The sequence below is a fragment of the Lynx canadensis genome, chromosome A3, assembly GCF_007474595.2.
Source record: "Lynx canadensis isolate LIC74 chromosome A3, mLynCan4.pri.v2, whole genome shotgun sequence".
Lineage (NCBI taxonomy): Eukaryota > Metazoa > Chordata > Mammalia > Carnivora > Felidae > Lynx > Lynx canadensis.
In genome coordinates, this window is record NC_044305.1 from 115150324 (window position 1) to 115294502 (window position 144179).

The 144179-nt window shown below is 47.2% G+C and overlaps 1 protein-coding gene across 1 annotated transcript; it reads left to right on the plus strand.

Annotated features, from left to right (window-relative positions):
- The first annotated feature begins 31391 nt into the window (after positions 1 to 31391).
- CAPN13 (calpain 13) lies at positions 31392 to 92896 on the plus strand. The gene is made up of 22 exons (XM_032592753.1): positions 31392 to 31616; positions 41026 to 41104; positions 41889 to 42004; positions 47578 to 47714; positions 52872 to 53046; positions 53984 to 54058; positions 58648 to 58733; positions 62615 to 62689; positions 63726 to 63871; positions 65480 to 65622; positions 69533 to 69544; positions 71726 to 71925; positions 72949 to 72985; positions 73344 to 73400; positions 76523 to 76580; positions 76693 to 76751; positions 78351 to 78419; positions 80275 to 80350; positions 82609 to 82737; positions 83753 to 83808; positions 84381 to 84438; positions 92696 to 92896. The coding sequence occupies exons 1-21, from the start codon at positions 31419 to 31421 to the stop codon at positions 84405 to 84407; spliced, it is 2010 nt and encodes a 669-aa protein (XP_032448644.1). The 5' UTR covers positions 31392 to 31418; the 3' UTR covers positions 84408 to 84438; positions 92696 to 92896.
- The last annotated feature ends 51283 nt before the right edge of the window (positions 92897 to 144179 follow it).

Here is a 144179-nt window from a genome sequence, read left to right on the forward strand (position 1 = left end):
TGCCTTACACACAGAAGTGTGCCTTACACACTTCTATGAAGTCCATCTCTCCAAATAAAGGTCACATTCCGAGGTACTGGGGGATAGGATTCCAACATACCCTATTCCGGGTCAGATAATTCAACTCGCAACACATTCCAACAGTCTACCCTTGCAGAATGTTGGTCTTGATTCAGATAGGGGTCACTCCAGGTTCATTATTAACATCTCTGGGGCTCAACTTCTCCCCTGTAAAACAAAGGGGCAAGACAAGGTGATCTTAAGACTGTCTTCCAGCTCTAAAATCTCTCTTCCCCTTCATCAGCACCTACCCATTTGATGTCTGTTCCCCACGTGCCTGGCTCTCTGCTAAGGATTCTCTCAATGGGTTAAATATTTGAAAAACACTTGAAACCAGTGAAAATATGTGTCCCCAAGGTCCCAAGGCTCACAGTGTTGCCAGTTGAGCTGGGGAGACCCTGGGCCCTGAAGCCTCAACCCAGCCTGTCCCAAATGTGTCAGGCTCTTGGTCTCATTATGGGAAAGAATTAAAAAATAGACATAGCACAGCAGGTGAGAAATATAAGCAGGAAAGTTTATTAAAGCAGAAGTACACTCTTGAGATGTGAGAGTGGGAGAGAGAGAGAGCGAGAGCGAGAGCTTCATGCACTGGAGGGGTTCGAGTTCCTATCAGATTTCTCTACAAGTATTGTCAGTTGTTGGGGCACCTGGATGGCTCATCTGGTTAAGCCTCTGACTCTTGGTTTCAGTTCAGGTCATGATCTCACCATTTGTGAGTTCGAGCCCCACATTGGGTCTCCATACTGACAGTGTGGACCCTGCTTGGGATTCTCTCTTCCTCTCTCTCTCTGCCCCTACCCTGCTCTCTCTCTCTGTCTCTCTAAAAAAAAAAAAAATACTGCTGGTTGTTAACAAGAGGATCAAATATTCATGACTTGGGGTGGGATGTCTTGGAAATAGAGTTTCATGCTTTTTTTCCTTATTTGTTTAGGGGTTACCTGCTACGTCACCCACCATCTTGGGCGTGTCTGGTTTGATCTGGCTTCTTGTGGTTTTGTTTTCGAGTACTTCCAGGACCGGCCTCTTCCCTGACAGCTGGCCCTGTCTTCCTCTTTGCTGGCCTCCAGGTATCCTGTTAGAACCTAACGAACTGCCTTCTCTAACACCAGGAACTGGACTATGTTTTGAGGACAGATGGGACTTACCAGGGCCCATCCAAGCCCCGTCCTCACTACCTTGGGACTCTGCATGCCCCTTAGTGCTACTTACAGCTTCCCATCTCCTCACACATCTGGTATACCAGCCTTCTTACCCTTCTGCCTCAGCCCTGGTACCTGACCAACAGTGGCCCTCCCTCTGTCTCTGGGAGAGCTGCTCATGTAGAACAACAAATGTTGTCCTTGGTGACAAAATTATCCAGTGAGGGCCAGGAAACACACCCACACAGGCAGCCAGCAGCTGACAACAAGTCTCCCCCAAAACATGCAGCAGCCAAGCTCCCAAGTGCTTATTAGCACAAGTGTCTGCTTTGCTAATATCTCCTCACACAGACATTTTGAGCCCCGGGGAAGTGAGACAGACACCCAGGTTTGCACACCCCTCCTCCCACAGGCCCATCATCATCTGTGAGAGAAGCTGGTGGGAAACACTGGCATGTGCCTTTCCACTGGTGGGAGCACATTTCCCATTTTCTTTTTCCTTTTCTTTCTCCACCCCCTTCTCCTCATGGAAAAAAATTAAACTATAGAAACATGTAAAGAAGGCATGAATATAATCAGCCACAGTCTTACCATGCAGAGGCAGTTATCGTGACATCTTGACATTTTTGCTTCCAGAATTTTCCTGAACCATTGTAAAACGTAGTGGAAATCATATTGAATATATTATTTTGAGTCTCATTTTTTTTATACTCTCACAGCCTTTTGCTAAGGTTGGTTATTAGTCAACTTCATAATGAATATCATTTAGGAGACTGGCAACCCCACTGATGAAGCAGAAATCCAATTTGAGTCAGTTCTTTGTCCTCACTGGTGGTTGTCTTTCACCTTGACTTTGAGATTTCTTCAGACCCAGGGGGGAGTCCTGTTTACTATTACAACACTCCACTCAGATTGCAAGCCCTCCTGCCAGGCCACCAATTAAAGACAAATTGGACAAGGCATTTGTTGGTACTCCAGTGAGAAGAGTGAGGATCTGAGAAGTGAGCAAGTCTGGGACCAAACAGGGCGCAACTGTCTCCCCAGGGATAGCACCAGGGTTCTCTCAGCATCTCAGCTACCAAGACACGCAGCATGAATTGGAGACAAGTCTTTCCCTAAGTGTCCTGTAGAGAGAGGCAGCTCAGGTGGGCAAAACCCAGCTCACACAAACTCCACTGCCCCAGATACTGCACACCCACTGCATTTAATGCTCAGCAACTCTGCAAGGTACTTATGGATCAACCCCATTGCAAAGACAAATTAATGGAGGCCTAGAGATTTTAATGTCTTACCTAAAATAAGTAAGGGTCCAAGCTGGGATTCTGATCCAAATCCAGAGATTTTTATATCACACTCAAGTGGCCTCTCAAGGCCACGGAGAAGCCTCTCTTCCTCAAGCAAAGTAGTAAGATATTCATTTCTACTGAAAATTTCTCTCAAAAAATAAAGACCTTGAGTATGGTTGGTACAGTGGGTGAAGTGGTATGACAGATCCTGGTTCGGGGCTGAGACATTCAGTCCCACCTGTCACTCCCTTACCTGCTGCATGTTGACAGCTGGTGGCTCTCAGTCAAGTAGGGAGACTCCAGGTATTGCCCTGAATTGTCCTTGACTGAAGAGTCACCCATTCCAAGGTCACATTGCCTCCCCAAAGGCAGCCTACATCCAGTTACTGGTCCATATGGGGGATATAAAAGGCTTGCCTTCATGCTTCAAAGTGCAACAATTCTTTTTTTTTTTTTTCTTTTCAGATTTCTATTTAAATTCCAGTTAAGTAACATACAGTGCAATATTGGTTTCAGGAGTATAATTCAGTGATTCATCACTTACAACACCCAGAGCTCATCACAACAAATGTCCTCCTTAATACCTATCACCCACCTAGCCCATCTCCCCACCTCCCTCCATCAATCCTCAGTTTGTTCTCTATCTTTAAGAGTTTCTTATTGTTGGTTTCCCTCTCCCCTCCATATGTTCATATGTTTTGTTTCTTAATTCCACATATGAGTGAAATCATATGGTATTTGTCTTTCTCTGACTTATTTCACTTAGCATGATACATTCTAGCTCCATCCACGTCGTGGCAAATGGCAAGATTTCATTATTTTTGGTGACTAATATTCGTGTGTGTGTGTGTGTGTACCCCACATCTTCTTTATCCATTCATCAGTCAGTGGACATTTGGGCTCTTTCCATAATTTGGCTATTGTTGATAGTGCTGCTATAATCATCAGGGTTCATATATCCTTTCGAATCTGTATTTTTGTGTCCTTTGGGTAAATACCTAGTAATGCAATTGGTGGATCATGGGCAGTTCTTTTTTTTTTTTTTTAATGTTCATTTATTTTAGAGAGAGGGCATGAAAGAGGTAGGGGCAGAGAGAAGGAGAGAGAGAGAGTTCCATGCAGGGCCCTCACAACCTATGAGAGCATGACCTGAGCCAAAATCAAGGGTCAGATGCTTAACTGACTGAGCCATCCAGGTGACCCTCTATTTGTTTTTAATGTTTATTTATTTTTTTGAGGGAGAGAGTGGGGCGGGGAGAGGGGAGAGGCAGAGAGAGGATCTAAATAAGGCTCTGTGCTGACAGCAGAAAGCCCGATGCAGGGCTCAAACCCACAAACCTTGAGATCATGACCTGAGCAAAAGTCAGATGCTTAAATGACTGAGCCACCTAGGCGCATCAAAGATAATTCTATTTTTCACTTTTTGAGGAACCTTCATCCTATTCTCCAGAGTGGCTGCATCAGTTTGCATTTCCACCCACAGTGCAAGAGGGTTCCCCTTTCTCCACATTCTTGTCAAAACCTGTTGTTCCTGTGTTGTTATTCTTAGCCATTCTGACCAGTGTGAGGTGGTATCTCATTGTGGTTTTGATTTCTATTTCCCTGGTGATGAGTGATGTTGAGCATCTTTTCATGTGTCTGTTAGCCATCTGGATGTCTTCTTTGGAAAAATGTCTATTCATGTAAAGTGGAATCCTTCTTAAGGTCCATCCAGAGTCTAGACCACCATGGGGTGTTCTGCGACCTTTATTGCAACAACCTCTATCCAAGCCCTTCTGCCCAGTGCTTCCCTCTTCCCAGTATTTCTTTCTTCATTGCCTCACAGGCACTGACCCCAATAGCATTCCCCAGTAAACCTTCTGCACATAAATCTCCTTCTCAGAGTCTGTTTCTCAGGGAACTTGCCTTAAGACCTGAGACCATTAATCATTTGCATGCTATGAATGAAGGAGATACAGAAATATACATTTTCCTTCCAGGACTCCTGAAGACTAGCATCCTCCCCTAGTACCACACTGAGAGAAGAGGGTCTTCTCTGCAGAGAGGCCTGGGGTTGGGGGGATAGAGCGCTCTGAGGAATAGCAGGCTGGATGGGGTGGCAGAGTTGGGGCCTTTCAGTAGTCAGAGGGGGTAGTTCATGCACTGAGCAATTGGAAATGCCCTTACCCATGAGGGAGAAGGAGAGAAGGACTCAAGGAGGTAAGAGCAAGACTAAACCCATGGTTCTCAATCCAGGCTGCACTTTAGAATCATTCAAGGATCTTTTAAAATATATGACTGCCAGGAGCACCCTCACTCAACCCCAGGTGTCTGACTTGACTGATTTGGGGGAGAATAATTAAAAAAAAATCTTTGCAGGTGATGCTAACGCACAGTCAGGATTGAGAATCATTTGGCTAACAGTGGTGAGCAGGCAGGGCAGTCTAACAACTGCCCCTAAAATCTGCTCTACAAGTTTACTGTGACCAGAAGGTCCTGACTTACCACTGAAGATCCCTTCCAGGGCCCCTGGCATGCTCACAGGAGGCAGCCCTACCTCCTGACCCTGTGAAGGCCCAATGACCCTCTGACAGCACTAGTGTCCTGGCAGGGTCCATGTGTGCATGTGAGGAGGGGGTGGCCTTTTCTAAGCAGTAGACCAGCGGCCACCAGGGTCACTACAGGGATTGATCCTCAACACAGTCTCCTGGGATGCCGGTTAACCTGCGGATTCTTGGGCCCCACAGAAAACTCTACATTTTGTAACAACACCCTCCCCCAGTGAATTTTGTGTGTCTAAGTTTGAGAACCACCATTGAGAGCTCACTGCCCGAGAGAGCTTTCTCTCATGCATGACTTCACTGGCGTGAAAATTTTGCCTCCTCTAAAGGAAAGGAACCCTTTCCAGCACACACTAGAGTAGGAGTCAGTTCAGGGTCCCCGATGAGCAGATCAGCTTGCCAACAAGGGTCCGAGGATGAGCAGGAGAATCCTCTTCAGCAGATTCTTTCTAGAATCTGCTAGAAACTTTTTTCCTTTCATCAGCTACGGTAAACATCGCTTGTGAGTTGTCCCCAATATTCTTTTTTTTTTTTTTTGCATTGTGCAGTTGAACTGACAGCTTTGCATAATAAAAGGTTAATATGATGAGCAAACAAGAAATGAATAAAGCTTGATTGTTCAGACTTAGGATTTGCAACGGAGCACTCTGTATTCATCTTTAGCTCAGCCCATTGTCCAACAATTGTCCTCTCGAGATACAAATATGGCTCTAGGATGGATAAAAATAGATATTAATAGGTTTGTAGGCAACCTCCCAGTACCATCTTCTTATCAAGGAGGCACAACTATTTCTTTGACCTCCCTTGTTGGCTTTCTGTAATCATCACTGGCATATCTGAGCTTGGCTACAGTCTGATCTTTATGAAGCATCTCTGAATTCCTCGTACACAGTAACACTTGGCAGTTTTAACTTCCTCATTTCATTACCTTGTGATGGTGCCAGGATCCATATTAATGAAATTATTTTGATTATCTTTCATAGATAGTGTGTCAGTGGACAGTTAACAGCCCTGTAAAGGATCTCACGAGGATCCTCGGCTACTTCAGGCCCCAGGGTTTCCCCTTTCTTTCTTCTCTAAGGCTCCTATTTTCCTCTTTCCTTCTGGGTATTAATTTATCTGCCCTGTTACAGTATTTTTGTCACATTCAAGACTGGGTTAGATGGAGACAAGTCTCTTCAGGACATCCTCTTCTATTGGTACCCCCCAAATGACCTTAGACATCCTTTTCAATTAGTTTTCTTGTTATTATGTTGGAGGACAGATGGAGAAGCCCAGAAATCCATAGGAGGAAGCTGCACTTGTTTAACCTAACTCTGCGGGATCATTTTCTTAGAGGGTCCCAAGGGTCTCTCCCATTGGGTGGGTCTGAGGTCCTCTTTTCAAGGCAACTGACTGAAAACTAAGTGGTCCCACTACAGCCCAATGTGAATTTGGTGATTCAGATCTGATGGATTCCTAGTCCCTGTGAGAACCTGCTTGTTGGTCCTTTATTCTGGGCACGCCCCCTGCTCCTCCCCAACATTTGCTCACCCCAGAGACTGGTCACCAGCTTCCTTGGCAAGTGTGACATTTCCCCACCTGTGTACCAAATGCCCTTCCTCTGTCTTTAGGCCATTCTGCACTAACTTTGTGCACTTATTATTTTACTTGTCCCTACTCCACCCCATTTTCTTCCCTTCAGGAGAAAGGATAGGTTTTCCACAAGGCCCTGGCTTAGCTAAAGAATGAAAATAGGCTATACAACTTACTCCAACCCTCCCTAACCCACCCCCATGTGTTGGCTCACCTAAGCCTTCTTGCCTCAAATTCCTGAGAACTTGTTTACTGGAGATGCAGTCAAGGAAGGAAGTAGCAAAGGCAGTCCTATCTCCCGTCTCCTCACCCACGTATAGTCCCAGAACAGTCCTGGTCTGTGCATCCTCCTCAAGCTGCAATGACAGTGCCCACCTTGGACTTTCACGGACCTGGGTGCTCATCAAAGGAGCTCACCCTGAGGGATGCTGGAACACTGAAGGAGGCATAGCAATCACCCAATAACCCTGCCCTGATGTGCACACACGTCTCGCAGAGTGTTGTCTTCCTGCTTCTTCAGCACAATGGGACCTGGGCCTCTCTAGGCCCTCTCCAGCACAGCCACCACATCAGAAGGCAGGGAAGGGGTTCATTTTTTTTTTCAGCACACCCATTACTAAGGTTTCCACATCAGTAGCAAAGCTCATTTCTCCTTGGCCAAATGCTTCTGTCTTTCTTAATTCAGCAACATGTGGCAACACCAGAAACAAATGTGTCATGCCAGTCTCTGTTGGTTTCTCCAGGCAACACTTAACCATGTGTTGACTGACTTGTTATTGAAACAGAGCTTTAAGAAACAAGTGAAAATGAGTTCCTTTTCCCTCGCTGGTCTCTGGATGTTCCCTTTGTCAGCATCAGGCTGTCCTTTTCTGATCTGGGCTATCATCTGGTCCTTCCTCTACATGCCTCTGGTTTCCACCTGAGAAGTCCCCACTCTCTTCCAAACTAGCTCTCCTAAACTTCCACCAGCAGAGAACTATGTCTGCTTTTACTAAATCATGGCCCCCATTTAATGAACAGTTACTGTGTACCAGACTTAGCATGAAGCAATTTACCTGTCTTTGCTTTTTTCATCCTCAATGATGTCTGCCGAGTTAGATTCTATTATCTAGGCCATTTTGGAGTTGAGGAAGCAGGCTTAGAGTTAAGTAGCTTCTCTAAAATTCCACAATCAGTAAGTGGTAGGGCAAGGACACTATGATTTGAAAACTTGTGGGCTTATAATGCTTCTCTTGAAGATAATGCTGGATTTTTCACCTATTTGTCCGAGCCTAAGAATATGACTGGGACAGTTCATAATCTATCCAGAACACAGTCCGTTGCACAGCAAACTCAAGCTAGGTGAGCCTCCGGCCACTTCATACTTTTTGGCACTAACACACATCAACTCACTTTGTTGACTTGATTTTTTCTGCCCACAGAGGAATGTAAAGATAATGAAATCTGTCAGATGATCTTTTAACTATGTGGCAAACACTCTGAATACCTGTTTGGCTTGCCACAACAGTCCCCTGGCATATTTTTCAGGGGCATTTGATTTAATCCCCTAAATCAATGCTGTATTTGTTTTCTTATTAAAAAAAAAAAACAACAGGATGGAACTTATCAAAATGAACAGGACTGCAGACAGTTTATCTTGGGGATATCCTGGAGGATTGTGATGGGTAAAGGTACAAAGGGGACTTTGGGGTCCTGGTAATGCCCTTTCTCTTCACCTGGGTGCTGATAACATGGGTTTCATGTCATGAAACATTCATCAAGCTGTCCTCTGGGATTTGTACTCTCTCACCACTCTGACGCCTGCCTGGACCACCTCTACCACTCTCTTCTCATGGTGGGGTCCTCTTCCATCTGTCCCTCCATAGGGGGCCTCCCGTGACTCCTCAGTGGAGATGAGGTTTCCCTGCTTTAGGTTCTTGTAGATGTGCACACCCCCCTACCCCTCTGATCACAAGAAAAATCCTCCAATTCATTTTGTGGCTACTGGTTTCATGTGTGTCTCTCTCACTAGCCTCTAAGCAGCCAGGGCTTGCCATGTGCACTGGGTTTGCTGCTGTGTCTCCTGGACCTTGCATGGTGCCTGGAATGATGGTGGGGAGGGAAGTAGCCAGAGACCTAGAATAGAGAGGTGGAGGGAAGAAAGAGAGAAGGGGAAGCAGCAGCAGGGGAGGGAGCCAAGAAGAACTGTGTGTCCCAGGAGCTGGTATCTTGAGGTGTCTCTAGACATTGGCCAGAGGGAGCACTCCGAAGTGTCTACGTGAATGAATGAGGATTCTCCAGAGAAACAAGTCATTCCAAGGGAGAGTAGACTCTCCATGGGCAAGACTAGTTCAAGGACTATGTAGCCTGGGTTCACAAAGCATGGAAGGAGACCCTGAGCCCAGTTTGTCTCAGATTTTCTCCTGGCTCAGAGGAGGTTGCAAAAAAGAGCAATTTCTCTGCCAGTTCTGTAGGACACTGAGAGCTGGAGGTGTCAGCCACAGGGGTGTGGGCAGCAGCCTCAGGGATGGCCAGGACACCATGACACTGGCAGAGGAAGGGCGGGTGACTACAGCCCTGGGCTGATGGCTGCATTTCTTACGTCCAGTGGGCACTGGAGGCATAGCCCCGGTGGCCCAGGCATGAGCAGCTACAGCAGGGTCTGTGCACTCGGCAGTGATGGTGGAGGCATGGTTGGGCCTTGTGACGCAGTGACCATCTCACGTCCTGTAGACCATCCAGACTCCGTGCAAGAGGAGCTGGGGCCTACTTGGGGACCAAAGAACTGCATCTCAGAGCTGATGCCAACTGCCTTTCGTGGGAAGGATTTGAGGGGCATGACACACTTCCTTCTGCCCTGGAGGAAGACCAGCTAGAAAATTATGACTCAGGGTCACCCAGTTTAAATCCCCTGGATTTCTCTGAAACACACAAATCCCCGAGGGTTGGCTTCTAAAGAGCACATGTGAATGAGGAGAGAGAACACCAAAGAGCCAACAAAGCCCCAAAAGAAAACGGTCCCTTGGATTTGATACAAGTGTTCTTTCCAGAGCCCCACTTGCCCGTTCTCACAGCACAACTATCACCCACAGCTCTTGTCTCCTGGTACTGAGAACTCTCCTTTGGGAAACTGTTCCCCTTGTAACTCAATACTCCCAAAGAATGCCTCTGGGGCAACAGTGCCTGCTCTGAGGGGGTGGGGGACAACTATTTGATGAAATGGGAGAAGATGAAATCATCATCAGTAAGCAGGAAAACTCCCAGTTATTTTTCTTTAGGCTCTGTCTCAAGATATGCTTATGTGAGAAGGGGCTTCTAAAGCATTTTCACACCATATTTTTGGAAACTATGGCTTTCAAATGTTTTTGATTGCATACCCTATTAGTAAAATCATGTTGCTCACACACACACGGATTGAGGTCTATTCATTCATTAATTATATTCATAAAATAGTGTGTTTATTACAGACTGTATTTATAGTGAAAGTTCTAGCAGAGTGTGTTCCCTGGGGTTCAGGTGTCCCTGTAAATAAATACGAGGGAAGCAAAGCAAGGGTCATAACCCTCACTTCACAGATTAGTCAACCAAGCCTCAGAAGGGAAAGGACTTGCCCAAGTCAGATAGCTAAGAATTGTGGAGTTTCCAGTCACTGGAGGGACCCCTCCACATCTACCTGGCTACTTCCCAGGGGCCATGGACTCAGCCACACTTTCCAGTGCTCTAATCTTCCTTCCGGGTTCTAAATCCCTCTGTTGCCTGCCATGACAGTTTGGGGATGCATCCAGTCACATCGGTTCCTGGTGATTTCCACATTTTTTCTTGCTTTCCCTACTTTACCATTCTCACCTACAACACAGGGTGAGCTGGGCTCTCGGGGTTCTGGAGTCAGGAAGCACCTTGACCCTTTCTCCCCAATCCATGAGGCAGTGATGATGCAGAGACCTTGCCCACGCCCAAGCGTTATTGTGTGCTGAGACCTATCTGGGGAAAGAAGATGTTCTCGCCAACAGAAAGCCCAGGTGATGTGATTTACTCTGAGTGGGCCCTCTGGATGTACAACACCTGGCAACCGCACATCCTGTGTGAGAATGAGGCGCAAGGAGGGCTGCTTCCTGGAGATTCTTAGAACTTCCTCTGTGCTTCAAGGGGGTTTCTGTAGAAACACGCATTTGATTCCCGTAGTGAAACAAGGAAACTGAAATATCTGGAAACAATGAGAGAAACACAATCCAGCAGCCAAGAAATTGTACCTTCAGCTGGGGGCTCCAGGAAGTGAGCCAGGATTGGGAGGAGACAGTCAGCTTGGGCCAAGAAGTGTCTGGAAGACTTTGCAGTTAAACTCACTGTCCTCCTTCCAGGAGGCCCTGAGGCTTGGTCCAGGAGACATTGTTTAACTAAGGTGGGGCACTACCTGGTGAGCGCATATAAGGAAGAGCCTGAGGGAAGAACCCGGAACTCTGGGACTCTGCCACAGGGCTGACTCACCTGCCACCCTCCTCTGCCACTCTCCATCCCACAAAGCTGCTGCTGCTGAGCCAGTCCTGACCTGGAATACTGCTCACATCAGATGCGCTCATCTAGGAAACAGGTAGGTAGGGTGTGATTGGTGACCTCCCGGGGCTTTGGACCAAGGTGGTGGTCCAAACCTGAGTGAGCATATGAATTTCCCCAGAGAGCGTCTTAATTTTCAGATGCTGAGCCTCCCACCAGAGCAAATGGTCCAAGGTTAAGCTTTAAGGAAAACTAGGGCAAGGGATGAGTTGACTCCCTAAGAGAAGATCATCTCAGCTTTGCATATTTCCTACAATGACAGGATCTTTGCTTTTGTGCGCAAGGGCAACGTTGACATTAAGGGATACTCTGATGGGAGGAATCCCATCACCTTTTCCACCCATGTTCAACTTCTGACACATAGCACATGTTTAATATTTGCAGAAGGAAGGAATGGGGCCCAGAACTTGCCTTTTGTTTTCAAATGCTCTAGCTTAATAATTACAAGAACGAAGTTGAAAAATCTGGGTTAACCACAAGACTGATCACTTCAGAGATTCAGGTGGTTCCTTCTACCCCAACAGCTGCTTCACAGTCCCTGCCTGTGCCTCTGTGGCTGCTAAGGTTGGGTCATCTTTGAGATGTGCTTCTCTTCTTAGGGAGACTGAGTTCTAGCTGTTATGCTTGAACCCAAGCTAACCAGAGTAAACGCAGACATTCTCCCTCTGGAGTTCTAGTTGGGTTATGACCTGCCAACTGCCCTGTTTGTCCTGGGAAAGAAACAGAACTTGGCTGACCCCCAGGTGGCATCATCTGGATAGTCATTGAGCACATTCTCTCGCATTGCCCCACCTGTATCCAGCTGGACCTAAACCGTGTTTTTGTGCATGACACCTGTGGGAGGACTCAATACCTAGCACATTGGGTGATGGGAACATAATCTACAAACATAATCTGTTTGTGTCTCTCTGATCCCTCCTTCCCAGGAGAGTCCTGATTCAGATTTGCATATAAAAGGCTCTGACTGGGGACAAAACAGGGAAACTGGTTAAGCTGAGTAAGCCTGCACTTTCAAAACCCAGAGCCTGGTTGGAAGCACTGCTTGGGGCCCAGGCCACCCTGGGTTGAGTCTTGCTTCTGTCTTCATCCCCGAATTCTCAGGGGCCTACTTCACTACCATGCACTGCTGTTTGCTTTGCAGGAACCGTTTGGAATAAAAAATTCTGTAATATCACGGGAGGCCACATCTGCTGGCCAGTCTGCAAAGCTAGTTCTCCCAATAAACAACCAGGAAAGCTTGGCCAAACCCTATTTCCTTATTTTAATAACTAAGATAGTTAACAAGATGATCCCTAAGAGGCCTTGCAGGCCCTCCTGAACTGTGATGCTCCCCGCCGAAAGGCAGCTGAAGATCCTCTCCTCCTGCTCAGAGACCATCTATTTAGCTAATAAACAAATGCCGGTCTTTAAGAGCTGGTGGAGGGGTGAGGAAGTGAAGGCTGATCCCACTGCCTCCCCCCTGCTGGGTATGGCAGATGCAAAAAGTGTCTTGTCCTGAGGTAGTGACCCAAGATGGGCTCCCTCGGAGTCCCTGGACTCTGGGGTTAACATCCTCGCGCTGCCAAAACAGCCACAAGGGACCTTTAAAACTGAGACTGGCCAGGACCTTTGGTTAATTTTATGCTGAAATGATGGTCCCTCGGGCAGTACTCTGCCTCTGATCACTGGCTGGATCAGCTCTGCTGTGCCCGCCTCCCATACCTGTAGATCAGGCCTGACCAGGACCTCACGCAGCTCAGAGAAGGAGCCAGACTCCATCACGGCCCGTGGACCACAGCCCCTAGGGTTATGTCTCCATCGGAAGTGACCACACATCTGCCTCTAGGAGATGTGGCCAGTGACCCACATCTGGATCAGTGCTGGAGGTAGGAGGGGTCCTAGGAATGTTTGCTCAGTTCTCCTCGCCAAACATCAAGTCTTGTCCCCAGTCCAGTCCTCACCCAGAAGTGACTGCCAGCCGCTGAGCTATGTCATTATGCCCCATCTCCAAGATCCCCAACCTCCTTTCAGGTACTAAAGTTGCCTGGGGGAGAAATTCAGAGGCATTCAGGGTGGGCTGGCTTCTAGGACGCTGGTCTGCCAGCCACGGCCCACCACTGCCCACCGAGGGCGCATTCCTTCAATTCCCAGCCTGTTCTGATCCAGCGCCCTGTCTCCCTCTGACACTGTCCGCAAACCCTCCTTTCTTCCTGTGACCATGTCACTTTCTCCAGATGAGCACAGGCCTCCCCATGGCTCCCTTGGGGCCTTGCCTGTTCTGGCACGCGGCTGCCGGGCTTAGGCAGCGGGAGGGAGGCTGAGGCTTCCTGAGGCAGTATCTGCTACCCCCCCCCCCCCCCACCTCCACCCTGCTCAGGCATCGACCGCCCAACCCAAGCTGTGGCTCTGCAGGCACAGTCCCTCTCCCACCTGCCTTTCCCCTCCCTTCAGGGCCTCAAAGGCCTGCCTCGACCCTCTGCTCCTCTTCCTCCTTGTCTCCCCTTCCTACCCCAGCCCCCCTCCAATGCTCTGGCCGCCTTCTTGCAATTTTTAAGGGCAGGGTGAGAAAGAATAAAGGAAAGTGTATGGGAACTCCCTGCGACCTGCTTTTCTCAGCTTCACTCACCTTTGCACACACATTTATACACACGCAAGTTCTAAGTTCATTTTCTTTTGTGGTGCTCTTTGACATACTTATTCAGGAGCTCTTTTTGAAAAACTTTTTTTTAATGTTTATTTATTGAGAGAGAGAGAGAAAGAGAATCCCAAACAGGCTCTGGGCTGTCAGTGCTGAGTCCCGCATCGGGCTCGATTTCACGAACAGCGAGATCATGACCTGAGCCAAAATCGGGTTGGGTGCTTAACGACTAAGCCCTCAAGTCAAAAGACTTTTCCTCTCCCACTGGTCCATGCCCTGTCCCCAACCCCACAAGTGTGACCCCATCCACCTGGGTGGAACCCTGGTTTCAGAAAAGTCTCAGAGCAAGCAGCTTGGGACACACCATTGTCATACGTCCTGGAGCTGATTGGAAAAGGGAGTCTCTCCCTTAGGGTGCTTGGCTGCTGGTGCTACTGACCCTATCTCCCCACCCCTGCCACCACCCCCCCACCACCACCACAGTGGGGAGCGGTCACTGGTGGAGCCAGCAGTAGGCTCCCAGTCCAGAGCTCTGGCCCATTGCTCCTGTGGCCTCCATGGGCCTGAGATGCCCAGGAATGCCAGACGTGCACTGGGACACCTGAGGTCCAGCTGCTGGCATCCCTATGCGGTGGCCAGAGGCAGTGCCCCGGAACTTGCTCTATGGGCCTGTTGTCGCAGGAGGGGACTTCAGAGCACTCCCTTGGAAGTCTCCATTACTGCATCTGTTTTATTTGCATCTGAGGGGGAAAAAAAAAATGGGCAGGATGCGTGGGCTCCATTTCAGCAACCCAGGATGCTGGGCTGGCGTGAGAAGGACTTTAAGTAGTAGGTTATGTCCTTCCTTGCACTCCCCTTCTCCCTCAGGATCTCCACCCCCACCCACCTGCTGTCTCTGTCTTTCTGTATCCCTGCCCCCCTCTCTTCTCACTTTGTCTCCTTCCCATCCATTTCCTTCTCTTTGTCCTCCTCTGTTGCAAGATAGGCCAAGAGGAAATCATTTAAGAATACATTGATTATCTAAATGTAGAACCAATTTCCGAAGAAACTTAAAAAAAGAGAAAAGGCCCTAACCCCAGTGTGCGCAGTCCTTGGCACACCCTCTCTGGTTCATGCCTCTGGGAGGTAAGCCCTGTGGGGGCTGGGCTCCCTGGGTGGGGGGATGGGTCAGAAATAGCTCCTCATGGTTTCTGAGAGCCAGCAAGGAAACAGGGACTTCAGTCCTACAACCATCAGCACATGAATTCTGCCGGTAACTGTGGTCAGCTTGGAAGAGAAGCCTGAACATTAGATGAGAACACAGCAGGCTGACGCCTGGATTTCAGGCTTGTGAGATTCTGAGCACAGAACCCACGCACATAATTCCAGGCTTCTGAACCTACAGGATTGTGAGATAACAAATTCGTGTGATTTCAAACCACTGTGTTTGTAATCTGTTGAAGAACGAATTCAGATGCTTTAAAAAAAAGGCGGGGGGGGGGGGGCTGGGTGTCTCAGTCGGTTAAGAGGCCAACTTCGGCTCAGGTCACCATCTCACTGTCTGTGAGTTCGAGCCCTGCGTCGGGCTTTGTGCTGACAGCTCAGCCTGGAGCCTGTTTCAGATTCTGTGTCTCCCTCTCTCTGACCCTCCCCTGTTCATGCTCTGTCTCTCCCTGTCTCAAAAATAAATAAAACGTTAAAAAAAAAAGAAGAAATTGCACCTCTTAAAGACCCAGATTATAATTTGATACATGACAGTCCCCAGTGTCCTAACACCCCCTAATTTGCTTAAGAAGGAGCTGGAATTAGCTAAGTAGAAAGTATCTTCTCTTTATGGGTGGAAAAAAAAAATCCACACCCAGAATTCCCAAGATCATACCAAATATGACATCGTGTTTCTGGGGCACATATAGAACCCAGAAGGAATGCTCTGCCTTGTCCTCAGAATATATGGCCAGTCTGTTAGGGAATTTTCTAGGCTTGTTTTGTGATTAAATGACACGTATCAGAGAACTTGGGGGATGGGAAGGAGTATCTTTTTATGCAAAAGCAAGTTTCTTTTTTTATGTTCACACATGACAAACCCAATTTAACTGAAAGGGATAATATATTCAGTGGGTTCCGATTTCATTGTCTGCCCACCAATATCATTTAGGGAGCCCACGTTTTCTGTTCCAGAAACACACAACATAACAGTTGAAAAGCACCTAAAAGGAAGTCCAGCCTTTTGAGTGTTCCAAAGGCAAGAGGAGGGGACAGCTTGCCCACGGCTCACAGCCTCAGCAGAGCGGCACAGACTCCCTTCTGCCTGGCCAGCAGTCGTTTTGTTACCCCACAGAAGCTCCTGGTGGGGGAGGGGGTGGGGGTGGGGGTGGGGGAGGGACCCAGCAGCTGAGGTCTCTGAGCCTGTGAGACCTTGGGTGTCAGAAGAGGCTGGGTCTACATGTTGAGGGCACCAGGGAGCAAAGAGGATGGGGCTACACCTCTATGGACCACAGAGCTGTTTTGGTGCTGTCTCTCTCCCCCTCTTCCTCGCCAGACTGTGCTCTCCTTGGCAGTCAGTCAGCCCTGATGCTGAACCCAGAGTTCCTGGAAGGCAATGGAGAGTTCGAGCACTTTCTTCTCTGGTAACTGTTCCAGGTCTGGGAGCTTTCTAAATCTACAGCCATGCTAGAGCCTTCTTGCATTTCTCTGGCTCCTGTGGCCCTTCGTGGGTAATGACCTCAGACCCCTCTCAGCCCTAATGAAACAGAAAAGATGCCCCTTGGTGGGGACAGTGACATACTCTGCTTGCGGGCCCGGTTGCCAGCCTTGAAGCTGGCAGCTGGATAGGAATCTCCTCCCAATGCGGGCCAAACTTCTCTTCCTTGGTCTTAAGCCTCAGTTTCTCCTGCATAGGGAGCCCACATAGTCTTCTTCTGGGGCCTGCCTTTCCAGGGGCCACACACCCCACTCCCGGCTTTCAGGCCACAAAGACAAGGAAACTCAGATGATTCTGAGGTCAGGGAGTGACCCAGCAGAAGCACTGGTGTGGGTGTTAAGTATCTTTTTAAAACCTATAATTTATGTTCACTTTCACCTTCATACTACCTCCTACTAGGTCTCTTTGAGAAATAGTCCTGGGCCTTCCCTACTCCCAGCTGATTTGTATATGCACAAAATTTTCCTTTTCTCTCTACCCCTCCCCTCCCCCTCCTTCTCTTCCCCTCGGTTTCTCCCTGCCTCTTCTCTCCCTCTCCTTCTCCCCCTTCTCTCTCCCCCTTCATCGGCATAGTCTATCTACCTCTCCCTCCTTTCACCCTGCTCTCTCTCCAAAGCCCTGAAGTGTGCCTAGGTGTCATAGAGCTGAAAGTGGTTTGCACGGGGCTTTTTTCCGCCAGAGAGCAGTTAAGTGCCTTATTTTCTCCACTCGGGTGGCTAAATTATTCTCAATGTGTTAAACAGTGTAATTAAACACATACACACGCGAGTGCACAGGGCCCCTTCCCCCACCCTTCTTCTTGCTCCTTGTCAGCAGAGAGAGTGTCAGCCCCAGCCTTCAAGCTCTGTTAGTTTTAATTTGAGTTGTGGAATTAGTAATGGGTTTTGCTGGAACACTGTTGTGGGAAATAGATCGCTCCTCGTGCAGGGTTTGGGCACCATTTCAAACGAGTATTTGTTAAGGGGAAAACCATCCCTTGTCGTGTTCCACTACATTACATCAGATTTATTTCCATTGTTCTGAAAAACACCAGCCAGGAGAGAGCTGTGTGCATCACTCCCGGGCAGGGAACAATTGAACTCGGGGCTTCCCGTTTCTTAGCTGATTGAAAACAAAACGCACACGGAATCACCCAATCACCCTTTGTTGCTGGGACATGCTAAGCTCCTCCTGGAGGCAAGCCCTGCACCTGTCACTGTAAAGCCTGCAGAGCTGCTGGCGGAAAGTGACTGGATGATTTGGTGGCAAAACTTGGATGTTGAGGAAAAGCAGTTGAGAGAACCCCTGCAGGTCAAAGTTCTTGAAAGGATCTGTCCAATGCAAGGATTCTTCTGCACCACCCCCACCACCACCCCCACCCCCGCTTTTAAGCTTATCCGATCTCAGCTTGACTATCGCCACTGGAGAGCGCACATGGTCATCCATGCCATTAGCAGATCTTTTCTTCGTCACTGTTCGCCAAGGCAGCCACTAGCAAGTGTAGATCTTTAAATTTAGATGTAAGTTAATTAAAATCAAATCTAAAATTCAGTTCCTTAGTTGCACTTGCTGTATTTCAAGTGCTCATTAGCCACATGTGCTAGGCTATTGGGCACCACTCTGGGGACCCGGAGAAAACTACTGTTGGGCGTCAGGAGGCAACTGGCTAATGCCTGGCCTGCCCATCGCCTGTTACAGGGCTCAGGTTCATGGATAGGGTAGTGGGCACCTGAGGAGATCCTGACAGCGTGATCATCAGGAGACCTACCACACAGCTCTTACTTCCCACACAGAGCCCTTAATAAGAATGATGGTATTTGGGGCATCTGGGTAGCTCAGTCAGTTGAGTGTCCAACTTTGGCTCAGGGCATGATCTCACAGTTCGTGAGTTCCAGCCCTACATCGGGCTCTGTGCTGACAGCTCAGAGCCTGGGGTCTGCTTCAGATTCTGTGTCTTCCTCTCTTTCTGCCCCTCCCCTGCTCGCACTCTGTCTCTCTCTCTCAAAAATAAACATTAAAAAAATTTTTTTAAAAGAATGTTGGTATTTAATACCTACTTCTTGCTCTGAGGCTAGTTTTATTACTACCACCTCCAGCCCATTTTATTTGTAAGTAAAGGAGGCTCAGAAAGTAAGAACATTGATCAAGATCACTCAGTCACTAAGCGATATCTGAAGTCAAACTAAAGTTTCAAGTTTCAAGCTGATTCCACATGCTCTTGACCACCATCTCATGGGTCTTTTTTTTTTTTTTTTTTTTTTTAGTTTTTAAAAGGTCAAGGCAAAACCCAGTTTTCTGAATAGGAACATAACCCTGGTGAGGTCGAACAAACAGCAACAGGGAGCTTGATTTTTGTGGGACCAGGGATGGCTCAATCTGTGCTCTCTCAGACCAGGATTATTCTGGAGGGCTGGGAACAGAACTTCTGGGCTGGGTCTGACAGTCCCTGTAAGTCCCTCGGTCTGTCTTTCTCCCAGTGAACACATCTAGATCTCCCACTTCCCAGGAAGTGATCTCTAGGTTCCTTGCGTGTTTAGGCGATGGCATTCTTGTGCCATTAGAAAAAAAATCCCTGTCTTTTCCAGGCAGGTATAACTGCACTGGGAACCCCTGCCTGCAAGCAAAGGGCTCTGTTCTGGCCAGGTGCCCTGTGCTAGCTACCCTAACACCCTGCTTTGGCTACCATTAAGGGTACACCATTGCTGTGCTGCTTGAAATGTAACCCCCACCCCCGGAACTGAACAGAGTGGACTGGATGTCCACCACGGGTCAAGAGCAACTTTGTACAGGACCAGAAGCTCCCATGGTGTCTACAGCAGTGCCTTCCTGCTGTGGCAGCAGCTCAGGGCGGGCACGTCTTTCACCACATTGCCTCATTCACAATAGGAAGCCAAGTAAGCCGTACAAAATCTTTTCAAAATGAAACTGAGCCAAGGCAAATCCCACTCACTATTTACTTGCACAGTTAACTTTTAAATGAGAAGACAGATTTGCAGTTTCCCTGGGTAACTTCCATGTTCTCAGCTTGGAGGTCCTTTAGAATTTTAAATCTGCCATCTGCTTGGATAATTGTTCTTCCTTTATATCATTAAAATGATGGAAAAGTTGAAAAGTATCTTCATTTTCATGCCAACATCTTCATCCAGGATTAAGATACAAATGTTAAACAGAACAGGACAAGGGACAGAGTTCTGTGATTATCACAGTACAATGATTTTGAGATAATCCAGAATTATTCATCCATAATTTCTGGCTCAAATTGTGACTTCTGCATACTCTCCTGTGCTATACTACACTGTATTTCTGGACCATACAATACTACAGGATACAACCAACCCAGTCTTGCAGTCGAGTTTGTTTTTGCCACCTTATATAAATACAGGGAAGAAAGAGAAATTTTATCAAATACTTTTTAAAAAATCAAGGTGTGTTCTCTCTATATCTCAACTCACATGACCACACGTATGTGGCATTCTTCTGTTCCTCTAAAGAAGGAACTTTATTTTTGGAAGGGAAAAAAGAAAAAGAGGGAAAGTTATGTAATTGTTTTTGATAAGGTGATCTTTGCTTCTAGAAACCTGAGCATCATTTCCTAAGTAGTCAAAGTGTTTCTTTGCAAGTCCATTTCAGAATGTTGCTGTGAATATTGTATTTTTTAAACATATTATTATAGAATTATACAAAAAAAATTAGGGGCGCCTGGGTGGCTCAGTCGGCTGAGCATCCGACTTTAGCTCAGGTCGTGATCTCCCAGTTCGTGCGTTCGGGCCCCACTTCGGGCTCTGTGTTGACAGCTCAGAGCCTGGAGCCTGCTTCGTATTCTGTGTCTCCCTCTCTCTGCCTCTCCCTTGCTCGTGCTCTGTCTCTCTGTCTCTGTTTCTCTCTCAAGAATAAATAAAATATTAAAAAAAAATTTTTTTAATTTAAATCCATGCTTTAGGGGAATGAATGTGTTAATTGCAAATAAACTTCCTGTTTTCTTTTTTTTAACATTTATTATTGAGAAAGAAACAGCGTATCAGCATGGGAGGGGCAGAGAGAGGGGGAGACACGGAGTATGAAGCAGGCTCCAGGCTCTGAGCTGTCAGCACAGAGCCCAACGCAGGACTCTAATTCACAAACCCTGAGATCATGACCTAAACCGAAGTCAGTTGCTCAACCAACTGAGCCACCCAAGCACCCCTAAACTTCCTGTTTTAAAAGAGAAACTCTCTCCCAAAGTTTCTTATATTAAGTTCCCATAAGTATTAACATTTGGCTCAATTTATAAAAATTAAATTTCTAAGCAAATAGTCATAACACATTTATATTTGTATAAAGTGAAGAGTATCTGTGTTCCTCAAAAGACACAAGGAAAAAGTAAAAAGATAAGCCACCAACTGGGAGAAGATATTTGCGACACATGTGACCAAGAAAAGATGACTATCCAAAGTAAATAAAGAATTCCTACAAATCACGAAGAAAAAGACAACGCAGTCGACAAATGGGCATAAGATATGAATATTCATTTCACATAAGAGGGAATGTGAATGAAGAATAAACATATTGAAAGATGCTCAGTCTCACCAGTAAGCAGGGAAACAGAAATTAAGACTGCAAGGAGTTGGCATTTTACTCCCATCAGATGGGTACAAATAAGACGTTTGCCAAAAACGAGTGCTAGTGAGGAGACTGAGTGATGGGAACTCTTTTACATTGCTGGTGAGATTATAAATTGGTACAACCTTGGAAAATAATGTGGTATATTCAGTGAGGTTGAATATATGCACAGACAAACCCATAAATTCCACTCAGTGGTCCTACCATGTCACATACGAACCAATAGCGTGCGAACGTTTCCGTTGTTTGATCTCCCTACGGACACATAGGATGGTCAGCATTTGAAATTTTAGCCTTTCTAATGAGTGTGTGGTGTCTATCTCGTTGTAGTAATAATTTGCATATCTTTGATGACTTAACATGTAAAGCATTTTTTCATGTCGGTAATTGCCTATTTTTGTTTTTTGGGAAAATGTTTGGATTTTTGACCATTTTTAAAGGGTTCTTTTCCTCTTACTGATTTAAAAGAGTTCTTTGTGTATTCTGGGTTATGAGTCATTTGCCTGATACGTATGTCACACATATTTTTCTTAGCCTGTGGTTTGCATTTTTGTTTTCTTAATGGTGTCTTTCACGCTTTGGAAAAAGTCTAACTGATGCATTTTTTTTTTTCTTGTAAGGCTCATCTTTTCGTGGTCTGTCACTGACATATTTTCCAAACCTTAAGTTTGCAAACATTTTTCCTGTGTCTTCCTCTATGCAAGTATTCTGTTTTCTTCTAATGCAGTTTGAAAATTTTTTTTGTTTATTCATTTTGAGAGAGAGAGCATGAGCGTGCGTGCGCGCACAAACACACACACACACACACACACACACACACACACACACACACGCTGGGGAGGGGCACAGAGAAGGAGACAGAATCCCAAGCAGGCTCTGCACCTGCAGAGCAGAGCCCAAGGCCCGGTTCGAAATCATGAATAGTGAGATCATGACCTGAGCAGAGATCGAGAGTCAAGAACTTAACTGACTCCGCCACCCAGGCACACCAAAAGTGTTATAATTTTAAGTTTTATCTTTATGTTTGTGATTACTTTGATTCCCATATGGATATCCAATTGACCCAGCATCATTTTTTTTTTAAAGGTGTTTCTATGTCCATTTAATCTTTGGAAACTTTGGAAAATTGGAAACTTTGTCAAAAAAATAATTGACGATTTATGTTATGGTCTGTTTCTGGATTCTCCACTCTGCACCATTGGTCTATCTAATTGTCTATCTTTTTGCCAGCTGAAGGTGGGTTGGCTAACTTTAAAAAAAAAAATATTTCGTTTAAAAAAAAGTCTTTGGTTATTCTAGGTCCTTTGAATCTAAGTGTAAATTTTAGAGTAAGCTTATCCATTTCTTTAATAAAAAACATTCTACAATTTCAGTTGGGATTGTATTGAATCTGTAGATACATTTGGAGAGAATTGCCGTCTTGGCAATACTGAGGCTTCCAATTAATGAACCTAATACATCTCCCCATTTATTTAGGTCTTCTTTAATTTTTCTCAGCAATGATTTATAGTTTTTGATGCAGACAGCTTGGATGTCTTTAGTTAGATATTTTTCCAAGTATTTTTAATAGAATGCTATTGTTTTCCTATTGCCTACTGCTAGAATATAATAACTAATTTTTTTATATTAACCTTGTATCTTGCTAAATTCAATCATTAATTCTGTTAGTTATTTTGTAGATTTCCTAGAATTTTCTACAATCAAAATATCAAATAAGGACCATTTTTCCTCCTGATTTTTTTTTTTTTTTTTTTTTTTTTTTTGCCTTTTCTTAACAGGCTGGCTAGGACCTCCAATACAGTGTTAAGTAAAAATGGTTATTATGAATGCTAAAAAAAAAAAGTGGTGGCAGGGGCACCTGGGTGGCTCAGTTGGTTGGGCTTCTGGCTTTGGCTCAGGTCATGATCTCATGGTTAGGGGGTTCGAGCCTCGCTTCGGGATCTGTGCTAGCAGTGAGGAGCCTGCTCAGGATTTTCTCTTTCTCTCCTTCTCTTTCTCGTTGCCCCTCCCCTGCTTGCACTTTCTCTCTCAAAATAAATAAACTTTAAAATTTTTAAAAGAAAGAAAGAAAAAACGTGACAATGGCATTCTTGCCTTAACTGTGATCATAATTGGGAAAAATAATCTTCTGTCACTATGATTTTACCTGTAGGTTTTTATAGATGCCCTTTATTAGTCTGAGAATGTTTTTACTTTTTCTAGGTAACTCTCCTTTGAGAGTTTTTATCATAAATATATGTTGAATTTTGTCAAATAATTTTAATTATTGGTTTTCTTTTTAGCTTTTTAATATGGTTAATTACAATGATTTTTTTTTAGCATGAAACCAACCTTACATTCCTGAAATAAATCTCGCTCAGCCTTGATGTACTATTCTTTCTCTTTTCTTTTTTACATTGTTGGATTTGATATGATGAAATTTTGTGAAGGATCTTTGCCGTCTCTGTTCGTGAGGGATAGTGATCCATAATTTTTTTGGGGGGTGTGGATTCTTTGGCGAGGCTTTGTTATTAGTCTCCTGTTGACCTGATAAAGTAAGTGCAGCAGTGTTTCCCGTCTCTAATTTCTGAAGAACTTTGTGCAAGATGGGTGCTATTTGACCTGGAACGTGTAAGAGAATTCACCAGTGAAACCATCTGGGTCTGGGAATTTCTCTGGGGGAAGCTTTTGTAAACAAATTCAATTTCTTGGTTAGATATAGGGTTATTCAAATTTTCTTTCTTCTTGGGTCAACTTTGATACCTTGTAATTTTCAAGAAATTCATCCATTTCATGTGACAGCAAATTTTTTCACATTAGTTTCTTCGTAGTAGTGGCCTCTTATGAACTCTTTAATATTTATTGGATTTATGATAATAAACCCTTTATCAATGATGATATTGGGGACTTGTCTTCCCACTCTTTTGTCCTCAACTTGTTTGATTCTGGATTTATTTATTTTGTTGGTCTTCTCAAAGGAAAAGTTTCACTTTGCTAATTTTCTCTACTGTTTTTCTCTTTTATGAATTTGTACTCTTGTCTGTATTATTTACTTCCTTCTACGTCTGTGGGTTTTCTTATTGCCATCATGATATCATCTTGGACTCATAAATTATTTAGAAGTGTGTTTAATTCCAGGTATTTGGGGGTTTCCTAACTATCTTATTGGTACTAACTTAAATTTTTAATTGTGTCATGGTTAGAGAATATTCTGTGTAATTCACTCCTTGGAAATACATGGCTTTATGGCCCCATGTATTTTCTGTTTTGGGGAATACATTTCATATATTTGAAAAGAATGTATACTCTGCATTTTTAGATGTAGTACAGTGTATGTGCCAATAAAATCAAAGCGATTAACAGTGTCATCCAGATCTTTTATGTTTTCACTGATTTTTAAAATTTTTGTTTAGTTGCCCTATTAGTTGCTAAACTATGAGTGCTAAATTCTACTATCATTGTGGAATTATTTATTTCTCACTTTAATTCTGTTAAGTTTTGGTTCATGTATTTTCTGGTTGTATTATTAGGTGCCTACACATTAATGATTTTATTTCTTCCTGATCAATTTTTGCCAGTATTAAATGCCCCACTTCATCCCTGGCAATACCGTTTACTATGAAGTCTGTTTGGTAAATCTATTAATATGCACCTCAGCCTTCTTATGCTTACTGTTTTTATGGCATAATTCTTTTCTTCCATTTACTGTCAAATTATCTGGTCTTTTTATTTATTTATTTATTTTTTAATTTTTTTTTTCAACGTTTATTTATTTTTGGGACAGAGAGAGACAGCATGAACGGGGGAGGGGCAGAGAGAGAGGGAGACACAGAATCGGGAACAGGCTCCAGGCTCTGAGCCATCAGCCCAGAGCCTGACGCGGGGCTCGAACTCCCGGACCGCGAGATCGTGACCTGGCCGAAGTCGGACGCTTAACCGACTGCGCCACCCAGGCGCCCCATGGTCTTTTTATTTAAAGTGTGTCTCACAGGCAGCATATAGCTGAGTTTTGCTTTTTTATCTCCTTTGTGAATCTCTGCCTTTTAACTAAAGTTAACATGTAATTATTGATATACTTGGATTTATGTCTATTTTTTGTATGTTTATCCACTGTTCCCTCTTTATTGATTTTTTTTTGATTACTTGAATTTGCATGTTTTAGTATCACATTTTATCTTATCTATTGTCTTTTGGGGGGGTGCTATATCTCTTTTTATTATTTTCTTAGTGGTTATATAAGGATTATAATACACTTACTCAATCTTCATGATTCTATTGCACCACTTCATGTAAAATAGAACACTTGCAGCCATGTGGCTAGCTTTACTTCCCTTCTACTGTTCCTTATGTTACAGTCATATGAATGATATCCAAATACTTTGAAGCATCTCCAGACAATGTTTTCATTTTTGCTTTAAACACATATATGTATTTTAAAGAATAAGAGGAAAAAAACAGTCTTGCATATTTACTCATATATTTACCATACGCCATTCTTGAAAATTCAGTTTTCCCTTTATTATTGCCTATTAAATTGAAGAACTTCCTTCATCATTCCTTCTGGAGCATTGTCTTTGGATGATTAATTCCCTTAGTTTTTGTTCATCTGAAATCTCTTTATTTCACTATGATTCCTGATATGTATTTTCACTGGACACAGAATTCTGTGCTAACATCTCTTTTTTTCAGCAACTTTAAAGTTATTCCACTGTTTTCCATCCTCCATGGCTTCTTGTGACAAATCTGGAGTCCTTTGCATCATTATTCCCTTCAATTTCATGTGTCATTTTTCTCTAGCTCTTTCAAACATTTTTTTATCTTTGGTTTCCAACAGCTTGATTATGATGTGTCTAGTCCTGGTTTTCTTGACTTTTCAAGCTTCTTGGATTCAAAAGTTTGTCTCCAAACTGGGGAAGAGTTTGACCGTTTCTACAAAAAACTTTTTCTGCTCTACTATCTTGATTCTCTCCTCCCGGGCCTCCAATTACACATAAGTCACAGCTTTTGGTATTGTATCACATGTCCATCTGAGGCTCTGTTCTTATTCTTTTGTGTCCTATTATAATTTTCTGGAGAACATGGGTTTAAAAAAGAAAGCAGGAATCAACCCAATTAAATTCAGACTATGCATCCAAGACCACGTTCTATGAGGTGCTAAGTGCTTAGAAAACTTTCTCAGCATCTTGTGGCTAATAAGGGGCAGAATGAGGACTTGAGTTGGAATCTTCTGAAGTCATTTAACTTTGGGGCTTCTTTCTTTTTTCTGAAGTCATTTAACTTTTTGCATCTTTCCTATATATTAATAGGAATTTTCCAACAAAAGGACTTGCAAGGTGCCTGGTGGCTCAGTTGGTTAAGCATCCAACTTCGGTTTAGGTCATGATCTCGCAGTTTGTGAGTTCAAGTCCTGCGTCGGGCTCTGTGCTGACAGCTCAAAGCCTGGAGCCTGCTTCGGATTCTGTGTCTCCCTCTCTCTCTGCCCCTCCCCCGCTTGTGCTTTGTCTCTCTCTGTCTCTCAAAAATGAATAAATGTAAAAACTTTTTTTTAAAAAGACTTGCTGGTTATGTATGTATAAAATCCTGAAGACAAGCTTAAATAAGTGTTTTTGTCATTGTTGTTTTTTATTGAACAGTTCTTTGAAGAAGCTTTTGTGAATCTCCATGAGGACTACTGGACTTGAAATATTTTCCAAACCATATGACCTCCGAATCTGTTCTCTGTGGAGGCTTCTGCTCCACCAAACACACTTAAAAATAGCTAATATGTGGCATTCATTCCACCAACACTTACAAGAATTTTATAGAATACCCACTATGTGCCAGACCTGGCACTAGGTGCTGGCAGACCAAAGATACTATCATCTAAGACATTTCTGCCATTCAGGAGCCCTTATTGTCTTTCCACGAAATTGAATAATGTTTATCCACTCGGTGCTGTTGGGTCATTTTCACTTGTGTTTACCGGCATCCTTCACCTATTCTCTGATATGCCCCCTTTCCTCTTTGCTTGCACACTGCCTAAAGTGTGCTCCCAGGGGCAGAGAGTTGTTGGGACAGCCTGGGATTAGTCACAGCTATGGACTGAATTGTGTTCCCCCCAAATTCATATATTGAAGCCCTAACTCCCACTGTGACTATTTCTAGAGATAGAACCTTTAAGGAGATGATTAAGGTTAAGTGAAGTCATAAGCAGAAGGCCCTACTCCAATAGGACTGTGGCCTTATAAGACAAGAGGGAGAGCGCACACTCTCTCTCTGTCATGCGAGGACACATCAAAAAGGTGGTTGTCTATAAGGCAGAAAGAGAGTCCTCACCAGAACCTGACTGTGTTGGCATCGTGGTCTTAGACTTTCAGCCTCCACAATTGTGAGGAAATAAATATCTATTGCTTAAGCTCCCACTCTGCAGGATTTTGTTGCATGCTCGACAGACTAACACAGTCACCCAATTCAGCAGAAGACACAACAGGGACTGAGTGAAACTTACTTCATAGACACTGAGGGGAGCAGACCAGGTTTTATAGCCACCAACTGCATCTTTTGCCTGCTTCTCACTCTAGTTCTGAACTTAATCCATTAGTTCACAGTCTCTCTCATTAAGAACCTTATATAAAGTCTTTTTGCCATTTTTCCAGCTCCTGTGCCATTTTTCTTGCTAGACTCAAGAGATAAACCAGAGGTAAGACAAAGTTTTATCCTGACTAGCAGGTAGAACTTCTATCCCTCCCTCTCTCTTTTTTTTTAATTAAGCCAGCTGAGTCTTCTGCCTTTATTTACCTTTCACAGTGAAGCAAGATGGAAAAATAAAAGAAATAAGCCAAAAAATCCCTCCCTAAAATGACAGGTAGGAGAGAGAGTTGGTTGGCTTTTTCTGCTGCACACAAAAGTGAAATGTCAAGTTCTGTAGACCCTTCCTGCTTGAGAAAATGAGAGCAGACTGTTCCCTGGAAAAGCCATAAGCAACCCAGGGGGTAACACAGTGAACCTGATAGGTCTGAGGTCTGTGCATGGAGGAGGGAGCCTCTCTCTCCTGCCTGCCTGCTTTCTCTTTTTCCCATCAAAGTTCTCTTCTCTCCCAGAGCAGCAGACCACCTCCTCCACCAGCAGACAGCCAGGCCTGCCGCCTGTCCCCCAGAGTCTTTCTTTTCCTTCTTGGGCTCTCAGTGGGTGCAGAGAAGTAGCAAAGCTAAGCACTTGCATGTGATGCCTCACCCTACAAGCTCCTCTGAGATTAGACGTCATTAATAAGAGCAAGTTCTCATCTCTGAAGGTGTGGGGCTCTCTGCACAGTACTTTCATAATCAAAATTATCATCATAATCATGCTAATAACCACTGTTTATTGGCCACTTTCTGTTTACCAGCCACAGTGCTAAGTACTTGACAAGCCCAGATTCATCTGAGTCTTAAAACAATTCTGTAACAGGCACATTATTGTCATCATTTCACAAATGAGGAAAGTGAGGCTTACACAGGGATCCCTAAAGTCAACCAGTCCACCATGCAATAGTGAGTGGTGGGGGCCCTACAAATGGCCTGGGAACTGCTCCCTAAACATAAGGCCTTGGCAAGACTCTGATGGAGAGGTGAAGCCAAATTCTTCCAACTCACTTTTACATGCAATTAAAGGCTGTCCCATAATTGTGTTATTAAGAGCAACCATTTGGGTTTCCTAAACTAAAATCAGCTCAATACTGGAGTTTATCATACACTCTCATTGAATATTTTACTGAGAGGTACGTGGCTTGGCAATGGTGTCTTGGTTCCACTGTCACTGAGCATGCGCAGAACTGAAAGACCCATAATTTTCACAACTCTCCATTATCAGGTGTCATTGCCTTTGTCCTGAATTGGCAATCAATCTCTATTACTGTTTTCTTGTTCTTGAATGATACCTTACTGTTATTTCAGCTTTTTATATAATCTGTGGTTGCTCTCCTCTTATCCCTATAGTGAGTGGTGAGGTATATAGATGTATTTTCACCTGTTATTTTCCAAGAACTTGATTGGAGAAATGTATGTAACATATTGGTCTAAACCAAATAAAAAATTTTTACCTTAGGTGAAACCATACGAAATGGACTATATTTAACAACTTTTTAAAAGTTTATTTATTTTGAGTGAGAGAGAGTATGTGTGCATGCATGAGAGCAGGGGGAGGGTCAGAGAGGGAGAGATAGAATCCCGAGCAAGCACCACACTGTCAGCACACAGCCCGATGTGGAGCTGGGGCTTGAATTCATGAACTCACAAACCTTGAGATCATGACCTGAGCTGAGATCAAGTGTTGGACACTTAACCGACTGAACCACCCAGGACCCCTGAACAATTTTGACCTAAAAAAATGGAAGTTTCCTATTGTCCAACCTAGTAGTTCAAATATAAATTATTTTTACCTCATTTGCTAGACATTTGTATGCATAATTCCCTCTGCATATGCATGTACAGTGACACGTTATAGATGATATTCTGCCTCTGAATTTGTATTATCTAAATAATTTACAACATATTATTATTATATGTTAACTATAAGAACATTGCTAAGTTATTTTGAGTTTGTGTGGGTTTTTTTTTTGTATGATCCAAGATCTTGAATGTAAGCTCATATTCTTCATGAATTGTTCATTTATTTCCCTCTTTAGTTCTTTATCATCACTTGATTCCTTTTCTGCTGTTAAGGAGGAATGGATAGGTCCATAGGTCTTGTGGTCTTGGGTCTTCTGTGTCCTGCTCAAAGAAGTTTGAAAAGCACTATGTCAGTGGCTAAGGAGACTTTTCAAGTCCCACAGCCAGTAAGTGTGCATTCAGAATTCAGATGCAACTCCACTTCCCTCACAGATGGAGGATGTGATACACATTTTGGTCATTGGCATCAGTCACACCCCTATGGCTTCCTGAATAAGAAATGCTAGATTTCCTTGACATATCCTTAAGGAAATTGGGAGGTCAACATTTATTGTGTGCCTATGTATGCCAGCCACTCTGCTTGGTATGTTAGTTTGAACCTCATTTGATACCACAGCAAACCCTATGAGGTTGGTATCATTTATCTGTACAGATGGAGAAAGAGGTTTGCAGGCTTGAATACTAACTCCAAATTCTGGAACTGGTAGGTAGGTGATGAAAGCAGAAAGCAAACTTTAAAGCCCATTTGATTGTTCACCACTTTGCCTTTTCTTTTTCTCACTACACATCCCCTTCCCCTAACCCCGTATTTGATTCATCATGAAATCCTATTGGTTCTACCTATAGAATGACTCTGGGGTCTGTTTCTCCATCATTTTCACTACTAATGCTCTAACATTGTCCCTCCCACGAACACGTGCACAGCCTCCTAACCTCCTCCTTGCCACAGTCCTTATCCATCCCCTCCATGTGGCCTTTAACTCACTCCACAATCCTTTACACAGATCTGATTGTGACCTACCTACCTTTTCAGTGTCCCTGCAGTGCTTGCAGAGGGCATAAAACATGTCACAATCCAGCTTTCCAACCTACTTTCCTGGCCCTCTCTGCCAACATTCCCTATCCCCAGCTCCTACCCCCACTGACCCTTCCAGACTGCCCACCCCTCCATTCTCTCTAACACCCATGACTTTTCCAATTCAACTCCTGGGCCTCTGTGCACTTGATACTCTAAATTATATAGATAATAACTTGTATATATATATATATATATATATATATATATATATATATATATGTGTGTGTGTGTGTGTGTGTATGTATATATATGTGTGTGTATATATACGTGCATGTGTGTGTGTATATGTGTGTGTATGTGTGTATATATATATATATATATATATATAAAACCAATTCTCCATCTGGCACATTCTGCTTCCTTCAAGGCCCTGCTCAAATGTCACTGTCTGTGGGAGAGTCATCCTAGACTTTTCCTGGGAGCTCATGGCCCCTCCTCTTTATATCCACAGGATTTTGTACACATTTTTAATTAGACACTTTCTGTTGAATGATAGCTAGCTGTTTAAATGTCTTATCTGTCTTTCCTACTTGATAATGAGCCCCTAAGGGATAAAGATCATGTCGTATTTATCTTTGGATTGCCAGCATGCAGAAAAGTGCCTGGCACCAGGTCAGCACTCAATAAATGTTCATTAATGTACAAACACCCCCCCATAGTCTCTCATGCACATAAGAGCATACTGAGTAGTTCTTCGGTAGAGCGGATTGAAAATTGGACTGGGAAGAGGATGCTTGGATTCTAGTCTGGGATCACCCACCAACTAGATGTGTCACTGGGGACAGAACATTTCGGGGTCTCAGTCCCCTCGCTTGTAAAGTAGTGGGAGGACATCTGAGTGCCTTTCCAAGGCTTACATCTAATGATGCAAAGGACTTGACAGCTTATTCCTAAAAATATCTCTCTTTCTTACCAGAAGGAAAAGGCCTTAGGCATCTTCTAAGGAGAGTCATGGCACACAACCAGGAGACTCTAGCCAAGACCCCTGTCATCAAATTCAAGGGCCAAGACTTCAACTTCTTGCGGAATCATTGCCTAAGCAGAGGTCTGCTGTTTGAGGATGAGACCTTCCCTGCGGAGACTTCCTCCATAGGTCTGCAACTTCTCCAGGGAAAAAACCTCTCCAGACTGATGTGGAGACGGCCAAAGGTGAGTGAGCCCCCCAGAAATACACCCAGCTCCTGGGCCCTCTCAACTGCCTGTCATGGTACCTCCTACTGAAAGAAGGATGGGCATGTGACTTGGTTTTCAAGGGTGGCCCAAACCAAATAGGAAGGAGAATGAAATTTATCTGGTCCCTTAGCTATAGTGTTGTATCGTCAGTAGGATGTAAAGACCCTGTACCAGCAACCAGGACCCCTGGGTTCTAACCCAGTTCTCACACTGAGCACATCACTAGATTGCATGCTTCAGTGTTCTCATCTGAGAAATGGGAAACCATGGGTATGAAGATTGTGGTAGTTGGTCTCTAGGGTCTCTTTCATCTCCACAATTGAGCCCATCTGTCAGTCTTCATCACTCTTTATTCTCTTCAGTTACCACTGTCTTTATTTTTTTCTTTTCCCCTGTTAGAATTTAGTCAAAGGGAAGATATCATGTCAGTCACTGATAAAATAGGATGAATTTAAATAGTTGCCTCACCCCTCTCATTTATATATGTATTGTCAGTCTTGTAAAGGGTTGATCATTTATAAAAGAATTTTAGACATCAAATTAGGAAGATCTTTCAGGGAAACATTCAAATCCCTATGCCAGTAGTTGGTCACTAACTCAACCTTGTGGCGAGATGAGCCCTGTTGGTTTTTCTAAACTATATTTGTTCCCAAGAAATATTTCTCAGCCCACTGACCATTCTCATAATCTCATTAGGGAAAAAGATCCAGGTAAGGACCACTCTAAGGATCCTGAGGCCAATCCTCCTGTTCTTGCTTCCAAAAGCAACCAGCAGAACCTAGAACAAGAGAAAATAAGATAATGTCTAGTAAGCTAATGATTATGATATCAGCAAGTGTTACCAAGCACTGATTAAGTGCCAAACACTCTCCTGAGTACTTTCAATAAAGCCAGTTTAGTCTATACAAAAAGGATATTTTCTGATAACATAAAATAAGACATTAAACTCTGGAGGTACCGACTCTTGCTCTGATGTCAAGGGGGCAGATTTGTAGTTTTGGAGAGGGAAGTGTGAGCAGGGCACAGGTGGGGCTCAGGATCAGATGGTGGTGCTTCAGGCTTCTAGGATCCATCTCACCAGCCAGAAGCAGTAAGTCCCCAGAAATTATCCTCTTCTGGCCTTCCCCTCCGAAGGGGAGCAGAACAGAGAACTCTATTTAAAGTTTGGAAGGGTTATATATTTTTTCCCCTTGTTATTTTTAGAAGCTGAGATTCTTTTAGAAATGTTCTTTTTTTTCTTTTTTACAAGGTGCTGAGCAATAGATACAAGACCATATTTATAGTGTTGGAGAATTTATAACATTTCTATTTAGGAAGGGTTCAGAGTTTCTTACTATCTGATTTCAGCAACATCTCAAATTTTATCTTTTGGGGGCAAGGAGAAACTGAGGCAAACAGAAGTGAGATGACTTCCACAGAATCCTTCCAGGAACCTGAAATAGAGGAAGATACGTCCTACTCCCACTCGTCTCCTCAGCCAAAAGCTGAGACAAATGTCTTTGTGTCCCTCATCACAGTGTCCACATTTGTATAGTGTTTTCCTGAGTTTTCCATGTGTCCTGTTCTACTTTGTCTCCTTTGTTCTTTCCCAGTTGTATAGAGAAGAAAACAGATTCAGACAGGGGATGTGACTTGCACAAGGTGACAGTCCAGCCTCCATATGCTGCACTTTCCTTCACATGGGATTCTGTGCCCGACAGGACTCTGTTAGGATTTGAATGAACGAGTGAGTGAATGGATGAAGGAATGACTTTATCTACAGGCCCCTGACATGGGTTTCAAGCTCCATATGTGCAGCTGAGATTCCGTAGGTTGACTGGTTTAACAGGTAGAATGGTAGACAAGAAAGCCACTGAATTCACCCCTTCCACATGGTGACATCCTCAAGTGCCACAGCTTATAGTTGTGCCTGAGAAGAGCCTTGGACGAGGAGCCATGGCCAGTGTAGTTCAATCCTAGTTGGAATGGCCAACACTTACATAGTGCTGACCATATGGTAGGTCCAACTTTAGGTCCTTTGACTCATTGAATCCTCACAGTAATGTTATAAGGAGGTACTATTATTAACCCCACTTTACAGAGGAGAAATAGAAAGAGTTAAGTAACATGCCCAAAATGGTAGAGCTGGAATTTGAACCCTGGAGTCTATCTCCAAGACCTGTACTCCTATCACACTATATTGTCTCCATAAGGCCTCATTGTAAGCTCATGTTGTGTTCTGATTTCCTATTTGCTACAAATAATATTTTGTGCACCAATAGACTCCTAGTTCATCTAGGTAACCAGGAATCAATCTCTGTGTTGTGTCCTGCTTTCCATTTTTTAGGAGAAAAAGAATGAGGTAAGAATGAAATGTTGTACCTGTACATCACATGATTATTTTAAGGAATAAATGAAGACAATATTTAGAGTCTAGCACATTGCAAACACTTACTAAACACTAGCTATTGTTGCTATAATTAATTTGGGAGGGATGGCATAGGGTAGCAGCCTCAGGGGCTGTCCTTTTGGATCCATGGGTTTTCACAGTCCAGCCAGCATCAGCCCTCAGCTAATTTCAGCAAACACATTTAGAGAGAAATGTAGGTCAGATGAAACCATTTGAGGTCCTAGGGGGAGGCTGACAGGGAGTGTGGAGAGAATTTCTTCTCACGTTCTGCTGCCTGTCACCACTTTCAGAAGGTTGCCTCCCACTCTAGAGCTTGCCCAGTCACTGTCCAGAGGTATGGCTGGCACTCCTTAAATTAAGTTCACCTGTATAATGGCTGAGGTGGCACCAAGTCTCCTGAGGCCATCTCCATATTCAAGGCTTGGAAGGACAATGGGGAAGCTCCATATTCTAAGCAAGTGCTAACCATCATGGATATCATTCTACCTTGAATACTCACCTGGGCTTGGTAGATTCACTAAGAGTGACTAAGAGTTGGCATACAACTAAACTCAGCTTTCTATGCCTGGCACAGAAAGGTTGTTTAATGTCCCATAATGTCTTCTCTCCCCCTCTCTCTCCCCCTCCCCCGTTCCTCTCTCTCCTTCCCTCCTTCCTTCTTGCTCTCCCTCTAACAATCAACCTAATCCATTTTGCTGCTGGAACTTTGAAGTAGAAGCTCCTTCATATCTTGCTTCATTCAGTTTCTCTTTGTTTAAGAAATTTCCACCCCACCTCTCACATCCCCCCCCCCACCCTAGTGGCAGTCAGTCAGGTTCTGCAACAGCCTGTGACCCTGCACTGACCAAATGGCACTGAGGAGACCCAACTCCTCATGAGCCTCTGCACTGCCTACAACCCCCACCCCATGTCAGCAAGAGAAATGCTGAGAATTAGACTTGTACATGGTGTATCTATTTGATATTTCCTGAATGAAAGTTGGTGCTAGAGTGACTTCCTTTTAGAATTTTAATTCCATAAATAATGCTAAATCCCATTTATCAAGTATGTACATGCAATAAGTATGAATCTAAGCACTTTACATATGACATTTCATTTAATTACCATAATAGCCCTGTGAGTAGATCATATTATTACTTTGTTCAGTAGATGAGCATTGTCCAGGAGAACTTTCCGTGATGATAGAAAGGTTCTTTTGGTACCGTTCAGTACAACAGCCATTAGTCATAAGTGGCTATTGGTACTTCCAATGTGGCCAATGCAACTGAGGGATCAAAATTTTAATCTTATTTATTTTTTTTTAAGTTTTTGAAAACTTATTTATTTATTTTGAGAGAGAGAGAGAGAGAGCGCGCACCAGCGAGCAGGGGAAGGGAAGAGAGAGAGGGAGAGAAAGAATCCCAAGCAGGCTCCATGCTGTGAGCACAGAGCACGACGCGGGGCTCAAACCCACGAACCACAAGATCATGACCCAAGCTGAAACCAAGAGTTGGACACTTAACCAACTGAGCCACCCAGGCACCCCTTAATCTCATTTAAAGTAGCCACATATGATTTGTGGCTACCATATTGGACAGCACAGAAATATAGATACAGTTCTTCACAGCAGGGTCACCAATGTGTATCAGATTGAGAGATGGCAATTTCATCTTGGACCCCATACTTTGGGAGAATCATTTTGCTTCTCAACTGAAGAATGGCTGTGGGCCTGAAACATGCTGTCTGATGGGTGCTCAGAGCTCAGAACCCAGCCCCGTTGTGGATCCTGGCCTATGGCCATCCCAAAACGAAGTATCACCTACCCAGGTAACAACTTTGATCTTTTAAGTAGAGTGGAGTTTCTGAAAGGATTGTTCACTAGAAATGATTTACCTTAGGTCCCAAATGAGTTCTTCAGAAAAGGAAAGTGTTAAAAAAGTAGACACAGGAGTGTAGGTTATGAAGGCAACAGGTAACAGAAGGTGACAAGGTAAACCTGCCAGCAAACAAATGCCATCGAGCCAAAGAACTTTGATGCCAATAAAACAAAGCTCTCTAGCAAAAATCGTAAAGGGAGTGACTCTGTCACCTGGCCCAGGCTGAACTCTGCCCACCCTCTGAATGATATATTTAGCCTGTGTCTGAATGCCAAGATGCTGACCCTGATGCTCCCTCATCTAACAGCAGCCTTCAAAGTGATTGCAGGAATCACTCCAAAACATAGCAAGTGATGTTGCATTGGAAGACACCCCTCCCGAAGCGATTGCAGGAGAATGCCTGGTTTGGTACCACTTCACAGAGGGTATTTGTTAAGATTCCAGGGGTTCTTGCATTATATGTGCTTCTGGCATCCATAAGATAACATAGATTGTCCCAAAATTTGCCTCGAGAAAGGACTTCACAGTGCAGAAGTTGGGAAGATTACTTAGTATGACTATTGCTGATGGCTTCTGTATTAGGGTTCTCCAAAAAAACAGAAACAATAGTGTGTGTGTGTGTGTGTGTGTGTGTGTGTGTGTGTGTGTGTGTATCTATTATATATCTATATGTTCTATAGGATATTACCCATATCAATCAGGCAGAGAAAGAGCAAATTCTCCCTCTACCTTTTGTTTTATTCAGGTCCTCAGTGGATTGGATGGTGCTTATTCACACAGGGATCAGAAATCTGCTTTATTGAACTCAATTCAAATAAATGTTAATCTCATCTGGAAACACAGACATACTTAGAACTAATGTTTAGCTAAATATCTGGGGACCCCTTGACACAGTCAAGTCATAAAATTAACCATCACACCTTTCTTCTGTACAAATGATGTTTCAGACCCTCCAGAGGGCCCCTCTCGCAGAATCAGAGAACACAGACATCAAGAAGCCCCTATCTGCATGCGTGGTCTGGGGGCGGGGGAGAGATCTGAGCACTATGGAGCCACATTGCCTGGTTCACAGCCCTCTCCCTGCAGATCTGTAATCAAATTGCTCAGCTTCCCTGAACCTGCCCCCTTTCCCTGGCAGGGCTTCAGAATCTTCTGTGTTACTGTGTAAATGCTGAACACTACCTCCAGTTAACCTACTAAATCCAGGCTGTGAGAGGCAGCAGCCAGCAGCCTCCAGGGCAGCGAAGGTCTCAGGTGATTCTGAGTCATACTCAGGGTGGAGACTACTACTTGCCAATCTTGTCACACTTCACTGTCCTGGTGTGCCCATCCCACCTGGTGACACCTGCGGACATTGCCATCTTCCCAGTCATCTTTTTTTCTTTTTAAGTTTTAATTTAAATTCCAGTTAGTTGGCACAGCATAATATTAGCTTCAGGTGTACAATTTAGTGATTGAACACTTCCCTACAACACCCGGTGCTCATCACAAGTGCACGCCTTAATCCTCTGTTTCTTGGTTTGCCTCTCTTTTTTTCCCTATGATCGTTTGTTTTGCTTTTTAAATTCCACATATGAGTGAAATCATATGGTATTTTCTTTCTCTGACTTATTTTGCTTAGCATAATATACTCTAGCTACGTTGATGTCATTGCAAATGGCAAGGTTTCATTCTTTTTTATTGCCGAGTAATATTCCATTGTATGTGTGTGTGTGTGTGTGTGTGTGTGTGTGTGTGTGTGTGTGTGTATCACATCTTCTTTATCCATTCATCTTTACCTATTCTCTCAGCAAATCAGCCCAGCAGGCTAAAATGCTTCTGGGTGTAATTTCCATCTCTTCCTACCTCTGCACTTTTTAGATCATTGAGCACCTCTCTAAAACCCAGGGTGGGGAAGGAATGGGCAGCTCAGAGGATAGGAGATATAGATGCTGGTCTTGTGCCCAACATTGATGAAGACAATTCCAGTGTTTGCCAGTAAACTTTATGTTGAATATTGATTTGCAATAATTGCCATTTAATTTTCATAGCATGAAAATAGTTTTCTGTTCCTAATTAACTACAATTTTTTTTTTTTTTTTTTTTCAACATTTTTTTTTTTTTTTTTTTTTTTTATTTTTGGGACAGAGAGAGACAGAGCATGAACGGGCGAGGGGCAGAGAGAGAGGGAGACACAGAATCGGAAACAGGCTCCAGGCTCCGAGCCATCAGCCCAGAGCCTGACGCGGGGCTCGAACTCACGGACCGCGAGATCGTGACCTGGCTGAAGTCGGACGCTTAACCGACTGCGCCACCCAGGCGCCCCAACTACAATTTTTTTATTTTAATTTTTAACATTTTGGTAAATCAGAGAAAGTTGTGCATTTATTAAATGCCTGTGTGGCATTCATTAGAAGGATATAAATTGGTTTTCCTTTGGTGCATGTAAATGCTATTTTATATTATTATATATCCTGATACAAAATCAGCGTCCTTCATTTCTAGGGCAAACCCTGCTTGATTATAGTGGGTTAGTCTTAATAATTTCTTGTTCATTCATTTGCCATGTGTTTTATTTTGGTATATTTCATAAGTGAAATCAGTCTATAATGTGTGTATGTTCTTGTGCTTTCACTGTCCCAGGCTATGCTGGCTTCTTAAAATAAATGGTGGCAGGATTTTTCTTCCTTCCCTTCCTTCCCTTTCTTTCTTTTCGCTGAAACTGTAAGTGATACAAGAATGGTCTATTCCCTGAAAGTGTGAGAGAACTCCACAGGAAATCCTGTGTACTTGAAAGCCTTCACAGAGCTGTCAGGGAGATATTCTTTGATCATTTGAAAATACTATTGCAAAGTTACCTTTTAAAGTTTACTGACTAACTTGAATCATTTTTGGCCATGCTAATTTTAGTCGGATAATCATCACTATTTTTAAATTGATTAGTATAGAATTTTACATCATGTTTTTATATTGCTAAAATCTCATTTTTATTTCTAATTTTAGTTGGGTTTCCCTACCATATTTGTTAAAGGTTGGGTCTATGTAAACCTTCTTCCCCAAATGGAGCGAGTTACTTGCTTTATTGGTCTTGCTGTTTTTCTATTTTAGAATTCACTAATTGTCTTTTATCATTTTTTTTTCTGCCTCTATTTGAGGCTCTTTTTGTCTTTCTAACATCTATGAGTTGATTGTTTAATTCATATTTTTTTTTCTATCATGTTTAATAATGAATGCATTTGAGGCTCTGGGTTTGTGAGGATGGCCTTTTGAATTTTGCAAATATTACAGAAAGGAATCAATATTTATTGAACATGTACCTTGTCCAATGTCCCAAGGATCCACATCCTTCCTCATCTATTAGGTGGAAAAACTCCTGCTTAGCAAGGCTAGTGGGAGACGATGGGTGAATAAAGCCCCTGGACCTCAGCAAGGTAGTCAGTGCCTCAATGGCTTTGCCACCGGAGTCTCCCTTTCACACATGAGGAAACTGAGGCTCAGATAAGTCAAGGAAGTGGTTCAAGGTCACCCAGGGAGAAGGCAGGGCAGGGTTTCACCCTGGGTCTGTCTCCATGACTCTCAGCATGCCTACCCCCCTTCTGCAGTCACACTGCAGGGAAAACCAGAGCAAACAGCAGAGGAGAGCTGGGGCTTCGGGCAGGTCAGGAAAGTTGAGCAAAGCTATCTTTGTTCCCCATCCAAGCCCACTGGCCTCCTGTCTCTTTAATTCCTGTGAGTGGAAGATCTTAAGCATCTGCTCAGTGACAGCAAATGCTAGTGAGATCTTTACCTCCTTTCCACAGTAGAAGGGCTGGGGACAGCTGGGTGAAGTGCCTGGAGTTGTCCTGGGACCGGAACACTCACTCCCTCCATGGCCCTGCAAAGAGTTCTGTGCTGCTGGCTTGTGTTGGGGGAGGTCCCTGCGTCCCCCCAGATACGGGTACTTAGCTGCCCAGCTTGAAGCCCAGATGTGGGGAAAGGGCAGGCCAGCTTGGTGCCTCTACCCGGGGAGGGTCTGAGCCTGAGTGCACCTCTCCTGGTGAATGTGAGACGGCCAGTTATTTGTAGAGAAGGTAGTGGGAACAGGTTTAGTGAGGCAATTACCCCTCCCACACAAGCCGGGCTGAGGTGTTTGCAGACCTGCACGCCTTTGTTTGCCTCTTGGCATCTCCACCAGGAAACTGGCAGTTTCTGAAGGGCCGACAGGTCTCTCAAAGCACAGGACTCTGTACATTCATGGCTGTTGAGCAAATAAATCCACTTCCACTTTGCGGGCCTGTTCTCTGGGGGGACTTATTCGTCAATGTGAAAAGAAATGATACAGGAACAATGACCGAAGTATGCAAATGCAGTAGAAATCTGGGGACAGTTGCACAGAGAGGGTGCTGAGGGTAATCCTGCAGACTTCCAGTAGGGAAAACCTGGGGGCTCCCTGGGGCTCCTTGACCCATGGGAGCCCCTTCCGGAACTCTCACAATCCTTGTGTCTGCTGGGAGTTCCCCAAATTCTCCCTAGATATTGCAGCACTACAGAATCCTCTCGCAAACCCCTTTCTGTGGCTGCCACACGCTCTGTGTGTTAGAGGTTGGGGCACGACTGGGCTCCAAGTAACAGTACCCAAGACAAGGGACCTGGGGTCTTCTAGAATCAGTTTGTGAGTTAGCCCGGGAGTGGACAAAGGTCGGAGTAACACATCTTGCATCCGGTAGAGCGCGTGGCTGGACTCGAAACTGGAGCCCAGAATGCCCTACTGCTGAGAGAGGACATGTCACAATGAATGCTTTATTATGTTTATAAAAGGGTCCTCTAACAAATGTATCTTTTTGTTTGTTTATAACCTGTTACTACAACACTGCTAGTTGGGACTAGGATGGCTGACTATTTGATGTAAGGATCCTGAGCCTTTATTTATGTTTATCTTTTCCTGCATTTTGCTTGTACATTTATTGCCTGTCTTGTCAGTTACATATATGCCCCTTTGACATCTGCCTTCCTGATAGCAATCAAACCTGAAGAATGAGGGGAACTTTTCTAACTCGGATTTTAAGCACCTGTTTAAGAATTAACCTCTACCCCTCAAAGACAAAGTGAGTGATGTCTTGGGTACCACTTGGGGACACAGAGGAATGAAAGATGCTCATGGCTTTTCTCCCTCTTGCCTAAGGATATATTAGAGGGTAAATCAGAACCTCACTTCATCCTGGAAGGTGCAAGCAGATTTGACATCCAACAAGGAGAGGCCGGTAAGGACTCAACGTCTTTCCTCCTGGCCCTGGATCAGGGCAGACAGCCTGAAGTCAGCCTCCAGGTAGGGAGGGACAGAAGGAGGTACCCACCCAGACCCACAGATTTCTACCCCAGCTTCTGAGGAGGCAAGGTCAGCACCCTTGGTGCTGTGTGGATGGACTGTTCACACTGGCAACAAGACTTCCTGTAACTTCAGCTCTGGGCAGCTCTGGAAAGATGCGAATCAGAGGCAGGTTGTCCCAACAACCCTGCTGAGGCCTGGCTAGGGCTCACTTTTAGTTTTTTTTTAAGTTTATTTATTTATTTTGAGAGAGTGCACATGTAAGCAGGAGAGGGGCAGACAGCGGGAGACAGAATCCCAAGCAGGCTCCTGCACTGTCCATGCAGAGCTTGAGGTGGGGCTCGAACCCACGAACCCTGAGATCATGACTTGAGCTGAAATCAAGAGTCAGTTACTTAACCGAGTAAGCTACCCAGGCACTCCTGGATGGGGCTCTCTTGACTTCCCTCACCATCACCATCCCCCCCATCCCTTTTTACCTTCCTCATAGCCACCCCAACTCCCATCACCCCTACCCCACATCATCACCAGCTCCTTCTCTGTCTTGCTTGGAACTGGCCCCAGTGAACCCTTCCCCAGTTCTCCTCTCTCAGGCAGAAAAGGAATGTATTATTCAGAAGAAGGTGTATGGATTCTGGTGACAAAGACCCACGAAATGTGTGGAGTGGGGCTTCCAAAATGTGTTCAGTAGACCTCTCATGGCTTCCGTCCCCTCACAGGAGATTGCTGGTTCCTGGCAGCACTGGGCTCCTTGACACAAAATCCACAGCACCTGCAGAAGATCCTGATGGACCAAAGCTTTTCATGCCACTACGCAGGGATCTTCCGTTTCCGGGTATGTGCACCACTGGGACACTTCTCACCTAGGTTCTCTGTGAACACAGGCAGGCGAGTATCTTGAATATTCTCATGGTCTGCTAGCCTACAATGGAAGGCTCACCTGTGTGTTAGTTACTTTGCGTACCTCTAAGAAAGGATTTGAGCTCAAGGTCTGGCAGCACATGGGAGAGCTGGGAGTTAAAACGTTTTCATGTAAGCAAATAAAAAGAAATAGCAGAAACACTTAGCAAAAAAAAAAAAAAAAAAGTCATTAATCAAGAACCCTGCACATCATAGAGCTTTTGTCTGTGTTGATTCCTGTGCTGTATCTTGCTATTTTGATTACAGTAGCTGTAGAGTAAGTTGCAACATCTGGCAGAGTAAGTTTTCCTTCCTTATTCGTTGTTCTTTCCTCAAAAATATCTTGGTAATTCCTGCGCTTTTATTCTTTGATGAGAATTTTAAAATCATTGTGTCTAATTAAAAAGAAAAGGCACTCTGTGATGCAGAGTGGAGTAGCATTAAATGTATGTATTTATTTGGAAACATTACACTTTTATTATTTTAATTATTCCTTTCCAGAAACATGGTATATCTTTCTATTCATTCAGAACTAGTTTTATGCCGTTCAATAAAATGTTATAGCTATGCTTCCACATTGGTGTCACACCCTTCTTGTTAAACGTATTCTCAAATATTTTACAATTTTGCAGCCAATGTGAATGACATTTCCCCCTCATTTCATTTTTTTTAATGTTTATTCATTTTTGAGAGAGACAGAGACAGAGTGTGAACAGGGGAGGGACAGAGAGAGAGACACACACAGAATCTGAAGCAGGCTCCAGGCTCTGAGCTGTCAGCACAGAGCCCAATGTGGGGCTCGAACTCCTGAACTGTGAGATCATGACCTAAGCCAGTCAGCCCACTCAATAGACTAAGCCACCCAGGCACCCCCCTCATTTCTATCTAGATGTTACTGGTAAGAGGAAAGCCACTCCTTACTAAATACTAAATTGTATCTAGCCACCTTACCAAATTCCTTAATTAGTTCCAATTTTGTTTTTCTTTAGTAGAGTCTGGATTTTTTAGTTAATGAATATTCTCTGCAAATAAAGATAATTTTGTCACTACTTTTATTATTTATAGAACTTACTTTGCCCTTTGTCCTTGTCCCATTAGTTAGAAGTTTGCAATTTTGAATAAGAATGACAAGAATAGGGGCGCCTGGGTAGCTCAGTCGGTTGGACATCCGACTTCGGCTCAGGTCATGATCTTGCGGTCTGTGAGTTGAGCCCCACGTCGGGCTCTGTGCTGACAGCTCAGAGCCTGGAGCCTGTTTCGGATTCTGTGTCTCCCTCTCTCTCTGACCTTCCCCTGTTCATGCTCTGTCTCTCTCTGTCTCAAAAATGAATAAATGTTAAAAAAAAAAAAAAAAAAGGAGTGACAAGAATAAAGTCCTGCCTTTTCCTGGTTTTAGTGATGTTTTCTCCTGGTGTGCCATTGTTTTAATGCACTGTGGGATTCAATTTGCTAAAAATGTTATTAGAATTTTTGCATCTATATCACATGTAGAATCGGTTTTTAGTTGTTGTTTTTACCATGTTTGAGTTATGTTGGCTTTTTAAAATGAACCCACTGAGTTTTACATTATCTTGATCTGAAATAATTTGAACAATGGTTGTTAATCATGGATTATCTGATCTTTGAAAGTAAAATAGACAATAGTTAAAAGATCTGGAACCACTTCCTTTTTCAACATGATTTCTTTTATTCTTCCAATGTGTTCAACAGCTATTAAAATGCTTGTGTCTCTTATTTCTTCTGGGGTTAATCTTGAAATTTTTTTTTGCCAGGAAAACCAACTATTACTTCTCTCAGACCAAATTTATTGCCCAAAATTTGCTTATGTGATTGTCTGAAAATTCACTTAATTTCTTCTAATCTATGGTTAAATCCACTTTATCAATCCCTGTGCTATATTTTTGTTTTTCCTTTTCTTCATAATACAGGTTTTCTTAACCAAAGCAATCTGTTTATTGGTTTTTGAACAAATCAACCTTTGGTTTTCATTATTCTGTTTTTCTTTTGGAGTTTTGTTTTCTATATAACTAATTTCAATTTATTTTTATTAAGTACTGTTTACTTTCTGTTAATTTTATTGTTTTTTGTTTGTTTTCTGAAACTGTACACTTTTCTGTCTTTTTTGTTTAATAATGAAAACTTTTAAAACCATAAATTTTTATATGAGATATTATCTATTTATAGGTTTTGATATAAAATGTCTTTTATTAATTTTAATGCAATGTACTTTTAGTTTTGATTAAGCTTTGGTTACAGTTTATATTCTATTTATTAAACTATGATCAGAGAATATTCATAAAATCTCTACATTTGGGGAAATTATTAAAATTTTATTCATGGCCAAATCTACAACAATTTTTGCAAATGCTTCATGGACATATGAGAAGAATATAGTGATCAGAGGTTTTACATATGGAGTCAAGATTTCTGATTTGCAGATTGTTGTGTCTGCAGTTAACTTTTTTTATCTTGACTTAACTTTTGTCTGCTTGATTTGTCAAATTCTAAAAGAGGTGAATTGAATTTCTTCCCCAAAGTTATACCTTGGAGCGTCCTTCTTATGTTTTCAGATGTTTTAGCTTTAGCCTTTTCCTGTTTTATTCTATGGTGCCCAAAGTTTTATGTTCTTGCTATCTGCTTGTTGGAATAAAGCTCACACAATATCACTCTTTATTGTGTTTAATGTGTTGGGCTTTGAATTCTTCTCTATCTGATGCTCATATTGCTAATTCAGCTTCCTGTTATTTACATTTTTCTGTTCTCTTTGTTCATCTGTTCCTTATCAATTTCACTTCCATATTTCTATAAATATACTTTTATAAAAGTATATTTTAAACTCCTTGCTCACCATTGTTTCTTTCACCCTTCATTTCCCCTTATCTTATTTCCCCTTGTTCTAATTTCATCCTCATTAGGTAGTAGTTCCTTGAATAATTTCCTCTGATCACATGAGTATTTTCACTTGCCCTTGCTTAAGAATGATATGTCAATTGGGTTTGAGATTCTTGGATCACATTCCCTTTCCTCAAGAGTCTGTAAACATTATTTCTTTGTCTTACAGCTTCCAAAGTTGCAGAAGAAAAATCCAATGTCAATCTATGCTTTTGGCTTTGTATGCAATATGTTCTTTCAAGTTTATAAGAGGTACTTTCTCTCTCTCCTTGGTGTTCAGAAATTTCTCTGAAGTATGCCCAGATGTGTGCCTTTTTGAAACTAATCTTGGCTGGAATTCATTGAGCCCTTTCATTCTGAAGACTTTACTCCTTTTTCTGCTCAGCTAAATTTCCCTTCATTTTTTTCTGGGTGTCCTCCTTTACTTTGTATTCTCTTCCTAAAGTCCAACTAATTGCATACTAGGTCTTCTAACAAGTTCCCAGGTGATGCTCATCCTGGTGGTCCAAGGATCTGACTAAAGAGTGAGCTAGAAGATGCAAGGTTTACTGTCTGAGCTCACCTTAGACTGCCAGTGTTGGTAGTAACAGGTAGTTAGGAGAAACTGAGGCACAAGCAGGACACTCGTTGCCCTTCTGAATGGTGAGAAAGTTCCACAATTCTCCAGAAACAGCTGAGGTATTGATTTCTGTGCCTCTCTTCTTATCACTCTGAACTTGGCACTGCTTTCTGGAAAGAGCCCAGTGCCCAGGCAACATGGCTACTTTGCTCAAAATATTTCTGTCTTCCCTCTGACACCTGGGTGTTGACAAAATGGCACCAGCATGCTTCTCGGAGGGTCCAGACACTATTCAGATGCTAGCCCTCCTCAAGTAGAGGTGAACCAGGAAATGCAGATTGGTGACCTCATTCTTGACCATTTGCATCCTTTCTGGGAACAATGATCTTATCTGGTGTTCCCTTTGTATAAGGAGAGCAAGTTTGGTCAGCATTACTCATGTGGGAATATTGGGGTGAAGGTGAATTCTAAGGGAGAACCAACCAGAGGAGCTCATTCAAGCCAGGACTCATTCCAGTCTACGCTGCACCAGGCACTATCCAAGGTCCTGAAAGAAGCTTTTGAAAAATAGTTACTACTTTCAAAACTGATCTTACTTTCACAATATCATCAGATCCCAATCACAGCCCTATGAGGAAGTTCATACTTTACCACCACTTGACAGATAAGGAAACTGATACCCAGAGAATTCAGTGTCTTACCCAACGTCTATTGCTCAGGTAACTAAAGGTAAAACCAGTATTCAAGCACAGTTCCACTAACTGGCCACTGTCTACTACATTTGCTATCCAGTTAAACCCCAAATCCAGATCAGGCTCTTTTTCCAGTACCCCACTTCTAGCTTTCCTTGGTGTGCCAAACATATTTCATGACCTTCCTCCTCGTAACACCCCTGTTGGCTTTTAACCTCACCTGTCTACACATTTTACTGCAGTAGGGACACAAATCCACAGCTGTGCCGGAACCAGCTTCAGTGCACTGAGTTCACTAATGACCGTGAAAACATCTTCTTTGCTTTGTCTCCACTGACATCTCTGTCTCAGTCTCCTCTACTGTGAAGTGCATCCTCAGCTGGATGAAACAGCCCAACATCTGGGACACCCAGATGTGGAAAAGCCATGTGGATGACTTCCCGTCACTGCCAAGCAGATGATAGATCACATCCACCCAGCTTTACTCTGAGCCCACCTGTCATAGGCTTGCCTTCATCAAGACTCAAGCCTGAAGCTGGAAGCCCTGCTGCTTATCCAGCACAGGGGAGACCAGCCAAGAAACTCCAAAAGGCTGGCTTTGTTATGAATTTTCCTCATTTGGTCATGTCCCCGGGTGAACCATTAAGAGTTGAACACTGAAGATTAAAGCAGTCTGTTTTGGAGAGAAACATCTGGTTCATTTGTGCTCTTAGCAGTAGCAGTGCTAGCCAGTTTGATTTCTGCTACTCTGATGGCAGGACATCTTCACATGAGCTGAGGAAGGCCAGAGCGAGGCTCTCACTGCTCAGTCCTCCAGAGCAATCTTCATCATTTGGCCTCTGGGCCTTTGCCCACACTGTCCTTGCCATCTGGGATGCCTTTCCTACCTCCTTGCCACCTGCTTAAATCCTGCCGCCTCCCTCAAGCCTTTAGCCCCTGGTAGGCTCTCCTGTCCCCTGTTACAATACTCTGTATCTACCATTCTCCTTGTTATTCAACAACTGTTCCCTGTGTTGCCCTTTTGTGCCCAAGATATACTTGGAGAGTCTCCTGTGTGTCTGAAGCTCATAAAGGACCCGCCAAAGTGAGGCCAGAGTTAGTAGCAAAGTCAAACAGAAACCCAAGTCTCTTTCCTCTTAGCATGTATTTTCTTTGACTCACTTGGCCTGTGACTCATCTGCCCAGTGAAGTTGACATGCCAGGCCCCTGTCCACTGACCTCGGCTGGGATTTTGTTCTGGATAGAGTTTGTTGTTATACTGGGGAGGTTATGTGGTGACAGTGGTTATTGTTTGGCATGGGTCAGGGGTCCTGGAGCTCCCTTCTGCCGCAGCTCTACTAAGGCATATATTCATCTCTCTTCTAGTTTTGGCAGTGTGGCCAGTGGGTTGAAGTGGTGGTTGATGATCGCCTGCCTATCCTCAACAGGGAATATCTCTTTGTGCATCCCCGCAACAACAACCAAGAGTTTTGGCCCTGCCTGCTGGAGAAAGCTTATGCCAAGTAAGGATGGCCCACCCCTCAGCACAGGGCCTCGATGCTGGCCTTACCTGCCCAGCTGCTTGTCCTGATGGATGCTCCACAGCAGCTGGCCCCAGGACTTTTGGCAGCTCTGCTGAATGCACATGATTCCCTGGGAGCATCAGAGCCTTTGCCACCTAGCTGGGCATCCTTCATAAACAATCACTGTACATAAGGCTCTGTTGAAGCCACGGGAGGAACCCAGAGGCACATAACAAGGAGTGGGCAGGGCAAGGCTGGACAGAGATATGTACTAACAACACTATTATTTCAAGGGCTGGGATAAGAGCCCAAATAACATACAATAGCAGGTCAAAGTCTGATCAGAGGACAGAGAAAGAAAACAATCTTGACTTTCTGACTCATAGAGTCAGGCTTAGACTTTATAGAGGACATGGCATTGAGTGAGGCCTTGAAGGATGGGTAGAATTTCAGCAAGGAGAGAGGGGATATGTTGGAAGTTATTCCCAACTATTGGAAGGATTTAAGCAAAGACCAAGGGGCAGGACAGTTCAAAATGAGGTGGCGCAGTTGGGGGCCTGGAATGGCCACTATGAGATTGTATCTGTGTGGGGGGACAGGGCAGGAATTGCTGTTTATTATATGGTCCAAGAACCATGATTCAAAGACTACCTTCTAGTGTTAACAAGCTCAATGACTTATAAATACCCCAATTCATACATTTTATTTAGCCTCTTTGAGTTGCATCTATTCAGACAATGTTTATTAGGCATTTAACCATAGGCCAGGCACTGTGCTTGGAACTAGGATAAAGACTCTGAGACTGGCTTCAATAGGTGTGAGCAAAACTGTATGTTGTGTGGAAGATGTCACTGTCATAGAGACCTACACAGGTGAGGGACACATCAGAGCTAGAAATCAATGCTAGGGGACAAAAGGACCATCACTTTCAGGAGCAAATGAATTACTGGAGTGTCATAGAATCAGGTTCCCCAAAGATCACCATGACCCACCGCGTTTTACAGATTGGGAAGCCAAAATTCCAAATAGTGATGTGATGGTAGTCACTAGATGGAATCTGCTGGGGTTTTCAGTTATTTGACCCAGGCACATCAGTTAGGAAGACTGAAGACCCTGCTGAGTTCAGTCCTATGCCATGAGGATGCCAACAACCCCACAGACCACCCCAGTCTCTACCCTTCTGGAGGTTACAATTTGAACAGCCATGCATCTCAAGAGGTTTTTGTTTTTTGTTTTTTTTTTTTTTTTTGCATTCTTTTTGTCAAGCCTACTTGTGAAAAACTAAAGCTGTTGCTCATTTCCAGTGTCAAGAAGAGCTGTTCATTAGCATTTGAGAATGAATCCGAGATAACAGCCAAGGTTGTTGAACCAATCCATATGTTTGGGGAGGTTAATTTGCTTCTAAGTGACTTACGCAAACACTGCCATTTCTTTCCACTGTGGATTCAGCCCTCCCCACTTCAGGGCTTTGCTTTTCCCTTATGTGAAAAGGGGAGCATGCCAGTTCACTTGGAGAATTAGAAACCTTGTGGAATGAAATGATGACTTTGACCCCATTTTGTTAACAGTCAACCTAAAGCAATCATTCAGCTTGAAAAGAAAATGGGAAAGTGGACCCAGAATCCACATTCTACTGCCTAAAGAAATCTAGTGAGGATAAAATGTTTCAAACTAGTAAGCTGTTTAAAAGCTTTCCCCTCCAACCAAAGAAGGAAATCATAGAATTGCAGGAGTGAGCACAATAGAATTTGAGCTATCCGAGCTGGAGGGGACCTCTGTCAGTCTCAAGCCCTACCTCCTTCTTTGAAAGATGAGGAAACTGAGGCTCAGAACACTGAAATGAGCAGCCCAAGGTCAAGTGTTCCCCTTGTTGTGTGCTTTTCCATCATCCCTTGAGGCTGTCAGTTCTATAGGAAAAAGATTTGTCTCTTTGCTTCTTTGGGACTCAGTGTCTGGCACACAATTACCACAGCACAAACATGGAGAACGCATTCGTCCAGATGGAGATGACCCTCCTTCCCTCCCCCGCCAAGAATGTAGGCCAGTGAACACATGCATTCTAAACTTTCAACTCTCCTTGCAACTGGGGAGTCTGGAAACGAATCGGTTGAGTCAGATCTATGTTGGCAAGGTTTTGTCCCCAGAAGTCATAAAATAGGAGATTGCGGGACAAGATCTGATAGGCTGCATATCATCCTGTATGGAATCTTGGCAATTAAGAGTCACAGCATTTCAGCATCCTTTCTGGTTCTGATTTAGATGTCTAAATTCATCCCTCTTTCCTAGCATTGCTGGGCAGATAGACATTTCCCCCAAATGAAGCTGAAGCACAGAGACGAGAACAAGACGCTCTCAGAATTCCTGGGCTCAGGTGACAAGGTGTAATGACAGGTGTGGTGAACACAGATCTATCTTTCTTCCCTTTCTGTTTCCTGTCAGCAAAGGGGGCTAAGAATAGTTGCCATGTTTCTGAAGCATCAGCAGTCTTCGTGAGCTCATGTTTGTGAAGCAGAGAGATAACTCCTTGTCAAAATACCCAGCTTCTGCTGAGACAGGCTTTGTGGACATTGTGGAGAGACAGTGAGAGAGGGGCGGCTGGCCTCCCCATGCATTGAGTATCTCTGTGGCAACTGTAGGTTGTTGTAAGCATAAGTTATCAGAGGAGGCCCATAGACACCAAAGCAGTGGGCCAATGTATCAGGACAGGGCCTGGGCTGCTTTTCTGGAATGGTTCTGATGCAGCCCTGTTTAAAGCCAGAGAGGGCTCTTGAGGGCATCTAGATGGGGCTGTTGCAGTGTGGGAGGTCACACTGGTGGGTTCTAGAATGGGCTCTAGAACCCCAATCTTTGTGAACTTCCAGTACCTTCAGCAAAGCCCCTCCTAATCTAGGTCCCAGAGCCAGAATACATGTGGGGAATCAAGAGTCAGGCATTCAGCCCCAACTAGGCATGACCCTTTGATAATGGTCATTGAATTTGACTTTGAATTGAATAAGGTCATTGAATAAGACTTTGAATTTGACTAAGTAAATACCCCAGAGATAAGAGTCTAGGGAGATAGGAAGATAAGATTAAGAACCAGTTTTAACAAGTTGAGATCAATCTGTCACATGGCAGTTTCTGTAGAAGGGCCCTTCTGTGTATCCAGAGCTTTCTTTTATAAAAAGACTCTTTTAAGCCCTCCGTGGCATTTGTGCCTGGGACGTTGTCCTGCTTTGACTGGCTACTTGACATGTATTTGCTGAAGCGAACTTATGTGAATTCTGAGTGACGCCCAGTGGCAGAGGTGGAGATATAGTGAGATAAGAGGGTCTGGAGGACCCCACAAGCCTACCCAGTCAACCTTACTGTTTCCAAGTGAAGGACCAGGAAGGGAAGGCTGAAGGCCCCCTGGAGAGGCAGCAGGGAAGATCTCAGACCCAGACCCCCTCCCTGATTCACAGGACAAGAAAGAAAGCCATGGTCAGAGATTCCCCACATTGCCACCAGCTTGTGAGGGTCTTGGCCTTGGCTTATCCCTCCAGGGACAGAAGAGAAGGTCTCTGGTGAGAAGGCTGAGTGACAGGGGCAGTGGTGAGGAAGTCTCCCACTGGGCAGCTCTGAGACCAGAAGGCAGGGTCTTCTCCCCACTCCCTGCCTGGCCTCAGCTCCATGTCCTTTGTGGGTTTGCATTGCCTGTATTTTAGGGTTCCCTGGGAGCCTTTTTGGTTGACCCCATTGACAGGAACTTGAGTTCTCAAAACAATTCTGCCCTTTTCTGGCCTGCTTCAGTGGTCCATCTAGCCTCTCTTCCAGGAGCACCATCGCTGGCTCCCTTCCACCATGCTTTTTTGGCTCGGTGATTCTTCCTCCCTGGAATGCCCATCCCACTGTCCTTACCTGGATAAACTCAGAGGTGTGCTCCTCCCCAAGCTCTCCCTGGGCCCTCAGGCATTTCTTCTCTGTTCCAAGATGATCCACTCACTCTCATAGCAAACGGAACCCCAAGGGCAGAAAGTAGACATTCTAAGGAAAATGTCCCCATGGCAGAGGGCTGTTGCAAAGAAGTAACAGTTGTGGAGGTAGAAGCAGAGCGAGGGTGGCCTTGCTGTGCCTGATAGTGATGTAACAAGCATGCACTCTGCAAGCCAGATACTTTCTGCATGTCATCCATGCAAGAACTGGCAGAAGGGGCACAGTAGCCCATCGAGGCAGGGACTGTTACATGCCCACTCCCCAACTGAGCAAGGGGAGCCTTAGAAAGTCTTAGCTTCCTGCCCAGGATTGAGAGCTCATGAGAGGGGAAGCCAGGAGTTGAACCCGAGTGGTTTGGCTCTTGAATTTGGAATCTGCCGGCCTCTCTAGTGAGTGACTGGGGCTACTCAGGTTTGGGGGATAATGGAGAGGAAGTGAAATGAGGTGATAACCCTGGGCAGGGGCAGAAACCCCACACAAGAGTGGGAAGAAGTGCTTTACAGAACATGTATGAGGGTTCCAGGTGGCTTGCTTTGAAGTCATGTTGTGTAGGACTTGTCCTCACCTGTGTTACCTTCAGTCAAGTTGACTAACATCCCTGATGATCCTGGGATGAGTGGGTTAGTCCTGAGAGTAGGAATTCTGGACCATGCTTCACACTACATGAGAACAGAGGCTGCATGTGGCCACAGCAGGCATCAGGGTCATTGGCTGAGCTCTTGGAGGGCAGGGACAGGGGGTTGCCCATCTTTGAACAGCCTGTGCCTAGCACAGTATCCCTCACATGAGTACTTACCACTATCATTAAACTGAACAGGAAACAGTGGACATTCATCACCAGAATATCCAGTGTTTATTGAGGGCTTGCCACATGCCAGGTTAAATAACTTATCCAAGGTTAAGCGGTTAAATATAAGGAGAGGTTGGGATTCAGCCCCTGCCCTGTGGCTCCAGCACCTGCACTTCTGACCTCTGCACAATACTGCTGTTTGTGAGGCCGCCCAGCCCCAGCTGAGCAGGGGAAGGACAGTGGCGCTTTGCTGGAAACGCCATCGTTGTGAATGGAAGGCAGGTGGCCCTAGTACAGGTGCAGATCAGGCATTCCTTCTCTGGGCAATATGCAGATGTCAGGTGGGCAACCTCCCTGCCTGGCGCATCTCACCAAAGTTGCCACAGGGGAGGTTGTGACTTTCCCCCTCCCAGGTTTCATGGGTCCTATCTCAACCTGCACTACGGCTTCCTTCCTGATGCCCTGGTGGACCTCACAGGAGGGGTGGTCACCGGCATCGACCTGCACTCCTTTCCTTCTGACCTGGTGATGATACTGAAGACAGCAGCCAAGGCAGGCTCCCTGGTGACCTGCGGCACCCCGGCCTCGGTGAGTAGACTCCCGACACTGGGTGGAGCCCTTCCTCGCCCAGGAATGTCCAGCCACCAACCCATTCAGGTAGTCAGGGGCATGGCCAAGCAGACGTCACAGAGCATGGAGACCATCCTTCACTGAGGCCGCCTGATTGAATCCTCACAGCAGCCTTCCCTCTGGGAGAGGGGTTGCAGAATTCACTTACAGAAGAGGAAAATGGGCTCAGAGAAGCCAAGTAAAACACTCACCATCACACAGCCAGCAAGTGGCTGATCAGGGTTCAGATGCTGCTGCCTGACTCCAAAGCCTTTACCTAGTGCTTTCATGTGAGCAGTGGGGTCTGGAGTGACTGGGCCACTCTTTGATTCTCACCGGCTCCAAAGACAGCATCCCAAGGTCAGTGTGTCCCATTTTGAAAAGCTTGGGTGATCCTCCAAATTATTTCGGAGTCTATTCTGAGACAGCCAGCCCCCTATCCGTGAGGATGTTTCCTTCACCCTGTAAACACGTGAGCTTTGAGTCACACACCCCCAATCTGAAATGCCACCTGAAAACTAATATGCATTTTGCACCCCAGTTAGTTACTCATGGCACGGGGGTGGTGGGTATTCCCGACTCCCCCAGAATGCCCCACCGACGTGTTTTGTGCTGTGTGTCATTGGTGACCAGTGACTGGAGGAGCACACAGTCCAGGTCAGCCTCGGGACTCAGTGGGGTTCTGTTAGTAATGGGGCAGTCCCCTGAGGTACGAAATGCTTGGGGCCTCAACCACCCAGCAGCCTTCAAACTCTGCCTCTCTAGAAAAGAGTTCCAAGAACATATGCCGTTCCAGTGTGAGTCAGTGGGATGCTTTTCATCCCACCACAGCTTAGCTGCTGATTGAATTGTGCTTTTCTATTTTTCTGAAGAGCCTGTGAATGCTTAATGCTTGGTCTGCTTTCATCCTTTAAAGCCAACAGGTGAGGCCAGGAGAATGGAAGACGGCCTGGTGAGTCAGCATGCCTACACAGTGACCGGAGCCGAGCGGGTAAGGCTTCCGGGGGTTGAGCCCTGTTTTCTTGCTCCTCTAAGCAGGGGTCAGCATCACATGCCTTCAGCAAGCTCAATGTGGACGGCCTCGAATATTCCTTCTATTCATCCAGAAACTCTGGTGCCCGGCATCTTTATCCCCAGATGCCTACTAGCGATCTTGCCATTCTTGACCTGATCTCAGGCAGGCTGAGTGTCTAGCTAGACTGTGGGATTAGCCCCAAAAGAAAACAGAATGAGCCACCCGATTGCCTGGGGCAAGTTTTGCTCTGAAAGTGTTTTATTTGTTATGTGTTGACTAAACTGCTACCACAAAGACACTCCAAAATACAGGGGCTCAAACAAGGTTCATTTCTCTCTGAGGTAAGCGGGCAAACCCAGAGCTGACAGGTGGCTCTGTCATCTGCAACATGGGGCCTCTACCCGTGAGCCCAGGGCAGCTGCTCCAAGTCCCTCCTCTCCCAGCCAGGGAAGAGACCAGGGGACAGTTATACATCCATAGAGAAGCACACATCACAGAACACATACACACACACACACACACACACACACACACACACACACACACACACCATTTCCTCTCAGATCCCATTAGTCTGAAATCAACCAAGTGCCACACTGAGGCCCAAGGGAGTCTGGGAAACATACTCTCTAGCTAGGCCACCATATGCCCAGCTAGACTTTATTCCCATGGAAAAGGGGGAGGCAGAGGAGGAGGACAGTTCTTCCCATTGATGCAGAAACTGACTTTAGGTGGACGAAAGTATATGTGATTACTGTGTGCAGTATCATTTGGTCTGGAAAACACTGCTAAAGTCCAGCCTCCTCCATCCATAATTGAGAAGCTGAGGCCTGCGAGGGGAAGGTCAGGGTTAACACAGCTACTTGAAATGGCTGGGCCTAGACACCATGTCTCCTCAGTTCCTCTGTGCTTATCACACAGCTGTGTGGTTTCCCACACAGTGATTTCCCACACACGTTCCCCAGTCTTCTCTATTTCCCGCAACTCATGGGGTCTGATGATGTCCTCTGGGCCCTGAGAGACAGTGTTCCAAGCTCCAGGGTACATTTTTCACAGGTATTTATGAGCCATAAAACATACGGTGTCGGGTTCTATTTCTGGCATGCTTTCTTACATTTGCCTTCCTTCCCCCTGTATCCGTCCACCTCCTGTCCAGGGACCTAAGGTCAGTTGATTCATCGTTTTGTGTTTTGGCAAGTGTTCCACAAAACAAAGATAGTATCTTCTGCCTTACGCTCTTCTCCTTAAGGAGATCCATCACAAAATGCTTCTTCTGCACAGCACCTGGGAGACAGTAGGTACCTAATAAATGCTCATTGGATTAATGGATGAGTACACTTGCATGACTGAATGATAGCATCTGTCTTTGGCCTGTGAAGACGATGTCACTGAACCTCCGCCTCCATCATAGAATGTATACGAGGAGCTCAAAATACATTTCTTCCCACAAGCAAAGAGGAGGTTGTCCTGATTAACCCTGGCCAGAAGAGATCCTAGACGCAGCAGCCCCAGACTCTCCTCCCCTGAATTCTCCCAAGGCCGTCTCAGAATTCTCAGTGGGGACAGCCAGTACCATCGTCACTCCAGGCCATACAGACACTCTGCTTCCCACGACTCCCTGTCCCAGGTGTGTAAAGTCTAGGCTACGGGCAGCAAATCGCTTTTCTCGTGTGCCAACCTGGATCCATTGGCAGTGCTGCTTGGATTATGTGTGAACAAGACTGTGGCACTGCTTCCAGATTTAGTGGAAAAGCTGTGATTGAAGAATGATATCGGTGCTGGGCATGGAATGAAGGAGCCATGGTACCTGCATGCTGTCTCTGCCACTCCTGGAAAAGGCCATTTATACATGGAGACAGTCTTTGTTTCTCCTCTGAACACGGGGCAGAAGGGACTTGTGAATTAAGAGGTCCAGATGGCCGTGGAATGTGTGTCCCTGCAGAGCTGGGCATGGGATAAAAGTGACTGCCAGGTTATAGAGTGACCATGTGAACACCTAGGGCTAAGCCCATACAGGTGAATACGGGAATCAGGGTTTGGGCTCCTGATGGTTCTGTTCATAGCCTGAATGTTGGCTCCCCCACAGCACACACTAGGAGTTGTTCTTATAACACAGTGAGAGGTCTAAACAGGACACCTCCCCTTTAGTGTTGGCCATCAAACTGTTTGTCCTGGATGGTCCATCCCCCCTGCCCCTCCCACTCCTGCCACTCCTGCCACTCAGGGTCTGCTAACGCCTCCTAGCATGTGCTGTAAGGACTCCAGCCTGGTGAGATCCTCTGTGAAAGCAGTTTTCCAAATACCCTTGGGAAATGCTGCTCACTATATCCCCTTCTTGGAGATTCACAGTGGATATTAGCATGTTAAAGGCTCTAAGAAGGCCAGTACTGACAATACAGGGACAGCTTGGTCTTAATCTACCATTAATCATGAAACCACTTCTCAGAAGAATTATTAACAGCTTGCAGAACTAGCATTTAATAGAATACACATGAGGCAATATTATCGTACACTAGATAACACGGGTCACCTCTCACCCAGGGATACCCTTTCTGAGGGAACTGACCAGGGCCAGGGGTATAGTAAGTAGCCAGGAGAGTGACACAAGTGCTCATTCTCAGAGGTAGTCATGACCTTGGCCTTGAGTGTGACTCCCGAGTCTCCCTGCCAAGGCCCAGGAACTTGACTTGGTTAAAGATTTCTCCTCCAGAAAGAGGAGGTGACAACTGACCACGAGTGCTAAGATTAAACCAGCCCATAAATGCCGTGTGTTTTTTAATCTGCTCATCCTCCTCCGGGCGGGACACAGGAAGATAAATGAGATTGGCATATTTTATTATGCACCTAGCTCTGCGCTGCCTCCCCTGGGCAAGGGGGTGAGTGTTTATCTGCATGCCTCATTTAGCCCTGCTTACGGCTCCTTCCACTCACTGGCCGTTCGTCTCCCCTGTGCCCAACTGAGCCCCGACTATGTTAGGCACTGAGGGTGGCTCATTAAGCTTTCTGGGCCACGGGGCAACCATTTTTCATGCCCTTGCTCCATCAGGCACTGCCAGTTAATAAATCGACTGTGTGTGCAAAGCCTGGAGTGCCTAGGGGTGGGACAGAGAGGGGTGGGAAACCCGAGCATGTGCCAGGAGCCTCTCCTCTCCCATGTGGCATTAAAAGCCAAAGCACCTTCCCCTATGGCGCCAGCCAGATAGAAGTGGATGGAAAAGAACCTTCTCCAAGCCAAGTTCTTTGGCCCTTGTCTCACTGCGTTGCTCCTTCATGGCACTGCCCTGTTGGTGATGACATAGGCCATGGCCAGGTGACCCAGGGGTGAGATGAGAGGTCAGGGTTGTGGCCCCACCAGAGAGTGAGCTGGCCCTGGATTGCTGAAGCCGTTATCTGCTCCCATCTCCAAATCAGGAGCCTGGGCTTAGGAGACTGACAGTGGCTGGAGTGAGAATTTTGCCACTTACTCTGTGGCCTGGGGAAAGTTGCTTAACCTCCCTGGTGTTCCGTTTCTTCCTGTGCAAGACGAGGGTTCTATAAACATCCACTGCGGGGGGTGGGGGTGAGGGGTGAAGGATGTAATGCTCTCAGCCGGCACCTGGCTCCCAGCCCGGCTTCACACGCGGATTTCTTTTCCATATGGTGACCCTGCACTCTGGCTTTGTCCGCCGCCTCTGACCTGGAACCACTGAGCAAGTGAGGCCCTTCTCTCACCCCTGCAGGCCTTGGCCTCCACAGACGACCTTAGCACAGATCAGTGTCATGCCTACAACAGCACCATGCTTTAATTCCCCCCACCAGGCCAAAGGCTTCTGGATCTGGGAACGTAGGTTCAAAGGGTTGCGACTGTTCCGTTGTAACTTGTCAACGATCCTGCCCTCTGGCCTCCGTGGCCTGAAGAAGCACGTGTGCTGGCCTCTGTATCTGGGAGCTGGTGACCATGAGGTGCCTGGGGAAGGAAGAGAAGTTCAGCCCGTCGAGGTGCCGGCAGAGGCCGGGTGATGGGGGCCTGGGGCAGTGCCAGGGTGCAGGTTGAGAAGAGCTATGAGGGGCTCTCCTGCCCCCCAGGCCATCCCGCTCCTGCTCGGTCTGCTGCCTCCGCATCGTCGCTCAGGACCACACCATGGAGACCCCGGCACAGCTGCCTGTGGGCCGCAGGCAGAGAAACAGCCCTGTCTGTCAAATGGAGAGACCGGTGGGGACGGGACTTGCAGGAGGCTGGGGACCCATCAGGTTGTCCCCTCTGTAGCACCACACGCTGTTGATCTGCTCTGACATCTCAGCCCACATTCCAGGAGGCACCAATACGGGATGATGAAGCTGTGCCCACCCTTTGAGGTGCTGAGCAGAGAGAGGGGCCGTTTCCTCCTCCCTCATTCCCACCTCACGCAGGCAGCAGAGACACATTGATTTTTTTTTTTCCTTTCAATTTTTTTTTTCTGGCTGCAGCCAAATGAGGTCAGAAGTTAAATTAGTCCTTGGAGGTAAAAAGCAGCTGCATTCATATCCCCTCTTTCTGCTGACTTTTGCTGGAGAGCCCTGAGAGTTTCTTTTTCTGTTCTTTGCAGATTCAGTACCGGGGGAGCTGGGAGGATCTTATCCGCCTGTGGAACCCCTGGGGCAACACGGAATGGAGAGGGCGCTGGGCAGACAGGTATGGCTTCTGAAACCCTGTCTCTACCCTTCCTGAAGACCTGGGATGCAGAGAACACCCTGCCCCCAGAGGGTGGCCTCTGTCTCCCCTGTTGTGGATCTCACTGCAGGCCTGTCCAGTTCACACCGGTGTGTGGCTGTGGGCCCAACTCATATTCCCATGATGCCATTCACCAGGCATCTATTAGACACCGAGTGTGTGCTCTCTGCACTAAGTGCACTGTGTACTGTGGGATATGTACAGACGACAAGACCCAGTATCTATCCCCCAGAAGGTTACAGTCCAGCACCGTGAACCCACATACCCAGAATGAGGGTTTGTTTGTTTGTTTGTTTGTTTGTTTGTTTGTTTTTGAGCATTGGGGAGGGAGTAGGAAAGAAGCCAAGTTCTATCAGCAGAGAGAGATGGAGAGGAGGAGCCTCATCCCATAAAAGGATCCCATGCGATTCTGATCCTGATGACACCATGAGGAAAAGACTTCATTTTGGGGGGCAGTTGGGGAGCTGAGCCAAAGATCTGGCCACCTGGGTTGTCCATCCTCCCTACTGATCTGGACTCCCACTTGATGTCTGGACTCAATCTTGCTCATAGAAGTGAATGGAGGTAAGTGTCAGATGCCCGTTGGCTATGTTGCAGGCAGCTACTCTCTTGACCTGGCTGGCCAGTGGGGACCAGCTCTGTGGCCAGTGGTTCCCTGGAGTGAAGCTAGCATTTCTCAGCTACCAAGAAGACTGATCCCTGGTCCCCACACCCTTGCCGATTAAGAATGAGATGGCCAGTGATAGGTCACTCAGTGACAGGTTACCTGCTCCCCCGGCAGCCAGCAAGGGGTGAGGGGAGGGGAGGTGGTGGGAAAGAGAGGAAGACTTGAAAGGAAATGCAAAGCATTCAGACAAACAGGTGAACAGGACCCAACGAGCAGTAAAAACCAATACAGTGAGAAGTGCTTTCTGGAAGGCAAACACAGAGTTGGCCAGTGTCCCTGTCCTGCTTATTGGCTGCCCAGAACCTGGCATGATGCCACAGGCTGGTCTGTGGCAAGGGCCACTCTGATCCTCTTTGAGCCCCAACAGCTGGCGTGTGCCAGCTCACGTGGGCACTTGGCAAACATAAGATCAATGTCCATTGGAGTGGGGGGGGCAGGCGGAAGGGAGGGAATAAGCAACATGGATTCATAGAAGGAACCTGGTGGGTCTCAGATGCCCCCTGGAGAACAGGGCTGCTGAATCCCCTCAGCAGAAGGGGGATGAACTTGCAACAGCAGGAACCACTGGAGAGCGTTGTGTTTTTATTTTACCCTCTGCTCCCCTTTCTCCTTTTATCTTGCCTTTATTCATTCCTCTTTCCCTGGGGTAGCCTCCCTCCTCCCCCAGGGTAAATCTTAACCTCTGGCCTTTGCCAGTTCTTCTCAGTCATTACCCCAAGTTGCCAATATGGCCCAGGGGTGTTGTGACTGGCAGAATCCCTGATTCCCGGTAGGCTGTTGGGGTTGGAGTGAAGGAAGGGCACACGTCAATGACACATGTGCCTTGCATAGGAGAAGAGGCAACAGATTTAACTGAGTTGATAATTTGCCCACATCCCCTATGCTAAATATCTCATGAGCAGTGAAGGCAGCAAGGGGCACCAGAGATTAAGGAAGAGAAGCTTCCCATGGGTTGGTATGTTCAGGGCAAGCTTCACAGAGTCGAACTTGAACTCAAGCAGAAAAAAAAAAGCATGACTCACCTGGGAAGAGGTCACCAGGAAGGTGGGGGGAAGTATAGACCTTGTGCTGAGCTGGGATCACTTACAGTGTGTTCTTTGGGGCGAGCAAACTGGCCTGCAGCAGCAGAACCTGGAAAAGAAATGCTGGGGGCTGGGGCCAGAGAGCCCAATGTCACCTCATAAATTTGGATTTACACCCTACGGGCATAGGATTTGTGAAGGCCCTTCGACAGGGGAGTCGTGTACAGAGCAGGGAACGGGAGCACACCTGGCCACACTAACTCTGAAGGATCACACACCGGCTGCGTTTAGGCTCACCATCTCCCACCAGAAACGGGGCCAAGTCTCCATGCAGGTGGTCGATTTCCCCCCTACTTTTTAAGGAGTGAAAATGGATAGAAGGAGCCGGATGGTCCAATCTCCGCCATAATTGAAATTTCAGACGCACACACTTAAAGGCAAACTTGCGTGAATCGATAGCATATTGATTTACACTACATTTATTTTTCCTTACACACTGCAGAAAATGAAATTATCACTTAATTATAAAATTGCCATTTTACAATAACACATCTGACTGGCTCAGCCTGAAAGCCCGAAGTCTGAGTGGTGGTCCCTGCCTTGCTTTTCCAGCACCGAGCTGACCCAGGCCCTCAGTACAAGCCACTCCTAGAGATAAATTCATTGCATGTTTGTGCCTCTGGGGCCTGTTGCTTATGCGCATGTCTCTGCCACTAGGAGGGGGCTGAGGGAGCGACAGCTGCTCCCTTCTGCCTGTGAGGGCCTCCTCCTTCACAGACCCTAGGACTAGCTTCTGGAAAACATGATCCCGATGAACTGGACAACTATATAAATTAAGCAAGCAGAGAACTGCTGCATGCCTGTTTGCCAAGGCCTGTGCCAGCCCCTGTGATCAGGTAATGGTGAGAGATGCTCATTGAGCTCCTGGAATTCGGAGTCTAGTAAGGGACAGTGAGAAATCCACAAGCACTAGAAGCATAGGGCACTAAGTCCTGAGACAGGAATGGTACAGGGTGCCGTGTGTGTCCCAAGGAGGGACACTGACTCTGGAGGTGAAGTGGGGACACCACAGGGAAACAGTCAAGGTTTCCCAGCAGAGGTACCTTTTATTTATTTATTTATTTATTTTTTCCAACGTTTATTTATTTTTGGGACAGAGAGAGACAGAGCATGAACGGGGGAGGGGCAGAGAGAGAGGGAGACACAGAATGGGAAACAGGCTCCAGGCTCTGAGCCATCAGCCCAGAGCCCGACGCGGGGCTCGAACTCACGGACCGCGAGATCGTGACCTGGCTGAAGTCGGACGCTTAACCGACTGCGCCACCCAGGCGCCCCATAGGAGGAAAGAGGAATAACATTGGGTTAAAGGACTGAAAGGAAGAAGAGTCTCCTGGGTAGAGGGAGCCTCATGGCGAAGGCCAGGGTGGGGGCAGGACAGGTATTACTAAGGAGATGAGGACAATTGTGATCTAAGGGTAGAATTCAAGTGTGGGGTGTGTGGGGAAGTAGGGAGCTGCTCAGGTAGGGCTGGAGAGGTAGGCAGAGGCCAAGGTTCTGATGTGGGAGCTTTAACTTCATCCTGAGAAGAAAAGGTATTTTAAGCAGGGAGATGGCAGAATCTGATTTCTCTTCTAGAAAGATTCTTTTTGATGGCAGAATGGAGAGGGAGGTGGGAAGTCCAAGAAGGAGATGAGGCTTCCTGAACTAGGAGGGCAGCAGGAAGGAGGGAAGTAAGTGGATAGTTTTGAGAGGGGTTTCAGAGGTGGAATCCTACATCTTTGCTCTCTGGTGATTGTTTGGATGTCAGGGGGCACAAGGGAGTGGCTTCTTGAGTTTTCACTTGAGCAATGGGAGGAGACAGAGGACTGGTGCGGTTTGGGGTAGGTTGGTTTCCAGACCACTATGGGCTCTGGTGGAGATGTGGCGTGGCCCCTAGCATGTATCCATCTAACGCTCAGGAAAGAGGATCATGCTGGGGACAATTTGGGAGCCACCAGCCTACAGAGAATGACCGAATCCTGTCACTAGGTAGAATGACCCCCTCCACCTGCACCCCCAGAATGAATGAGGGACAGGGCTTCTGCTGGGGCATGTTTTGCCGAGGTGAAATGCTTTGGGAGATCTCACCCTGTGGTCTGTCCCTGTGTGCCCAGGTCGCCAGAATGGCAGGAAACCCACCACCAATGGAGAAGACTGCTGTATGAGAATAAGGACGATGGCGAGTTTTGGTATTTTTTTTTAAAGTTACATTTTAAAACTTTAACTATTGCCCACACCCTCAATCCCTCCTCCTTTCCCTACACTTTTGTGAGACTAGAGATTAGCTTTGTAGAGACCTCTATGTAGAAGGAGACAGTTTTTTCCACCAAGACATGAAAGCTTTGGATGGGAAATTATTTGTGTGCTTTCTCTTTGTGTGAAAGGTATTTCAGTCTGGAATATCAGAAATTCCAGGAAATGTTAATGGCAAAAGGGAATACTGACACCAAACCTTTGAAATCAACAGTTTCCTGAAAACCAGGATGCCTGGTTATCATGCCTGTATCTTCTACGCCATCCCATTAGGACCTACAGTCTCACCCTGGGGTTCCAGAGTCTTCCAAAAGAGCAATTCAGTATTAATCTCCCAGCCCTGACTCTAGAGTTCTGAGTGAGACATCCGTATCCTCGCCCAGCAGCTATGCAGGACTAGATGTTTTAAAAACCCATTCTCTGCCATGTGTTCACATCTTAAAGGATAATATGGACATTTCCTGAGAGGTTTGTGGTTTACTTAATAACATATTTAAATAAAATTTAGCATGTGTGAAGAGGAGACTGGGTCTAAGTTATTAAGAAGCAGAGAGACAAATGTCAATTAGAAAGGAAAAATATTTCCAATATCTCCACTGTAATCACAGTACAAGATGGGGTTTTAGGTATTGAACCCATTTTATTCTGATTCAGCAATGAATTTGGCAAAGGAACCAAGGGAAAGGCGTTTCTTAACAGTGTATAGGACCCAGAGCGGAGAGAGACAAGAGCCATCCTTCTGGCCATGAGAGAGACATGCAGAACCCAGAAATTTTATTCTGTCCTATTGTCTCAACCCCTGGAGGGAACAGAAAGGTACTTGATAGTGAATGAGCCAGAATGAGGCCCTTGTCTTGGGTTAGGACAGTGGTAAGTCCATGGAGACTAGAATTGACAAAGGTACAGTGGGGAGATGGGAACCCCCACCCTAGGGACAAAACCAGTGAAATGATGTGTATCTGTTTATAACAGGATGTCATGTCAAGATTTCCAAGACAACTTTTCCTGCCTATACGTATGTAACCAATTTCCAGTCAGTCTAAACCATGGAAACATGCCTCCTGAAAGATGGTCCCAAATGATGTTTAAGAACCATGCAGTTCCAGGAAACACCACAGGTAGTGATGACATTGGTAATGATTCTGCCAGATGGAAGCTTCCAGCCCTAGCCCAGTCCTGGCTTCAAGTCTCAGTGGCTTTTGATTCTGGACCATCAGCCTGAACTTGAAAGGAGAGGAATCTGTCAGCCTAAAGGGACAGCTGTGTTTCTCCAAGGGAAACAGTTGCTGGGTGGGCTGGGTGGGAGAATCTCAAGTGTGCCTCCCCTGCCCTGTCATGCTCTCCCACTGTCCTACTGACTTCCACCCGCCTCCCAGAAAGACAGGCTGACCGCTCTTCAGTGGTGGGGAGCTGTGGAAACAACACTGGACAAAAGTCGAGGCCTGGGTTAAACCATCACTTTGCCCCATCCAGACATAAGGGAGAATATTCCTGTCCCATGCTGGTTGGTACATCCTGTAACAGCATACTGAGATCTCAGAGGTGGGCACCTCTGAACCCGTCTTTGGGCTCCCCTGAGGTAAATCTTAAGTGTGACCTTGGGAGGGTCACATATTCTCGCTGCACCTCCTGCTCCCCATTTGTGACACAGATGAGTGAAATAGCTCCCTCTGAACGTGAACCTGAGCGTGCTTACACATCGTCCATAGGAGAAGCTACACAAACAAGTTTTCGTATGTGTGAGTGTGAATGTGGGTGTGTTTGCACCTAGACATGAGCATTCCCTTTCCCCAGCACCTGCCTGTTGAGAATGGTTTGCTTGAATGACCCCAGGGTGCCCCTGTTTTCAACCTCAAGGATCTTCACAATTCTGGTGGTCATGGATGGACTCTAAGAAACTTCTGAGTCATACTTGGGTAGCAAATTTACTGATTCACCTTCCAGAGCCTCATCTGTCTGACTGTGGGGCCAAAGTCCCCTTCCCTGGATATAGTGCATATCAATGAACTAACCAAAATGGTACCTTGGGGCTGTTCTTAGTGATTCTTTGCAAGGGAAAGAGAGAAGGGAGCCAGTGCGTGAGCACCTGCCCTGCACTGCTAAGTACACTTGAATGCATTATGTAGTCTAGCCCTCACAGGAAGCCTCTGTGTCTCCTCATTCCCCTCTCAGAGCTTCCCAGTTGTGACCCGAACCTGCGGATGTGTATTGATTTCAGCTCTATCTTGACTTATCTTCATTCTTTCATGTATCTGAATCTAACAGTCCTCACCTTCCTTCTGTCTCCTGCCCTGGCTCCGAGGAGCATGCTTGGGTAGTGGAGTGCTATGAATTACCATCTCTCTGCCTGTTTTCCTCTGTCTCCCCTGGTGCTTGGGGATTGACATCATTTCCAGGCTCTGATGGTTATCGCCAGTGTGTAAGCTCATACATACCTGAGGATTCTGAAATTCCACTTATGATTAAAAATAGCCCTCAACTTTAAGAAACATTTTCACCCAGTGGGGAATATTCTTTCCCTTCTTGTTTTTAAGAGGAAGAGACAGAGGCTCACAAAACAAAGAAGCTTGTGCTATAAGTAGTAGTCGTGGGGCCTGGGGCCTGCCCCTTAGTCTCCAAATCCAGAGTGTCCAATACAACCCACCAGAGCTTTCTGAACCAACATGGCCCCATCTGGGAGTCATAGGAGCTGAACTGAGCTCCAGTGACTGCTCTTTCTCATGCAGAAGAACTTCTGAGGGACACGCAGTTCATCTTCTCTGTGCCAGAGAGTATGGAAGACAACAATGTCGTCATGTCCTTCAACATCATGCCGCAAAATTTAAAGGCAAAAGATGAGAAATTTCCACTCACCTTCAAGGTATTCAAGGTAAGGCAGCCTGCTTCAGGGCTTGCCCTTTCGGACATTTGTGTATTCCTTGTGCAGAGAGAGAAGCTGACTAGGCTGGGAGATTTCACTGAACTACCTCAGACATAAAACCCAAAGGGCTATAGAGTTCACCTGGTTCAACTCTAAATTTACAGGAAAACCTGAGAGGAGATCAGGCTTGACCAAGTTCACAGAGGGACACACCTCCTAACCATGTCACTTGTCAGCATTTCCTGGTATGCTGCAAGCCCAAATGTTTGTTATCCAAAAAGTAGTCTGGTCCAAGACCAGCTGTTTAACAATGCAGATTCCTGGGACCATCCAACACCTTCTGAATCTGAACTTCTATAGCTGGAGTCTGAACGTCTGCATTGTACCGAGCTCCCTGGGTGCTGCTTACGTGCATGAAAGTTTGAGAATCATTGGCTAAACTTTGGGAGGAGTTTAAAGGAAAAAATAAATCCTGGATGTAAAACCAGGAGGTATGTTTTTCTCTTGTATTTAGACCAAAATCCAGTCTCAGTGGTTGGCTTGCAAATATATGCTTGGCCACTCATCCAAAGCCAGGTTTTTCTCTCTACCTGGCCTCCCCTCCTCACACCCATGGCCCTCCCAACCAGCTTTGCAGCTCCTGAGGGGTCATCCTTCCACCCACCAGCCTGCACCCATCCCACTGGGAGGAGCTAATCGGAGAATTCTTTTTTTTTTTTTGAGACTACTTAAAAGTGTTACTAAAGAAAATCTGATACCTCTGCTCCCACCTCCTTTACCAAATAATTTTAATTTTTAATGTTTATTTATTTTTGAGAAGGAGAGCACAAGCAGGGGAGGGGCAGAGAGAGGGAGACACAGAATCCGAAGCAGATTCCAGGTTCTGAGCTGTCAGCGCACACCCTGAGGTAGGGCCCAAATGTACAAACTGTGAGATCATGACCTGAGCCGAAGTCGGTCGCTTAACGGACTGAACCACCCAGGTGCCCCACCAAATTAATGCATCCCAAAGATAAAGTGTATGGTTCTTAAATCATATGCTCCACACCCTCTATGGACTGACTTGGATAACTATGGTACCGCACCCATCAAATGCTAGGATCCCTTGTCCTTATAGTGGAGCTGAAGGAAATGAGGCCCAGCAAGGTGAAGTGATATGGTCAGAGTTAATGGCAGAGCTGGGGATTGGGCACCAGATGTCCTCCAAGCCCCTGTGGCTGGGGCTCTGATTATAGCATCCCTAGGAATAATCTTCATTCCTGTTCACTGAGACTAAGGCAACAGTCAGAACCATGGGTCAACTCATGTATGACAGGCAGGGCTCCTGGGTACTCTGCTCATGCTGGAGCAGTCCTGAGTCCTGGCTGCAGTTCACTCCAATGAGAAGACTTCACGGTGGTAGTGTACTTCAGCATGTTCACACTTATCGCTTCAAACACTACTTCTATAGATATGAAAGCCAAAGCTGAGAGAGCAAGAGTGACCTTCCCAAGGTCCAGCTAGAAGGAAAGGTACTTGATACCAGAGCTCCTGGTCCCCGGTCGGGGTCTCTCAGCAAGGCGGAGGCACTTGCTTTCCTGGTGATGCTCCCAGCTCGAAAGAAAACAGTGATTCTGGCTCTAGAAGGAGGAGAGCCCTTTGGGTTCTGTTCTGAGCCCATTTCTGCTTCCCAGTTGCATGAAATCAATGGAAAAGAAATTGTTGGGGTTTGGCACAGTACTTCTGAGGTGCCTGAAACCTGTTGAGGCTGGAAAAGAACATCTAAGGATGCAGTAGTGGACAATTGTCATCTTTCTCACCACCAGACACCTGAACGCTCTCTTCCACTTGGTAGAAGGCAGGGCCTAATTTCCCACTGTGGCAACCAAAGAGACCAAATACTCTCTCTCCCCAGCCCCTGGCTGCAAATGGGGTAGGTGTGTGAGCCAGACTTGTCCAATTAGATGCTCCTCTCATGCCTGCCCACCCCCCGTTTTGGTCACTCTGGGTTTGGACTCTTGAGGAAGTCATTAAAAGTGGTAGAACCAGCTGAGGGATTATGTACAGCAAATCCTGGGGCCCGGCAGCAGCAGTGTAGGCAGATCCTGGGCTGGTGTCCAGCTGCATAGCCGTCTCCCCTCCTTCCCACCCACTTTCTCAGCTGCATCCTCTAGACTTCCCATAAATGGCTTTCTGCTTACCCCACGCTGATTGGTATCTCTTGCTTCCAGCCAAGAATCCCAAATGATTCAGGTGCCTTCTGAGAGGATTCTCATCCTCAGAGTACCCCCAACTCTTATTTCTGGGAAGAACAAAGGAAAGGGGCTGGGAAGGAATGGAGGCATCTGGTCTACTCAGCCAGGATTTAATAGTTTAATAGTTCAGGGCACCAAACAGGACTGCACCCCTCTTCTGATAAGAGACAGGAGCCCACAGAGGGAAAGAGGGCTGCCCCAGTGCACAACTGGGGATGCTGTTCACATTGCCACCTGTGAGTCTGGTGCCCCAGAGCTGGACATCATAGCAGCCTTGTGTTAACCAGTTTGCCCAAAGTCTTTACAGTTCAGGAGCCCTGGAAAGATCATAATCCTATCTGTTTTTAAACACTGCTGAGCCCATTTATCTACTGAGATAAATATCTACTGAGATTAAATACAGAGATGCATTTCTCAGCTGTACACTTTGCTAAAAAGGAACTCAAACCTGAGGTCTCTTCAGGCTCCCAGGAGGTCCCAATGGATCTTGCAGGATCCTGATTGAGCTGAACACCAGAGAACCATCTAGTCTTTGGCAGCTCAAGAGACACTTGGGTTCCTTTCACAGTTTGGCTGAGAAACAGGCTGTGTGCATGCCAGCAAGTAGACCTCCAGAAGTCTGCCGGGCTCTGATGGTGTTTGCGGGCAGTGCTGCTTGCACGACTAATGTATACGGCCCTCCCACCCTAGCATGGTCCCATGACTCCCAACTCCTACGGAAGCACTGCTCTGCCTTGCATCAGAACAAACATGGGTGGTATGCAAACAGAAGACAGGACAGAGAAAAAGGACAAGGGTGGACAAGTCATCTTCACCCCAAAGCTGCTCTCCCAGGCTGGGAGCTTCCAGCTCATTCTTGGGCTCCAGAAAAGTCTGCCTGGGAAAATCAGGTGGTCTGTACACATGGTTGTGTGTGTTGGGGTGGGTGGTGTTAGGCAGGATCAGCAGAGGAAAAGAACTGAAACCCACACCAACTGCAGAAGACACTGCCGGGTGGTGGGTCTTAATGACCAAGGAAGCAAAGCAGCTTGCTTTATTCCCTTCTCTGCCACTTAGACTGCTGGAACTATTTCCACATCCATAAAACAGGGTCTCAGTATCTGCTTTCAGGGTCACCGTGACAATCCAACACATTACACAGAAGCATCTTGCAGATGGCAGAGTGGCTTAAAAATAGGGCTGTGTCCTCAGTGCAATATTCAGTTTAAGATTAAAACTAGGTATTTCCCAATTCAGATGCACACAGACATTCCTTACAAACACCGGGGACCTAGAACAAATTCCCACCATATCTTTCAGTGGTATGATGAAATAAAAGAAGTTTCTTCACATTGGAACTCCTGATGTTGAGAAACTGACATCTGATCTAGGTTCTGTCTTACCTCCAACCCTGTTAACATCTCTCTCTTCCCTTCTCTTTTATCATCATTGCTGTGAAGAGTAACCACACCTGGCTGAGCTGAGTTTCCTTCCCCCTTACCCCCCTACAACCTACAGTGGGTCAGGTTTTCTTTCACATCTCTGCACAGGGGATGAGTAATTGTCTCATCCCCTGGGGGGTGCAGGGAACAGGCTGGCTGCCCAGGAAGAAGGAATGCAGGGTCCGGAGCTGGGCTGTTGGGATCTGCTTGCCCCTGAGTTTTGGTTTAGGTCCCTGAACCTGCCTTTCTTTCTCTTCCCCACAGGTCGACCTTCAGGTACGGTTCAGCCCCTTCTCCTGCCTCTGTTGCTGTGCATCGGTAAAGCATTATGCCTCTTCCAACACCATAACTTTGGCACATCTCTTGTTGTTTCGTGGCTGCAAATTTATTCTTGTTATGTCCTGTGACGGATGCAAGCTTAGAATCTCTGAACAGGTCAACAGTGCAGGACGTGTGTTTGCTGTCCTGTTCTGGGGGTTGGACCCCTTGAGTTGCTCTCTGGTTTGACATCTAAGAGGGTCTGGAACCACAAAACTATCCTCAAGCATTTGGCCTCCAATAGATAACACTGATGGAGCCCTTTCTTTCCCACTTAAGAAAAGAAGCAGAGCTAGTGGCATCTTAGAGGGACTTTAGCCTCATGTTCTTCGTCACCCCTAGATCCACCACAAACAGGATACACACTCTGCAAATGCACCTTCAGGGCATATCTAGCTTATCTTACAACCAAATTTGCTCCCTCTCCTAAGCAGGCCCCGCATTGTTGCAGGATGAGTGAAGAGTAAGGATGGAGAAGGACAGATGGAGTTACAGGCACTCAGACTCCTTAAATGGATGTGGGGTCTGTGGGGCTGTTGCTGCCAGGGCATGTGTGGGACCAAGGATGGAAGGGAGGGAGCAAGATGAAGTCACAGCCAACAGGTAGTCCCTGTAGCATGCTGGTGGGTCCAGGGAAGCTCCTCCGGGCCTTCCAGGGGTGCCCCAATAGGTAGAGAGAGGTCAGGACAGGGCATCTTCAAGCAGGGGATACTCAGAAGCCCAGGCAGAAAGCAGGCAGCAAGGAGGCCCCTGATACCAGTGGCCTAGCCACAGAGTTGAATTTAGGATCTGATTTGGTTTTGGGCACCCTGGTCATGGAAGCGGAGTTTCTTGAAGGGTTTCAAAGGGAGGCACTCGGGTACAAGGAACAGATCAGTGTTTTAATTCCCAGAGCTGGAGAAAGGAGTGGGGACTCGGCCCAGGAAAAGGTACAAGACCCATCCCTGGAACTACAGGGTCAGGTCTTTGTGCAACTAGGCCTGTGTTAATTCGATGCTGGTCCTCTGAGCACTAGACCACCATGCCATCTACTTATGCTTCTTGCTGCCACTGAGCGAGTCTGCTCTGAAAGATAGGGAGCCTGGAAAAGGCTGCAAGAGTCCAGTGGAGGGAGGCGAGCAGGGAAGCAGGGAAATTCTGGACTGCAAGAGGTACACACACTTCTGTGCACACTCATGGATGTGTGCACACACACACATACACACACACACACCCAGAGCCACAGGGCAGTGCTGACTTTTTGGAGTAGAATGGTTCTCATCATTGCTTTGCCACAAGGCTCAAGCAAATGAGGTTCCAAACCCACTGGATCACTGTTAGTATCAGCAAAGTCACTTTGGAGGTTCCACCCAGCCCTTTCTGCCCACCCGGGACAGTGACCTATCTCCCGTCTCATCTCCTAGCTCAGCCCTGTCTCCACCTCCTGAAAAGAAACTCTCCCTTTCTCCCTGTTTTTCCCCAAGGCAGAGCTCACAAATAATCATTTCACGCTGCATAACCATTTTAGATGGAACCCCCATGCTCGACTGTATTGGGGAAAATTTATTTAGTAAGGGGTTTTTATTATGTAGTATGTATGTGACATCTGGTAATGGGAACTGCATTATATTTATTGTCTTATCTCTAAGAAAATATTGAAATAAAGGAAAATGATCAGGACCTATTATTCTCCAATGAGAAGAAATTCCAGGGCTCTGCTGGGAAGATGAAATGGAGGGAATAAAGGAGTCCAACTCTGCTGTGCTATATACAGTCCAAAGCATCCTGGGGAAGGTTCAGGAGGGAAGGGGCTTCTGGCGCTCCAAAAGTCATTCAGTGTTGGAACAACTTCACTAGTTTCCATGAAAGTCTTTATATATGAGCAGAGACATAAACCCCAAAACCCAGGCTACTGTGGGATTTAATGAGGTGAAACCATGTGCCGTACTTTTTTTTTACACTGGTTGTGGTGTCAGTGTTTCTATTAAATGACAGTCTGAACTCTGTGGCATTTTGAAAGTCCAGGTAAGCACTGTCACCCTTTTCGGAGCCTGTAATGCTGTTTTGGTGAATGATGTGGGGTCTGGAAGGGGCGGGCTCTCCTGGGGGCTGGGTGCATGCACACAAGGGGCTTTCTGACCATCTTCATGTTTCCTCCAGTTCCAGCCCTTCTGGAAGAGGTTGCCACCCACCTTCTTTTCTCAATTCAGAAATGCTGTCAAGGGCATAGTTTCTAAAACCAAGTGCAACCTCACAAAGTACTTCAGTCTGAGCCCTGGGACCTACGTGGTGGTCATCGCCACATACAGAGAAGTTGAGTTTTTGCTCCGGATCTTCCTGAAAATGCCAGATGGCGACAGGTACAGAAACTCTGGGTTTCAAACTGTTTTATTTCACTTAAATTTATAAGAACACATTGTGTCATCCTGTGCAGCATGTACTGCATCAGGGGACATGGGGGGCTCATTTGCAAGAAGCCCACCACAAAGGGTGGCAAGAGAATCTCTACCAATAAGTAGACTATTGAGCAGGATGTGGCCATTGCTCAGTGGGAGTGCAGAGTCACATGGGAAGACAGAGTAAGGGGACCCACGTCTGGCAAGAGGGATTGAGGAAGGCTTCTTAGAGAAAATGGCATTTCAGCTGTCCCTTGATGGAAACATAATCTAATGTTTAAAGGAAAAGGTAGTGCAGGTTGAAGAAAACAGCATGACCAGAATCAGGGAAGTGGGTGAGCATAGAGCCTATTGAAATAGAAGTGATGTCAGCCATATGCACAGGAAGGTGGTACATGGCATGGCTGGCAGTTGTATGAAATGTGACCAGAAGGTGGGGTACATCAGGGAGACAGTGAAATATGGGCCTGAAAGACAGAGCCCAATCATGGAGAGTCTTCATTGCTAAGTCAGTGGTCAAGACTGGGATCAGCAAATACATATCCCTGCTGGGCATCTTACCCCCTGTTGGACCTGAGGCAGACATTACTCTCATCATGGCCTTCTTTACAATTGAGCTTGGATGAGGCCTCGGTCCAGTATGCCAGATAGCCACTGTGCCACCAGAGTTGGAACATAAGACAAAACTTATCTGCCATCTTGGCAATGGGGGTCACTGTGCATGTGTACTTGGTTGTGAAAAGGAACCATTTGCTAAATAATTTGAAGACCAGACGATGTCCAATCAAAAGACTAGATACGTGGTTATGATGTTTATCTGTCTGCTGACTGTCATGGCTGCCCACTTCACGACCTGCTGTGCTGAAGTCTCTCCACTCAGATCCTTGGTATAAATGTCCAGTGCCACCTAAGGTGTCCTCCATATTCAAGCCTCCTTTAAATTGTGAGTTTTTCATCCTTTGTCACACTGTTTCCCTGGTTTTCTAGGAACCCAAGCAGCAATTTCAGCCTTACAACACTAAAGGTAGGTATGTGGAAAGGTTTGATTGGCAAGCTTCCTTGACCACATCCCATGCCCAAGAACTTCTGTCTCCTTTCTTACCTTAAAGCACTGACCAGTGAGAAGAGACACCATCATCATGGGCCAATGATGGCTCAAAGGGGCAGAGCAGAGGGGAAAGACCAAGCCTCCAGTGTCAGGCTGGAACCAATCCTCTTCCACAAACTCCAGTGTTCCATTCCCCTACAAATTTTATTCGATTGCTAGATGAAGCCTCTGTCTCAGATCCAGGTGTGGGGAGTGGTTCTTGTGCCTTCACTATCCAAGACAGGTAGTCTCCTTCCACAGAAATTTGATGTTGACTATTTTCCCTTTGATCCAGGCAAGCCTTCTGGAAAATGGCTCCCAAGGAAGCATCTTCCACAAATACGCTCACCAGGTACAGTCCTTAGCATGGGATGAGTGATGGTGGGACTAGAGGAAAGGAAACTTATCCCAGGCCCTTATCAGGATACAGAGAAGAAAAGTGATGTAGTTGGTCATTTTATCAGTCTCTCTCCCTGGATATCTCCAGAACTAATAGGGCTACCAAACCAGAACTAGGAGACATCTGGGAGGGGTGTACAGCTTGGTAAGGATGGGGCTAATTATGGGGTGAGGTTAAATCTTTAAACAAGCAATTGGCAATACCCCCTGAAATCTTTCCTTCTCCTGATCTTCACCCCCTCCAGCTTGACATTATTCCTCACAGGAGCTAGCCAGCTTCATTGAAGGCACCAATGATATTTTTCCTGCCAAGCCACCTAGGTGCACAGAGGTTTTTCTTAATGGTTTAATAAACCGTTATAAAGAACTCCTTGACTTGCCAGGATAAAAACATCTGCCAAGGGCTCTGCACAATGGGCCTTTTGCCATTAATAGTCATGTTGGTTTGGGAAGTGCAAAGTGATGGATAGATATGATCATGTGTCCCATGTCGGCCTTGGGCCAGGCAGAGGCCAAGGACAGGAAGGATGCCAGGCATTCAGAGGGCTAATGGGGTAACTAGGAGGCTGCTGAGAGGGACATTATTCAGGCAGCCTGGGCCCAGAGGGAAAAACAAGGAGAAATGAAGAATGTGGCTGTCATGAGGGGAAAGTGTTACGAGGAGCCGCTCAATATGGAACTCCTTAAAATCAATATGGGCCCAGGATTCAGGTCCACATCTGGCTGATTTAGAAGGCACTTCACTTGATGCAAGACAAAGTCTTCCCAGATGATAATCCCCAGTCTGTGAGCTCCCAGAGGAAGGGATGGCACCATATGCATTCTTTGTCCCCAATACCTATCACTGTCCCTGGCACAGAGAAGGTGCTCTGTCAATCTACATTGAATTAAGACAGATTAGCTTCTCCAGAGCAGATGTCCAAACTAAGGTTATTGCCCCAAGGCAACAAACAGGACCTAATTAGGAGAACTGAGACCAAGCTTCTTTCAGGGGCAGATGGCAAAATCCTCAACATGGTTCATGCACCTGCACATCTGAAATAAAAAATATAATTTGTCATATGACAAATGGTACAGGTTCCCTAATCAGGGTTTTTCCAAATAACAACCAAATGTCTCCTCATAGAGGATAACTGGTAGCCCATATGGGGCCTCTGTAGGAATTAAAGTAAAAGACACACACAGCTCTGTGCCAAGGTGTATAGCTCAGAAGTGAAACAGACTGGACTACAGCCCCTTTTCATCTCTTGGCTGGGCACCCTTGAACAGGCCAGCCTGGCATCATTCTGCACAGCCTGTAAGCAATCCTCAGAGGCTGTAGCCTCAAATGAAAGTTGAAAGCAAAATGTTTGTCCATGCACTCCCCGAGTCCTCTCTCCTGATCTCTTTCTATCTGTTTAGTTTCAAGCGAACACAGTGACTTCCTACCACTGCTACCACTACCATGATCTACCTTCATCAACCATGATAGTGGTGATGGTACTGTAACCCAAGTCTGCCTGCCAGAAAGTAAGGACCTCTCAGCCTCTGAGTTAGGTCATGTCCATCTATCCACCATTTATTCAGTTGGCAAACATATACAAAATACCTAGGACATTCTAAGCACCACACAAAGTTTTGGCATCAGCTCCTCAGGAATCCTACATCGAAGTGGTGGAGGAAAATGTGCAATTGTTTTGGAATTTGCTTAAGGCAGCCTTCATCTCTATTCCTCATCTCCTCAAACATTTTGGTGGTTCTTGGGTGCAGGGTCCAAATCACAAGCTGTCCTAGGATAGAGGGACGTGCAGTAGGAAGGAGACATCATCCATGTCCCAAAGCTACTTACATTCTAGTTGGTAACTTACATTCCATGTAATGGTAAGTGTTCCTTACCAACTGGTCTGCAAGTTGCATGCCATGATTCTTTTGAGGAAAGAACTCTGTTGCTAGTGGGCACACAATGCTGACTTTGCTGACATAACCCAGTCAATGAGATGTTGGAGGGATAACTGAGAGCCAGTTTCAAACACTGTTAGGGTGTTTTTCTTGGGGGCATTATGAGGGATTCTCCCATGAGGACAGGCCGTGGGACTGCTTTTGCTTTCAGTTGAGTGGTGAGGCCATCTCTGGGGACAGCATGCCTGTCATCTACAGGGTGCTGATTCTCAGAAGAACCCAATGAGACACTTTCCTCCACCTGACCCAGTACCACTCTGCAAAGCCACCAGCTGAGGGACCTCACTCCGGCTCCCTCCCCCATGTAAAGCTTTCCCAGGGTGCTGATGTGATGTGACATCACCCCCTCAGCTTTTACCAGCCTACGCGTAAGAAATAGCCATGCACAGCACGGCTCTGCTTCTCTATAGAATCATCATGGAAGACACCGCCCATAAAGCTGCTCAATGTCCCTAGGAGAAAATCGAATGCAGTTAACAACTTCAGAAGTTCCGGCTGGGAAAAGTTTCTCTCCCCTCAGCCTCCACTGCTTCCCGTTTTTAATCCAAGGAAAACCATGTCTTCCTTTTTGCTTCAGTAGCTAGGAAAACTAATGCTAAGTAATGTGCTCAATTAGAGCGGCTTGTCTTAGCCTAGATTTCTGGCACTTTCATCTCTTCTTACCACACACACACACACACACACACACACACACACACACACACTCTCACATTCACGCTTATGCTTACACGGTAGTCATATTTTCTCTCTATCCCTTCCTGGAGGCAGATGGGGAAACACACCTTCAGGGCTGAGTTGATTCATTCAACAATACCCCTCCTGAGGGGCTCCTAAGTGCCAGGTAAGGCAGAAAGGAAGGAACCATTGCTGTCCGGCCCCATAATAAATGAAGAGATAAATGCAAGGTGACCCACACATGGTACCCAACGTTAGGAGTGATGAGCACTACAGATGTTCAGGGGAGGGGTATCACCATGGCCTGGAGCGATCAAGAAAGGCTTCATGGCAGAGGTAGGTGGGCACTGGGTGGGAAGCAAGGGCTTAGAAATCTGAGTGCTTTTCCAGAATAAGGCAGGTAATGCCCCTCAGCTCCTGAGCATGGATGGGACTCCTGTATTCCTCTCTTGTTTGGATCAGGGGCTGGACATTGATGCAACCCAGCTTCAGAGCCTTCTCAACCAAGAGCTCCTGATAGGTAAGGTCAGACCCACAGGATTGCTGGCCCCAACCTCATGCCCACTGCTGAGCCAGTCTGGTGTCACTCCCCACCCCCGACGTTTCCATCCTTCCTGTTCTCTGCCCCCCAGGAACTCCCGGGGACACCTTCTCTTTGGATGAGTGCCGGAGCATCGTGGCCCTGATGGATGTATCCTTTGCAGCTCCCCACACCCCGGCTCCTCTTGCAACTTTAAGAGCCCATCTGCTCTGCGGGCTTCCCCAGGGGTCTAATTCAGATGTTAGGAACCTTTTTACTTTCAGTGTTTTCTCTTCTTTGGTTCTAAGGGCTCACCAGAGAGTCTGGGCTTCTGTGGATTCTATACCAAAGCACTGACTCTCCAGAACAAGCATAGCAACCATGACAGTAGTTACCATCTATCAAGTGTCTATGGCACACCAAGAACAGTACTGGTATATGGACTTTTCCTTGTGGTTCTTGCAAAAAGCCCCCATGATATAAGAAGTAAAGAGAAGGAATTCAAAGAGGTTAAGTAATTTGTTAAGTAATCACACAGCCAGTCAGAATTTGTGCCTGTGTTTGAAGAGTTTTCAGCCTCCGGAATCTGTGTCCTAACATCATTCTACACTGCCTCCCTGTAACACCAAGGGGGCTATTTTCCTTCCGCCCTTCCCCTTGCCACTGGTCAAGTCTTCATTAAGTTCCTTATTCACCAAGTCCCCATTAAGTGAAGATAGCAACCCCTGAAACTTGGAGAAAATGCCTTGATCTACACAGCAGCCATACCCCTTGATTGCTACCAGACTGCAGCTGAAGCTGTGGAAGCTGGGGCTAGAGCACTCCAGAGACGTGCCCGGTTTCCAGGGACACCAGTGGCCAGACTAGGAATTAAACCCAGGTCTCCTGACTCCTGTCCTGACTTCTCCCTCCGATGAGCTATTTCTCCCCTGCTGCCCCATCCAGGCAGGAGAGACTAGCCCCCCATGGGCATGCCCCCCAGCTGCTGCTCTGAGGCTCATCCCTCTGTGTACATGGCCTCCCTGGAGTGAGGCCGACCCCCACTTCTTCACTGTTAACAAGGCCCGATTGGGAATGGGAGGCCGGCCATTGTCGAACAAGAGGGCCTCTTGATGAAGTCATAAATCAGGCCCTGTCTCTGCTGGCTGTGGTTTGGAATCACTGGGAGACACTGCCCAAACCTTCACTGATTAATGAAAGTGGCCCACGGCACCCCACAGCCTGGGGCCGGTGGCCCTGGGGGAGGTTGGGTCTGCCAAACCCCTGCAAAACAGACAGGTCTGTTCTGCCCTTCCTCCCACCACCCCCCGCTCCCCTGCAGCAACTCAGAGTCAGATTCTTTTCCTCGCATTAGCTCTCATTAAACCCATCTTACGGGGTGACCAGGCCTGGCTCTAATGCCATTTGTGTCTACGCGCACTTGCCTTTCGTGCTGCTGCAGGCGTTGCAATGACCCCTCATGCTCCTTCCCACTCCCCCCTGCCAGGGGCCCCACCCCTCCCGGTACAGGCTGTGTTCAGGGCTTTCTCTTCCCCTGGATGCAAGTGATATTGACCTCCTTTCCTCAGGGCTTCTTTCTCCCTCTGATTGTCCATTTTCCTTTGTAAATTAAAGCTAAGCCAGGTCCCTTTCAGACACAGTGGGAGCCGGCTGCTGTGGGGCCATGTCCAGGTGACACTGGACTGGTTGATGGATAGAATGGCTCCCGGCTCTGTCGGCAGGGCCTCTGCTCCCTGCATGCTGCATGGTTAACTCTTAACTCCCCACCAGCTCAAAGCGAATGGGAGGCTTGAGCAAGAGGAGTTTTCAAGGCTGTGGAGCCGTCTTGTCCAGTGCCAGGTACCGGCAATGTTCTCTTTTTGTCCAGTTTAGCAAATATCTGCTGGATGCCTGACCCCCACAGGGTTGAGGAGCATGAAAGAGGAGGAACTCACCAGGCCTGCCCTCAAGAAGGGTCACATTTCAGGGAGACATACACGCACTACTAGAAGGCAATGCTCGAGCAAGTGGCAGGGTGAGGAATGTTCTAGGAGGTTGGAGAAGAGAAGGGTCACCGTGGACTATAGTAAAGCCACCAGCCCACTTTGCCCTCCTCAGTCCTCCCCGGGCCCCCGAGACACTCCCCCGGTGCACTAGTTCATCTCATTCCCCTCCCATCCATGTGCCAGATATGACAACATCACAGATGTGGCCTGTGGCCTCACCGTTGTTCTCAGGATGAGGTCTGAACTCATCAGAGCTGTATGCAAGCCCCTTTAGCTGAGACCCTACTTTGGGGTCCAGGAGAAGCCCTTGTACTCATCCCACTCGCTCTTTTCAGACCCCAGGTGTGTGACGTAGAGCCTGGCCAGTATCTACGACACTGATTGTCCAGCCGCAGGAGTCGCTTCCCCTGAGGGCTTGCCTGCCTCCTCCAGGCCCGGGTGCTTCCCCCTCAGCTCCTAACACCCGAATCTACAATAATACGATGAAGCATTCTCATGTGGCTATACCAGGATGTGTCGCCTAATCCCTGGCTTGGAGTCATTTGGCTTTTCTGAGGACACTGGAATGGCTGATGTGTCCCCCCATTAGATCATAGGGCAGGGGCCCCTTCATAGTCATCGGCTTCCTCCAATGCTTTTCTTAGTGTCTAGTACACAGCAGGCGCTCAGAACTGCTGAACCAGTGACAGAACTCATGACCAAATGAGCAAGCGAATCCCATTTGAGAGTTGCTCTATACTCACCAAAAGTCAAAGAAGGCCCGAAAATGTTCTCGGGCTGCTATTTCACAGCGATTGTTGCCCCAGTCGGCCTCGGTCACTCGCACACGGGCTGGGGGTATTTTGCCTCAGGACAGCTCCTGTGGGTGGCTGAGCACAGGTTCCAGACCAGGAGCCCAAGTTCCGTCGCGTGGCGCTTGCATGTTTACTCCCTGGAAGTCACCTGCCCAGGTGCCTGTTTCCTCACCTGGGAAGTGCGATGCTGATCGGGGCTCCGGGGAGAGTTAGGGAGAGGCAGCAAAGTCCCGGGTGCATGGAGAGCTGCCCTGCACAGAGATGAAGGCTTAGAGTCACTACCTCCTGCAGCTGCGCTAGGACCCAAGTTACAGTCCTCGCCTGCCCGCCACACAGCGCTCACTGCTGTGCAAGGCGCTCTCCTAAGTGCTCTGTACAGATTTGTTCACTGACCCTGAGCTACAGTCCCCATGAGGCAGGTGATGTAATTCACATGGTGCTGCAAGGGGCAGAAACTGAGGCCTGGAAAGATTAACTTGCCCAAGGTTACACAGCTGGTAAATAGTCAAGCCAGGATTTAAACCCAGTGGTTCAGTTGCCAAATCTTCACCACCACCCTATGCAAAGTCTTTAGTGAACTCTGTGCCTCCAGAGTGCAGCAAGCTGCCATGTGTCAGGAGCCCAGTCTAGGAGGTGAGGAAGGAAAGACAGGAGGTCGGAAGAGAGGAAGGCGCAGGCCTGGGAGAGGAACCCATGGCCCTGCAGCTGGCGGCCAGTGTGATCGGCTTCACCGGGTGGAGCCCATTCCTGCCTCTCCCCCCATCCTCGGCTGAGCTGCCTCTGAGCTGGATCCACTCAAGGTTTATGCCTCCAGGGATGCAAAAGGGATTTCTGAGAACTCTCTCTGCCCAGGACATCCTCTTTAAGGTGGGCAAGGGCACTGACATGGACTTCTTGCTTCTTTTCCCAAATCAGAGTGTTTTCCAGAACATCCAGAAACGTTCCGGAGTTTTCCTGAGTGAGGATTTGTGGAGGGCTATAAAGGATGCAGGTAAAGCAGGGGCCCCTTGGGGGTGTCATGATTGGGGTAGCAGTGATGGTGGGGTGTGTGTGCATGTGTGTGTGGGTGGAGGGAAGGAGAGAGAGAGAGAGAGAGAGAGAGAGAGAGAGAGAGAGAGAGAGAGAGAGAGAGGCATGCACACTATTAGCCTGTTTGTAGGCAAGACCAGTGCCGACAGTCAGGAGAAAACAGAGCAGCAGGTTCTCTGTCCTGGTTTACACCGGCATCTGTGGGCCTCCAGGCTCAGGACTCAGTCTCCATCCTCCCCAAATTGAGTTCCCATGTGCCAGTCAACTTTCCCAACTGTCTTGTATCCCAGAACAACTCTTACGGTAGAGAAATAACCCCGCGTGATTGATACCCTACCAGAACTCAAGGTTGCCTTAGAGACACTGCCATGTCAATATCTGGCTGTCAGGGTTAAACACCCATGAGCAGGTGGATGTACTGTCCTCACAGAAGGTTTGGAGCAAAATGAAATCAAACGACACCTGTCTGCTTCAAGAGTGCAAGCGCTTTGAGCCCTTGGATGATGATAAGCATACCATAGGTGCCTAAGAGCTTCAGAATTCAGGGAGAACCTGCACTCACATCATCACATTTGATTGTCCCAACTACTTTGTGATCAGGAGTCATTATCTGCCTTGTACCGGTGGAGGAAATGGATCACAAAAAGGTTAAGTCCAGAAACTGCCACCTTCCTTGGGAAAACGTAAGATCAGATTCCCCCAGGTAAATGCCAGGGAAAGAGGGACTCTGTGGTTCTTCCTCCGGTGACTCTCAGCCTGGAGAGCAGGAAGAAGCATCTTTATGCCTTAGCATCTGTCCTTCTCTTAATTCTTCATAGTAGACAGCAGCGGTTCTCAAACCTGGAACTCTTTGGAAGCTTGTTAAAGCATAGATTGATGAGCCTTATCCCTCACCCAAAGTTTCTGATTCAGGAGAGCTTGGGTGGGGCTGAAGAATTTGTCTTTCTGGAAGGTTCCTAGGTGAGGCTGATGCTCTTGATCTGGGGGTTACGCTTTGAGAACCCTTGAATAGCTACAGAAAAATGAAATCCCATAGGAGACCACACTAATGACTCCAGAATAATAAAGGGGAGAAAGATAGAGAATAGTTGGAATCCAATTAAAAAGTCTTCAAGGACCAAGCAGGTAACTGAAAGGGCACTGGAGCTAACCATAAGAAAAGAGGGTGATTTTGAATGTGGCAAGTTGGAGAGTACATATCCTATCTAAAGGCATTCAAATTCACATTTTATTAATTCTGCTAGAGAAACCAAATGTCTCTGGTGCATGGGACCCACAGGCCACCAGGCTCATCCCCTTGATGGATGGTTTGGCTTGCGAGGTTCTGCTGGCCTACCAAAGCTTGCAGGCGTGGCCATTTGCTAGTCTGCTCTTGGTTGGTGCAAGAGGTGGTTGGTGCCTCCTGGAGCTCATAACCAGACATGCAGGACAGGAAGGCACCTCTACCTTGCCTGCTCGTGGCCACCTTCTGACTATGGTCTCCACTCTGAGGACCAGCCTCTTTCCTGGTCATCCAACTTAGGACTGAACCTCTCACTTCCAGGAACCACATTTGCTCACACTAGCAGCACCCACCTGTAAGACCCACACACAGTCATGGGGTTGGGGAACAAGGTTGTTTTATAAAGTCACCAACAGAGAGAGACCTGACAGAGGCAGGGCTGGGAGCAAACTTTGGGTGTCCTGGAAGCTCCCATTTCACATGGGAATTAGCAGATGATTGTCCCCAGCACAGTCAGTGTCTTGAGTATCTTGAGTTGGTAACTGGCCAAACTCCAGAAAAATATCATTGGGGCCCGGCAACCAACAAGAAGGAAGCAACCATAGAACCATAAAAATACAAAGTGGAATGGGGCATCTGGGTGGCTCAGTTGGTTGAGTGTCTGACTTTGGCTCAGGTCATGATCTCATGGTTCATGAGTTCAAGCCCAACGTTGGGCTCTGTGCTGACAACTCAGAGCCTAGAACCTGCTTCAAATACTGTGTCTCCCTCTCTCTCTCTGCTTCTCCTCACTCATGCTTTGTCTCTCACTCTCAAAAATAAATAAACATTTTTTTTTAAAAAAAGTACAAAGTGGAGTGAACTGACCCCTGAGCCAGGCTGAGTAGAAAACAGTGGTAGAAGGCCACCATTCTGAGCAGGCTTTTCAGACTTTACACGTCAGAAGACCAGACCTGCTCCAGCCTCCTCCCGCTCACTAGCCCCACCCCATGGCCCAGACTTCCTTGCAGGGACCTCCGTCAGCAATGAGCTTCTGGATCTCATGACCCTCCGGTACAGTGATCACAGTGGCAGGGTCAGCTTCCCCAGCCTGGTCTGCTTCCTGTTGCGACTTGAAGCCATGGCAAGTAAGTGTCACCTGGGGGACATCCTGAAGACCTTCACAATGACCAAAAAAACACAGGAGAGGACCAGGAATGCCCTCCTGCTCCAGGCCCAGGGAAGGCCTCCGTAGTGGGGTGGTTGGCATCTTGCGTGAGGAGCCTTTGCTCCCAGAGGCAGAAACAACATTAGCCTGTGGAACGGTGTAATCAGCTTGGGTACCCTGCATCCTTACCCGTTCTGTCCAGTACATTCCTCTGTCTTAGGTCTCTCATTTCTTCATCACCCTATTTAGTGCCTCTTTCGGGAAGTTCATTTAATCACTGTGTCTCTTCTCTGTGGTGTTTACGGTTTAAACCTACTCTGTAGTCTTGTGATGAATGACTGGGGTCTCTGCTGAAGGAATTCACACACAAGTGGATAAGTGGGGGCAGGAAGGCATTCCCAAGGCTCTAGAAATTCGACTATGTGGGTCAAATATTTGGACACTTTAGCAACATACTCCTTTTTTATAATGAAATCCTATGTGAAATCCCAAGCCATACTATAGCTCGAGACTTGTGGTTGGGGTAGAAATGGGGTCTGGCCTCATCCTAATCCTCACCATCCCTGGCATGAACACCTCTGTAAACCCCCCATCTCTGAGCTAGGTGGTTAATAAAGACTGAGGGAACAGAGCTCTGGGAGTACAGAAGAGAAGGCTGAGGCATAAGCCTCCAGAGAATTCTCAGTTGGACAAGGGAGATTCCCCAAACTTTGCATGTGGAGTACTTTATAAGACGGGCCCACACATCCCCTTGGCCGTGTGTAGAAGAGTGCAAAGTGCAAGGGCACTAGAAGAGGGAGAGGTGCATGTGGGCCAAAGCAGTGACAGAGAGCTTTTCTGAAGAGATGAGCCCTGGGCTGTCCCACAGAGTGAGGTTTGCTGGGAAGAGACCAGGAGGGAGGCCAGGCATACTGTGGAGAGTGAAAGAGTATGCGGAATCACCATATTTGCTTTTCTCTCCCTTGGCGTGTCTTGATTCCTCTCCTCCTCTTTAGAGACTTTCCAGAACCTCTCCAATGATGGAAAAGGACTCTACCTGACAAAAATGGAGGTGAGGTACATTCCCCTCCCAGACACAGGGCACAGCCCCAGGCCACCCCCCCCTTTCCTGATTCTAGGGGGCATTTTTCTCCCTGAGGATATTGGATAGTCTGTCCAAGGCCAGCCAAGCTGCCACCCACCCACCCCCCACCTCCAATTACTGCCTTTATATATTACTGGCTGCCAAGGCTGCTTTAGGATCTTGGCAGACAGATTTTATTTTTTTCCCAATAGCTTAATAAAGCAGAGGATTATGTGGGAGTCATAAATCCAAGAGGGATCTTAAGAACACCTGCTGAGCTCACTGTACATTAAACTCACTCCCATTGAGCTTTAGAAAGAGCCTCCTGGCCCAGCCAGCTGGCCAACCTCCGCTATCCCTCTCACTGCTTAGCTACTCAGAGAGTAGCAAAATATATGCTGTTATGGGCAGGTTGAGGTCTCTTAAGGGGTTAAAATTAGCTGGAAAAGTTTGATGAGACTAGACTGAGATCTTTCAAGAGGGAAGGGTACCATTTGCTCTGCTCTGTATTAAGCTGACAAATGTAAAGGTATGTCATAACAATGATGCTTATTTCTCAGTGGATGAACCTGGTCATGTACAATTGAAGCAAGGAGTAAAGCAGACCCCAGAGTCCAGGTAAGACGTGGCAGCTTTAGAATCATTTCCTTCTAGGAGCACAGTTCCTCTTTTCCTGCAGGAACTGTACCCAGGTTGGGAACAACCTCCCCAGAGATTACAGAGCCCTTATTTGTGTGGGTCAGGGCTCAACTGCACAGCACCGCTGAATTTCAAGGCTAATGCTGCAGGTTTCACTCAAGCCATGCATGGAACGAGCAGTGGACATTCATGAAAGCATGTGGCCTGAAAGTCATGAGTGAGGGATTTAGAATTCTTATTTGTTAATTTATTTTTTATTGAGATATAATTGACATTTAACAATGTATTAGTTTTAGGTGTGCAATATAATGATTTCATATATGTATATATTATGAAGTGATTACCACAATAGGTTTAATTAACATCCATCGCTACACATAGTTACAACTCTTTTTCCTTGTGAGGAAAACTTTTACAATTTACGCTGTTAGCAACTTTCAAATACACACGCAATACAGTGTTGTTAACTGTAGTCACATGCTGTATATTACATCCCCAGGACTTCTTTGTCTTATAACTGGAACTTTGTACCTTTGGATCACCTTCATCCTTTTGCCCCCCACCCTCACTTCTGGCAACCATCAATCTCTGTACCCATGATTTTTGTTTCCAGATTCCACATATAAGTAAGATCATACAGTATTTGTCTTTCTCTGACTTATTTCACTTAGCATAATGCCCTCAAGGTCCATCCATGTTGTCACAGATGGCAGGATTTCCTTCTTTTCCATGACGAATATTCCTTTGTATATAAAACACCTTTTCTTTATCCATCCATCTATTGTTGGACACTTAGGTTATTTCCATGTCTTGGCTGTTACAAATAATGCTGCAGTGAACATGGGGTGCAAATATCTTTTTGAGTTAGTGTTTTTGTTTCCTTCAGATAAATACCCCAAAGCAGTTGCTGGATGACATGATAGTTCTGTTGTAAATTTTGGGGGGAAAACTCCATACTGTTTTCCACAGTGGCTGCACCAATTTACATTCCCACCAACAGTGCACAAGGGTTTCATTTTCTCCACATCCTCACAAACACATGTTAGCTCTTGTCTTTTCTGTAATAGCCATTCTAACAGGTGTGAGGTGATCTCTCATTGTGGTTTGGATTTGCACTTCCCTGATGACTAATGATGTTCCACACCTGTTCAAGTACCTGTTAGCCATTTTTATGTCTTCTTTGGAATAATGTCTATTCAGATCCTCTCTCCTCACTTCTAATTGGATTATTGTTTTTTTGTCTGTTGGGTTGTATGAGTTTTTTGAATATTTTGGATATTAACCCCTTATTGGATATATGATTTGCAAATATTGTCTCCCATTTGGCATGTTGCCTTTTCATTTTGTTGATGGTTTTCTTTGCCTGTGCAGAAGCTTTCTGGTATGCTGTAGCGTTACCTGATTATTTTTGCTTTTGTTGATTTTGCTTTTGGTGTCAAATCCAAAAAGCCATTGCCAAGATTCATGTCAAGGAGTTCACCCCTGATGTTTTCTTCCAGGAGTTTTGTGGTTTCGGGTCTTATATTCAAGTCTTTAATCCATTTTTAGTTGACTTTTGTATGTGGTGTATAATAGTGGTCCAGTTTCATTCTGGAATTCGTCGTTTGAAATTCCAAAGAGAAATGGCAATCACTCATCACAGGAAAGGCTAATGTGTGAAGCAATAGAAATGATCAGACTTGGGGAGTCAAGAGTTGGGTTCAGCCTGCGATCTACCACTGCTTCGCTATGCAGCTATTCAGATATCTGTAGGCATCAGCATCTATATTTCTAGCATGAGTGTGCTAAAAAATTAATGCCCATGTCACGTTTCTTCTACATGTTTATTTTCAAGGAACAGGCCCTAGAGTCACATAGTCCGCACCCCACCCTACTGTAGCCCCAACAGTCTGCTAGAATCTTCCAGGACTGGGGTGCTCAACATTTTGTGCTCCCCATCGTTGGACAGCTCCAGGTTTTAGATATTCTTTATTGAGGGGCAACAGTCTACTTCTCTGGAACTTTCCACCCATGCTTCAAGTTCTATTCTGGACCACCATAGAAAAAAGACTGAACACGCAAGAACTTCTTATACTTGAAGATAGCTCTGCTCCTCACTGAGGTCTCTCCTTACTCATCCCTGTTGATTCTTATCTGATACCTATTGGTGACCATTTTCTAAATGCCAGTGTCCCTTTGAAATACACAATTCTGCTATGTAGAGGTGTTGTGATCAGCACCTTTGGGGTCCCTATTATTTTTGTAAACAGCTTTTGTTTAATCTCCCAATTGTGCACCTTAAAGTCAAGAGGCAGATCCTGTCTCCATAAAAAAATAATATTTAATATTTTAGCATAAATATTTCCTGATGAACTCTTGGTGCTGCTTAATGAGTACAAGTTAACAAACATTGCAGAGATCAAAGTTAATTAGATTCACCTGCATTTTCTTGACTTCCCCTTTCATTCCTTTTTAAAAATAGGACATTTGAATATTTCCCATTTCCAATCTGCCTGATTCCTATTCCAATCTGCATGATTTCTAACGTCAGGAATGATTCTTCAATTGTCTTTAAGCTAATTCAGCTTGCAGGACCTAACGCTTGAACTTTTGAAATAACTGGACAGTTCTCATTATCCTTTCCCCTGTACAGGATCCCAATTCCCTCTTAACTTTTTTCTACACTTCCTGTTCTGAACATTATGTAAGAAGGAAGTATAAGATACATGGTTATGTGTGTTTCAATCTCTTTCATTAACACTTATCATCATCCCTGAGAGTGTTCCCATTTTCCTCATTAATCACTGCCCTCTGATGTCATATTCTTAAAGTATATCTACTCACTCTTGGCTCCTGGGTTGCTGTGCAGGATTGGAGGTAGGAGGATGAAGAAGTTCTGCCTCCAAATCCACAAACTCACTTTCATCTGTCACCATCTCCCACTTTCCTCCTGTTATGCTAGAGGGCATATGCCTCTGAGGATGTTCTGGATCTCATTAACTTCCCCCTTCACAAGGGCCTGATTGAATGAATTCTCTCCTCCATATTCTGAATACTAACTCTCTCTTCTGGAGTCTTCCAATTCCCACTGAAACATGCTTATCTTTTAAACTTTCTCCATCTCATATTCCCTTCCAGCTACAACTCCATTTCTCTCCTCCCTGTACAACCAAACTTCATACAAGATGTCTCCGCATCCTCACCTCCCACTTTCCCCTCAAACTGTTCCATTTGGATTTTTCAGACATCATCTCTCGCCCTGACTTTTGCCTCGGCTCCCTCTGATTTTCCTATACCCACCTACTCCCCTCAAGTCAATTTCCTGCAGTCTAGGCCCACTTTTTAAAATGCACATCCACGGGCATTTGGGTGGCTTAGTCAGTTAAGTGTCTGACTCTTGATTTTGGCTCAGGTCATGATCCCAGGGTTGTGGGATTGAGTCCCACACTGGGCTTCATGCTGCGCATGGACCCTGCTTAGGGTTTTCTCTCTCTCTCTCTGGTTCTCCTGCTGGTTCTCCTTCTCTCTTTAAAACTAAGAATATAATAATACTAAATAAAAATAAAATGTGCATCCGATCATTGCACTCTCCAGGTTGAAACAGTTCAATGTCTTCCGATTGCTATTGCTATTTAGGAAAAGTCTACAGTCATGAACATGGCCTGCATCATCTGACCCCTGCCCACCTATCTAACCATACCTTTTGTCACTCCTCCTTCCTTCATTCTCCTCCCATTAGACCAGCATTACCTTTGTCTCCTCCAATATTTCATTTTTTTTGTCAACCTCACACCCTTTGCCCCTAATGTCTACTCGGCCCTGGGGTTACATAACTCCTGATCCTTTTGTGTCTTAACCCCATTGGATTCTCATATTACTCACTATCACACTTCCTTAATCATAACAAACCCGTTATTATTGTTGTTTCCCACTCCTTACTTTTATTAGGGCCTTACTGAAATATAACTTACACACCATATAGTTTATCTATTTAAGATACAGAGTCCAGTGATTTTCAGTATAGTCACAGAGCTATGCAACCATCGCCACAATATAATTTTAGAACATATTTTTGTCACCCCCAAAAGGAAACCTCATGCCCATTAGCAGTCACTTGCTATTTTTGCCCCACTCCTCCAGTCCTGGGAAACCACTAATCTGCTTTCTGAATCTATAGGTTTGCCTATTCTGGACAGTTCACATAATTGGAGTCATGCAACTGTGGTCATGTAATGATTTCTTTCATTCATGTGACAGTATGTATCAAGCCTTCATTCCTTTTTGGTGCCAAATAAGATTTCATTTTGTAAATACACCATATTTTATTCATCCATTCATTAGTTGATGGACATTTAGGTTGTTTCTACTTCCTGGCTGTTGTGGATAATTCTGCTATGAATGTTTGTATGCAGGTCTTTGCATGGATGTATGTTTTCATTTCGCTTGTGTGCGTACCTAGGAGTGGAATTGCTGGGTCACATGGTCACTCTATATGTTGCATTTTCAGGGACTGTTTTCCAAAGCCACTGCACCATTTACATTCCCACCAGCAGGGAATGAGAGATCCGACTTCTCCACCTCCTTGTCAACACTGTTACTATTGTCTGTCATATTTATTAGAGCCATCCTAGAGAGTGTGAAGTGATAAACTCATTGTGGTTTTGGTTTGCAGTTCCTTGACTGCTCATGATGAGAATCTTTTCAGTGCTCACTGCCCATTTGTATACCCTCTTTGGAGAAATGTCTGTTTAGATCCTTTGTTTGTTTTTAAATTGGTTTATTTAACTTTGTTGCCCCCTTGTAAGAATTTATAATCTTAGCTACAAGTCCCTTATCACATATGTGATTTGCAAACATTTCTTTCCATTCTACAGGTTGTCTATTAAGTTTCTTGGCTATATCATTTATAGAACACAAGTTTTTAATTTCAGTGAAGCCCAGCTTACCTACCTTTTGTGTGTGTCACTTAAACTTTTGGTGTTGTATACAAGAAATCATTGCCTCATCTAAGACCATGAATATTTACTCCTATATTTTTCTCCTACAAGTTGTATAGTTTAGCTTTTACATTTAGGTCTTCGATCCATTCTGAGATAATTTTGGTGATGTAGGAGTCCAAGCTCATTCTTTTGCAAGTGTATATCCAATTGCCCCAGGACCACTTGTTGAAGAGACTATTCTTTGCCCCATTTTATTATCTTGGCACTCTTTTCAAAAGTCAATTTATCATAATGTAAGGATCTATTTCTGAACTTTCAATTCTGTCCCAGTGATCTATATGTCCTTATGCCAGTACCACACTGTGTTATTACTATAGTTTTATAGTAACTTTTGAAATCAGAAAGCTTACATCTTCTAACTTTGTTTTCTTTTTCAATATCGCTTCGGTAATTCTGGGGTCCTTGTGTTTACATATGAATTTCAGCATCAGCCTGACAAATTCGTCAGAAAAAATAAAAGCAGCTGGGATTTTGATAGCAATTGAATAAATCTGTAGATCGGTTTGGGGAGTATTGCCAACTTCACAATATAAAGCTTTTTGATCCATGAACAGGAACATGATCCATGAACATTTTTTAAGATCTTATTTAATTTCTTTCAGCAATGTTTTATTGTTTTCACTGTAAAAGTCCTGTACTTCTTTTGTTAAATTTATTCCTAAGTATTGTATTTTTTTTAATGTTTATTCATTTTTGAGAGAGACAGAGACAGAGTGCAAGTGGAGGAGGGGCAGAGAGAGAGAGGGAGACACAGAATCCAAAGCGGGCTCCAGGTTCTGAGCTGTCAGCACAGAGCCTGACATAGGGCTCGAGCTCATGAATGGCAAGGTCATGACCTGAGCTGACATTGGACACTTAACTGACTGAGCCACCCAGGTGCCCCCTAAGTATTGTTTTTTTTTTTAATATTTATTTATTTTTGAGACAGAGAGAGACAGAGCATGAACAGGGGAGGGTCAGAGAGAGAGGGAGACACAGAATCCGAAACAGGCTCCAGGCTCTGAGCAGTCAGCACAGAGCCCGATGCGGGGCTTGAACTCACGAACTGCGAGATCATGACCTGAGCCGAAGTCGGATGCTTAACCGACTGAGCCACCCAGGTGCCCCTAAGTATTGTATTTTTGATGCTATTACAAATTATTTCATTTTCAGATTTTTCATTGCTAGTGTATAGAAATAAAATTGATTTTTGTATATTGATCTTATATTCTGCCACCATGCTTAACTCATTTATTCTAATTGCTTTTAAGGGATTCCTTAGGATTTTTTTTTTTATATATATATGAAATTTATTGACAAATTGGTTTCCATACAACACCCAGTGCTCATCCCAAAAGGTGCCCTCCTCAATACCCATCACCCACCCTCCCCTCCCTCCCACCCCCCATCAACCCTCAGTTTGTTCTCAGTTTTTAAGAGTCTCTTATGCTTTGGCTCTCTCCCACTCTAACCTCTTTTTTTTTTTTTTTCCTTCCCCTCCCCCATGGGTTCCTGTTTAGTTTCTCAGGATCCACATAAGAGTGAAACCATGTGGTATCTGTCTTTCTCTGTATGGCTTATTTCACTTAGCATTAAAAGAATTCCCCTTAGGATTTTATATATACAAAATCATGTCATCTGCAATCCTGCAAGTTGTTTTATTTCTTCCATCCCAATCTGGATGCCATTTTCATTTTTCTTATCTAATTGTCTTGGCTAGAATTTCTAGTACAACCCTGACTAAAGATGGAGAAAGCAGACACTCTTGTCTGCTTGGTGTTCCTGATTTTGTGATAAAATACCTAGTCTTTTGTTGATAAGAATAATGTTAAATATTTGTCAAGCTGAGGAAGTTCTCCTCTATTTGTAGTTTGCTTATTCAACACACTTTTAATTACCTGCTTGATATCTGTATTCCCTGCTGGACTATCAGCTTAGATATGTCTTTTTTCTGCTATCTCCTTAGCACATAGCAAAAGTCTGGCATACAGAAACTACTCAATAACAACTTCCCAAATGACTGAAAGAAATGCCCTTTCAGGTTCGTGTCTTCCTTTATTTGTTCTTGTCCCAACTTTTGTAAATGTTGTCTTCAACCCAGTTCTTCCTACTCCCAGCTATCTGTCTAGTTTCTTGCTCATCAGGACTACTAGAAAGTAGATAATTAACATTATCTTGTTATAATCTCCAGTACATCATGACCTATATATATATATTTTTATAAAAGGCTATTGTCTGACCTGTTGAGCCTCTCACCCATTTGAAATATGCTTTCCTGAGTCCAGGGCACACTTCGACTCTGCCCAACATTCCCTTCATTTGTTACCATGAGGTCAAAGTTACTTTCCTCCAGGATTTCCATCACTCCCAGGTTAGCAAAGAGACTCTAACTGTTGGCCAACATCCAACACAAGGAAAATTCCCTCTCCTTGTTCATTTGGCCCTCTGGGCAATGAAGCTATCACTGGAACAAGTGTAGGCCTTGTCAGAGGAGCTAAGTGAGCTTCTCCCCAGGGATTAGGGTTACTAAAGCCCCCTCATCAGTCTCTTTGGACCCACCAGGCAAGCTGGCATGTACTCCCATTGGGACATTTCTGTTACCCTCCCCCCTCTCTCTCTCATCTTCAACCCATCTGCTGTGCTCTGACTTAGTAAATTAGGATATAGAAATGTGCAATCATTGAGGAGGGCACCTTTTGGGATGAGCACTGCGTGTTGTATGGAAACCAATTTGTCAATAAATTTCATATATATAAAAAAAACAAACAAACAAAAAAAAACCAAAAAAAACACAAAAAAAAAGAAATGTGCAATCAGACAACTCCTCTTCCTCCCCTCACGTCATATCTATTTCTTTTTCTTTTGAACAAAGCATGTACCCCCATTATCATCTTGCAGACAATGTTTGTGTTAACATTGTTTTAAAATATCAAATTCATACTTAAAAAAATACGAAAACTCAATGCATTGGTATATGGTGCTTGGAGAATTAAGGCTATGTTGATAGTAATTGATTTCAAGTCTAGAGTTTTAATGTAGTCACACTCTGCTGACAGTTTGTCTAGCTAATGTCATCCACATTCATGTTTATTTACCCTCAATATGGTAGCGAAATGCTTTAATCTAAGGAGATTATTATTTGTAACAATTTACCACTACATGGAAGTAAACTGTCCTGTGCAAGGGGCCAGGTTCTCTCACTCTGCATGAAAGTGAAATGTGAGTGGCAGTGGCCTCGATCCTGCTGATTTACCAACAACATTTTTCTCCTATTCTAGTAAATCCATCTCCTGTATCCTGCAGACCAAAGACATTCTTTTTGAGACGTGGAAGTCTGGATTTGTCTGTAGCAAGGTGAAACTCCTTACCTGCTTTGGCCAACATACACCTGGAGATGACTATAGAACCTGGGGTATCCAGCCTTCCAGATCTGGCCTTTTTTTTTAGTTTTTTTATTTATTTTGAAAGAGAGACCATGAGTGGGCAGAGAGAGAGAGAGAGAGAGAGAGAATCCCAAGCAGGCTCCACGCTGTCAGCACAAAGCCCAATGTAGGGCTTGAGCTGACGAACTGTGAGATCATGATCTGAGTCAAAATCAAGAATTGGATGCTTAACCAACCAAGCCACCCAGGTGCCTCCACACCTGGCTCTTAAAGAGAACTGTATCCAGCTGGGAAAAATGACTTGGGTACTCCAATGACATAAGGCAAGAAGGAGGAAGAGCTGGCATCCAGGAAACAGATGAATCAGAACATGACCCTTCACTGACTGGGGAAGTCCCACAGAGAGGGAGAGGGAGTGACCAGCAAGGAGCCAAAAGAGTGGTCTTTGGGAAATACGGAATCAGCAGTTTATCTGATTACTTAATCATGGGTAAAATTGTGCTCAGAAGGATTTTTAAATTTTGCTGGAAAGTTTTGGAAGAATTGTTAGGATAATGACATAGATTAAGCAGATTTTTTTTAATGAGGTAATTATTAACTCCTGGAAGAACAAAGAATTATAGGAAAAAAACGGAAAAGTGATTCTAGAGTTTTTTTCAGTCAGCAGTGAACAGTACATCCATAATTAAAATAAAAATTGAACATTGATTTAACAAAAAGTGACATAAATATATTGGGAATCGAATGGAGAAAAGCAGGTATGGAATAGGTTAGAAGCATGCCAGCCCAATCTTCCAGCGTAAGCAGTCAGTGGCATTTAACATTGACAATTCCAGGGATAACTGTGCAGGCATATCACTTAGAAATATGGAGATAGGCATCAGAAGAAAGAGTCTGCAGAGAGGAATTTAGGACACAAATGGGACAGGGGACTGCTGTTTTTCCTTCACACCTTGTTATACTATTTGGATTTTTAAACTGTGTACATTAGGCTAGACTTGTATGAAAAAATAAATAAGCAAACTAGTAACTAGACTGAGAGACAAGAATTTAAGACTCAAGAGAAAAGGAAGGAGATAGAAAAGAAGAATCAAGGCTTCTTCTTTACCACACGGCCAGGAAAGTTAGCTGATTATAGCTGTAGGAAAAAAAAATGTCCATGCAAGAACTCTTTCATCCAGGAGATGGGCACTTGAGAAAAGTCACTCTTGTACCAGAATCCACAGCCATCAGACCAGCATCCTGCTGGAACAGAGGACAGAGCTGTTTTTATTCTAGCTGCTTCTGGTCTCAGCCCTTCCAACCCGTCCAGGGAGTCAGAAGAGTATCTCCCCACCTTTCCCTCCACTCTGCCACAGGCACTCAGGTGCCCAGTGGGCTGCAGTTTGGACTAAGGGCAGAGTAAGTGGGTAGGGGGCCTCCGAGGAATTTCGGAGAATGAGGGGGAGACATTCCCATCCACTGGGGAGCCATGGGTGTAATGGAACTGGTCCAGCCTCACCAGCAGGTGGTACAGGTTCTCTGCTGTTGTCAGGTGGTCCCAAACAGTATCTGTGGGAACAGGCCCAGGCATCTGTGGTCACTCAAAGGAAGATAAAGCTTCTTTACTCTCCCCTAGCCTTCTGCATTTGAGCGTCTGTGTCTTTCTCTAGGACAAGCTCCCATTAGTCACTCAAGAACCTGGCTCTCATTGGAAGAAGTGGCGCTGCCTCTGTGGTGGTGACACATTGAAACCTGCCCTTCCCTGAAACGTAGTCAAAGCTGCCTTCGAGGAGCCTGGGCCAGGCCCTCGGCTGGGTCAGGTTCTAGTAAGCCCAAGGTCACAGAGCAGGTCCTCTGGGTACTTCGGGACTCCAGCCTGGGACGCTCTGAAAGATGAAGCAGGAGACATTCCACTGTGGGAAAGAAGGGAGGAAGAGGCATCTCAGCCCCCTCCCTTCAGTCCAATACATTTCCAGGAAAAGCCAGAGCGAGCCAGTCTGCCCACCCATGGGTCCAGAGGGTGATAAGGGAGAAGTCTGCTGGATGTCGCAGAATGACCATACTTCCACTGTCTGAATCCCGATTGTTTCACAGCCAAATGGCAAAACAAAACACAGTTTCTACAAAGGTCTTGGACTCTGTGAGAAGTAGAATCATAATTATGGATTAAAAAAAAAATGGGGAAAGAGAAATCCAGCCACCAAGGCAGGTACCTACCTCCCTCTTCATCCATGAAGGTGTCTCCCAAACATCATGGCCCATTACAACATAGAAAAGTTTCCAGAGAGTGACAAGGCCATACCCCACTCAGGAGAATTTGTAGTTTGAGAACGCACTCCTGGAAGCATGCCCCAGTGGGAGAGTCCTTACAAATAGAACTCAAGAGGACAGGAGGGTGGAGATCTTCCTGAGTTGTAACCTTTCTGAACAGACACCATCCAAGGAGGATGGAACGAGGCAGGGATACGCCATTGCAAACGCCCATGTTCAGGAACAAAGTCAGCATTTGGAAGTGGATGCATCCTGGAATGAAGAACAAGCACAGCCACCTAAGCTGTACCCTACAGGGGCTGTTGCAAAGTGCTCATGATCATGTCAGTAGTACAGCAGAGACAGCCACATAGCTAACCTCGGACCAGGTCATTTCGCCTCCGGGCCCTATGCTTAGTCAGGATAGTTGGCCACAGTTATCAGCATGGACTCAGAAGGTACACAGAGCTAATGCCTAAAGACTCAGAGTCCTGGGCTGTCAGACTGCTCTCTTACATAAGATTTTCTGCATGTGAAACACTGGTACCAACAGATCCACACAGACTTTGCTTTATAAAAAGGGGGGGGGATGGGGAGCTGGAGACCAGAAGAATGAATGAGCCCACCTCCTGCAGGACTTCACCTGAACATCCAGGTGGAAAACCAACACACCTGCGCACTTTGCTGCCCCAACTACATGTCGCCCCAGACTTCTTCTGGGTCTTCTGAGGCCCTGGGAGACAAGAAGGAACCTAGGGTTGCGGTGAGCAGCCCAGCGTGGCCATGCTGCCTCTGCCCCACTGGATGGGTGTCCACAAAATAGTAGTTTTCTCCCTCACAGGGCTTTGTTCAAGAACCAGTCTCATTTTCTCTTTAAACTAACAGGATATACGGCAGAGTTTACTCAGCTGATTAGTTGAAAAGCTGACTCTCACAGCCACACAGGCGCTGGAGGCCGAGGGCCTAGGGAGGCTCTGCATGGGCCTTGTGGGTGCGCCTGGCTTCTCTGCTTGGAAGGTGGGGGTGGGGGGAGACTTTGTCCTCATGTCCCCATAGGAGGGAAGGGCCTTGATCCTTAGCCCTGGCACAGGACAGACTAGGCATCTTAATCCCAGGCTGTACCTTCCCAGGGTTCCCCTCACCCTTCAGCCAAGGTCAAGAAAATCCCCCAAAGCAGGACTGGAGACACTCTGGCTCTGCCAGCCTTCACCTGTGGTTCCTGGAACAGGCTATGTTGTCCCTGGGAGTGAGGCAGAGGGCAAGGAACACAGCCGGTGCCAGGCAGAGGGTGGGGAGGGGTGAGGGACCTCAAGGAACAAATGACGAGGCCTCACCTGCCCCCTGACCCCCAGACTCTCAGAAGCTCTACAGCGGCAGCCACTCCATGAGGGAAGCAGGGAGGCCAGGCTCTCCTTGCTATTTTATAGATGAGATCCTTGAGGCCCAGGGAAGAAGTTGCCACCCCATTACAATTGGCGGGAACTCTCCTGGCAAGGCTGTTCTCAGGCTTCCAGTCCCTTCCAGACAGGAGAGGATATAGAAGGGGATGTAAGGAGTGTCAGGTGCCAGCAGAAAAGAGAGAAACAGGGCGAGAGAAGGAAAGACAAGCAGATGATATGGGGAGCCAGGAGAAGAGGGAAGATTCCAGTGGGGCAGACAAACGAGGCCCGGGAAGGGAACAATAGAGACAGACAAGTAAGATGGGAGGGACAGAGGACAAGACAGATCAGGAGATCACGGAAGGAAGAAGACGGACCATGGGTGTGGACGGGGGTGTGGGTGACGGCTCCCTGTCATCGGAGACCCACTACCAGCAAAAATGTTGACTTGCCCGACACCGATATTGGGGCCTATAACTCTCAAACATCATTGCTCATCAAAATCACTGGGGATAACATTACAAAAAGCTTCCAAGATTCTGATTCAGAAAGTCTAGGGCTAGGCCTGGAAATCTGCTTTTATTTAAAGCTCCCCCAGTGATGCCTGTAGTCCTTGGGTGACATTTCAGATGTCACTGCTTTTGTGACTCCACTGAGTGATGCAGCCGGGGTGGCCCTGAGATGCCCCATGAATCCCAGCTTAACGCCTCCCACCTGCACTGCCCCAGCCACACTCCGCTGCTGTCGGGTGGATCTCCAGGAGTCCTTCCTCCCCGCTCCCAGCTGCCTTCTCCCCCTTCTCCCAGCTCCCCAGACGACTGATGTCCTGCTTTATTTTTCCCTTCAAACAAGCTAATTAAGCAATAATCCTAGAAGAATCCATCACTCTGACAAGGTTTTGATTAACTATCCCCCAAGCCAAGCCAAAAGTGCTTAATATCCCCGCGGAATGGTCAATGGCGAGTACAGCAGCCCTGGGCTGCCGCAAAGCAGGTGATGGCTGTGTCTGAGAAGGCAGATGCAGAACGGGTGATTGGGCCTGACTTTGCAGCCTGGCGGAGGACAGAGGAGAGGCAGGGGGACTGGCTTGAGGCCCCACAGGCTGTGGCATCTCTAACAAGATTCTAGACCATTCTTTCTGAGACCGCCCAAAGCCCCCAGAGAGTTCCTAGGGTTATGAACAACTCTGGACCACGGGAGAAGAGCTAAAGGAAAGGGGGTTGGACCCAAGGACATAATTCTCCAGCTTTACAGCTATGCCAATTATATAGCTGCTGGAGTGAGAGCAGAGACAGGCAGAACGATGAAATCACTGACTTTGAGAGATCATTTCAAGTCCAGACGATATATCTTTCTCTTTTCCACGCTTAGACTCTTATTGTAAACACCCCCCTATTCCCCTAAAAGATTTACTTTCTTCAGCACTGGGAAAAATAACAGTCGGCGACCACGCAGGATGTGATAAAACACTGCCCCCTGGCGGCCACAGTTGTTGCAGCTTCGAAGCATCCACCTTCCAAAGGCCCCTTCCCTCTCAAGGAGCACCTCCAGCCCACCCACCCGGAGCATGCACCATCTGAGCTGCGACATCCGTGGAACTGTCCCATCACCTGTCTGCCTCCGATTCTGGTCTCCTTTCTGCCGTGTTTTGCATAAAGAGTCGATGATGTTGGCAAATACTCTGGACCAAGGGAAAAGAAACTGATCCCCATCTGGGCCATCCTGCTTTGGTCACTGATATCTTACATCTTTAAGAGTATCCAATTTGGTTCTGCCACAAGAAAAAGAAAACAGCATATAGTAGATGCTCATTGCATGCTAACGAGAACAAACGAGTGAAAATATGCAAAGAAAGGGAGCACGGTGGAGCAGACAGAGCACTGGACAAGGACTCTGGAGTGTAAGGCTCAAGTCCCGGTTCTGCCTCCAGCCACCTGTGTGTGTTTCAGGCCTTCTCTTTCAGGCCTCCTTCTCTAAAACGAAGAGGCTGAAGTTGGAGTTCTCTATGGTCCCTTCCACATCACAAACTCAAAGGAGCCGGGTCCTAATGATTCTAATCCATAATCATCATTAAGGGGCAGCTATTAGCCAGGAAAAAGGAGGCTGTGGCAGCGACAGCTTTTACTGGGACCCACTCTCTGGAGAAACAAATTGAACAGTGCTCTCTTCCCTCGGCCTGGGAGTCACTGCTCCTCAACAACGTTTGTGACCAAATTCAAAAGCCCCTTTACTCCACGGTTGGCCATTAGCATTGGTATTCCCCTGGGAGGTGGAAGCGGGCCACAGTGGGGCCGCTGATGCTGGTGGGACAGTGACACCTAGTGGCCATCCCCACTAGTCACAGCCCAGGTCTGCCACTCAGCGCTTGCCAAGCACCCTACTCCCCACCGCTAAATAGTAACCCCCGGCATGAGTAAAGGGCCCTGGGTTATAGTCTCAGTCTTGCAACTATCTCTCCATCTGCCCTTAGTTTCTTCCACCAAGGAGTTTGACCTTTATGTCTTTCTTCCAGCTGCCTTGTCCCCTGAGACTCTGAGACCCCCGTGACTTATGGCGTATAGCCAAGGATCTTAGGCCCACACAATGGGCAGGATGTCCCTACTGGAAAGGCACAGCCCAGACAGATTTCTCCACTGGAGCCCTGGGGTTCCACCCACGTGATCATGCCCAGTCCTGCCGCACACCCACCTCCACATGGCCACGAGACAGGACCACACGGCCAGTCCATTGACCGCAAATGTTTCAGGCCTAGGACGTCTCCATCCTGACTGCCAGCTGCTGGGGAGGGGGAAAGTAACAGAACCAGCCAGAAAGAAGCCTTGTTGAGCTTTCTTTTGGGGTCAGGGCAGTTCACCTGGTTTTGTCCATTTGGGGTGCCAGAATCTTGCCCCATTGGTGGGGTCCATAGGATTCATATATCCCTAAAGAACAATGCAGATGGGTTCTTTTGAACACACTTTCCTCCATATACTGACTCCACAAACCACAAAGAGTAAGAAACGGATTTGGTGCAGAGGCTTCAGGACCCCCCCCCCCACCGGGCCCAGGTGTTCACGCTACTTTGGCACAGCTGAGGACAAAGAGGTTGAGCTTGGTTGGGTCTTTCCTGAGTCCCACCTTATTTCCGATACCGGAAGAGCTGGGCTCTCCACCTCTTGAACCATGTCCCTTATCACCAATTTTTGGTCTTTGGCTTATTAATCTTTCCCAAAGTAGAGTCTTTGAGTGGTGTGTGATTTCCACAAGAGACCTTGGGTTTTTCCAATATGCAAATTGCAAAAGTGCTAGACATCGCTGAGTCTGTTTCCCTTTACTCCTCACGGTTCCCCCTGCACCGTCCCGGGAGGTATACCGAGGTGGCACTCTGGAATCCCTCGGAAAAGGAAGTCACCGGTTCAGGTTGGGGATGTGGTGAGTGGTAATCTTCCCTGGTCGTTAAATAGTACAGGTGGAAACACATTTTTGGAGATGGAGAACAGGTGAATTGTCATTGTACAACACCTACTATGAGTCAGGGTCTAGTCGGGAGACAAAAATCACACCTGCTGTTTGAATAGGGAAAATTTAATACAGAGAACTATTAGCTAGTGAAAGGTAGTTTACGAAAAGGGGCAATAGAGGATTCTAAGGAAGACAGGTGTAGAAGATGCAGGAAGCAGCTGCCACCTCTAGGGCTGAGGGAGGTTACCCAAAGAAGGAACGAAGAAATTGGATGAGATTCAGACCATGCTGGACAGAGTGTGGCTACAGCCCATTGGGTGGTGGGGAAGTTCACTGGGGCACCAGCAGGCTGGAATGGAGTGCAGGAGGCCCCCTTCTGGGTGCCAGCAAAACTCCTTGGAGAGAGCACCCTGGGGGAGGGGACCCAGATGCCACCAGCAGTCACCTTGGAGGAAGAAAAAGGCCCCCTGGAGCCAGGAGGGGGAGTTCTTCTTCCGTATGCCTTGCGGTGTCCCTCTCGCACCCTCTGCTGTCCAGGGCTGGCATTGCACCAGCTGAGACACCTTTACGGGGTCCAGTGTTACAAAGTAGGGCAAAGAAGCTGGGTTTGGAGTTAAGCACCTACTCTGTGCCAGGCCCTGTGTTGTGCATGTCCCTCACGGATTTCATAAGAGCTCGCGTACAATTCTTTGAAATAGATTTTAGCATTCCCATTTTAATGTTGAGAAGGCACTGAAAAGCTAGGAGTAAGCTGAGAAGGATAAGCAGCTAGTATATGGGATAGAAATGGTGTTCAAACTGATGTGTGTGTGACTCCAGAGTCTGTGTTTCTCCACAACGCTAACAGTGCCTCCTTCTGTAAAGGATAAAGGACAGTAAGATCCTGTTCTCCTCTTCCGTGAACTCACATAAACTTCCGGCATTGCTTCTTGCACTCTCTCCCTAGGGAGGCAGGTGCCCAGTGGATGCTCTGAGGCAGAGATCCCCAAACCAGAGACATGGGGAGACCTGGTAAGAATGGAGGCTCCCGGGCTTACCTCTGCACTTTCCAATTCAGTAGCCCGGGGGGAGGAGGCTGGACCCTACATCCTACAAATTCTCCAAAGTCTGGTGCACTCCAAGAGAGAAGCATCACCTCCGCTGGACCAGAGGTAGAAAGTGAGGAGCCACCTGGCCTTTGATGGGGGAGGGGGCCTTCAGGCTCACAAGCTCCTTGCAGCCCCAGCACCCCGTGGAGAGGTCACTACTGATAGCTGGTTTCTGAAATGAAAATCAAATAGGGCTCGTGGATCTGCTTCATGGGTGATGAACTTGTAATGACTGTAACAGAGGTAGAATTGATTCCTATTTGTCAGCTGGATAATTGGAGGCTGGACTCCGGGACTCCTTGGCCCTTTTGTCTTGCAGCCTCTTTAGGCATCTTTTCTAGATGGGAGGCATTTCCGAGCTAGAGCTTGCCAGAAGTAATCCCATCTGGCTCAGGAATAAGGCCCCCCCTTTTGGAGAAAATTCCATGTGCCAGGAGCTCTGTGCCTTCATTGCGAATCCTTAAACCTTCTCGTGAGACTAATACCACCACTATCCGATGAGGAAGCTGAGGGTCTTGCCCAAGGCCACACAGATATAAGAGGCAGAGCTGAAATTCAGAAGCCCAGGGTGTCACTCCAAAGCCAAAGTAGGGCAAAGAAGCTGGGGTTTGGGGTTCAACACCTCTCCCATGTCCCTTCTGGGAGCCCACGTAGCCTTGTGAGAGGAAGCAGCTCCAGGCTTGGGGTCCTGCCAGGGCAGAGCCAGACTGGTCCTGAGAGGGGCCAAATGTTTGCTGCCCTGGGAGGGGTGGTTCAGCACAGCCCAGGAGGCCCCAGAAGCGCCCCAGTAGGGAGGGCGCCGACGTTACAATAGCTGATCAATCCTTCTGAGAAAAGGCCACCTCTCAAATCACATCCAGGAAGGGGGAAAATTCAGACATGTCTCTAGTGGCAGATTGTTTAATCCCACAAAAGGGTGAGAACAACTGAACCCCGCCCCCCCATGCCACACTGCCCAACCAGCGCAAGAAGCAAGGCATCTCCCTATCGGCTGATGTGGGCTTCTGTGCGTCTGTGGCCCCGCCAGCTCCACACGCTCAGGCTTGTCTCCAGAGGCCACCTCTGCCACACAGGGCGCTTTCTGCAGGAAGCCGTGTGGCCCCGTGTGGAGTGGGACAGACCAGGCCCAGATCCTGCCACCTCTCGGCTGGGTGGCACAATCCTCACCCTCTGGGCCCAGCTGCCTTCCTCTGGAAACAGGCACTTAAAAGTACCGCCTCTTGTCCAAACTCGGGGAACGTACAGCATCCAAATGGAGCCTTCGGGTAAACTGTGGACTCGGGGAGACGATGATACATCAGTGTAGGCTGGCGACCTAACAAGGGTCCCGCTCTGGTGGGAGATGTTCACGGTGGGAGGATGTGCACGTGTGAGACAGGGTATCCGGGAACTCTCTCAACTTCCCTTTTTTCTCTGAACCTAAAACTGCTCAAAACACCAATGTCTATTTAAAAGGGAAAAAGTACTGCCTCTTAAGGCTGAGGGAGAATTAAGTAGGATAGTGACATCGAAGGCCCCGACCCCGTGGGGCCCGCAGTGAGGCCCGTGGTAACTGAGTGAGGGGTTCATCTGAAGCCCCCTGCAGACCCCGGAGGACCCCGATGGTGGGAGCAGCCTGATGATCACCTCCGTCACTGCCTCGGTTGCCAGGGGAGCCCTCTGGAGGGTGGGGACGGGTGTACTGAGTGAATTGAGAACTGGGCCAAGTAACCTCGTTAACGTCATGAGACAGGCGACAAACGCAGCCCAGGGTTGGGCATAATAACAGGCCCAGGACTAGGATTTGTGAGATCAGTTTGTCCCTCCCTCTCCAGAAAAAAGTGTTCAGAGCCAAATGAAAGAACAGGGAAGGACTTGGCTATCTGGCAAAAGCACAGTTCTGGCTGGCAACTCCCCTGCTCTAAAATCCTCACTTGCTCCTCAGTGCCTTCGCCTGGGACAGACACCTTCCCTCCAGCAGCTGGATCCAGTAGCCACTCCGAGTGCCATTCAGGGGGTGGAAAGAGAGCAGAGGGGTACCAGGTGACCCAAGTCTTTTTAAAAAATGTTTTTAATGTTTATTTATTTTTGAGAGAGACAGCGCGTGAGTAGGGGAGGGGCAGAGAGAGAGGGAGACACAGAATCCGAAGCAGGTTCCAGGCTCTGAGCTGTCAGCACAGAGCGTGACGTGGGGCTCGAACCCACAAACCGCGAGACCATGACCTGAGCCAAAGTTGGATGCTTTAACCGACTGAGCCACCCAGGAGCCCCAGGAGCCCCAAGTCTTAAACCCAACTCTGGGGTAGCTCTGTGACCTTGGGAACATATCTCTCCCTCTCTGTGCCTCAGTTTCCCCATCTGGAATTCCTTCCTTCCTTCTCTCACTGAATTCACTACCGAGTACCAACTCTGAGCCAGACAATTTGTAAAGTCTTTCCTTGTGACAGTATTTTCTGTACAGTACAGTTCAAATGCTCTGGGAGAAATACCGCGCACACACGGACCCAAAGCATCAACATGAAAATTTTGTTTTGTTAAGGTTCCCAGAGACATACAATTCCTCCCGGGCTGTGCCGTAGAATCCACATTTCTGAGCCCACCTTTTGTAAATGGGATGCTTGTTTGGAAAATGGCTGGATAACGTCGAAGATTGCAGGGCTATCACCTTGTGCCCCTATCTGTCTAGGGCGGATGGAGGACAAAAGCAGATGCTTCCTGGCTGCAGCTCTTGATTCCCCTTGAGTCTCTCTCATGGTCGGACCTGTCCTCCCTGCCAGGTCGCGTCCCCTGGCCCCGAGCCCATCAGAGGATTGGGAGGTTCTCTGGGAAGAGCATGTAGAGCCCAAAGAAGCATGAGCTTGGCTCCAAACAGATCATGGTGCCAATCCTAGCTCTGCCATGTCCTGGCTGTGTGACCTTGGGAAGTCACTCAACATCTCTGAACCTTGCTGTCCTCTGTTAGGTTGAAAGACTAAAATCTTTACCCGACAGGGTTGTGGTAAGGATTAAGTAAAAGAACACAAGTGATGTTTCCGGCCACACAAATGGCAATAGCACCTGAGTCGATATGCGATGTTCGGTATCCTGTCCTCAGACGAGATGCTCGGTGGACAGCATGAGGACAGGTGCAGGGGACAGCTCCACGTCCAATCCCCAGCATCAGCCTTATCCGTTCATCCCCTCTTCGTCTTTGTCATTTCCTTCCCTGGGACAGCCAGGTGGCAGCATGGGGCCGTGGAACGGGAGCCTTCTCTGGCTGTCCCCTCACAGAGTGCGCTCCCAGAGATCCTTGGAAGCTGTCTATTGAGCTCTTACCATGCTGGGCGCAGGGGAGCAATACGGATGTGTGGAGGGCGCAGTTGTCTGCCGTGGGCACCGATGGGAGCATCTGCAGTGGGGCCGAGCCGGGAGCAAACTCAGTACCCCCCACAGCTGTCGGCAAGTGCCCTCCACATTCGGGGCCCGCTGGGGTTCAGGAGTCACACCTGGACCTGAGGCTCAAGGAGGGAAGCGAGTAGGAGCCAGGGCCCCGAGTCCCCGAGGGTGCCCTTGCCCACTGAGCCCAGGCTCCCGTCGGCCAAGTCCCCCGCTGCCCCGAGGCCCAGCCTAGGCCCTCCGAGAGATGCCGAGGACCCCAGGAAAGCAGTGTCCTTTTGTTTCTGCTTCCTCCAACAGGACCTCTTTGGATCCCGGAGGGATCTTTGCCACTGGCAGCCGCAGTGGTTTGTGGGAAAGTTCCTCCAAATCTGCAGCTAATCCTCCTTTGCCTGAACTCCTTTAGCAATTGCATTTGTGCTCCGTGGCCTCTAATCCCTTCATCCCCAGATGTCCCCAGGGAAGGCACATGGTGGCCAGTGGGTCTGTGCCAAACCGAGCCTTGGGACCACCAGCCTGTCCCACTCAGAGTCTGCCTTCTGTCCTCCCTCCTGTGGGTCTCATTTGACAGCCTGCGCCTGGTGGTGTGGGGACAGGGCAGCTGACCAGTGGGGCCCCACCCTCTACCCTGAGAGACTGTCCGGGAGATGCTCTTGTTTGAAGTTGGAGCCTCGGGCTCCGCCTCTCTTACTTGGGGCTGAAGATCCTTGAGCTGTCTCCTAGGGATGCTTGTGAGCACTTACTAAGGTCATTTGTTTAATGGGCTTAAGGCAGAGCCTGCGGCTTCACAGGCAGTCAGAACTAGTTAGCTCCGGTTAACCTGGAGTGTCTACCTGCCCACCCCCCCACCCCCCCCCCCCCGTGGCTACCTCTGGAGGCAGGGACCCCTGAGGGACAGCAGCTCCTGACAGTGAGAAAACCCTTTGTGTTGGTCGGAAACCGTCTCCAAATCACAGGTTGCCCAGGGAAAACACAGAGGCAGTGTGCAGTGTGCGATCACTTGTGTCGCAGTAAGTGAAAGAATAGCCGTCTGCTCTGGTCATCGCGTAAAATATGCCCGAAACGGTAAGAAAGGGGCTGTGACGCTGGCTTCCTGGAGAGAGTGGGGGGGAGGGGAGTGGACTGATAGGGAAGGGAGGGAGACTTTTTTATTGTATGTTACTGAACAGAGACCCATGTGGTTGTATAGCTTATTCAGAACTTCAATTTAAAACTATATACAAGAATGGGGTGCCCGGGTGGCCCAGTCGGTTGAGACGAACCATGAGATCATGACTTGAACCAAAGTCAGATGCTTAACCGACTGAGCCACCCAGGTGCCCCGTAAATTCCATTTTTAAAGATCGCCTAACGCCGCTCAATAAATTAAGCTTCTAGACTTTTAGTCTCAAAGGCTTCAGGATTGCTGCAAAGAGCATCACTCTTACCCTTATCAAAAATAAAAGCCAAATAATCTACCAAATGACCCCTTTCCTTAAAATGACCCCTTCTTCCCTTCAAGAAGTGAGGTAGAGGGCATACACATAGCTGAAGTCTTAGGGAAAACAAGCACCTCCAAGGAGAGACAAGACTCAGGTGCTCGCTTACCTGTTCCAAATGTTGGACACCATACAAGCTGGAAACAAGAACTCAACCAAACTTCTGAACATTGCTAAAGGCCAAGTGTGGGGCCTGCGTGAAGGCACAGGTCCCTCGGGAGGTGCAGGCAGGAAGCAGAGACCCAGCCACCTGTACTCCCTTCACCATGGACCACACCAGGCGCTCACAAGAAGGACAGTGGGCAGGGAGGAGTGGGGAGGCCCGAACAAACGTCTTGGATCCGGTCTGGGGCAAACAGTGCTTCAGGAAAAAGACGAAGCCTGCACAGATCCTACTCCCTATAGCCCTTAGAAAAAAGAATTAAGGCCACTGGGAAAAGGGCAGCAAATGCTGTCACTCTTAGGGCACAGGTGAGGACCCGATGTGTCCAGGAAAAGGGAGAGTAAACCCTGTACCCCTCACAGAGGGGTGGAAACACAGACCAGGAATCTAGGGAAGGAGAGGGACAGGGTGACAGAAGTAGCCTCCGACAAAGACACAGGGACACCGCACCTGCCTAACACTGACGCTGAGCTCAGCAGAGAGTGTCCCCCCCACCCCAGCCCACCCCCACCTTCACCCCCAGGGTAAGGAGTGCTAACAACCAACAGCAACGTATAACAAAGGGGGATCAAGGGCAGGAAGAGAATATTTCTCTGAGAAACAGGCACGAAGGGAATCCCTAAAATGGGGGCTTGTGAGGAAGTCAGCTCACCCCTAGTCGATCTGTAGATTTAGTGCAGGGTCAAAAAGACCCCACAGCAAAATGTCGAAAGGAAATTGACAAGCGGATGCTAATTTTCCATGGAAAGGGGAAGGAACTTGAATGGCCACACCCACTCTGAAAAAAGAAAAGCCAAGTTGGAGAACACACATTATCCGGTTTCAAGACTTACTAAACTTACTGTAAAGCTACATACTGGGAAGAGACGTAAATGTAAAACCGAAAATCATAAACCTTCTAGGAGGAACTTCTAAGAAAACCTTGTGACTTCGCTATCCGGAGACAACCTGTCCATGATGTAACTACAGACACCTGGGGCCCCGTTTCCAGTCTCCCACCTCCCTGATTGACTTCCCAGTTGTTATTTTAATTTAAATGCAGAACTGAAGGAGTCATCCTTGCAGGAGGTCACCGCGGTGTCTCTCAAACTTGCCTGGCCATCCGGGATCTTCCTGCAGATTCCTCACCCCGGTGCTCGGTGCTCGGCTTGGAGTGGGCCGCAAACAGGGTACGTCTGCCCAGCAGCCTTCACTGGAGCCAGAGAACAAATTGCTCATCAAAACCTGAGGCATCCCGCCTGCCCCCAGCCTGGCGGGGTGGGGGGGGGTGGGGGGGCTCTAGGGTCCTTCTCTCCCGCCCTCACCTCATTCTCTCAGGCGCGGTGAGTGTGCAGTGAAATTGAAAGAAAACAAATGCTCAAAGCCACAATTTCTTCAGTGCTTTTTCTATTCCCTCCAGCCTTTCTGTCTATCACACGAGGTAGTCATGAGTCAACCACAGAGAGTCTCGGAATAGTAATTGTGGAACCGAGAATCTGCATTTCTGCCACATGTGTGTACGTGTGTGGGTCTGCATGTGTGTGTGTCTGTGTGTGCATGTATGTGTTTGTACAGAAGAAGGGTGTGAGCAGCGGACGCAGAGGCAGGGAGAGACGAATAGGAATGAGAAGTTTCTTTTCTAGGGAAGAGCCAGAAATTACATCCGTTCAAAAATACCCTGCCTCTCTCACAGATAAATATAGCCACATGAGTAGATGTGTCCCCAAACGAAACTTTCCCAACAAATCCGGAAAGAGTCACTTGAAGAGACTGCTGGTGCTGGCTCTCCCCTCTTGCTCTCCTGTCCCCCGCGTCCCCATGCTCCCAGGGCACAGTCAGGAAGACGAGCGCAGAGGGACGTCTGTACCCGGCCTCCCCCAGGATTCTGGCCAAGGGGAGAAGCAGGAGCGGTGTGCTCCTTTGTTAAAGGGCTGCTGGCCAGAGGGGCAGGGTTGCCAGAAGTCTCCCCCATGGAAAAGAACTCGAGAGGCTACTTCTCTCTATTATGGGGAAATGGAAGCTCAGAACAGGAAAGAAGCCCCACAGAGGCGAATTTACCAGATGTTGTGGCCAGACCCAAGGTGCCATCAAAATCACTTGGCCACCGGTATAGCAGAAGCACCTGCCAGCCAGACGGAGGGGAGACTCGGGGCCCAAGAACTACATGCCAGCTGAGACTCGGCTCCCCTGCGACCCACACACAACAGACCCTTCCAGCAGCCTGATGAGGTAGCTATAGCCGCCCCCATCTTTCCGATGGGGAAACTGAGGACAGGAGCCACTGGGTGATTTCTCCCAGGCCCCGTGGTTGGTCATGCAGAGCTGGGCTCTGCTCCTCTGCGAGCCCAAGGAAAGGCCACCCTGCCCGTTCAGCCAGCTGAGCTCACAGTGGGGCACCGCTGTGTCCAGATCCCTGTGGGAACACAGAGCTTCAAGTCCTCTGGGAGGAGGCTCCTGGGGCCGTTGCACGGTTGTGGACATCACTGGTCTAGCACCTTCTCAGCTCCTGACTCCTCCTGGAGCCCCCTCCAAGGGACTCTGCACCTGTGCCTCCACCTCTGCTGCGGGCCTGACCGCCTCCCTTACCTGGCCAAGCCAGAGCTCCTCCTGGGCTCCAAGCCCTGGTGAAAAGTGTCTCAGCATCTTCCGAACCCTTGGAGACAGGCAGACCCGGGTTCAAACGCCACCTCTGCCACTCCCAGCTCTGTGGCCTTGGGGAGAGCAATGCCTTGTGCATCAGTTTTTTGGGGTTACTGAAACAAATACCACACACTTGGTGCCTTAAACAACACGAGTTCTAGCCTCTCACAGTTCTAGAGGAAAGGCGTCAAAGTCCATCTCACTGGGTTAAAATCAAGGTGACTGCAGGGCGGCGCTCCTTCAGGCTGTAGGGGACAATCCCTTTCGGTGTCTTCTCCAGCTTCTCGAGGCGCCCGTGTTCCTCGGCTGGTGGCCCAGCATCACTTGGACCTCTGAGTTCATCACTGAGCCTCTTCCTCTGACTCTGGCCCTACTGCCGCCCTGTTCTAAGGATGCTTGTGATTCCACGGGTCCGTCTGTATAATCCAGGATAATCTCCCATCCTGAAATCCCCAATCACATATGCAAAGCTCCTTTTGCTAAGTATGGGAAACTATTCACAGGTTCGTGGATTCGGACATGGACATCTTTTCAGGGAAGGAATATTATTCAGCCTTCCTCAGTTTCCTCATGTGTAAAATGGGGTGATAATCTGTACGTTGCAAGTCTGCTGGAGGACGAATCATGTTGTGAAGTGACAGCTGTGTCCCTGGTACAAAGTTGAAAATGAGGTCACGAAAGGGTGGCCTCTGCCCTCCTCCCTGTCTGTGTTGGCTTTCTGTCCCCAGGCCTGTCCCCAGGCCTGGCTCTCAGCGGGGACTTAAAGTATTTCGGTTGAAATAAACTCCTGGTAGTGATGGATGGCTCTGACCTCCCGAGTGCTGGGCAGGGCTGTTTGCAAATGGAAAGGCTTCTGGGCAGCAGTGGGAGGAATTTGGGCAGAAACGTGGAACGGTGTGTTCGAGGACATAAACTCCAAGTGGTTTTTGTTGGGAAAGCTGAACTGCAAACTTCCATCTGCTTCCATGTCAACTGCTATCCCGGGTGGGCTCAGCTGAGACCCATCCCGGCCACGGAGCATCTCTCCCTGGGGGCAGCGTGAGGCTCTCCTCGCAGCCGGAAGTCCGAATGCTGTGTCCCCTCCCTGCTCACTGCCCAGGCCTGGGAGGGTGACAGATCTGGCTGCCAGGGGCTGGAGCACGTGACCAGTCGAGGAGCACAGATTCTGGAAGTCCCCATCTCCTGGGAAGGAAGTCAGAGACTGGGGGAAGGGGCAAGGTAGGGGGAAGGGCTGTGTCCTTCATTGCAGGGGTGAGGCGGGGGAGGGGCCAGATTCCCAGGACCCCTCCTAGCGTTCCCTCTGGCAGAAGGCTACCACTCAGAACAGTTTAAACCCATTTTAATCCAATACTCTTTACCAGCAAAACATCCTTCAGGGGCGCCTGAGGGGCTCAGTCAGTTAAACATCTGAGTCTTGATTTCAGCTCAGGACATGACCTCACGGTTCGTGAGTTTGAGCCCCGCGTCAGGCTCTGTGTGGACTGCACAGGGCCTGCTTGGGATTCTCTCCCCCTCTCTCTCTGCGCCTCCCCTACTCATGCTCTCTCTCTCTCTCTCTCAAAAATAAACACTTTTTAAAAAGTCAAAACATCTCGGGGCGCCTGGGTGGCGCAGTCGGTTAAGCGTCCGACTTCAGCCAGGTCACGATCTTGCGGTCCGTGAGTTCGAGCCCCGCGTCGGGCTCTGGGCTGATGGCTCAGAGCCTGGAGCCTGTTTCCAATTCTGTGTCTCCCTCTCTCTCTGCCCCTCCCCCGTTCATGCTCTGTCTCTCTCTGTCCCAAAAATAAATAAGAAACGTTGAAAAAAAAAATTTAAAAAAAAGTCAAAACATCTCTCCGCATGCCCTCCAACAAATCCATGTTTATTTCTAAATGTATGGTGCACATTACTGTACCAATGTATTATGCACATCAAAACTTTAGGAAATGTAAACAGAGTAAAGTAAAAGGCTATAAATACACACAAATAGGAAATCTACATTTTGATCCTGCGATTGTAGAACAAGTGAACAGGGGACACACACACACACACACACACACCCCGCCCCCGGAGGCCACCAGCAGCAGAAACCACACTTGGCATTGGTTGCTCTTCTTTTTCCTTGAATCTTGGTTATTCGTACGTCTGATTCAGTGAGCACATGTCCTGCCAGGCAGGGCTGGTATCTTGTTTTTCTCCACCTGGCTTCTAGAGTTGCCAAAAGACAGGACAGTTATGCTTTAGACAGTGCAAAGTGCAGAGTCCACAGCTGGTGCATAATAAAGTCATTCAGTAAATAGTTTCTGAACACCTACTTTGAGTCCAGCTTTGAGGCAGGCCCAGGGGTTCAATGTTTATTTATTTTTGACAGAGAGAGACAGACAGAGCATGAGTCGGGGGTGGGGGGCAGAGAGAGAGGGAGATACAGAATCTGAAACAGGCTCCAGGCTCTGAGGTGTCAGCACAGAGCCCGATGCGGGGCTCGAACTCACGGGCTGCGAGATCACGACCTGAGCCGAACTCAGACACTCAACCGACTGAGCCACCCAGGCGCCCCCAGGCCCAGGGGGTTCAAAGCACCGGACCTGGTCCCGCCTTCATGGAGGGAGCCCAACAGAGCAGCTGGGGTTTGAACCAGGCTTGGGATGGCTTGGGCATTTGAGGCAGATGAGCGAAGGGAGAGCATCGAGCAGAGGAGGCGTGTGTGCAAAGTGTGAGCCCCCCCTGACGTATCTGGGAAGCTGTCACTGGGCAATTATGACTGGAACTCACGAGGGAACACAAGGGCATGGTGAGAGAGAAGACCAGGAGTTGTTATGCCCAGAATTCATGATCCCCAAAGACCACTAGGGAGCCGAGTCCGATGTAAAAGCAAAAGAGCCTTTATTCGAGCTAGCTCGAGCTCAGTCCCCTACCTGCACCCACGCGGCGGTGAGATACTGGGGAGAGAGAGCGAGTTTCAAAAGGACAAAGGGTTTATTGGGGTCTAGGGGCAGTTGGTGAGGTAATGGCTGTGGCTCCAGCCGATTGGCTGGGGAAGGGTCTGAGTCCTGTTAGGCAGGTGATCGGGAGGTTACTCAAGGGGAGGAGGCGTGGTCAAGGTGAAGGACACAGAACAAGATGGAGTTGGCCGGCGTAGGCCTGCCCTTTCAGAGTGGCAGGAGGTAGGCCCAGAAGCTTCCAGGTAGGAAGAGTGTGCGGTCAGTCCTGTTTCTGTGGCTTCCCGCCCGGGGCCCTACTCGAAGTGCCCGTCCTGCCATGCATCTTCACAAGAGGAAAGGGACCAGAGGGCTGGTGAGGAGGTATCTGGAACCACATAGGAAAGAAGTTCAGCCTTCCGTTCTCACCGGTGCAAAGGCAGGCGTGGCGCCAGGCCAAAGCCAGAGAATCCAGAGGTCCGAGTTTCATCGGGAGGCTAGCCCACAACCCCCACCAAGCCTCCACTAACTGCCCTGTGATGCCACCAGGCCCCTGGGTGTGAACGAGGGGCTCTGTATGGCTCCGGCAGGGGGCTCCCGCAAAGAAGGCCTGCTTCAGGGCCAGCGACCCCCACCCCACCCTCTGGTGGGCCCGTGGCTCCAAACCCTTTCCCTGCTCCCTGAGGTGGGGAGTTTGTGTCCTTTCAGTTTACCTCAGACCCCTGGGCAGTCTCCCAGAGCAGGGAGAGCTCCGAGCTGAGCTGGTCATGTCTGCTTTGGGCCAAGGAGCCTAAAATGCTTTCATGGGAACAAACCTCACGGGCCAGGGGAGGAAGGTGTGCAGATACTAGACCTCTGGGGTCTAGTATCTAGTTGGGGTTGGGTGCTGTGCATAGAGGAAAGTCCCATAGAGAGGGAGCCAAGGGCCTCAAGCGATCCTCCCTAACGTACCATGTGGCCTTGGGCCCGGAGAACTTGCCTGCCCGACCATCTGCCTTGGGCCCCAGACCTCAGTGGGCTTAGGCCTCACCGTCGGAGGGTGTGGACGGAAGCGGACTTGGGGCATCAGACTGAGCCTCACTTCAGAGGCTGGGAGGAGTTGAGAGAAACGTACGCTTTACTCCCAGGTCAGCAAGAACGTGCAGAGTCTGAAGGAACATGGTCCCTGGGGAGAGGGGATGAAGGCCGGCAGTGTTGGCTCCGCCCCCGACCCGCTGGGACCCATATTCTGACTTCTCATCTGCTCCACGAGGGGGGTGGGCTGCACGCCCTCTGCAGTTCCTTCCAGCTCTGACATTCTTGACGCTACCTGGGCTTCTCCAAGCCCTGCTCAGCCCTTTTCCATCTTCCAGCCTGAGCCAATAGCCCGCCAAATGGTGGGCCACCCCACAGGTGATCGGCCACCACAGTGGGGTTTCTCGCAAACTGCTCTCACCGGCAGTTTCCTTCCCCAGGAGCAGGAGAGGCAGGCTGAGCCCTGTTCCCCTACCTCCTCCCACCACGGGGCCCAGGGGAGGAAGCCCCGCCCCCTCCTCCGCTCCTCTGGCCTCCGTGGCATTCTGTGAATGAGTCTGAAAACAAATCATCACAGGGAGAGAAAATAAGCCACTTGTCCCAAAATAGCTCTCTGAAGCTCTGCCGGCCGCCTAGTCCCATGCCTTTGCAGCAGGGATGTTCTGTTATTTTGAAAGAGCCGAGAAGGCCACCTGATGGGTCTTTCTGGAGTCTCTCTCCTGGGGAATGAGCCTGTAGTGTGTGCCTGAGCATGGGCTAGGGCAGGAGTGAGTGTGCTGGTCTTGGGGCAATGGATCAGATGCCGCAGACCTACGACGAACCCCACAGGCTTCCTCCTGCAGCTTTCCCCGGTGGAGGGACACATCAAGGGACAGTCTCCAGGCCAGAGGCACTTGGATCATAATTCAGTGAAAATGTGGACAAATGTCCTTCCGCACTGGCCACCAGGACTTAGAGCACAGAGTTAAGCACGAAGGGCTCCGTGGACCCAGAAGAAAATGCCAACCACCGGAATCATGGGTATGAATTTGAATAGCTCACCTGTCCTGTGCTGATAGGTTTACATTAGGGCCTGTGGGCACAATTCAAGGAGTCCACGGAAGGTTTTTACATCTCTATTTTTCACTACCTTGGCCAAACTTTAGCTTTTCTAAAAGCACTAGCTTTTGCATAGTGCTATGATGAATGTATGCAAGGGACCTCAGACAAATTTAGCAGCGTCTGTGATTTGTCACCAGTAGAATCCACAGATGCAGCGCACTTGTTGCAGAAGTCTTAAATTATTGTTTAAGCTCATCACGACTTCAGAATTACGGTGCCTGTCAGGCCTGTCACTGATCTTGTTGATGTGTTCACAAAAGAGCACAGGCGATACGGGATCACAAATCTGAGGTTTTTAAAAATATTTTGATAACCGCATTTCCATGCGATTGATTGGAGGCCTTTTGTAATCGGATGTATTCTCCTTTAACGCATTTAAAAATTTTGCTCTGAAGAGGGCTTCATAAACTTCACCGGATTGCTGTAAGAAAGAAGTTCCTTCACTTTCCCTGGATAACCTGGCATAATCCTCCCACCCAACCAGCCAGTGTGGGGGGTGCAGGGCTAGTAGGGTCCACATGGAGCAGCTGCAAACGTTTGAGGGCGCACAGAACCCTCTGTTCCAACAAAAACGTATCAGGAAGCCCAGTCCAGCACAGCGTGTGCAGGTGGAGCTCCCTGCTCTGGTTGGATTGGGGGCGGGGGCGGGTGGGGGGAGTTTCTTGAGCTGCCTTATCCCTCGATCCACCCCTCCCCACCCACCCCTCCCTTTCCCTTCCCCCTTCCCAGAAGATCCGTGGACTTCCTAGGTTTCAACAGAGCACATCTGCAAATCATCAACCTAATGCAACCCTCTCTAAGGGTCGTCTTGCTGGTGGCATACCTCCCATACTGCCCTGCGCAAGGGAGGTCCCCAGGAAAGGCGAAGTCAGAGGATGTCATTTATAAATGCAAGGTGAGGCCTCTGGGTGTTCGTGGAAAAAAAAAAAAAGGCAGGAGAGGTTGGGGATCCTAGCCCAGGGCGATCTGGGTTCCAATACTTACCAGCTGTGTGGCTGTGGTTTTCATCTAGTAATCAGTAATAATAACTCCCACTTTAAAAGGTTGCTTGGGGAATGAAAGGAAACAATGCACGCAAAGAGCTAAACTGGCTCCATAAATTCCCACTGCTACCCTTTCCCTGCGGAAGGCTTGTACCTGCCGCAGGCCCCTCCAGCCAGGGACACAGCCTCCCTCCCATCCTCTGCCTTGGAGGCAGCTTCAGCTCGGAATTTTCACCATTCAGAACCGAAACCCTCAGTTCTTCCCCTCTTTGCGAACATGTCACTTGGCCTCTCAGGGTGTTTTAGCAGCTGCTGAGCTCACCCAGAAGGCACACACTGTAACCATTATTTCATCATCTAATAATTAGCCTGACATGTAGAATGGGCCCCGAGGGCTCTGGGATGACAGTGCTGTTTTCAAATGCAAAGATACTGTAATTTTGCACCTCTGCCAGGCAAGATGCAAGCAGAAGGGAAAAGTGACCCAAGGCTTTGCGCGCCCTCAGCAGCGCTCAGCCCGTACGCAGAGGCTACACAGAGGCAGGTTATTGGGGAGACAATGAAGCATCGTCTCCAGGACCCCTCACTTGCACAGTCCCGTTTGCTGTGAAATTTGCGATAGTATATGTGTGCACGTTTTTTCCTAAAGACACTCTTCAAAATGTACAAATTTCAGGCTCCACAATACCTAACCCACCCCAAAGTTGTCCCCTGGTTCTGCGCAGCCTGGAAGTGGACCCCCTCCTGCTGCCATTCAGGACTGGCAAGCCGACTTGGGGGTGCAAGTTACAGAGCGATTGCACTTTGGGCTGAGGGATTTGATGATTCGCTGGGGCAGAAGGGGGCGCCATCCTCAGGGCGGTAGTTCCCTGTACTGCCACCTGCTGGCCAGGAGACTTGGTGCAGCCGCATCAGCTCTAAGCCTGGGAGTCCCTCCCCCGTAGAATGCACTTGAGAAGCCTGACCTGCCCACAGGGCAAGACTGCTAGAAAGAGTAAAATTTGTTATCTGTCAGTGGGCTGAGGTGGAAATGTCGGTGATGATTGTGAAAACACACAAAACATTGATTTAAGGATGAAAAGGCCGGAGGTAAATCCCCCTGGCAAGTCATGGAACAAGGTATATAACCTGTGTGTGCCTCTCTCGACTAAAAAATAAAATAGGGAAATGCACCGTTATTAGCAGGAGCCCAGGGGCTGGGAGGGGAAAGCAGTCATCTCTACCTTCTGCAGCCTCAGATCTCTTAGAGTAGTGCCTGGAACAGATGACCAGGGAAGAGCATGTGGGTTCAGGCAGGACACAGGGGAGAGGTGAGGAGTGAAGGAGTAGCTCCCGCAGCAACAAGGCTGGGCTCTGTCATTACTTCTGTCCGTGGCCCAACATGCCATCTGGGCTCAGAACCCACGGCCCTTTGACACCTTCTCTTCTTTTTTTCCCCACATCCAATCAATTGGGGTATTTTAAGTTTACTTATTTACTCTGAGTGAGAAAGAGAGAGTGAGCTGGGGAGGGGCAGAGAGAGAGAGAGAGAGAGAGAGAGACAGAAAGAACCCCAAGCAGGCTCCACACTACTAGTGTGGAGCCTGATGTGGGGCACAAACGCACGAACCGCAAGATCATAACCTGAGCCGAAATCTAGAATCGGACGCTTAACTAACCGAGCCACCCAGGCACCCCATGCAATCGGTTATTAAGTCTAAATTCCTACCCTCAATATGTGCTGTTTGGTTCCCTCCTCTCTATTTCTACAGGCCACCATTCATTTCTTATCTGGATGAGAGCCACAGGCATCTAATGCATGTCTCCTCAGCCCTTGAGGTGCCAGACCAGGCTGGGGGGTGGGGGTGGGGGCAGCGGGCCAGAGCCTCTAGACCTGCACTTTACAGCCTTGGGAAACCTCATTTGTTAATCTCCACGTGCAGTTCAAATGTCATCATTTTCTTAATGTTGCCTCTATGGGGGAAACTGGGGGAAGCATTCACCTCCCAAGCGCCCCCTTCTGCCTAACCAGCCCCACGTTAGGTACTCTGGTCAAATTCATCTCCATGGGGCCCAGCTTTGATAGTGCAGCTTGCCTGCGGCCTGGCTGTCAAGATTCCAAACCGTATGAAAGTTACTGAAAGCTACCAGGGCCAGCAAGAAGACCCAAGCCCAGCTTGAGGAGATGGGTGGAGAAAAGCAGGCGGGGAGGACATCCGGTAAAGGTCACTCCTGCTCCTTCAGCTGGAATGGTGGTTCTCAGACTCCACAGTGACAGGTACGACCTGCTGCCCTTGTGAAAAATTCAGATTCCAAGGCCTCCTCCTGCCCCACTGAAATTTTCATTCAATATATTTGCAACTAGCCCCAGCAGACTGCATTTCCAGGAAGCACACTGACTGTGGACACGGGTGTCGCACAGACCTTACTTCGAGAGCAGCACCCAAAATGGTCTCAGCTAACCAGCAGGCTTCATTCTGTCAGCTCGTTTAGAAGATAAAACAATGGCACATGGGCAGGAATTTGTACGAAAAAGCTGGGTTTCAGCCTAAAAACCTCAAATCAAACGTATCGCTTTGAAAAAATATATATAAGAATGAGACCTTTAAAATAGGGAAAGCAGTTGAAAAGAAGACAACCCAAAGTTACTCATCCCTGAGAACATTCTCCCAGAAAGGCAAACTGCATGGAAAACATTAAATGTCATCCTAAAGAAAAAAAGAAAGTCTTGAAATTCTGGAAAGAAGTTATTTACAATCTATAACGAAGGCAGCCCATTGGGCAGACAAACACAGCAAACTTCTCTCTCAAACGTGCCAAGATGGAAGTTATACAGAAGACGAAGAGCACATATGTGACTGAATACTGGCAGGGGTGGGGGAGACAGGCATGGTTCCCAGAGTTGCCAGAACTTTCTTCATGGCATTATGATCTTCAGTGTGGGCGAGGCCTCAGTAACAGTTCCCCCAGCTCAGAGACCTGTTCCTCTTACTCAGCTGGATGGTTCCACAGGCTGTCACGACTTCTTCTAATTCCCAGAGGGAAGAATGGCAGGAACCCATCGCGCAAGTGGCACTCAATGTTTGAGATCCAGACTGACTTGAAAACATGGGTTGCCTCTTCGCCGTGACTCGGGAGGGATGTTTGGATTTTCCATCCCTGCCTCCCCCTCTGCCTCCTCGGCACACCGCAAAAACCATTTCCTGACGGTTCAAGACTCTGCCCGGAGCACGGAATCGAAGGCTCGGGAGCTATTCTGGGCTGCTAACAGGCTGTGGTAAAATAGAGACCCGGGAGTGACTGCAGGTTCCTTCAACCAGGTCAGAAGGGGCGGTCCTTCCTCTTCGCCTGAGGAAGACCAGGAGGTGGTCCTGGAATGGACAGCCCTGCCTGACTTCCTAGACCTGGTTTGGGCCGGTTCGACCGCAGTGGGGTGGGCACCCGCTGGCACTTTCCCCGGAGGAAGCGTGGCGTTTCTTGGTGTGTATCTTCCTGAGATCTCAGCGAACTGGCTCGAGGGTAATGATTCAGGAGGAGGCTGAGAACCAGCTTGAGGAAGCGTTTAGTGAAGAAGCCTGTTTTCAGCTCCTGTGCGAAGCACTATTTTTAACTGGGACAAAATATCTGTCAAGGAAAGAAACACAAAAGTCTCAATTAGATCCTTTTCGAGGTGCACGGAACACTCATCTTGGCCAAATGCAGAATGGCCAAGTATTAAACACTGAGCTGGAGCCAAATGTCGCCAGTATAAATACCCCGTGGGATACGATAATAAATATACAGCTTTTTAAAAATGTGTAACTATTGCTGTGCTTTTGTTGTGAACATGTTTAGCGTTCAGATTTCTAGCTTGACTTTGTAGCGCGGGAGCAACGGCACGGCAGTGCTGTCTGCAGCCACGTGACGCTGACCTTCACACCGTGATACACATTTACAACCCTCGCCAGACACTCTCGCTTCGCTTCGGAGGTCTCTGCCAGCACGGGCTGCTCCTGGTGGCCACGTCGGCCAGCCAGCCAAGCTGATCTTTTTCTTGAACTCTAACTGGCTGAAGACAATTCCTGTCCCAACTCCCGGATGTAAAAAAGTCTCAGCCAGGACTTCTTGAAAGATTCAAGGCACATCTGAAATGACATATCTAAAAATTAAATGTAGCACTTATGGGTTAACTTATTATCACCAGTGCTTGTTATACCAAAGAATTCTAGCAAGATCAGCATTGTAAGCTAATCGAATCTATTATTCTTCCTTGTGCGGTTAATGTAATTGTATAAACAGCTCTCCAGGTGGCCACGATCAGATCCACCATCCACGTGGGGGCTCAGGGAGGAACAGAGGGGGAAGCCTCGGGTGTCAGTCCTGCATGGGCTTGGAGCACAGAGCCCAGCCTCTGGCACACTGCCTGCCACTGAGCGGGCCTTAGGCATATATTTTCTGGATGGCAGACTGGCTAAGTGAACAAATAAATTAAGGAATGAAAAGAGATACAAGCCAGAGCTGAGCAGAGAGGCATCCGCACCTGAAGCTGTGCATGCACCAGGTAAGGTAAGTAGAGAGGGGCGGATCTAGAGCAGGCAGGAAGGTAAAGTCAATCCTATTGGGAAGCCACGATGCATACAGAGGAGACGGGACAGGAGGGAGGCTATGACAGGGCAGGGTAGCCACGGGTGGGGGGTGAGTGTCCTGGCAGGCAGGTCAATAGGTGTCCCGAGAGCAGGAGATACATAAAGGTCATACAGAAGACACGGGGTCTCAGGAGCAGGACTGCAGACCCCAGCCAGGGTGAGTTGTAGAAGAGACGGAACTGGGCTGGGCTGTGAAGGCCCAGAGCACGCAGATGGCAACTAGAACAAGAGCTGGGGGTGGGGCTTGGTCCCAGGAAAACAGCCTATTAGTAGACCTGAGTTCCAGGCCAGCAAAGGAACCTGGCCAGGCTGCCTCCAGGGCAAATCCCCCCGCCCCGCCAGCCGCTGAACTTTCAACTCTCCCCGGTTTAGGAAAGAATCTACGCAGGGACCCAGCAGGGCTGGGCCTACATGCGGCTGACAAAGTGGTCCCAGGGAAGGAGGAGTCTGGGAGGCTCCAAGATCATGGGGTCAAACAGGCCACAGCTGTCTGCAGAGAAGGTAAGCCTAAGCTTGACACGTTCTTTTAAGCTTTCGTTTGAATGGACCCTGCTGTCCCGGGCCCTGAACACTGTAACTGATGATCAGCTGCCCAACAATGATTTGGTGAGACCTGCAGTGGCCAGCATTGCGCTTCTGTTAGTGACTGGGGGCAGGAAACAGTCATCGAACGGATGAGTTTATTCTAAGTTTGCATACCGTGCCGCTATACACAAAGAAAGCAAGGTTGTAAGAGGGCTACAGCCAGAAAGCGCTGCAGACGAGCGTGGTCAGGGAGGGCTTTCTGGAGGAGGTGCGTTGTGCCTTGGGCCTGTAGGACGTAGGTCCGCGGAATAGAGAGAGGGGAACATTTTAGCCCGGATAACCAAGGGAAGGAAAAGAGAATTCCTCATTGCCTAGAGTACTCGCTGAATTCCATCTCGCAGGTGAGAACTCTGAGGTCCAACACGGTCACGGCCAGTTAGCGGTGGAGTCCAGTGAGCAAGGGCACGCCAGTCCAGGAGGCCCCACGGTCTTTCCTCACTCGGAAGAGCTGCGTTACTTTCTCCTGCTGTGTGGAGAGTTTGCTTTGGCTTTATGGGGAAGCTTTGGGCTAGTTTGGTTTGTTTGGGCTTTTTCTTTGTTTTGTTTTTTAATATTTATTTGAGAGAGAGAGTGGGGAGGGGCACAGAGAGAGGGAGATACAGAATCTGCAGTAAGTTCCAGGCTCCAAGCTGTCAGCACGGAGCCTGACGTGGGGCTTGAACCCACAAACGGTGAGATCATGACCTGAGCTGAAGTCGGACGCTTAACCGACTGAGCCACCCAAGTGCCCCTGTTTTGTTTTGTGAAAGTTACCAAAGGAAGGAAATGGCATTTTTTTCCTTCAGTGGTAGGACCAGTTTTGCACTTACACAGGCAAGAAGGCCCCTCTCTGTGCCGTGCCCAGCACAAGACCCACTCTTGTCTCCTGTGGCTGTGCCCATCCCCACAGACCACACCTGCTGTACTGATTTCTGCAGTTACAGCAAGTCACCGCAACCCCAGGGGCTTAAACTGACCCAGATTTGCTATCTTAGAGTTCGTGGGTCAGAAGTCTCACCGGGTATCAACAGGGCTGCGTTCCTTTCTGGAGGCTCGAAGGAACGATCTGTCTTCCTGCCTTCTCCAGCTTCTAGAGACTTCTCTAGAGGCCACCGATATCCCTTGACTTGTTGCCTTTTCCATCTCCAAAGCCGTCAGAGGCCGGTCGAGGGTTTCTCACATGGCACCACTCTGCCCTTCTCTCCCGCTTCTGAGGACCCTGGGGCTTCACGGAGCTCACACAGATAATCTGCCACAAACCTCCGTGTCATAAAGTCAACTCCTCAGCCTCAACTCTGCCTACAATGTTGATGTAACATGACATGTTCTCAAGTTTCTGGGATTAGGACGTGGGCGTCTTCGGCAGGCCACTACTCTGCCTGCCACGTGGCCGAGGCCAGAGGATTGAATATACTCTGTTTAACAATCTGCTGGCCTGGTTTACAATTTTAAGTATCAGAGATCTGGTGTGTAGGCTTCCGTCTGCGTCCTGGCCCCAAAGGCTAGGGCAGTTTGGGTGCGGACAGGGGCCGTCGGAGGGGAAATTCACTGTGGCCGCCCTCAGCATGGTGGGGGAGCACCAAGGACTCGCCTTTGGCCGGCAGCTGCCCCCCTGCACACAGCGTCCAAGGCTCCCCAAGCCTGTCGGCCTCCAGCAAAAGTGTCACCATTATCTCACCTGTGACTCCTGACACTGCTCCTCTTACAACACTGTTCCTCCCCATGGAGCTCAGTTCCCAGTTCTTTTTGCCTTTTACTTTTGCAGAAGAAGGGTAGAAGCGAGGGATCATCCCAACTCCAATAGTACAGACACATCAAAGGACGCCAAGCCCCTAGGGAAACCAGAGCATGGCTTACATCATCCTGCAGCACACCAGCACATCGCTAAGCAACTGTGGGATCAACACCTGTTTCCATGGAGATGTCACTTCCTCGCCATCCTCCAGGCAGAGCAGAGAAGTGCGTCCAGGAGGAATGAGCACGCTGAGCTGTGCCAGAGAATGACAAAATCTGGTAGCAAAAACTATCGTCAAGGTGGAAGGTTGACAAGAGAGAGCTCTAAAATGAGGACGGGAAGGAGAATGGGCACCGGACAGGTCTGCAGGGAATGACTGGCCAGAATTAACCCCGGGGTGTACATCCCCCGGCCCCGCCCCTCTCCACATGGGAAGCCACCGAGAGAGGCCTCAGACTCCTGTCCCATCCTGCACAACAAATTGTTCGCAGGCTGAGCTGAGGCCAGAGCCCAACGCTTGTGCCTCCCTGCCCAGGGCCCATCCCACGTGAAGGAAGGCAGTAATACTCTTTCTCCTGTTGGTTCAGGCAAGCAGAGATGGCTCTTGCCTTTTGGTTCCATGTCTTGGCCCAGCCTGCCCAGCACAGCACCTTCCTGGGACCTGGCTCCCACTCCCCTACGACAAATGATGTTGCTGCAAGGGGCGTGCTTCCAAAATGACCCTAGCGGAGGGGAGTGGAAGGGAATTCACGTTCACCGAGCACCTGCTATGTGCAGGCGTTTGCACCAGGTGCTTTTTATGAGCAATCTCAGCCAATCCTCAAACTCCACCTATTAGAGTGGAGTTAGAGCCTATTTTGCAGGCAAGAAACTGCCACTCGGAGTGAGATGGCTTATTCAACGGGATGATAAGAGATAATCGCAAACTTTCAGATTTCGCTTACTCTGTGCCAGGCATTGTTTTAAGTTCCTTACAAATATTAATTCATTTTGTCCTCACACGAAATCTGTAGTGGATGGAGGCGGATTATTATCTATCCATTAATGTAAGGGGCAGAGCCAGGCTCTGAAGCCTGGGCTGCCCTTTCCACTGTGTGATGCTGACCCCACTATCAACACTAAAGATAACAGCTCAGGACGTGCGAGGTCAGACGCACGGGAATGAGCTGACACTATATTGGATGGTGAAACAGGATGCCAAGTGGGATTTCTCCTCACATCCCAGAACTGCAGCCAAAGACCGAAGCTGAGGGTGGAAAGCATTAAGGGCCCCATGGTCTCAGTTCAGAAATCCACCTGCAGGGGCACCAACCCCTCCCTCAGACTCAGGAAGAGAACTGTCTCCCGCCAAACACCAAGTGCTCTGCCCACTCAACCTGCTGGTGGTGCCAGAATGTGCAAGAAGAGGCCTGGGGGAGGACAGGGGAGCCAGGGCCTCCACAGGCTGGTGGAACTCACGGTGAGAGGCTCCTCCCCTGGAACCTGGCGAGAGGATTGTCAGAGACCCCCTGGTTACGCACACCTGAGTGTCTGCGTCAATAAGAGGAGGTTGGCCTGTTCCGAGGCTGGACTGATGTTCACTGAGCTGTAGACCTGATGCCATTCCTGAGTCTGCTGCTGGGGCCATATGACAAGGGGAGTCTTGGGGAATGTTCTGGGAACACTTGTCTGATGTAGGCCCTCCCTTACTATGGGAAAGAGGAGGGTGCATGGCAGTTTCCTCTCACCCCCTATACTAGTGCCTACCTCTGGTCTAGAGATTTCCAAAGGCAGAAGCCTGGTAATTCTCAGAGTTTCCACATTCTACTTTGTAATTTTTCCTTCCTGCCTTCCCTAATCCCCATCCTCAAGAAAACATTTATTCTGTGTTATTATCACTATAGATTAGTTTGTGCTTTCCAGAACTTTTTGTAAATGTAGTCCTAGATCATGTACTCTATATTGTGTAGCTTCTTTCATTCCATGTAATTATCATGAGATTTACTCCTGTCAATTCCTTTTCATTGCTTAGTAGTATTCCATTGTGTGGAATTTGTTTATCCATTCACCTATTGATGGACATTCATTACAAACAAACTGCTGTACATATTTTTGTACAAGTCTTTGTTGGGGATGTATGTTGTAATTTCTCTGGGAAAGCACCTCAACATGGAAGGGTTGAATCACATAGAAACTATAGGCTTAACATCTTAAACTATCAAACTGATTAAAGAGGCACCTGCGTGACTCAGTTGGTTGAGCATCTGACTTTGGCTCGGGTCATGATCTCACAGTTTGTGAGTTAGAGCCCCATATTGGGCTTGCTCCCATTAGCATGAAGCCCACTTCAGATCTTCTGCCCCCCACTCTCTACCCCACCCCCACTTGCACTCTCTCTCAAAAATAGATAAACATTTAAAAAAACTGATCTCCGAGTGGTTGTATTATCTTATATTTTTACTACTAGTGTTCCAGTTTCTCTGTATTTTCACCAAAACTTGGTATGGTCAGTCTTTTACAGTTTAGCCATTTCAATAGACATGCAGTAGTTTCTCTGTGTAGTGGTTTTAATTTGTATTTTAATGTAGTTGTTTTAATTTGCATTTACCCAGCGCCTTATGATGCTGAACACTTTCTGGTGTGTTTAATGGTCATCCATGTGTCTTCTTTGTTGAAGTGCCCAAGTCTCTTGCCCATTTTTAATTAGGTTCTTTGTTTTCTTATCACTGGTTTTGAGAGTTCTTTTCATATTCTGTATACAAGTCCCTTATTAGATTTATGCTTTGCAAATATTTTCTCCCAATCTTTGGGTTGCCTCTTGAGTCTCTGACAGTATTTGATTTTGATGAAGTCAAATGTATCAATTCTTTTGTTCATGGGCTGTGCTTTTAGTGTCATAGTCTAAAAAATCTTTACCAAACACAAATTTACGAAGATTCTCTTCTCTTTTCCTCTAGAAACATTGCAGGTTCAGGTTTTACATTTAGTTCTGTGACCTATTTTGAGATAATTTTTGGGTATGGTATGGATTGTAGTTTGTTTTCTGCATAAGTATGTCTGATTATTCCAACACCATTGAAAAGTAGAGTCTTTAATCCATATTTAATTTTGCTAAGTCTTGAAGTACTCACATGTTCTTTTCCATGACCCTCCACTGGTTGCTCTCAGAAAGATTGGGGGAAGGCAAAAACCTTATATTGGTAGCAATAAGCATGAAACCCAGGTAATTTGCCTTAGAGGAGGGGCACAAAGTCCCATTCCTATCCAGGACTCTTTTACAAAGCAAAGAGCCTTAAGCCACTGGAAGGGCAGGAAACTAAATACGTAGGCAAAACTCCACTACCTCTGGAAGAAAATAGAAACAAACCCATTTGACACCGGAGGCCTTTCTGTTCCCTGTCTACTGCTGGTGAGTGCCAAGAGACCGCTGAGTTCCAGGACCCTGCATTGATACAAAGCAGAGGTCTACCATCACCGCGGTTGGGGTAAGGGGTAAGGCAGGAAGCCCTCCCCTGCCCAAGATGTCCCACAAGTACAGGCAGGGTTTCGTTTCCACAAATGTGACAGGCAGGAAAAGTGAAAGCCAAATGCACACAGTCTGCCTAGGACAAAGGCAAGATCAGAAACCTGAGAACCCCGTCTGCTCCAACGTGAGCCTCACACCCAGTACTGAGCCGTAACAATCTATAGCTGGGGAAGAATACAGAGAGGCTCCCTCTATGATTCAGGCCACACAGGACCTGAACTATTGGCTGGTAGGAACACTGAGAAAAAGTTTACAGCATGCAGATCTCATACTAAATGCAAGATACCACCACTTCACCACTGGAGGGATGTGAAGTCTGTGTTGCAATGAGGTGAAGTATAATGATTATTAAACTAAAACTCAGCGCAGCTGATGATTCTATTTGGTTCAACACCACACACTAATAGCCTGACAGAAAAAAGAGGGATTCCCCACTTCCTGTCATAAATTCTATTTACCTAAGTCCTTACTGTTATTCTAGATACAATATTTGAATACATTTACAAATTACAAACACAAAAACACAATTATAAGACATAAACAAAAAACAGGAAAAAAAAATACCAGCATATTATCAAGAGATAAAACAATTCACAGAATCAGACTCCAAGATTACACAAATGTTGGAACGAGCAGAGGCTTTAAAGTAATTATGATTATTTTGTGGAAAAGGATCTGGTAAAAAAAAAAAAAGGTGGAAAACATAAGTGAACAAATTGAGAATTTCAGCAGAAACATATAAAGTATAAAGAGAGTTAAATATAAATATTAAAATTAAAAAAGACAAAGCACTCCTCTGATAGCTTATAAGCACACTATACACCCCAGAGGAAAGAAGCTGTGAACTTAAAGTAGTTCTATCAATAGATATTATCCAAACTGAAACACAAATTGGCAAAATAATGGGAACATCCAGAAATGTTCCAACATCCAGAAAGCATCCAACAGTTGTGGGCAATGTCCGTATCAATGATCCAAAACTGAGAGATCAATGATCCACAAAGAGAGAAAATGGGGCAGAAGAAGTATTTGAATGTATATAATATCTGAGAATTTTCCAAAATTAATTAAAAGCAACAAACTATAGTTTATAGTTCCATGAAATTCAGAGAACTCCCCCCCACAATAAAGATAAATTTAAAAACAAAACAAAATGAACAACAACAGTGACAAAAACTCAAAGGGCTGAAACTCAAAGAGAAAATATTGATGGCAAACAAAGCGGGAAATACGATATATACGGGAGGAAAAGGTTTGAATCACAGCAGACTTTTCTTCACAAATTCTGCAAAACCAGAAGTTAGTATAACATCTTCAAGGTACTTGGTGGGGAAAAGAAACTGTTGACTCATAGTTTTATACCAGTGAAAATATCTTTTGAAAACAAAGGCAAAATAGAGACTCTTTGAGACAAGCAAATCTGAGCGAATTCATTACCAGCAGATCTACACTATAAAAGACGTTAAAGGAAGTTTTGCAGATAGAAGGAATATGATATCAAATGGAAATTGACATCTGAATAAATAAGTGGGGCACCTGGGTGGCTCAGTTGGTTAAGCGTCCAACTCTCAGTTTCAGCTCAGGTCATGATCTTACAGTTCATGAGTTCAAGCCCCAAAATGAGCTCTGTGCTAACAGCATCGAGCCTGCTTAGGATTCTCTCTCTCTCTCTCTCTCTCTCTCTGCCCCTCCCCCCCTCACTTTCTATCTCTTTCAAGAAGTAAATGAATAAACTAAAAGAAAAAAAGTAAGTGAAGATAGCTGGAAATGATAAGGACAAGGGTAAATGTAAAAGACTTTTGTTCTTATTTTCAGTCTCTTTTGCAACAAGTAAAATGTCTGACCACAATAGCACAAAGATGGGAAGGGGGAATGAAAGTATCCTATGACCCTCTTACACCATATATGTGTAATGGTATATGTGAAAGCTATTTATGATAAACCCTAGAGCAACCACTATTTCAGAAAATTGGAGATTGGAGTCAAAAGTCAAAATTCAGGGTTGTCTGAGTGGCTCAGTGAAGCGTCCGACTTCAGCTCAGGTCATATCTTGCGGTTCGTGAGTTTGAGCCCCGCATCGGGCTCTGTGCTGACAGCTCAGGGCCTAGAGCCTGCTTCCGATTCTGTGTCTCCCTCTCTCTTTACCCCTCCTTCTGCTTATACTCTGTCTTTCTCTCAAAAACAAATAAACATTAAAAAACCAAAATTGAACTAACATATACCCTGACCATATACTGTTGGTACAATTATTTTAAGTAAGAGGGACAGGCTAAAAAGACTGAAAATAAAGTAAGTTTGCTAATTGCCTCATCTGTAACCTGTGATCGTAAAAATCTAACAAACATAGCACTAAACGCATGTGCATATTTAACATGGCAAAGATAAATACAAAACGATATATTTAAAACTCCTACAACTCATTAGCAAAATAATAATAATCCAATTTTAAAATGAAATAAGAACCTGAGTAGACATCTTTCCAAAGAAGATATACAAGTGGCCAGTAGGTACCTGAGCAGATGCTCAACACCAGCCATCAGGGAAGCACAAATTAAAACTACCATGAGATATCACCTCACACATCCTAGAATGGCCATCATCCAAATGACAAGAGAAGACAAATGCTGGGGAGGATGTGAAGAAAGAGAACCCTTGCGCACTGTTGGTGGGACTGCAACTGGTGCAGCCACTACGGAAGTCTGGAGGTTTCTCAAAAAATTAAAAATAGAACTATCATATGATCCAGCAACTCCACCCCGGGGGATATACCCAAAGGAAACAAAAACACTAACTTGAAAAGATATCTGTACCCCATATTGATAGCAGCATTGTTTACAATAGCCAAGACGTGGGAGCCACCTAAGTGTCTGTTGATGGATGAATGGATAAGAAGTTGTGGTGTAAAAAAAAAAAAAAAAAAAAGTTGTGGTGTATATACAATGGAGTATTATTCAGACATTAAAAAACAAAGACATCCTGTCATTTGTGACAACATGGATGGACCTTGAAGGCATTATGCTAAGTGAGATAAGACAGACAGAAAAAATATAAATGCTATATGATAATTATTATATATGGAATCTAACTTAAAAAAAAACCAGGGATGCCTGGCTGACTCAGTCAGTTAAGCATCCAACTCTTGATTTCAGCCTAGGTTATGATCTCATGGTTTGTGGTATCCAGTCCCATGTGGGACTCTGCACTGAGCGTGGAGCCTGCTTGAGACTCTCTCTCTCTCTCTCTCTCTCTCTCTCTCTCTCTCTCTCTCTCTCTCCCTTTCTCTTAAAAATAAGTAAAAAGAAAAGAATATTTTTAGATAGGCTCCCAAAACAAAACCCAATTCTGTGCTACCTGCAGAAGACAAACCTATAACAAGGTGGTTCGGGAAGGCTGAAAATAGAAGAATAGGTAATGTTATGCCAGGCAAATGCCAATGCGAAGAAATCAAGAGTCATAAAGCTAAAATAAGGAAAGGAAGAATCCAGGTCAAAGAAATCATCAAACAAGTCAAAGACAGTTTGTAACGCCAAAGGTTATAATTCAACAACTCAGAATAATTATGAATAAATATGCCAGTCCACATACTAAAAAATTTCGTACAGCAAAAATTACAGGAAATAGGAAAAATTGACAACAACACAGGAGGATATTTTTGTCTCAGTCCTGGGCAGATCAAGAGAACAAATGAAAAGAAATAGACCCAGTTATGGTCAGCCTTAGTTAAATAATAGGGCAGACTCTGTACCTGATAATAGAGAACGCAACTTCTTTCCAATGCCCAAGGAAGTTATGAACATTCGTGAAAACCTTATATAAAGCCACAAACATCACTACATAGTATAGGTGATATTCTCTAATCCCAGGGTAATAAAACTAAGAATTTATAGCAATATCAGAAAAAAATTCCTTTCACCTGGAAATTTATAAACTGCTTTTAAAACTGCTCTGGAGTTAAAGGTGAAAATACAAACAGAACTTCTAAAACCCAGTGGAAAAGCACACACATTAAATCTACTAGAGTCACAAATAGAGCAGATCTCAGGGGGAAATTAATAATGCTTGATAGATAAATCAGTTACAAATAATTAAAACAGGTGAATTAAGAGCCAACTCAGAAAGAGAGAAAAAGAACAAAAAACAAAGCAAAAGGAAAGAAAATATAAAAACAGAAAGTAATTAATTTGATGACAGAGGAACCTAGAACCCATGCATGAATCCAAAAGCTGTTTTTTTGGAAAAAAAAAAAAAAAAAGCAAATGAAATACATATTAGCTAACCTAATTGAAAAATTAAAAAGCAGGCACAAACAAAAAGCAAAACAGAAATATGGTAAGGAATCGAGAAGAGAAAATGAAAACAATCATGTGAAACTGCTTTGCGCAACCATTAAGTAAACAGACGTTAAAACTTTGTGAGATGGAAATCACTTCAGGCCCAGAGGGATTACACGAGTAACTGGTAGAGTGAAGACTATTTTTCAGTCTTGTGACCTCCCAAGCCAGGGCTTCGCTAACCGGCCCGCTGCCTCCGGCCTCCCACCCGGGACCTCCGTGGCCAAAGGCTGTCTAACATCTGCAGGAAGGACGATTGGCAGGAAGGGGCGGCTCTGGATTTGTAGAGCCAGTGAAATAAAATCGTGCATCGTTGTCCCAGGGGCCCAAAGGACCCAGCCAGGCAGGGTCCCCCTTCTTTATGGCAGCCCCAGCCCTGTCTACTAGGATCAGCCAGCACTCCGGCAGTAGAAGACTCCGCAGTTCACAGTGCACCCCATATCACAGCCCTGCCTGCATCCTCCACCTTGCCTGGAGTCCTCACTCAGACACGGTACGGCCTGTGCTACTTCCTCTATTCCTGTGCTTCTAGGGTTAGGGCCCAGCTGGCTGCCACGGAGGCCTTGGTCTCCTCAAGAGCCCGAGCGTTGAGGGGTCACACCAGCATTCCCAGACCCACGTGGGGAGTCTACTCAACAGACAACAGGCTCCAAGAGAGCCGGAATCTGGGCGGTACCGACAGACACAAAAGCTGTCGCCCATATGTGACTCAGTGGAAGAGAAAGTTAGACCGGTGTGATTAATACGACCCACTTTGTAAACTGCTTTCTTGCTCGTTGTAAAAGCGGAATAGAGAGAGACACACGGAGACTGAAAGAGGGAGAGAAATAAAAATATAAAGTGAAAGTAAATTGTCTTATCACCCGACTCCCAGCCCCAGCCCCTACGTCCAGGAGGCAAGCTCTTTTACTAGTGTCGCATGTATTCTTATTTTTCCAAAGACATTCCATACCTAAAATAGCATATACCTGTATATAAATAGGTTACGCATACACGCTGACACATCATATTAAATTGTAACACCAAATGGAGCCATTCATTCAGTCAGTCGGTCAGTCGTTCATTTAAAACAGGTTAGATGCTAAGGATACAGGCCCTGCTTGCACGGAGTCCAGAAGCCAGCGCAGTCCCCAATTAACCACATCAGTACAGGTACAATCAGGAACCGAGAAACAGTGAGGAAATACGTGTGAACTGAGAAGCTCCGCAGGTCGTAGTCTGTCATTGTTTAACAGACGGTCACCAGCAAGCTGGGCGCCCGGACCTGGCCGCGGTCACACTCTCTCCAGCGCTCGAATACGCTTCCGATTAAGGGGCAGAGCTGTGACTCACTGGCCTCCACCATCTGCTGTGCGGGACTCACATGACTCACGCCCCCACCCCACCCTGTCCCCCAGGAGTGCTTCAGAGGAACGAGAGACAAGATTATTCCGTGTGACTCAGGCGGAGAAAGGCACAGCCTGGCCTGGCTCTCGCCCACCGCTCCCTCCCTGCCTGAAAAACGGTGGTGGGCATGGCCCTGCCTCGGCCTCCCAGGGACACATCTTGTTAGCCTTGTGATGGTGGAGGGACCGTCCCCTCCCAGCAGGGGTCCGCAGAACACAAGTCGTGATTAGTTTTCCAGCACAGACGCCAGCTGAGCTTGCCAGGGGAGAAGTGAGGAATCCTGGCCTCGGCCCCCCACCTGCCTCTGCAGGGCCCTCCCTGCCACACCCTTTTGTGGACAGTCCCAAATCTGGGGCTCTGCTCCACAGGCACCCCAGGCCTGGGCTGCCGCAGCCATGCGTTTGCATGGGGCTGCCCTACCCCAGCACCTCAAACTTCACACACCCAGCAGAACACCGTCCTCTGCTCGGCCTCCTTGACTTACTCCTCTTTCTGTCCTGCATCCTGGTCGTGAGGTCGGCGTGCACAGACCCCCCTTGCTCCCTCCCCATCCCCCCAGTCTGCCCTTCCTTCCATTCCCCTGCCTCTGCTTTCTTTCATGCCCTGCCCTCCACACAGACTCTTTCAGGAACTCTTCACTGACTCCAGGCTCCAGACTTCTCTTCACTGCCCTCAACGTAGTTTCCTAAACACATCTTGGTGGCAATTCTCTACCCAGATGCCAGATACTGCTGGCATCTCCTCGGGGTCTACAGCAAAGACCACAAACTCAGAGGCCTGTGAAAGGCAGGCAGGTGACACCCAAGAGGGAAGCAGGCTGAGGGTGAGTTGATAAAGGGCCACAGTGGGGAGTGGTGAGGACTAGGGCGGCCTGGAGAATGCTGGTCCTGGGTAAGGGCAGCCACCACCCAGCCACAGCTAAGTGTAGCCACAAGAGAGCCAGGGCCTCAAAAGACCAGGCCTTCGAGGCTTTCACAAGAACCCAAATTTGTTTCTGAAATCCCTTCATCTATGAAAGTTGGTACCTAATTCATATTGGAAACCCTCGGAATGATTTCCCTGTTCCTGTATTTCCCAACCTCCTCAGTCTTGGTGCCACCTACTCGTCCAGAACCATCTCCCATGGTGGCTGTCCTCCCTGCCTATGGCCAAAACCACACCATGCTCTGGGACATGCCTCCCATGCCACACTGACGCTGTTCCCTGCACTGCCCTTTGCTTCCTCTTTGCTGTCCATCCACATCCTCCCCGCTCATGAAGGCCACCTTCCTGCCACCCGTGAGCCTGATCACTCTGTCCCTCTCTGCTCTTATGCCTCCCCTGCATGTTGCTCCTCTGTCCTTGTACGAGACACAGTCCGACCTGTGTTACCAGCCGTGTGTCTGCCCATCGTCCTCGAAAGATTGGAGACTCTCAGATACAGATGCTGTTCTATTCACCCAACCTGCACGTGTTAGGCTCCGAGAGACATTTCAGGGATTGTGCTAATTAGAAGTGAAGAATGGCACGATGTGGGGCTGGAATTTGGGCATCTGGAGTCTCCAACCCACTCCACATCCAGGGTCTGCCTCCTTGGCACACCTTCCCCAGGCTGTGCACCCAATTTCTCTGGGGCCTCTGGGCCTGCGCCCCAACCCAGCTGCTTGTGTGCGGAGATCACCGCCTAAGGAAGTTCTGAGTCACCATCTGAGCTTTGGCCGAATGTGCTTCGCAGACCTTGTCATGAGTAACCTGGCTCGCGTCTTGCTCTGCAGCTCCCCCCCGGTTTATGGCTAAAAACATCTGTATGAAAACGGGTCTCGCCAGAGTGTTTGTACTCTCCCCGCCCCTCCCCCTGCACCTGAAGTCCTGGTCCCCTTCCGGCTGTTTATGACTGTTTGCTGTGGAAACGCGTGGCTTCGTGGCCCAGGAGGGAGCAGGTGCTGAGGAATGGGAGAGTGAATGAGTTCATGCAAGTCAATGGGCCTGCTTCTCGTTCTGACCCCAAGGAGGAGCGGGGAATGTGGGCCAGAGCAGCCAAGGGAGGATGTGGAACACAATAAAATGCGGGCTGGTTTTCCGGGAGGTGTGAGCGGGATGTGAAATGACCTCCAGATGTGGGTCTGAGAGGTTGCCCGAAGTCTGAAGCAGGGCTTTTAGCAGTCTCCCTTTGAGGAACCAGAGAGCCCTCAAGAAGAGGCAGCTTTGTGTGTTTCTTTGCACATGGGCCAGGCCACGGTCTCCACCACTGTGTGCAGCTGCTGGGCCCTGCACATTCACACAGGCCTAGGCCACTGAGACCCGGGCATCTAGAAGGACACGGAGCCGTCCCGTCCAGTCAGTTCCCCTGCAGGGGTCCCTTTCACCCCTGGGTTTGGTTCACATTTAAATTAGAGAAAAGAGGGGCGCCTTGGTGGCTCAGTCAGTTGAGTGTCCGACTCTTGATTTCCACTCCGGTCATGATCCCATGGTCCTGGGATTGGGCTCCATGTCAGACTCTGTGCCGAGCATGGAGCCTGCTTGAGATTTGTTCTGTCTTTCTCTCTCCCTCTGCCCCTCTCCCTCACTCACACTCTATCTCTCTCTAAAATAAAATAAATAAAATAAAATAAAATAAAATAAAATAAAATAAAATAAAATAAAATAGAGAAAAGATGTTGTGGGGACCAAGGGAAAGGCTTGATGGGCACTGGAGACCACTATTTCTTATTGGCGGTGGTATTCACAGGCCAGGGAGCCTATGAGGAGAGAGAAAAAGGAGAGAAAGGGACCGCAACTCACTAGCAAATGCTCTTATTCCAAGTAGTGTTAATATCTTTCACTCAACAGGCTCTTTTCAAGCTTCTCCTATGGGCTGAACACAGTATGAAACTCCACAGGAGACACAGGTGCAAGCCAGGGGTCCTGCAATCCATTAGGGGAGAGAAAACATACAAATCACTGCAAGTGCTACAGGCCTAAGAGGAGAGCTCAGGATGGGGAGGGGAGCATCTACAAGGACAACGGACCAGGAATTTGAGCCTCATGTGCAGATGTCAGGGAGGGGTGCCCGCAGGCGGAGTGCTGAATGGCAGGGGGCGAGGTGGGGGCAGAGTTTGAGCACATGAAAGAGATCCAGAGAAAACCACCCTTTCAAGCACATCTGGCCAATGGCTTTGTCTTTGGGAGTTGATGGGAGTCCTGCTTTGTGGGGTTCCCTGAATAGTCATAGACAGGAACTGGTGGTCAGGGGAGTTGGCTGATGAAAACAGGGTCTCCTCACTTTGGAGGAGACAAGAGGCTGTTTCATTGTTGATATGAAATCACAGTATCTGCTTTGAGACTCCAACAGTGTCAGTCCCTTGGGTTCAGGGTGCTGACCCAATGGTCAAGGCAAGGCCTTGCAGCTTCCTCCTTGAGGAGATGGTCAGCTGTCAGGCTCCTTTTCCATGACTTTGGTGACATTGCCAGTTCCTTCTGCTTCAAAAGGAAGGTTTTCCCTACAAGCAAGTAATCCCCTGGTCTCCATAGTTAGAGCCTCTGTGACCTCACGGAACCGTGCTGTTCCTACACAGGAGCTGTGCATCTGCCTGGATTGTCTTGATACTCTCTATTCAAGGTCAAGGCTCTAGTTACATGTTAAGAACTTAGCCAATTTCTTGTTGGTAGTTAGGAGTTGTTACCGTGAACAAGGGGAGACATGTGTCTTCAGCTACGCTCCACTCTCTACACTCTCAAGCCCCCATGGTGAGTTCCTTGTCTTTTCTGAAGTACTCTTTCTTCAGAAGTTGAGGAGCTGACTTTTGTTGCAAGTAGGAGGGGATTTCAAATCGTGACACTAGAGGGTTTGATTACTGCTTCAAAGACTCCTTACTGGAGTGCCTGGGTGGCTCAGTCTGTTGAATATCCAACTCTTGATTTCGACTCAGGTCGTGATCTCTCAGTTTGTGGGATCAAGTCCTGCATCAGGCTTTGCGCTGACAGCACAGAGCCTGCTTGGGATTCTCCCTCTCCTTCTCTCTGTGCCCCTCCCCTTCTCTCTTTCTCTCTCTCAAAATACACTTGATCTTAGCCAAAAGGCCGAGAAGCAATCTCTCTCTCAAAATAAATAAATAAACTTAAAAAAATTTTTTTAAATTAAAAACGAATAAATTTTAAAGAAAGACTCTTTACCCATGAGTTCCCATAAGGCCTAGGAGATTTATACAAATTCGCTCTCCCTCCACTTCCCAGCTCTCACCATATGCCAGAGTCCTAGGGCAGGTTGGCAGATCAGGCGTGACTTTGACCCAAGGCCACATGTCTAATGAGGAGCAGCTTCATGATCCAGACAGCATTCTTGTTCCTTTCCTTAATGTCTCCCAGCCGGGCTAATAAAAGCTCTACCCAAAGAACAGCCTCATGTGTATGTGTCCTGAGCTAACTCACCCAGCACAACAGCTGTTGGGTCAGAGGAGGCCTGTATTCTACATAGGTTTCTTATTTCAAGCCAAGAATGTTCTAGATCTTGATTAGCTGCTATTGTTATCAACTGCATACTTCTGCACAACCCCTCAGGTGGAATGATTAACCACATGGAGTTAGGAGCATGGAGGGAGACCAGGTGTTTTTCAGAATGATTCTTCCTACCTTCAGAGAGGCGAGTGACACTAAAGGTCGTGCTCCATGTAGAGCTGGGAATGACCCAGATTCTGGGAGGGTCAGCACACTGCCCATGACTATCGTGTAAGGCAAAGGAGTCATGGACATCATCAGCCACACCTCCCCACCTTCTTGCCAGTTACATATTCTTTGCCAGGTGCCCTTTTTCAGGTCTGGTGCTGCACTACAATTCCATTGAACCAGGACCATAGATTAAAAGTGCTGCAGGCCTGGGCTGGACTTTTCTCTGGAATGATACCAAGGGTTGATTGTCAAACAACTTGGGGCCTCAAATAAAAGGAGCTGTTCCTCATTTCTTTTCATGAAGAGCCAACATTCGCTTTCTGGGAGCACTCAGAGTTTGAGCCTGGTTGACCATATGGTATAATGGGCTCCATAATTTTGTTTCCTCATCATGGAAAGGAGCCTTTTCTTTTCTCTTCCTCTTACTTTCCAGGCTCTACTGGGGAACAAGTTTACATCCATCCTATCCAACCATACTTTTCATGATTTTTTGTGTACTTTAACCATCTGCCCCCTCGTCCTTCATCTTCTCATCACTAAGGCCCTGACTTCTTGAGTTCAGAAGGTACCAACCAGAAATACTAAGTGTTCACTGCCAGCCTCCCTAACGGGGCATACTGAGCTCAAAGTGGCTAAGTTAGGAATCGCCTCTATGACATGATATGATGGAGGCTTGCCTGTTATCGAGGCCTAACTGCTTCTTCCTGGGTTCCTGGAAGTCCTCCAGCTCCAAGGAGACATTGGCTGCTGTCTTCTGGCTCTGTGCCTCATCCCTTCCTGGAGGATTATGACAGAGCCTGGGGCCCCACATTCATGCCAGCCTGACCTGGGGGAAGCAGGATGTGCTGTAGGCTGTGACTTTGGGGAATCCATGTAAGCCCAGTTGGCACTTCAGGAGCCCAACTTCCATCTTCTGGCCTCCCTTCAACCCCGGCTTAGAGGAATTCTTTTCTGTGCCGCTCCAGAGGCTTTTGCATTGGGCACCTACCTGGAGGTCTGGGCTTCAGCACAGGGGCTTTCTCCTCTTCCATGGAGTCAGGACCATGTGGGCTCAAGGCCCTGGGGCTTTGGCTACCAAGGTGCCAGGATCTCTTTGTATTGGGGTCATTATGAAACCAAAGTTTCTTCCAGAGGTGGGTTCCATGTCACAATGTAAAATAGTAATCAGAACTCGCACCCTTGGGTTTCCCATGTGGCTGTGTGTAGTAAGGCACCTTAACTCTGTCTGTGAGCCTCCTGCCAACCCTTTAAAGTGCTATGCATGGAGACCTGTGTGTCTCTCAGTCCGTTAAGGGTCTGACTTCGGCTCAGGTCATGATCTCGTGGTTCGTGGGTTAGAGCCCCACCTTGGTCTCTGTACTGACAGCTCAGAGCCTGGAGCCTGCTTCCATTTCTGTGTCTCCTTCTCTCTCCGCCCTTCCCCCACTCTCTCTCTCTCTCTCAAAAATGAATAAGCTTTAAGATAAACAAATAAAATAAAGTGACAGTCATGCCTTTGCAGACTTGCTCTTTCCTCCCTCTGAATCGTGTCTCCACTCCTTTAACTCTGCCTCCTCCACGCCACTCCACCACCTGGAAAATACCTCCCCACCTTTTAAGACACAACTGGAAACTGTCACCACATCTTCTGCCTCTGGAACAACTGCAAGCATGGGCTGTGGCCACCCCCTCTGTGACCCTGCAAGGCTCTGTGCCCACCCTCTCCACAAGCTTTTACCACGGATGGATCGATCGGTGGGGCAGCTGGGTGCCAAAGATGACCTTGAACAATTCTGCCTCTTCCTGCACACACCTTCCCCTGCCCCCACCAAGAATCAGGGCCCATTTCCTCTCTCCTTGAATTGTGGTGAGGCCTGTGGCTGCTTTGAGGAAATGATCCATTCCAGGACGGCACCTCCTGCTTCTTCCATCTTGGAACCCTCGCTATTGGGGTGCTCCTTGGAATCCAGCCACCATGCCTTGAAAAGCCCAAACTGCATAGCAGGCCCCATCTCTGTTCCACTCTCTGCTGCTGGCCATGTAAGTAAGTCATCTCAGACATCCTGGCCGGCCTGGCCCCCAGGGGACTGAAGCCCCAGCCAACACCACGTGGAGCAGAGGAACGACCAGGCTGAGATAATAAAATGATTGTTCACAGCCATTAAATTTTGGGTGGTTTGTTATGAGCCATGGATAAGTGAAACAAAAGATCTGTATTGTCTATGAGACTATAAACCCATTGAGGACAGGAGTTGGGGTCTTGGTCATATGTGTGTGTCTAGTACCTAGAACAGTGGTTTGGCTGAGTGGTTAGAAGCACAGAATCTGTTTTTGAGGGGCCTGGGGTTGAACCCCTTCTCTACCCTTTACCGGTTATGTGGCTGTATCAGTCAGGCAACAGAGCCAGTAAAATGATTATGGGACAAAGAGATTTATTACAGGAATTTGGCCTTAAACAGATAAGAGCTGTAGAGATGGTGGTCTGGAAGGGGAGTCAGAGGATCAGAGTCACTAGCCAGGCTGCCTGATGGGACAAGTTGGAACTTACCAGGAAATCCGAGATGCCAAACCCACCCAGCCCTATGGTGGATGAAAAAGGGACACATGTGGAGAGGTCTAGCCACCACTTCTGTGGGCCCACTGTCAACCTTCTGGTTGAGAGTGCAGGACCTCTGTTGGTCAAGAGGATCAGAAGTCAGAGTGACAAGCCTGTGACAAGCCTGATAAGAAGCAGAGGAGAACAAGGGCAAGGTGGGACCTGCTAGATACCTTTGAATCTGTCAGACACCAAGATGCATTGTGACAGCCTTCAGAGAGCAATGGCCACTGCTCCCCTTCCACCTTCCAGAGCTCATACAAGTTGTTTTTTTTTTTGGTCAACTCTATGCAGCTCCTATAATCTAGAGCCATATAGGGAAAGGAATTCTGGGAAGTGTAGCACCCAGCTTAACCTAACTGACACAGCACCGTCCCGCACAATTACCTTTACTTTAGCAAATCACTTTCCTCGGAGCCTCTGTTCCTTGTCAGTAGAATAGGGAAATTAACATGTACCAAATTCAGATTGATGGAAAGGTTAACTGAGAAATCCATGCATAGTTTGGCATATGCTAAATTCTCAATACATGCTAGCTATGTTGCTTGAGGTAGAAGAGCCCATTCAGGCTTATGCTTGTTGGATAAATGAATCGGAACTCTTTGGGGAGGCATAAAGGGGCAGGAAATACATTATGCCCCAGAACTTCAAGGCCACGCAGGAGCAATATGGACCTGTCATGGGAAGCTTCACTTCTATCTTTAGTGACTCAAGGAAGGAGAAGAGGGAAGAAACCAGCATTGACGTGGCTTTGTGGGACCCCAGGGCTTCCCTGCAGGCTTTGCTTCATAATGGGAAGTTTTGCAAATGTGGAATATATCTTCCTCTTTAATTCTCCAAGTCTGCCAAGAATTTCATAGATACTAGCTATGGTGTGTTATCCCCAGGGTATCTACCAACAGTGGACGAGGCAGAGAAGAGCTGTGAGTGTGAAGGTGAGGGCATGGGCTGTGCTTTTGGGTCTGTTCAGAGCTGATGTTTGGCACATAGCAGAGCGTCGCTTGGGTGGTTGGGAGAATGGGTGGAGTCACCAGGCCAGAGGATATCTAAGGGAGAGATCTCAGAGCAGGTTTGGCAGAGTATGAGGGGAAGCGAGATGCTGGCGTTCCTCTTTATGTGGACAAGAAGTGCCTTCGCCCAGTGGCTTCCCCTGAATTGACAAGCTGCTCGCCACAGTTCCACTGTTAACCCCTAGAGCCCATCCTTCACACAGAGCTAAAGTGATCTCTTTATTGAAAACATAAACCAGACCATGAGACTCCCGAGCCAACTCTCCAATGCATATACAATATGCCATGTACATCCTGTGCTGTAGCCTGCAGGATCCCGTGTGGAGTGGCCTTATCACCCCTGCCCTCCTACTACTCTGCACCTCAGTTTCTGTGCTGAACTGCTCTCCCCCTAATCCCCCCATCCACACCCCAGCCCAGAGTGAGTAAGCAGACCTGAGCTGCTGACTGGATCATGTCTGCCCCCTCGATCTGTTCTTTTTTTCTGGCTTTATTGGAATATTATTAACATATAACATATGTAAGTTTAAGGTGTGCAACATGATGACTAGATACACATATATATATCGTGGAATGATTGCACAGTAAGGCTAGTTAACACCTCTATCCCTTTACATAATGGATCTTGTGTGTATATATATTTAAAATCTACTCTCTTGTGGCACCTGGGTGGTTCAGTCAGTTGAGCGTCTGACTCCTGATTTTGGCTCTGGTTGTGATCTTGTGGTCGTGGGATCAAGCCCCGTGTCAGGCTTGCTCTCTCTCTCTCTCTCTCTCTCTCTCTCTCTCTCTTTCTCTCTCTCCCCTTCTCCTGCTTGTGCATGTGCTCTCTCTCTCTCTCCATAAAACAATAACAATTTAAAAAAATAAAATGAAATCTCTCTTAACTTTTTTTTAAGTTTATTTATTTTGAGAGAGGGGGGCAGAGAAAGAGGGAGAGAGAGAGAGAGAGAGAGAGAGAGAATCCCAAGCAGGCTCTGTACTGTCAGCACAGACTGATGTGGAACTCAAACCCACAAACCATGAGATCGTGACTTGAGCTAAAGTTGGATGCTTAACCGACTGAGCCACCCAGGTGCCCCACAACTTTTCAGTATATAATACAGTATTGTTAATTATAGTCACCACGCTGCACATTAGATTCCCAGAGTTTATTTCTCTTATAGCTAGGAGTTTGTACCCTTTGAATCAACATCTCCCTATTTCCCCCACCTCCAGCTTCTGGCACCTACTATTTTGGTCTCTATTTCTAATGAGCTCAACTTTTTTAGATTCTGCATATAAATGAGATCATACAGTATTTGTCTTTCTCTGATTCCTTTCATTAGCATAATGGCCTCAAGTCTCATCCATGTTGAAAATGGCAGGATTTCCTTCTTTTTTATGGCTGAATCATATTCCATTGTACAGATACCACATGTGCTTTATCCATTCATTCATCAGTAGACACTTGGCATGCTACCATCTCTGGACTATTGGGAATAATACTGCAGTGCAGAGTGGAAACTATCCATCTCCATGGGAGTGCAGATATCTATTTGAGATAGTGTTTTTATTTCCTTTGGATACACATCTGGAAGAGAGAATGCAAATTCAAATGGTAATTCTATTTTAAGTGTTTTGAAAGTCCCCTCAGACTGTGTTACATAGTGGCTGCACCGGCTGACATTCGCAGGGAGGCTTCCCTGGCTTCCACATCCTCACCAATGCTTGTTATCTCTTGTCGTCTTGGTGACCAGCCATTCTGACAGGTGTGAGGTGGACTCTCATTTGTGGTTTTGATTTGCATTTCCCTAATGATGAGTGATGTTGAGCCTCTTTTCATTTCCTGTGGGCCTTCTGTATGCCTTCTGTGGGAAAATGTCTATTCAGGTCCTCTGCCCATTTTTAGATTGGTGGGGGTTTTATTTTGTTTTGCTGCTTGAGTTGCAGGAGTTCCTTGTATATTTTGGATACTAACCCCCTGTCAGAGAGATCATTTATAACAATTTCTCCCATTTGGGGGAGGTTGCCTTTTTATTTTGCTGATTTTCTTTTGCAGAAGCCCCTCGATCTTTTCCAACCCCCTCCTTCTGAGCAAAGGGACCTGACTTTGGGGATGTCCAGTTCTCCACTATTCTCTGACTAGGTTTGACCAAACTCCCACTCAATTCCTCCCAGCATCTAGAAGTTCTTAAAGGGGCTCACCCAGCTCAACCTCTGTCATGATGTAGTGAGTATTTGAGCCCTAGAGGGGGAAAGTGAATCAGCCAAGGTTAGGGAGAGGCAAGGCTGCACCTCTCTCTGGCTGCCACCTGGAGGGCAGTTCCCCCTGCTGCCCCCTGGGCTTTGGGGCCTGAGCTGCAGGATCTTGGAGAATGGCTCCTCATCATTCCTCTGGCCCCCTGACAGGCTTTGACCCCGCAAGGGTTGCAGTCTAGCCTCTGCATGCCCTGGTCGCTACCCAACTCCCTCCTGGCTGAACCTGAGCCCCTGCTGACACCTCTGGAAGCATCTGGAAGCATCTCGAGTCAGCCCCAAGGAAGATGGTCTTATTGTTCTAGGAGCAAGAGGGGAGCAGGAAGGAAGCTGAGGAGGATGATAGAGAGGGGAGGGCATCTAAGCTCACTGTGAGGAGGGAGAGAAAGATGGTTCTAGAGGGAGCATTTCAAGAGAAGAGAGGGTGCCGGAGTAGAGAGTGAAGAAGGGGGATGTGGCAACAGAATGGAAGCTTGCAGGTAGCATCACTGTTTGTAGCCAACTAGTCCAGAAAGCAGGGGCTGAAATCAGAGGCCCGGAGCCAAATCTGCCAAGCCTTCCAACCTCGGCTTGTAACTCAGGAACCTTGGCCAAGTCACTTAACCCCTCTGAACTGAGTTTCCATACCTGTAAAGTAAGCACAACAATGGTACCTATCTGCAGTAGACCATTATTTGGTGGACCATGCTCCTATCCTGGTGAAACCCCCTTCCACGCTGACTCTTGGGGTGATTCTGTGAGGAGCTTTGTCCAAAAGGTCTTCCATAAGGGTGATGCAAATGGAGGTTTGCTGAGCTCTTGCACACTGGAACTTCTCCTCTTGGAACATTTCTCCTTAGAGGCCACCCACCATGCTGCGAGAGAGCGCAGGCAGGCTTACAGACAGGCCCACATGGAGGGAAGTCAAGACCCTGGCCAACAACCCCACTGAGCTCCCAGCCAGTAGCCAGCACTACCTGCCAGTCATGTGACTGAGGCCATTGTAGACCTTCCAGTGGTTCCAGAGCCCCAGTGAACACCAGGCAAGATGGAAGAAACGCACACACCATCTCATGCAGTTATGGCAAGGACAGCAAGTGTGAGGCAAGCACTCCATCAATGCAGCTGTTATTTGTACTGTGGCCTATGATAATCATAACAAGCCATGAAATGTTAACCCTTGCTGCTCTCCACACACACGTACTTATAAGTAACAGGCATAATAGTTTGCAGTTTGCAAAGCACTTCCTCAGATTTGATCCACATTATGACAGCATGAGCCCCAACGGGATTAAGGGCCATGCTCAAGGTGACTCGGCTCCTAAATGGCTGAGCGGGGGCAGAAACTCGGTCTCCATATTCCAAATCCAGTGCCATTTGACACAAGAACTTCCTCACAGGCAGCAACAACAGGTCTTGGAAAGAAATGCAACAGTGTAGAGACTTAGTGGTTCCCTAGAAAAAGTGGACTCGGGGACCACTTCCTAACCATGTGGTCTTAAGCAAAATACTTAAAGCAAGCTTGGGGGCCACATCTGGGAGATGGAGGTAATGCCCATGGCCTGGCTTCCTTCCATTAAGGAATGCCATGAGATTCAAATAGAAGAATGGGTGAGAAGGGGTAATGGGTTTTTCAGCAGTTTCTGTAAAATTCTTGGACAGGTTCTGGCCTCTTCTCATCCCCATGGTGGTCATGCATCTCTCGCAGGACAGTTTGGAGTGCCCAGAAGGCCTATGTGCCCTGCCCTCTGAGCGCTTGGAGTCTGGGAACATCTGACCGCTGCCAGGGGCTGGGCAAGAGTGCTGTTGGCCTGAGTCACTGAGCAGGGCTGGCTCTGGCCCTGGGCCCTGAGCAGGAGGGTAGAAGCTACCCTAGTGGGTAGAAGCTGTCCTTTGTTCTACCTAACAACACCCCATTTGGACATCTGCAGGCCCCAATCAAGGCTACCACCCCTTGACCTTCTTTTCATCCAGCCAAGAAAGATGACGCACCAGCCCAGCCTCTCCCACCCTTGATATTTTCCTTCCCGGTCTCAATAGAAAGATTGTGGGGATGTTTCCTGCAAAGTGAATGGGGAGCACATGGCTCAGTTGAATGACATTCTCCCACCGCGGAAAGCTGATGACATCTGAGACCTCAGCATGTTTGAGTAAAGACCGGAAGGGAATGAAAAAACAAGCCATGTGGCTATCTGGGGAAAGAGCTAGCCTGGCGAAAGAAACCACACGGGCATGGGATCTTGAGGCAGGAGTGTACGTACTTCCTCTGGCTCCCCCAAATCTTACCATCTCACATAACCAGAGCACAGTCATTAAACCCAGTAAATGGACATGGGTGGGATGATATTAACTGAGTCATGGAGCATATTCACATTTTGTCAGGATCTCATCCATGACCTCCCCTCGCGTTCAGTTGTCTTGTCTCCTTAGTCTCTCCACTTCCCCAATCTGCTATACCTTCAGTCTTTGTCTTCCCTCACCTCAATGCTGCCCAGTTAGCTTGTAAAATGTCTCTCAACTGTCTGAGGTCTGCTCATGATTAGATTAAGGTTGTGCATTTGGGGCAAAAATGATGCTGTGCCCTTCGCAGGGGCTGTGTGATGTCAGTATGTCTTAGGCCTTGTGATGGTGATCTGGATCACCTGGTTAAGGTGCATTTTCTGGACTTCTCTGCTACAAAGTCACTATTTTTCCCTGTGTCATTACTGTCTTGTGGGGAGATCCCGTGAGGCTCTCTATATTTCCTGTTTCTCATCACGTACTTTTTGCTCACTAAATGTAGCATTCATCCATCATTCTTGCCTGCACCGATTATTACAGAGGTGTTTGCCAAGTGGTGATTTGCCCTTCCCATCATTTCTTCCACATTTACTAATTGGAATGCTATTGTAAGGGAGCAATGCCTTCTCTCCCATTTGTGTATGTATTCAATTACTTATTTGTGTCAGGATGAACTTGTGACTCTAACTCTACTCAGTGGGTTATCACCCATTTCTATGCGTTTCTTTGTTGCTCGAACTGCTCCAGCTTTGACGTTTGGGTGTTCTGTAGCCTTGGTTCCTGCATGTTTGTATCTGCCA

What these genes read in the sequence shown, in the direction of transcription:
- CAPN13 (XM_032592753.1), top strand. Translation starts at nt 31,419, where the DNA reads ATGGCACACAACCAGGAGACTCTAGCCAAGACCCCTGTCATCAAATTC. An exon ending in GCGACTTGAAGCCATGGCAA is followed by an intron (nt 82,738 to 83,752) that starts GTAAGTGTCACC and finishes CCTCCTCTTTAG; the next exon opens with AGACTTTCCAGAACCTCTCC. An exon ending in TCTACCTGACAAAAATGGAG is followed by an intron (nt 83,809 to 84,380) that starts GTGAGGTACATT and finishes CTTATTTCTCAG; the next exon opens with TGGATGAACCTGGTCATGTA.